This window comes from Pelodiscus sinensis, chromosome 1 (assembly GCF_052426305.1).
Source record: "Pelodiscus sinensis isolate ZL-2025 chromosome 1, ASM5242630v1, whole genome shotgun sequence".
NCBI lineage: Eukaryota > Metazoa > Chordata > Testudines > Trionychidae > Pelodiscus > Pelodiscus sinensis.
Window position 1 is genome coordinate 236,710,426 of NC_143052.1, and position 143,848 is coordinate 236,854,273.

Genomic DNA, 143,848 nt, shown 5'->3' on the forward strand with positions numbered 1-143,848 from the left:
AAGTTGTTTCATGTTGTCATAGGTTTCCTTCATATGGACTGCATGACCAACTGGAATTGATGGCAAAACATTGCCATTATGCAGCAAGACTTCTAGGAATAACATGATGCAATTCCTATCATGTATGACGCACTACTAGCTTCAGATTGCATCATTCATTGTTTTGCCTAAAAAGCAAGTACTGTCCAAAGCCAGTCATAGATTTATTCATAGATCCAGTCAAAGATGTATTTTAGTCATTTCTGGTTTAAATTGAGATCCCTTCCCTTTATAACTCACTTATCCTCCGCCATTTGCAAGTCAAGGGTCGTATATACTGACCCAATAGCATATCTTGAAAACTAGAGCCAATCAACAATTTTCAGCATCATTTTTGTTCTCAGTGACCCAGAATTAGTAAAGTTTGACTACATTTATTTCAGAAGCATTTTGGCTGTAGAGCAGTGATATCCCAGCCACCCAGGCGCCCCAGTGATTCACGTTTTGCTGTGTCTCTCTGCAGGTGGTCAAGGCCATCAACCGGGTGCTGCTCCGCAGGGTGGTATGCCTCGCCGACCCGGACGCCGTCATCTGGGGGTTTGGCACCCTCGGCTTCCCCAACTGCGGGGGGGGGGGCCATTGACGGGATGCACATCCCCATCCGTGCCCCGGAACACCAGGCCTCCCAGTATGTGAACCGAAAGGGGTACTTCTCCGTCCTCTTGCAGGCCATGTGTGACCACCGGGGACAGTTCACGGACATTAATGTGGGCTGGTCCGGCAAGGCACACGACGCACAGGTGTACCGGAACTCCTCCGTGTGTCAGAGGCTGCAGGCCGGGACCTTCTTCCCCGACTACCACATCAGGGTCGGGGACGTGGACATGCCCATGTGTCTGGTGGAGGATGCGGCCTACCCCCTACAGCCCTGGCTCATGAAGCCCTACACGGGGCACCTCAACCCCTCCCGCCAGGCCTTCAATGTGAGGCTGACCAGGGCCCGCATCGTGATTGAGGGGGCCTTCGGGCGACTGAAAGCCCGATTTAGATGCCTCCTTACCCGTCTCGACCTTGCAGAGCACAATATCCCTCCCGTGGTAGCAGCATGTTGTGTGCTGCACAATTTGTGCGAGCGAAAGGGGGAGGCTATACTGCCAGCCTGGATGACTGAGGCTAAGCACATGGCTGGCCACTACACTCAGCCCCGCACTGCCACCATCTGGGAAGCCCAGCGAGAGGCTGTCCGGATCCGGGAAGCCCTGCGGGAGAGCTTCCATGTGGAGGAGGAGGACTGAACTCTCCCTGCATGCTCCACTGGGGCCTTCTTCCACCCTCCTCTCCTTCCCTTCCTTAACCCCCCTTCCTAATGTCAAATAAAGATACCTTTTTTGCCAACAAAAACCTCTTTTTATTTTACATAACTGGGGTGGGGGAGGGAGGAGTGAGGATGGGAGAGGGGAGGTGGAAACCTGGAAGGAGGGAGCTGGAAGGGGGTGGAAGGGGAGGAAGGGAAGGGAAAGCTCAGGCTTGGGGGTCCGGCTGGCTCTCCCGACTCACAGCACTGCGGGTGCAGGGGCGCCGGGGGGGAATGAGTGTGGAGGGTGGGGCAGGAGGGATGGGGGGTGTGGAGGAGGTGGGAGGGGGAGCAGGGGCAGTAGAGGCAGGAGGAGCAGGAGCAGGGGCAGCAGGGGTGGGCGGAGGAGCGAGAGCTGGGGCAGCTGCAGGAGCCGGAGCAGGAGGAGGCAGGAACCGGCCGACCAGGGTCTGGAGGTGGCCTCTGAGGGCACGGCCCTGCTCCTCCAGTGCCGCCAAGCTCCGCTGGTGCAGCCAAAGGTCCTCCTGGACCCAGTGGTCCTGGGTGCGGAGCTGGTGCTCCAGGAACCGGAGGTGCCACCGCTGGTACTCCTCCTCATTCCTGGCACACCTGCTGGCCCGGGTGCGGGTGCAGGTGGCTGTTGCAGGCGGGGTGGTGTGCCCTGCAGTCCCAAGTGCTGCGGCTGTGGTGAAACAAGAGCAGTGGTCAATTCTCCCTGGGGACAAGGTGGGTGAAACCCAGCCCCCTCTGCAACGCCAAGGCCCCTGCATGACACCCAGCTGCTGCTCCATGGTGGGCAAGGCCCAGGCACACGGTCCCTGGGCTCCCTCTCCCCCACCCTCCCCGTACACATAAGGGGAGCACGATGGTACTCACATGTGGAGCCCTCCCCGGCCTCGGACGACACAGGTGATGTGGTCTGTGGGGTTCCTTGGGGGTCCTGGGTCCTGGGCAGGCTCCTGGCTCTTGGCGTCCTCCTGCTCCTCCTCCTCCGTGTCTGGGACGGGGCCCTCTGCCCTGGGCTCGATCACCACCTGGGGGGCAGAGACGGCGTGAGCCCCCAGGATGCGGTCCAGGGCCTGAAAGTGGGGGCATGCCTCTGGGTCGGCCCCTGGCTGGCAGGCCCGGGAGTAGGCCTGCCGCAGGTCCTTAATTTTGTAGCGGACCTGCTCCCGGGTCCTCTGGTGGCCTCTGGTGGCCAGGCTGTCAGCCATGCGGCCGTAGACAGCCGCGTTCCTGTGGCTAGTGCGAGATCGTGGACATTGGAGGCTTCCCCCCAAACCTCGATGAGGTCCACAATCTCTGCACTTGACCAAGCGGGCGCCCGCCTCTTGTGGCCCTGGGCAGGCTCCTGTGAGCCGCCAGCCTGGTCCCGGGAAGAGGGGGAGGGCTGGGTGGCAGCGGGTGGCTGGCTCATCTTGTGCCAGGTGCAGGGTCTGCTGGCTGGGTGCTGGCAGGCTTGCAACTGGCACAAACACTGTAGCCAGCCCGTGCCCCTTTAAGGGCTCCAGTGTCAGGAGGGGGGCAGAAGAGTTTCCCTGGTTTGGCCCTGGGAAGGGCTAGCCTCCCACTAGTTCGAATTAAGGGGCTACACAGCCCTTAATTCGAACTAGCTAGTTCAAACTAGGCTTAATCCTCGTAAAATGAGGTTTACCTAGTTCGAACTAAGCGCTCCGTTAGTTCGAATTAAATTCAAACTAGCGGTTTGTATGTGTAGCACCTATGAAAGTTAATTTGAACTAACGTCTGTTAGTTCGAATTAACTTTGTAGTGTAGACATACCCTAAGACATGTATGTTACTGTCTTCAGATCAGTTACCTTGGGAGCTAGGTGTACTACTAAAAACATAAAAATAGCCGTACTGAGTCAGACCAAAGGTCCATCTAGCCCAGTATCCTGTCTTCTGACAGTGGCCAATGCCAGGTGCCCCAGAGGGAGCGAACAGAAGATAACAGGTAATGATCAAGTGATCCCTCTCCTGTCTGCCATTTCCCGCCCCAGGCAAATAGAGGCCAGGGCAGGCCTGGGCAAAATACCACCCACGGGCTGCATTCGGCCCTCCAAGCCACCAAATCTGGCCCATGGAGGCAGGAGTTCCCCTGCTTGCCCTTAGCCCCATGCGTCCTGCAGAAAAGAGGCTGCAGGGCTCCGTTTCTATTTTGAAACTGGAGGGGGGGGGGAAGTTTTAGGAGCCACTCCACCACCAGCACATTCTCATTGGCCGGTTTCTGGTAGAAACCAGCCAATGTGAGCTGCTTGTTAGAATAACAGGCAGCTAAGAAGAATCACACCCTCTCTCCTGGACTCAGTTATTCATGAAGCACATGGCCAGGCAGGCTGGCTGAGAAACATTTTAAACTCTGCAAGTAGGCAGGGTAGTTTGGCAGCTGGCAAGTAAGTCTCTTGGCCACAGCCTGCTTCTGGCACTGCAGCCCTTTCCTGCCCCAACCCTCTACCCTCCTCCCCTTCTCCCCCCGCCCCCGCTCAAAATACCCAAACCCTCTGTCCCCCTCTTACTCCCATACTCCCTCCCAGATCTGGGACCCCTATCCCCTCCTACCTTTGGTCACATCCCAAACCCCTGCACCCTAGTCCCCTGCCCTAGGTCACAACTGCCTGCTTCATCCCAACTCCCTCCCAGACTCCAGTCCTTTACCCCAAGCTCCCTTCTGCACCCAACCTCCATTCCAGACCCCGCATCTTCATTAATATCATAGAAGAGTGCAGCCCTTGACCACTTTCCAAAATCATAAGTGCCCCCCCTCAAAAATGATTGCCCACCCCTGGGCCTAGGGACCCTATTCCTACCCATCCTGGCTACTAGCCATTGAGGGACCTAAGCTCCATGAATTTATCGAACTCTTTTTTGAACCCTGTTTATGTCCTAGTCTTCACATCAACTAGGAGGCTAGAAATCTCTCCTTGCGAGCCTTATGAGGCTAGGAGGCAGCACTAAGGGCTAATGACTGACTCCTGTCTAGGGCACTGGGTCAGTATAATTTTGGGGGTGGGTGCCCCATTTCCCTGGCTGGTTTCTCAGCATTGGGGAGGGGCGGGGGCAGCCAGGAGAAGCTGGGGCGTTGGTATGAGGAGGGGAGGGAGATGGCCTGGCGGGCAGAGGGCAGGGCTGGCGGGGGCAGGAAGAGGACTCCGGGGCAGGAGCCGGTGGCAGGTGGCCAGCAGGTGCCAAGGAGGCAGCGGCTGAGGAGGGCCGAGCTGGCTCGCTAGCAGCTTCCCCCTTTCCCCCAAAGGCGGAGAAGTTTTCTCAGGGGCTTTCCGGCGCCGTCCGGGCGCTGACCTGCCGGAGCCGGGGAGCCGGGGAGCCGGCGGCAGGGGCGCGGTGGCTGCTCACTCCCGTGTCCCAGGGGCGGGAGCCGAGGGGCGTTGCCGGGCTGCGGCGCTGCAGGCGGCTGGGGGCGGAGGCTGGGGATGGAGCGGAGCGCGGGGCGGCCCAGGTGAGCAGCCGGCCCCGGGAGCGAGGGGTGGCCGGCCCGCAGAGGGGGCTGCAGGCGGGATCATGCGGGCAGAGCCGCCCCAGGCCAGGGGCGCCCCCTGAGCAGCCGGCCTGGGAGGCGCAATGGGCTGCGGCTGCCCCCGGCTCCCTGCCGGGCTCCTCGCCTGGCTCCTGGCGCCCGGAGCCGCCTCTGCCTTCGCCGAAGCCGCGATGGGCACCGACCCCAGCAGCTCCGGGACTCCGCAGCCGCCCAACGCCACCCCCTTCGAGGAGACCCGGCTCCACGTCTTCACCCTGGACTACCCCCACGTGCAGATCCCCTTCGAGATCACCCTCTGGATCCTGCTGGCTTCCCTGGCCAAGATCGGTGAGTGCCGCCGGCCCCGGCCCCGCCTGGCTCGCGGACCAAAGGGAGCCCAGTCCGGAGCGGCGGGGGGAGGAGGCGAATGGTGTCTAGCAACGCAGCAGGCAGGAGCAGTACAAGGGCGGCAAAGGGAGAGCCCCGCAAGGCGCGCGTCACCTACCTACCCCCTGTGAAAACCTGGACAGATGTGGCTCCACATGTGGCTCCCCCCCCCCCCCGGCAGTTTAGCCACGGAGGATGGGGACCCTCATCAGGCTACGTCTCCCTCAGAGACCCCCGGCTTCAGAACTCCCTGCAAAGCAGAGAAAGTCCCGAAAAGAGTGTGTCTTCCTTATTACGCGTATTCCCTGGCTTCTTCCCTTGGCAAATACCTGCCTAGAGTCTAAGTCCATCGTAGCGTTCCCTAGGACCCTGCTTGTTTCTGTAAAACAGAGCCCTGCATAACACCGATGTAATCAAACAGGCAAGAGTCATTCTGAAATACCGCTCAGTGCGATAAATTCAGTGAAAGCTGCCCAGATGAAAGAGAAAGGGTGTGTGGTTTTATTGAACCAGCTTCTGTTGGTGAGAGAGCGACAAAGCTTTGGAGCTTACACAGAGGCTCTTCCGGTCTGGGAAAGGGCTCCAAGTGCACAGCTAAATACAGAGTGAAACATTGCTTAGGCAGTTAACATGTATTTCCAGGCACTATCCCAAGAGAAGTGTCCCTTTTACACCCCTTAATGTGGAGAATGGACAAGGAGTAGGGGAAGGCAGCTTGTGGGGACTATAGGGTGTTATAATCCTTGTAGTATCTAGCAAAGTTATGAATTAAGCTCCCAGGCTCATGTTTTGCAGGTGTTGTAAAGATTTCTTTTGAGAACAAGGACTGATAGGTCAGATACAGGGTGGTAGTTGACTTTTAGCGTTACTGACAAGTGGTCATTAGCAGGATTTTCTTCTATTGCTTAACTTGAAATTTGAAGCCATTGGCATGCCTTGGCTGAAAAAAGTTTTTTGTTTCTTCAAGAGAAACAGGCTTAATGAGAACATTAGCTTAAATTGCCATTATAAAATGTCCCTCATTATAGGCCTAAACAAACATAAAGCTGAAAACATTTTATTGTAAAATATTAATAATGTAGCACAAAAAATCCCTTAAATTCCATCTGTGTATACATGAAACATTCACTAGACTGAATCTCTAGATACATACTTGCAAGTATAGTTTAACACTGTATTCCTTTTCATAAAACATTACAGTACATAATGGTAGGCAATTATATCATTTATGTTTAATAAAGAATTACTTCTAAAGAAAATTGATGATGACAAGGGATTGATGGAAAGCAAACCAAAATGTTATTCGCTATGGATTACGCTTCTCACTCAGCTAACTTCTGTGAATACAGGCAGTCCCCAGTACAAGATAGGGACTGTAGGTTTGTTCTTAAGTTGAATTTGTATGTAAGTCGGAACTGGTACATATTGTAGGGGAAACTCTAGACAAACATTTCTCTAGAGCTCAGTTTTACAGGCAGTCCCCGGGTTAAGTACAAGATAGGGACTGTAGGTTTGTTCTTAAGTTGAATCTGTATGTAAGTCGGAACTGGCATCCAGATTCAGCTGCTGCTGAAACTGACCGCCAGTTCTGACTTACATACAGATTCAACTTAAGAACCCCAAGCGTCCCCAAATCAGCTGCTGCTGAAACTGATCAGCGGCTGATTCCAGGAAGCTTGCGGCAGAGCAACTCTGCCTCGGGCTTCCTGTAGTCAGTGCTGGTCAGTTTCAGCAGCGGCTGACTTGGGGACACCTGGGGCAGAGCAGCTGGGGTGCTGCTGGGTTGCTCCAGTAGCACCGCTCCTCGGCGCTACTGGACCAACCCAGCAGCACCCCAGCTGCTCTGCCCCAGGCGTCCTGATTCAGCCGCTGCTGAAACTGACCAGCAGTGGCTGAATCAGGACGCCTGGGGAAGAGCAGCTGGGGTGCTGCCGGGTTAGTCCAGTAGTGCCCAGAGCGGCGCTGCAGGACCAACCGGCAGCGCCCCAGCTGCTCTGCCCCAGGGTCCACAACAAAAGCCTGGTCTTCTGGGGGGGGCACACTAGCTGCGCCCCCCCCCAGCAGACCAGGGACACGGGGAGCAAAGCCGCAGCGGCAGCGGGGTGCCGCGCCTCTGAGGCTTTGCTCTGGCAAAGCCTCAGAGGCGCGGGACCCCGCCACTGCTGCGGCTTCGCTCCCGGTGCCCCTGGTCTGCTGGAGACGGTCCCCAGCAGACCAAGGGCACCGGGAGCAGCTTTTCTCACCCCGGAGGTCGAGGTGGCGGATTGCTGCCTGCGAGCTCCGGGGCGAGAAAGCCCCGTTCGTAAGTGCGGGGACTGCCTGTATTCTTCCACATCTCACTTCCCTCAGTCCTTTATTCTCAAGCTGAGGTGTCTGCTGAGAAAAGCCGCTCCGCGTCTCCCTGGTCTGCTGGGGGGAGGGGGCGCTAGCTTCACGTCTCCCTGGTCTGCTGGGGGGAAGCAGCTAGTGCGGGGTTGCCTCACCCATTTGTAAGTAGGGATCCTACGTAAGTCGGATCCATGTAAACCGGGGACTGCCTATAGTTCCTGAAAGATGAGAAACGTTGAATGAATTAGAAAGGTCATTCATTCTCTGATGTGAGAAAATGTGTATTGCATAGTTTCAGGGTTATGGTCTACTTACTAGGGAAATATATTTTTGTTTTAAAATTAATTGTTTTATTTCTTGTTATAATAAAAGTATGGATTTAAATTAGTAACAGAGCGATCAGGAAGACAAAAGATTTTAGGATCTCTGTAAAAATCAATTAAGACTATGTATAAAGGATGACATTCATTTTAATTAGATCTCTTCTAAGCAGTCCTTCAGAATCTTAACCTCAAAGAATCTGTTTTAATGGATACTTACCATTACCATGTTTGTTTGATTTCAAATGCCTTTTTTTGTGTCACTCATTTAAATTAAAACTGTGAACGAACTCATGTAGATACAGGAAGCCCTCACCATTTGCGGGAGGTACATTCTTGAGATCACTGGGAATGGAATGAAATGAATACTGATGCGGGGGGGGGGGGGGTAGGAGTTGAGGGGAGGGGAGGGTGTGCTCTCACACAAAACAACCACATTTTTACACCCACTTCTAGTTTCTGGCATTGACCACATACAATAGTAATGAACTGTGATTTTCATGATATTTATATCTATGATTATGTGTTACAGTATCATATTCCCTATGAAATTTCCTGGTACTGTATGTTTCTGTTGCTGGAGCACACTGAAAAAGTGTCATCACGCTGAGTCATGTGCTTGGGCTGGTGCAGCGCAGAGCACTGTGAATATGCAAAACCACGGTTAGCAAAACTGCGAATGGAGAGGGCTTCCTGTAATTATGTATTGAGCCAGTTCAGTTACTGTATCATTTACTTGTATAACTGTGGCCTTTCTACTTGTGAAACTTACATATAGAGATCAGGACTGCCACTGGGAAGGGAGCAGTTGCCTCAGGGGGACTGTTGATTTAAAAGGGCCTAGGCCTCTGGGATGTGGCCACTGCTACCACTGCATCAGTGGTGGCTACAACCCTGAGCCCTTTAAATACCCTCTGAAACCCTGTGTGGTGCGGTGTGGGAGGCACAGCACAGTCCTGTTGGTGCTGAGGGCTGGCTGGCTGTAGTTCCACCCTTTCTGCTGAGGCCCTGCCCCTTCCAGAGTCCAGAGCCAAGTCCTCCCCCATTATCTAGCACTGCCTGGTAAGTGAATTCTGTCACTAGCACCACTACAGAGCCACATTCTGCTTAGTAGTCCTATAAGTCTGCTCCTGCAAACACTTACTCACATGTGCTTAACTTTACGCATAATGTTCTTGACTTAAGCAAAGCTACCACAATTTCATCAGTTGAGGTTCTGCCCAGTGGGACTACTTATGTGCTTAAATTCGAGGGCTACGTCTAGACTGGCAAAACTTTTCCGTTAAAAGCATTTGCAGAAAAGAGCGTCTAGATTGGCACGGACACTTTTCCACAAAAGCACTTTTTGCGGAAAAGCGTCTGTGCCAATCTAGACGTGGTTTTGCGCAAGAAAGCCCCGATCGCCATTTTCGCCATCGGGGCTTTTTTATGCAAAACAGTTTTCAGCTGTCTACACTGGCCCTTTTGCGCAAAAGCATTTCTGGAAAAGGGCTTTTTCCCGAACAGGAGCAGCATAGCATTTCCGCAAGAACACTGACAATCTTACATGAGATCGTCAGTGTTCTTGCAGAAATTCAAGTGGCCAGTGTAGACAGCTGTCAAGTTTTTCCGCAAAAGCAATTGCTTTTGCGAAAAAACTTTCCAGTCTAGATGCAGCCAACCATGTAGAGAAAATTTTGCAGGTTCAGGGCCCACCTTGAACACCAATGTATTACAGCTAATTGCCTGATACTTGTATCATTTTGTATTCACCTCACCTCATTTAAAAGCATACTGTAAATTCGATTTAAACCAAAATTTAGATGTAATTTAGTTGTAATAAAAGATCTTGCAGAAGTTAAGGACAATGGACATATTTCTATGATTTTGTAAAAATTTGAATGATATAATTTAAAAAATGTAAATTTTCTGGTGGACTGTTTGCAAACCAAATTTTGCAGTACTTTGCTAATGCTTGAGATTGCAGAAGATGAAAAGACTAGTTTAATTTTATTTTCTAAGATGAATGCAATTCAAAAATAAACTGCATACATTGGGAGAAGTAAATAATACAATTTCAATTTTAATAATCTAAAGTATTGTCAGTAATACAGAGCATTTGTTTATTAAAAATGCAGTAAACAATAAGCCCATTTCAAAAATTACTCCTGTGCATAGGATATGATTAGACTTTATAACCTCTTATTGGTCATGAACAAAGCTTTAAGACTCTGAAGGCCAATTACATTTTAATATTGTATTATTACTAGAGCAGGTCAGAATATTTTTGACTAAATGTAGTGTTGTCAAAATATGCAGTTCTGTTGAAACCAAAATATGATTCAGAGAACATGTTGATCTTACCAGTGTTTTCATCCAGAAGGCTTCAAAGGTCCTAGTGGCTTCTGGTCACTAGAGATCAGAGGGTATGTCTACACTACAAAGTTAGTTCGAACTAACGGATGTTAGTTCGAACTAACTTTCATAGGCGCTACACTAGCGCTCCGTTAGTTCGAATTTAATTCGAACTAACGGAGCACTTAGTTCGAACTAGGAAAACCTCATTTTACGAGGATTAAGCCTAGTTCAAACTAGCTAGTTCGAATTAAGGGGTGTGTAGCCCCTTAATTCGAACTAGTGGGAGGCTAGCCCTCCCCAGGTTTCCCTGGTGGCCACTCTGGCCAACACCAGGGAAACTCTTCTGCCCTCCTCCCAGCCCCGGAGCCCTTAAAGGGGCACGGGCTGGCTACAGTGTTTGTGCCAGTTGCAAGCCTGCCAGCGCCCAGCCAGCAGACCCTGCACCTGGCACGGATCGAGTCACCCACCCGATGCCCCCCAGCCCTCCCCCTCTTCCCTGGACCAGGCTGGTGGCTCCCGGGAGCTTGCCCGGGACCGCAAGAGGCGGGCACCTGCCTGGGCTAGTGCAGACATCGTGGACCTCGTCCACGATCTCCGCACTAGGCACAGGAAAGTGGCCAGCTAGGGCAGGAGAGCTGCCAGCCTGGCCACCCAGGAGCAGGTGTGCAAGAGAATCAAGGGAGTCCAGTGAGACCCCCGACCCTGAGCCCTGAGCTTACAATGGCCGTCCTGGGTCAGACCAAAGGTCCATGTAGCCCAGTAGCAAGTCTGCCAACAGTGGCCAACCCTAGGAACCCTGGAGGGGATTTACCGAAGACAGTGACCAAGCCATTTGTCTCGTGCCATCCCTCTCCAGCCTTCCACAAACTTTGGGCAGGGACACCACTCCTACCCTCTGGCTAATACCACTCCATGGACCCAACTTCCATGACTTGATCTCACTTCCCTTTCAACTCTGTTCTAGTTCTAGCCTTCACAGCCTCCTGCAGCAAGGAGTTCCACAGGTTGACTCTGCTTTGTGAAGAACAACTTTCTGTTACTAGTTTGAAGCCTGCTACCCATTCCTTTCCTTTGGTGTCCTCTAGTCCTTCTCTTATGGGAACTAATGAAGAACTTTTCTGTATGCACCCTCTCCACCCCACTCCTGCTTTTAGAGACCTCTATCCTGTCCCCCCTCCGTCTCCTCTTTTCTAAGCTGAAAAGTCCCAGTCTCTTTAGCTTCTCTTCATATGGGACCTGTTCCCAACCCCTGATCATTTTAGTTGCCCTCCCCTTTCCCCACCTCTCTCTTCCCCTCTCTCACCTCCTTTTCCCAGTCTCCCCCAGTTTTGTTCAATAAAGACAGATTCCATTTTGGAAGACATGTTATCTTTATTTTGTACATCAAGAAGAGGGGCTAGGGAAGGGTAAGTGGAAGGAGGTGAGGGAGGAATGGGGCACGAGCCCCCGATGGGGAGGACTGGGCTGGCTCTGCAGGCTTCTGGGGGTGGAAGCTCTCCTGCAGCCCCCCAGTTGCCTCCTCTTCCCAGATGGCAGCCTGCGGCAAGTGCAGCCGGGCTGATGGCCGAGTGGTGTGATGTGCCCAGTGTGGGTAGTCCGGGCACTCCAAGCCAGGACTGCTTTGCAAGTGGGGCACCCCTGAGAACTGTCTGTCCGGGGTGGGAGTCGGGACCCTTTAAGCACAGCCCTCGGCTAGCCTGAGACAGCATCTCCATGGTTTAAGTCCTCCTCTGATGCCTTGCTGACACTGCTTCCGGCCATCCTTAAGCCCGGTTCAGGGTCCACTTAATGTGGACATGCTAGTTCGAATTAGCAAAACGCTAATTCGAACTAGATTTTTAGTCTGGATCCGTTAGTTCGAATTAGCTTTGTTCGAATTTACTAATTCGAACTAAGTTAGTTCGAATTAACATTGTAGTGTAGACATACCCAGAGAGAGTAAGAGAGCACAGAATCCAAAACCTGAGATTTCAAAATAAAAAAAATGGACATTTTGACAGAGTGCTGTTTCCCAAAAGGTTTTGGGTTTGTTCCAATGAAGAATGAAAACAATGGCCTTTTTCAAAATGATTTCTTAAAACTATTTTACCAAAATGTTTCAATTTGTGTGAACAATTCCATGCCTAAAATAATCATTTTTTAAATAAAATGTTATTGAAATAATTTTCATAAGTTTTAATTGAGAGCTTGTTTCAATAAGGCATTTGATGATTTTTCTGATAAATATTTTGAACAATTCCTGAAAAAAATTCATGAGACACTAAAAAACAAAACAGAAAAATATGTACACTTTGAATTCTTGGCCATGAAAACGTCAACATTTTAGGGTGTTTTATTTTTTGGAAAATAGCTTTTCATTCCCTACTAGCTTTATTTTGTATTAAAAGTAAATACTGGGTTGGGCTTAATGGATAAAATTTCCAAGTGTGGGCCAGAAAAAATGTGAGAATGACTCTGTGGTCAGTGCACTCACCTGGTTCAAGTTGCAGTCTCGGATCCAATGAATATTTATGTATTTTATACAAAGTGGGTCTATCATGTGAGTGGCTTAAGACCTGGCCTGTGCAGTTATTCTCACAGTCTAAACTACATGCCTCTGGCGACAGGAGGCATAAGGGATCTGTCGAAAAAGGCTTTCTTTCTTGACAGATCCCCCCTAGACTGCTGCTTTTTGCCGACAAAGTGCTGAGTCGGCAAAACGCAGTGGCCATTTTTATGCCAATTAGGTGCAGGATATTTAAATCCCTGCTTCATTTGAACTGTCGACCTGCCTAATCTGCATCCTTCTGCCAACAGAGGGATACAGTCTAGACATACCCACAGGCAGGGATAGACAGGGGAATGCTTAGTTTGACAGTTTAGGTATGTCTACACTTGAACACTATTTCGAAATAACTAACACTATTCTGAAATAACTTAGTCCGCATCTACATAGCAGGCAGTTATTTTGAATAGTGTCAAAATACTGTCAAACTGGAGGACTTCTTACTCCGACTCCTGTAACATTTACTGTATGAGGAATAAGGAAATTCCAAGAAAGAGTGCTCTATTTTGAAAGAAGTACTGTGTAGACGCAGCCAACCATGTAGAGAAAATTTTGCAGGTTCAGGGCCCACCTTGAACACCAATGTATTTCCTTGTCAACCGATCCCTGTCTAGACTGCCGCTTTTTGCCAGCAAATTGCCGCATTGGCAAAAAGCGGCGGACATTTTTATTCTAATGAAGCACAGGATATTTAAATCCCCGCTTCATTAGCAATTTTGATATGTCTTAATTTACATACCTCTGGCGACAGAGGGATGTAGTCTAGACATACCCAGTGAGTTTCACAGCTTATCAACATTCACTCAGGTTCTTATTTTTAATTTTTTTTAAAAAAATCTAAAATTACTTGAGAGATATATATTTTGGACGGCAAACTTTCTATATTGGTGCCCTGAAACAGAAAAAATAATTACGCTTGTGGCCTTTTTGTTTAAAAATGTCTTCAATAGAAAAGGTCCCTTATGCCTCATAAAACGAGGTTTACAGGATCAGCCGACAAAGGCTTTCTTTGTCGGCCGATCCCGTCTTGACAGGCCCTTTTTGGTGACAAACTGCTGACTCAGCAAAATGTGGTGGCCATTTTTATTCAAATGAAGCACGGGAGATTTAAATTCCCGCTTCATTTGCAATGTCGGTATGTCTAATTCACATCCCTCTGGTGACGGAGGAATGTACTCTAGACATACTCTTATTGTTTACAGTTTTTTTTCTGTTTGCTTTTTACATGAGAAATTCACACTTTTGGGCCTGTCTAGATGCAAAATTAGGGTTGTTTGACATGCAAATAAATCTAAGTGCACTGAGGAATTCTTCCTACACAGTACCCAAATCCACACAGACAGTTAGTGTGCAGCATGCTGACACGACATAAATGTACACCTCAGCCTGCCACGCCCTAATTGTTCATCTACACAAGCCCTTTGGCTACCCTGGAAGACTCTATGATGGCCAGAGACCTAGTGAAATACGATGCCATGAGATACAAAAGATCAAAAGCTGGAAACTGAGGCCTGGTGTACACAAAGTTTTTGTAGCAAAGTAAATTATTTTTGTTTGTGGGTATAAGTTTTTCTGAAATGGTTAAATCAGTACCATGTATAATATAGAAGCAGTGATGTCAGTAAAAAGGTGCCTAAAGCTTAGTGTGCATTAGGAAATTAGGTTGGTAATTGCTATGTTGCTCTGGGCTGTGAAAAATCCATATGGCATGTGATGCAGTTAAACTGACCTAATCCCTCATGGAGACAGTGTCAGGCTGATGGGAGAATTCGCCTGTTAACCTAGCTGCTGCCTCTCAGGAAGGTGGAGTATCTACGATGATGGAGAACCTCTTCTGTCAGCCTAGATAGCAGCCTTCATTGAAGTCACTAGAAAAATGTAGACAAGCCCTTATACTGGTAGGCTACGTCTACATTGCGCTCTCTTGCGCAAGAAGATACGCAAATGAGGCGTGGCAATGAATATCGCTGCATGTCATTTGCATACCTAATGAGTCACTATTTTGCACAATGGGCTTATTTTGATATGCATTTTTGTGCAATGGGCAGAACGGTTCTTGCACAAGAGGGGGTTTTTGCACAAGAAGGAGCAGTGCAGACTGCTCCTTCTTGCACAAAAGGCCCTTGCACAAAATGGCAGCTCATTAGGTATGCAAATGAGGCACCGCGATAGTCATTGCCATGCCTCATTTGCATATCTTCTTGCACAAGAGAACACAATGTAGACACAATGTGTAGCCCCACAGTTTATTTCCATTCCTATATGGGAATAGCAATACCCACTATCAGACTCTTTATCCCTGTAGAGCTATATCACAGTAGAGGGATTGTGCTGGTTTAACTGTATTAGTACAGTGAAACTGGTACAAGTTGAATGTGTAGACAGTTCAAAGCTGGGAAAGGATTTAGTATCAGAATGTTTAAAGATTGCATGTATGTTAACAACCATTTAACTTCAATGCCTAAAGAACATTCACAGGATGTATTTGTTAAAGGGTTAACATATCTATCACTTGAGGTACCACTGAGAGAGGCTATAGAAAGATCCCTGAGTCCCTAGTGGATACTCCAGCAAAGCCAAGTTTGATCAGATCAGACTTGATATTCTTGATATTTTCTATGGAAAAATGAAACAGAAAAAACCCCCATTTGTGTGGAGAAAACCTTTTTCATTGTCTAAACAGAATGAGTAAACACATTTTAATTTGAAGTGTTACAGGATCACTAAAGCCCTAATGATGTTAATTACCTTCTGTAATAGGTATGGAAATTTAGGTCCCCACTGAAAATCTTTCCCAAGAATTTGCCTATTTGTTTGTACAGCAGATAGCATACTGGATGTTCAATAGAATTGTGAAATAATGAGGCATAAGGCACAGATGTTAAAAATTGAATGAAAAACATCGTGTCTTTTTGCCTACTATGAGAACTGTTTGCACAACCGTGATAAATTTCTGCACATATGTTGTTAGATCTCTTACTATTCATTTGCATGTGTATTTACTGTAGTTTTATGGCCTGTATTTGCCTGGTGAGTGCATGGGTAGGGAGATGGCTATTAAATCTAAATATCTACCAAACAAGGCTATTAATCTTTCTCCATCTCTTGCTGCACAATGAGATTATGTGTTTGTCTTCTGTTTCTCTGAACTTGTCTTTGAAGTAAAAATACAGTTAGTATAAAGAACAAATATCATGATTTGCTTTTAGATTTTGGAAAAGTAATTATTTTATTTTCTTGTGGTTTGAACTCCCCTTGAAGGCTTTCATCTCTATTACAAGTTGCCCTCAGTTGTGCCTGAGAGTTGCCTCCTTATTCTGGTTGGATTACTACTGGGTGGAATTATTTTTGGAGCTGAGGAAAAGTCCCCACCTGTAATGAAGAGCGATGTTTTTTTCTTGTATCTTCTTCCACCAATTGTACTCGATGCTGGATATTTCATGCCCACTCGTCTTTTCTTTGAGAACTTTGGTACTATATTCTGGTATGCAGTAGTGGGCACACTCTGGAATTCTGTCGGCATTGGACTTTCCCTGTTTGGAATTTGCCAGATTGAAATATTTGGCTTGACTGATATCACTTTGCTGCAGAGTCTGCTCTTTGGCAGCTTAATTTCAGCGGTGGATCCTGTGGCCGTGCTGGCTGTTTTTGAAAATATTCATGTCAATGAACAGCTCTACATCCTAGTGTTCGGAGAGTCTCTGTTGAATGATGCTATAACTGTGGTAAGTTACTATATAAATCACTAGCAGACTTACCCAGCATTGTCCAGATTGTTCAGGGTAGGGGTCTGGTGGTGTGGGGGGTGTAGTAGTCAGGAAAAGGTCTTGGAGATGTGTGTGGGGTAGGGTTGCCAGATGGTTTAACAAAAAATACTGAACACACCCTGTCCCTAAAAAAAACAAAACAAAAAACAAACAAAAAAAACCCACACACCTGGAAAAAATTCTGTTGAGCAAAAACAAAAAAACAAAAAAAGGAGGGGGGAGACCAAAGTTGTTGAGCAACTGTTTCTGTGTGTTTTTTTTTTTTTTTACTGGACTGGGGACCCAAAGAACGGACAGTCCAGGCAAAAATTGGATACCTGGCAACCCTAGTGGGGGGAGTGCAGGAGGTTGGGGGTGAAAGGGGTGTGAGAGTGAGCGGGGGGTGAAGAGGGTCTCAGGAGGTCCCATCTGACATGGGCCTTTTCTCTCCCCCCAATACCCATCCTGGCTGCCAGGGGAATTTTCTCTCATCCAATCCTCCCTCTGGCCGCCAGGGATGTTTTCTCTCCCCCGGCCCCTCCCCTGGCAGCCAGAAGCCTTTTTTCTCCCTGTGCCTCTGGCACTGTGGCCAAAGGCCAGGATGAGGGAAAAGGTTTTGGGACGGGGGTCTACTTACCAGTATGCTGGCAGGCAAGATGGCAGAGCCACAGCCCTGCTGGCTACTTCCTTGGTGGTGCAACTGCCCCCAGTGGCAACTCTACAGGATAGTTTTCCCCTGTGGGTTCGCTGTCCCAAGTGGCTAATCTCACTATCATATCCCTCCAAACAGCAGCCCCTCCCTTTGCATGTTATGGAAAACAGTCCTTTCCTCAGGGGTTCTGATTGTCCTGGCACAGCCAAACTCTGACTTGCCTTAAGTTAGGAGAAGAGGAAGCTGCCTACCAAATTTGGTGATCCTAGCTCTTACCATGTAGGAGGAGTTCTTGGACAAATGGACTCGCAGACAGATGCACTGTAACATATATATAAATTATTGTTGCTACTACTTGACTGCATAGCACCATCATCCTATACAACTTTCTTGTCACTATCTGCTAAGAGCGAAAGCCAGTTTATGCAAGTCTTTATTTACTCTAGAACGCATGCTAATGTTAAAGGAAGGATTATAAATATTTCATAGATTTTAATATCTGAACTCTTCAGGTATTTATTATTGAATTCTATCAGATTTTTAATAAAAATTCAGTGATTTTCCAGGGATGGAGAAATGTCTGTGAGGAAAAGGTAGAAAAGAAAGGTGATCAGCATGGATTCCCGTGGATATTTACCGAAAGAGTGCAAATCACTGGGAGACTGCAAGGACAGTTTCCAATTAGTGCTAATTTGATGTGGGCACCAACTTATTTCTCACAGGACACCAAACAGCCATTAGATGACTAATCATTAACTAACCAAACTTGATTTCTTTATGTTGACCTGGAGATGAAAGTCTGAAGAGCCCAATAGCCTTTCCGTCCCTGCAGAGCCATACACTTCTCCATGTATAAATCTGTTGTCACTGTGTCTAAAAGATTACTGACATTTATCCTTACCTGGCCTTATCTCCACTGAAATCCTTATTCAGGCATAAATAATCTCCTGTCATCATCCCTGTAATGTCCTGTTTTATGGTCAATGTAAATCTGGCTTTTCACACGTTAAGCGGAAACATCTCTCTTTTTTTCTCCGTCACTGGCTTCCTATTCATATCCCAGGTAAATGAAAAATTGTCTTTCTTATTTTAAAACTTTTAAAAGATTTTCTCAGTCTATCTCACTGATCTCATATCCCTCACCCCAATCATCAGCCATTTTCTTCTCCTTCCTATGATACTTATAGTTGAGACATTATTTTTTCACTTATACTTACTTCTTAATCTACCTCCTTCAAGTGACTGAATCATACCCTCTCTTTAAAGCTTGTCTTAAATCTTAACTTTTTTGTTAGCTTATACCTGAAACTCTCTATTATGCCTGTGATGGTGCTGTGTATTAGGTTTGATCAAATACAATACTGCAAAAACAAGGCAGGCAAATATTAATTCCAATTCCAAATGGCTGTTTGGTTCAGACATGTCTATGCTTGTCTTTATTTATACTTAACAATCATTCATGCAAAGGTGTTTCTGTTTGCACGAATATTTGGGGAATGTCTTTTCTTCATATTTATATGGAGCCTTCTCACTATGTAATTGTTTTCAACAAAAACAACATTGAAATATCAGTTTTCAGCTCGAACAGCATCTAACCTAAACACAATTGAGCATGCTGTGCTAAAACACCCACTGTTTTTGAGGCTTGAAATCTGTGTGCCATGATCAAAATGACAGTGACTCCCACCCACCACTCTGTACCTACACTGCAGAGGTAGTGTTATACCTCAGCTGCAGATAGTTGATGCAGTCTTCATGTTTGCCTCTCTGCTTCTAAAGACATAGAGATCTTGACCCTGTGATACGGGATGTGATATGTGTCTCATTCAGCAGAGGAGCTGACCATGCTTACAACTTCACTTTTTGAAGTCTCTTTTGACGTGTCCGGTTAGACTTTTTTAGAAGTTGTGTGAGCTTCTATTTTTATCCAGAAATGTTCTAGAATCATAATACCTGCAGTAAATGGGAGTTTATATTCAGTTCAGTTCCACTTCTGAGGCAGTGTTTAAAGACATCCGAACAATTGTTAGAAGGCCCAGTAGCTTGGCATTGGGCCTACTCATGGCTTCTGGTTGTGATTTTGCACAGAGTTAATAAGCTGATTCTATTTAAAATGTAACCCAGGTGATCACATTGCCCAATGTTCTAAACAAAACTTGGCAGGAAGGAGAGGGATAGTGGCCATTTAGGGTTTGCTCTGTCACAGTTCAGCTGAGAAGATATGTTTTCAGACCTGTTGTCCTGCAACCTCACATGTCTAATGAAATTACTTGATTTTATTAGTGATGATAAAAATAGTTCTTTTCTTTTTTTTTCTCTTCATTTTGTGACTAAGGCAGGGAAATTATGAAGTTAGGAAGTCTGAAAGTGATTGGCAGCATAGAAGGGACACGGGAATTTGCATCAGTCAGGAGAACTTGATTTTATTCTTGGCATTGCCAATGACCTGCTGAGTGACTTTGAGTCAGTTTGCCTTTCTGTACCTCAGTGTCCACAATCTGCAAAATAGGTACAGTAAATTGATATTTAATCCCCTTTATGAAGTACTTTGAGAGAGAGAGAGATTATTAAGTAGTTAGCATATTTTAAGTGAACACAAGGTAAAGACAAAAATGAAAAGTTTTCCATTAGAACGCAGGACTACAGTGACTCGGAGAGGAATTGGGAAGGCTTCTGAAAAGTAATGTGCTTTCTTTTCTCCGTAGGTCCTGTACAATTTGTTCAAGACTTTCTGCCAGATGCACACAATTGAGACCATTGACATATTTGCTGGAATCGCTAAATTCTTTGTAGTGGGGATCGGTGGAGTGTTGATTGGAATCTTTTTGGGATTTGTGGCAGCATTTACAACCCGCTTCACCCACAAAATCCGAGTGATTGAGCCACTTTTTGTCTTCCTCTATAGTTACCTGTCATACATAACAGCTGAAATGTTTCACCTCTCAGGCATTATGGCGTAAGTACATGAAAAAGATACTTGGAAGTAGCAATGCAAAACCAGTCCTCAATGCGGGATAGATTCTGTAGAAAGTACTTCACAATGAGTACTCAGTTGTTTAAGTACTGTTCAGTGGAGATAATGCTATTCCATTAATGTTAAATGAAAAAAATACTATCATTTAGGGATGTTAATGGTTAACTTTACTGGGTGATGCGTACCGATTACTGGTTACCCGGCAATCTGGCTTGGTTGAAGCAGCTCCCCACATGCCCACGGTGTGGCACAGTGGCCTCGGCCTAGCCAAAGAAGCCCCCTGCCTGCCATGGGGTGCAACAGGCCCGACCTAGTCTGAGCAACCCCCACCTGTGGCAGGCCCAGGCCGCTTCACTGCACTGCGGGGAGGAGGGGTGTTCCCGGTGGGCCAGCCCCACCATACTGAGGGCTGGGGGCACTCCAATATGGTTAGGCTCAACTCCAGTCTAGTCAGAGCAGCTCCTGCTGGTGGGAGGAAGCCACTATAGACTTACCAGGTCCCCCACCCACTCCAATTTAAGTGGTTAACTGGTTAAAAGTAACATTTAATCGGTTAACTGATTAAATGGGATGTTACATTTCGACTCCCATTTACTAAATTGGGAGTAAGAATTTCAGTATCTTGCCCTAAAATGATCTTATAATAACACTTAATCTTTGCTTTGTGGGGCTAGATTTACAATAAAATTTAGGTTTGACTCTGAAGGTCTATCTGTGCTCCATGTCTGCTAACGTGGGCTTGTGGGACTCTGGCTGTGGGGCAATAAAATTGTTGTGTAGCTGTTCAGGCTCAGGGTGGAGCCCAGGATCTGAGACCTTCCCTCCTTGGTCTTCAGCTGAGCTCCAACATCTGCACTGCAGTTTTAAAGCCTGGCAGCCTGAGCCGCACAACGTGGGCCAGCTCTGGCCATGATTTGGGTCTTTATTGCAGTGTAGATGTATGTAGAGTGTAGAAGTGCCTGCTTTTCTGTTCCTAGAAAATCACTAGAATTCTCCACACCAGAGTCTGGTACAATGACTCGCTCCCCGGAGAATGAGAAGTGCCTCAGAATGAGATTCACAAAAGCCAAGCCATAAGTGGCACTTCACGTGAACTAGCCAATGACAGATGCCAAACTAAGAAGGGTGTATAGATTGCGGCTCTGGAAACTGGTAATCTCTGGTCTGGCGACTTCCATGGTCCGGCAGGACCATGAATGCTCTTGGACCAGAGAGCCCTGGAGCCTAATGGCAGGAGGGCTAGCAGTCCAGCGGGGGCAGCAGGGCCAGAGGAGCCCCACAGCAGTGCTGGGCCAGGGACCAGAGAATTTCGGCAGCCCACAGCAGTGCGGAGCTGGGGGCTGAGGAATTCCAGGTGCCCACAGCAACGTGGGGTTGGGGGCTGAAGAAGCCCAGGAGCCTGTGGCAGTGCCGGGTTGGGGGTCAGAGAATCTTGGCTGCCTGTGGCAAGAGCCGGAGAACCCCGACAGCCAGGAGCAGCGCGGTGTTGGGGGCCGGGGAAGCCTGGTTGCCTGCATCAGTGCAGGGCTGGGGAAATCTGGCTGCATGCGGCACTGTGGGCCAAGGCCGGAGAACCCCGGCCGCCAAAGGCAGCCTGGGGCCGGGGCTGGTGGCAGCAGAGGGGGGAAGAAGGTAGAGGGGACCAGAGGCAGGAGCCAGCTGGTTCGTGGTTTGTGGCAGAGGACACCTCCCCTGGACTGGCAAATTCTGTCATTTGGGACCCAGTCAGGTCCCAACCATGCTGGACCAGGGAGGTCCAACCTGTACTAAACTCTGTCCCTCCCTTAAAGATAGGTGTCAGTTTTTAGAGCAGCACCTCCTCTTCTTTAGTGGCAAGCCTTCTTTTGGCATAAAATGCCTACTTTGTTTTTGCAATAAAATAAAAGGGGATGGGCTTCCTCATGGCATTTAGCCCAGTAGTTAGGGTTGTCATCTGTGATATGGTTCCAAGTCTTCTCTTTCCCTACGGGAGTGAAGGAGTTTGTACTGCCTCTCCAATGAGGGCTGTAACCTGTTGACTCTGGGATAGTCTCAGGCGGGGCTGTCTCATTTGGTCCTTTTGAAGCTGTTCCACTGTGACTAACCCATTCAAAAAGCCACTGGAGCAAGGGAGCTAGACCCTGGGTCACCCATCCACCAGGTCAGTTTTTTCATTGAGAGTCATTTTCAAGCTTGTTCTCTCTCTTCTCTCTCTCCCTGGCCCTATGACTTTTAAAATTGCTTATTCATAATGGCACAGCTTCAGGAGGAGAGAATGAAAGGATCCCCTCTCTACCTCAGAATATTGTACTCCCTTATGGCTAGGACATTCTCCTCAGTGGTGATAGAGCCCATCAAATAGAGGGAACTTACACCAGATATCTGACAGCTGGGTGATAATAAGTTATGAGAGATTGTCCTTCCCCTTTTCTTCATCCCACCCTCTTCGCCCCCTACCACTGCCTTGTGTAAGTTTGTCTATAAATGCCCACTCTGGTAGGTGAACTCTGCATGTGATTACTGAATATGGCTGCATGGGTGAGTTAAGTGAAGGAATGTCTTTCTTTCTCCAGCTCATGAATTGTTCTGCAGCTTAAGTGTCCAAATACCTGGCGTGGGGCTCCAGTGCACATATAGAAACATGGTCACCTAGGGGACTTGTACAGCAAACTGTTAGCCACTGAACTTTTTAAATGCCTACAGGGCTTGGAGATAACTGAGCAGAGGTTTTGTGAATCCTAGGAGGCCTGTTTTGGGGATGTAGAGACCTATAGTGGCAGTTGGGATCCTCAGTTGTTTTTGAATCTACCTGTTGGGATGTGGGCGTGTGTGTGTGTATATATAAATATATATATAATATTCTTCTGTTAGTTCTAAGTTAAAAGTATTATTGTGCTCCACTAAAGCACTTCAATAAGAAGGGTTAAGTCATCCTTTCAGTACTGCGTAAAATGACCCGTAATGACCTCCATTTTAGAAAAGACTATCATGACTTCAACTAAATTAAACCAGTTTATTGTGATTCCAAGCAATATTGTGTAAAGAACAATCTTCTTTAAGTATTGCTTTGTTCTAGTAGCAAACATGAGGCAGTGAGATTTTAGAAGTGATAACATTTTATGAAGCTTAAAACTTACTACTTAGTATCTCTAATACTTGGTGAAATTTTTGTCACTGTTAGAACATTTTCTACCATCTGATTGAAGAAAAAATTGTTTATTAAATATCATGGTTGTGGCAATTTTTTTCCAGGGCTAAGAAGCAGTTAAATGGGGGGGGGGAGGTGAGAAGGGGCAGGAACAGCCCAAATTATTTAAGTACTATAAACATAGAAATATTCTCCATACCCCAAAAAAGAAGAGAAAGAAGTAAGGGATATCCTAGTGAAAGTAAGGATGTGAAAGGTGCATCGGTTTCTTTCTCAGATATGAATCTAAATAAAGTAACATATAAATCTAATTTGACCCAGTTCTGAAATGAACCATCTCTTCCACTGGTTGCTATTCATAGCATTTGTTTGGTTTCCAGTTTCCTCCTGTTCTTAGTCAAATGTCATTGGCAGCATATGATCATGTACTTAAAGGGCTTCCAAATCAAAAAGGGGAGTGAAGCATTATATTAAAAAGCCATAGTGTTTTGCATGAAAGTGCTGAACTGGACATTGTGAGCCTAATATAAAATTAATCGCACTTCATGTCTCCTAATGGGACAAGCACATAGGTGCCAAATAATAGTGAAAGTGTACAGCTGTATGGATGAATACTCAATACTGTTACAGCCGTAGTGTCAACATGTGATTGGCCTCTGCATGGGTATGAAAGACGGAGGAAGTGCTAGGTAGTATTATTAATATTTGATATTCTAACATGACCACAATATATTTATACTGAATGTGTTTTATTCTAAACTAGCAGAAATATCCGGCATTGCCCAGGGAAAATATAGTAAAAGGTGTGATGAATGAACTATGTCAATGATATTAACAGAGCATTTTTTATTGGAAATACTTTTCTCATATATTATTTTAAGAAATTAACATAGCTAAGTACTTTTTCTGGTATCATAGGGAAAGGATCTCGTAGTTGCAGTTTATTTGACACACTTAACAGAAGAGTCCAGCAAATGCCTATGAGCAGGTGCTACTAAAAGCTAATTAGTGGCTCAGGTGGGGCTCTGGGGGTCCAATTGGGGCTCTGGGGAAACCGATTTAGAGATATAACCAATCCAGTGATTTAAGTTAGGAAATCAGTAGTATCCGTGCAAAATGTTGTGTTTCTATTATCAGGCGCTACTAAAAGCTAATTATCAGTGGGCCTAATTGGGGCTCTGGGGGAACTGGGGAAACCAATTTCGAGATCTAACCAAGCCAGTTATTTAAGTTAGGAAATCAGTAGTATCCATGCAAAATGTGGTGTTTCTAGCTCTTACCATTTCGGAGATCTTTCGGGACAAACAAACAAACAAACTTTCAGAAATATTTATAAGAAGATTTGTTTCATACTTATAATAGTTTACACGTGTTAATTATTATAAAATATTTTACTCCTTGCTACAATGTGCCATCTCCACAATACTATGCTTGGTCATTTCTGGAATAGAGTAATAACGATTATGTATCGCCTGTCCTGTGGGCCTACGTGGAGAGTATACTCCCTTCTCCCCTTTGTTTTTCTGTGATGTCTATTTGGGCCTTTTGGTTTTGGATAGGGTAAGTGGACACTGCATTTATTCTTCCTCTCTCTCCATTGTGCATATGGGCAGAGAGCCTCCATGGGTAGTGCAGCTATACATTGCCCTGTGCACAGGGCAAAAAGTAAAAGCATATTGTACCTCTTAATTTAATAAAGCACCAAAAGCACATGATGTATGGCATTGAAATAAAAATTGTAATAGCAGGTCCAGGGTTTCCTCTGCCACCTCTTCAGTCATTTTGAACAGTAAAAACTAGAAGGCTGTGGGTTCACTCCCACAATAGGACTTGAGCTCTTAGTGAGAGGTGACACATCAGTGCAGTACTTGTAGAAGACAGCATTGTGGGATGTCTCATCATTTCTAGAAGACTTTAAACCCCAGCCACTTTTGTCAATGTCCAGTGGCCAGACAGAAGTTATGACATTAAAACTGTCTTATAATGTATTATTTAAAAACCCAGAGTTTTCTCTGTTTTGAAAAGGAGGTTGAAAGTGGTGTTTACTCTCTCATTAAGGTAAAAGTCTTGGATCCTTACACTTTGGGAAAAGGTTGTTGATTTGTCTGAAACATACATGATAGTTGCATGTGCCAGAGATGACAGAATAGTGAATTGCTGTATCAATGGAAGTGGAAGACTGTGCACATTGTACTCACAACATGCTGCCTCAAAGATTAATTTTAATTATTTTCAAAGAAATTCTCTCCCTCCACCGCCAGTATGTTTTCATGCATCCATTTAATAGAATGAAAGAAACACTGGAAAGAAACATATTGAAGTTATGGCATTGGTAGATTACTGGAAAGAAAAATGCAGTATTATTAAACAAATAATACCTCTTGACCCTGTCTCCTCATCTGTGTGCAACTTGGAAATTGATTGCGGCCAGAGGAAAGGAGGGAAAACAGGTGTTAATGCCTTTTCCTTTTAACCGAAATATCCCATGCAACATACTTGTCATAGGGACAAGTGACAGACATTTATAACTCCTGGCCAGATGACTCATCAAAAACTGCTGGAATGGACTAATCATCTCCTAAATAGCCTCTATCAGAGTGTTCTCTTCAGGAGAGGAAATTATTATGCTGTAATTAGAGCTGGGCCTGAATCAAAGCCATGAACTCGATTAATAACGTAGCAGTGAAGCTGAACTTTTCAGTTTGTTCCCACCTCAAATTATAGTACTGTACTACATTTTCTATTTGTAATTTTTATAAGGACTGTGAAACAGCAGAACTATTAATATGTGTTCCTTTCTTTTTTGTAACAATGATTGAACAGGCTAAAAGAAATATGCACTGAAACTACAGTTAAGTTTAGTAGGTCAGAGAAACTTGAGGACTGAGTCCAGAGCTCTAGTTTATTACAGCCACAACAGAAACTGCACTGTTTGTACAAGTAGACTTGCATTATGCAGAAACACAAAATACAGTTTGATTGTAATCAGCCCTTTATTCTTTTGCTGATTTTAAAACAGCAGAGTCACCAATCAGAGAGCAAATAATGCAGGAATTACATGTAAGTTGCATGTGAACAGAAAGTACAAAAAATGAAGAGAATACCTACGTTTCCCACTCACAGATTACGTTGGCAATATTGGTCTCCACTGGAAAGAAAACATTAAAATAAATATTTGTACTTTTCACCTTTTAGAAGCTTGATAGCCATCTTGTAATTTCATTTTCCAAATGAGGAAACTAGTACAGTATAGGATATTTTTGTTCAAATAAAAGTAACGACTCTAAAGCAATATCAAATGCAATATTGCACATTGACTGATAGAAGCATATTCACCATGTGACGATTAATGAAGATTTATAGCAGTTATCAGCCTGGGTATATCACCGAATTAAACCAGTTACTGGATTCCCTAAGTGAAAGTAATATTGTATTGAAAAAAATGAAGATGCTGTCCCTTTAAATGTTAGTGGTTAAAAATATGAGATGTTTTAAGTTACAGGTTGCAGAGGGACAAATTAATCTGGTGACAGATTCTTATAAGCCATCCTCACACAGATTCTCAATTAGCTCAGGATCCAAAAACAAACTGCTCCCAGAATTAGCTGACTCACCCTGGAGCAGTCAGGTTTTCCTGCAGGTCTGTAATCATGATAAGAATTAAGTTTAAGAGGGTAATAAATAGAATCTAACATTTAAGTTCCTTTCCTATGAGAGTCCTATGTGAGTACTATGTGAAGTTCAGGCTTCCCAGGTGAAATGCTACATTGGTTAGACAAAGTGCCAGCTCTCAAAGTACATATAGCCCTCAAGGCCTCACTGTGACATTCATTAAATGGCACCTTGGGAAAAGTAAACCCTTAAAGGAGAGAGCCCTGCAAAGCATACGAAAAACATTCGATATATGACCTGTGAAAATAAACCAGCTGATAGAACATATGGAAAGCAAAATAAAATAAATAGGGTGTTTTCTGCAGTGGGATTTTAGTCACAAATGTAGCTGTACCAGTGAAAAAAATTACTGGTCACATAGGGTATGTCTACACTACAGCGCCAATTCAAACTAACTTAGTTCGAATTAGTTAATTCGAACTAAGCTAATTCGAACTAACGGATCCAGACTAAAAAACTAGTTCAAATTAGCGTTTTGCTAATTCGAACTAGCATGTCCACATTAAGTGGACCCTGAACCGGGGTTAAGGATGGCCGGAAGCAGTGCTGGCAGGGCATCAGATGAGGACTTAGAGCGTGGAGCTGCTGCCTCAGGTTAGCTGAGGGCTGTGCTTAAAGGGACCCGACCCCCACCCTGGACAGACAGTTCTCAGGGGTGCCCCGCTTGCAAAGCAGTCCTGGCTTGGCTTGCCCGGAGTACCCACACTGGGCACATCATAGCACTCGGCCATCAGCCCGGCTGCACTTGCCGCAGGCTGCCATCTGGGAAGAGGAGGCAATTGGGGGGCTGCAGGAGAGCTTCCACCCCCAGAAGCCCGCAGAGCCAGCCCAGTCCTCCCCATCGGGGGCTCGTACCCCATTCCTCCCTCACCTCCTTCCACTTACCCCTTCTTAGACCCCCTTCCTGATGTACTAAATAAAGGACAATTGTGTTCAAAAATAGAATCTGTCTTTATTGAACAAAACTGGGGGAGACTGGGAAAAGGAGGTGGGCGAGGGGAAGAGAGAGGGTGGGAGAGGGGAGGGCAACTAAAATGATCAGGGGTTTGGAACAGGTCCCATATGAAGAGAGGCTAAAGAGACTGGGACTTTTCAGCTTAGAAAAGAGGAGATGGAGGAGGGATATGATAAAGGTCTCTAAAAGCATGAGTGGGGTGGAGAGGGTGCATACAGAAAAGTTCATCATTAGTTCCCATAAGAGAAGGACTAGAGGACACCAAAGGAAAGGAATGGGTAGCAGGCTTCAAACTAGTAACAGAAAGTTGTTCTTCACAAAGCAAAGAGTCAACCTGTGGAACTCGTTGCTGCAGGAGGCTGTGAAGGCTAGAACTAGAACAGAGTTTAAAGAGAAGTGAGATAAAGTGATGGAGGTTGGGTCCATAGAGTGGTATTAGCCAGGGGGTAGGAGTGGTGTCCCTGCCCAAAGTTTGTGGCAGGCTGGAGAGGGATGGCACGAGACAAATGGCTTGGTCACTGTCTTCGGTCCATCCCCTCCAGGGTTCCTAGGGTTGGCCGCTGTCGGCAGACAGGCTACTGGGCTAGATGGACCTTTGGTCTGACCCAGTACGGCCATTGTAAGCTCAGGGCTCAGGGTCGGGGGTCTCAGTGGACCACCTTGATTTTCATGCACACCTGCTCCTGGGTGGCCAGGCTGGCAGCTCTCCTGCCCTAGACGGCCACTTTCCTGTGCCTAATGCGGAGGTCGTGGACGAGGTCCACGATGTCCGCACTATCCCAGGCGGGTGCCCGCCTCTTGCGGTCCCGGGCAAACTCCCGGGAGCCTCCAGCCTGGTCCCGGGAAGAGGGGGAGGGCTGGGGGGCATCGGGTGGGTGGCTCGAGCTGTGCCAGGTGCAGGGTCTGCTGGCTGGATGCTGGCAGGCTTGCACCTGGCATGGGCACCATAGCCAGCCCGTGCCCCTTTAAGGGGGCCGGGAAGGGGGCAATAGAGTTTCTCTGGTGTTGGCCAGAGTGGCCACCAGGGAAAGCTGAGGAGGGCTAGCCTCCCACTAGTTCAAATTAAGGGGCTACACACCCCTTAATTCGAACTAGTAAGTTTGAACTAGGCTTAGTCCTCGTAGAATGAGGTTTACCTAGTTTGAACTAAGCGCTCCGCTAGTTCTAATTAAGTTTGAACTAGTGGAGCGCTTGTGTAGCGCCTATCAAAGTTACTTCGAACTAACGTTCATTAGTTCGAATTAACTTTGTAATGTAGACATACCCATAGTTTTTAATGGTGCAGCACAATTAGTACAACTGCAGGTTACTGTGGCTTAACTGCAGGACCCTAACTCCCATTAAGAACAGAAATCAAAGTGTCACACCTTCAAAGGCCCATTGACTTTCAGTGAAATGTAGGCTTTTGAGTGCCTATGTTACTTCTGAAAATGCAAGTTAAGTACCTAAATCACTAAGACATTGTTTTTTATCCATGGAATCTCTTTCCTATTCAGAGTCAGTCAATGAACAGAAATAGATCAATATATTGCATTATGACCATTGTGGTCAAGGACATAGAAATACTTGCTATCAGAAGACATGGAAGGAATAAAGAAGAAATATGGATGTTGTTCTTTAATAGAGATAAACTGTTCGGTCCTTAGTCCTTGCGAGTCTGTTTTAGGAAGGCTTGCTTCCTCTCTCATCTGCTGAATGATTGTACTGAGCATCTCAATTTCAGTCACCCATGCTGGCAATGTACATATGCTGAAGGGTAGGTGTGTTGTCTTGCTTTGTTTTTTTTGAAGGGGCTGTTCTGAGAGCTCAGCATAGACTCCTGAGCAACCCTACAGAAGGTCTTTCATTTTGTCTGTGTGGGGCAGCCTGTGAGAGAAGGTCCTTTCCACTGACACTTCTTCAGAAAACACACCACTCTGAAAAAACTCCCTCCTCTATAAATACATCAATACATATATTTTTTAAAATAGATCATTGAGAGTATTCATTATGCTTTTAATTCAAGTTCTGGCCAGTATGGAAGGGAACACTTCCTCCCTGAATATTTCAACAGTGGTCTCTTTAGATGAGTGGATTTTAAAAAAAATTAACTAATCACCTAAATGTTAATGTTTCACTTTGCAGGATAACAGCTTGTGCCATGACCATGAATAAGTATGTGGAGGAGAATGTTTCCCAGAAGTCCTACACAACCATAAAGTATTTCATGAAGATGCTGAGCAGTGTCAGCGAGACCCTGATCTTTATTTTCATGGGAGTGTCCACAGTTGGAAAAAACCATGAATGGAATTGGGCCTTTGTTAGCTTCACTCTCCTCTTCTGTTTGATCTGGCGGGCCCTGGGTAAGACAGTCTTGATATCCAGCTGTGTACTTGAGCATTCTTCACAAAAGGAATGTATATCTTTTGTGGCACAAGAGGAATGTATATCTCAGATGCAGTAATAGCTGATCTGAATAAGATAGGGGAAGGTTGAATATCTGCTTATGCTGGATATTGGAGACTAATAGCTTCTTCCCTTGCTATTGGCTGGTGACCTCAGACCAGAGCTCTCGGGATTGCTAAAGCTGAGTTTCAGTAGCTCACAAAATAGTCTCCATACTTTTAGGTGTCCTTTATTTCAAAGAGATTAGTTTTCTTTCCAAACATTACTTTGAGCCTCAGTCCTGTGATTATGAAATGGGTGGGAGTCCACTCATTACTGAAACTAAAATATCATAGTTGTCATAAACACATTGGTTTAAAAATAAACAAAATATGAAAGAAAAATTCTCAAAATTATGCAGTGCCACAAAAGAAAACAAAAAAGACTTAGCATTTCTTATGTTTATCCAAGTCAGTCATTGTCAGAAATATCTAATAGCATTAAAATGGGGGATACCATAGTTAAATTCCTGTTTACTGTCTTGTATTATTCTTAAACCAGAAAAGAAGAATGTGTCTTATTATCTCACCTGTCAAGAGCTATCCTAGGCCACAGATCTGCCGAGTTTTAGGTACCTACATCACTTGAATACCCCAATTGACTTCATCATTTTTGCCAGTAAAGTTAAACATTGATGATACTATGGCTACATCTAGACTGCACTGCTTTTTCGGATACCTGGAAAAGCAATGCTGGGTCCAAGGAACGTGTTCGCTTTTTTGGACAAATTTTCAAAAAAGTGGATGCACTCTTTTGCCATCCTTGTAAACCTCATTTTATGAAGAATAACGGATGTGTTGAAAGAGCACTTTTTTCCGAAATTTGGCGCCGTGTAGATGTGCCAAATTTTGGAAAAGTTTCTTTCTACAGTAAAGCAGAAAAAGATACGTAATTTGCATACCGCAAATTGCGTTTCGTTTTCCGACTTACCCTTGCAGCGTAGACGTAGCCTAAGTGTTTCCAGGATTTGAACCCATGTGTATGGAAGACAATGGGTCACATTTTCCAAAGTGTCTAAGTCCCAGCTTTGAGGTAATTTACACACTTACGGTCAGGTTTACAAAAATGTTTAGGTACCTAAAGATGCGGATCATTGTCTAATGGGATTTTCAAAATGTCTTAGTGATTTAGGATTAGATTCACAAAGGGAGTTAGGTGCCTACCTGCCACTTTAGACCCCTGAATCTCAGAATCAGACCCCAATGGGTTTCACAGCTCTACCCCGCTCGCCCCACTCAGCTGCCTCCAAACCCACTCAGCTATACAATTTGTGTAGATTTCAAACTCACCCAGTGCCTAGAATGTATTTTTAAAATTCTGTAGGCACCTATGTTTTCCACCTTGGCACATGTGCAGTGCAGCCTCGCTCTATGTGTCTGGATGCCTAAACTCCAGAGCAGTGCAAGAACCAGAGTATAAGCTTCCTTCCACCTAACTCACCTGTGGGTACAATCTGGTAGGTGTGCTTAAAGTCTGCTTACTGGGTCAGGCCTCACACAAAACAGGGGAGAAGAGGAAGAGGAGAAGCTCTCTCATAACCTTTAGTCCACTATTTAGGGTACTCCATCTGAGATGTGGGAGATGTCCAGTCTAAGTCCCCTCTGTTCTTGAGAGGAGAAGGTATTTGAACAGGGATCCTCTGCCTCTTGGCCGAGTGCTAGTCTAATCCTCTGGCTGTGGAGTAAAAATCTCTCAGTCTGGTAAACTGACATTTCCTTTCTTAAAAGAAACCAAACCAAACCAAACCAAACCAAAGAACAACAAGCAAACTGTGTGTCATAAACAATAAGCAATGCTGAGGATTTCCATACCACCTTAGCTTTCCCTTTGACAATTGTCTTCATCGTTTCTTCAGGTGTTTTTGTTTTGACTCAGATCATTAACATGTTCCGGACAATTCCTCTAACTTTTAAGGACCAATTCATTATTGCCTATGGAGGTCTCCGAGGAGCCATCTGTTTTTCTTTAGTATTTTTGCTTCCTGTTGCTGTGATCCCCAGAAAGAAATTGTTCATTACTGCTACTATTGTGGTGATATTCTTTACCGTTTTCATTCAGGTGAGAACTCTCCTCCTGTCACGTTTTGTTTCCCAGATGTTTTGTGAAGAAGCATTTGAGAAGAAACTTAAAACATTTAATCTACCTGAATGAGCCTTTTTCAGAGGGTTTTGTCATAGTAGCATAGCTAATAATTCAGTGTAGCCAGAACCTAAGAAGCAAAGGTGTACCAGGTATTTATTAACAATTTATAATACTTTTAATATTTATTAATATTTAATATTTAATATTTATTTCCTTCAGAAATAAATATTAAAAGCCAACATAGCATGTTGGGCAACCCAGAAGTTTGTGCCTGCTCTCAACATATCTAACTGAGACTAAAATCTCACTAGATTTTCCACAGTCACCTACTCCTACATATTAATTTCCATATTATTACTTAGTTTCTTGAATTTTAATTTCTAAAACAGTAGCTGACAGAAAATGTAGCAAATCTGTGGTTTGAATTATGAATGATGTGCTTCTGGTTTCATAAGCTGATTGTTATCTCTGAAATTCTTGAAAACCTTTTATTGGAAAAAATGATTGCCATTAGCAAGTGACATGTCACTAATAGGATTTGTCAGATGAATACATCCGTTTTTATGGACATCAATTGTTTGCCAGAGATTCCCTTTGTACTAATAAGACTATATTATGGGAGGGAACACATTGCCAACTAAATGCAACACTTGCTAATAATGGGTGAATTCATATTTGAAACTAGACAATGCTATGAAAAGCCATAAAGGCCTCCAGGTTGGTTGTTACAGTTTTGACAGAAATAAGAGGTTATTGGCTGAAATATATTTCTCTATTCCTTTATATCTATGAATAAACAATATATATATATATATATTTGCTATTTTCTATACAGGGAATAACAATTCGTCCACTGGTGGAGTTTCTTGACGTTAAAAGATCAAATAAGAAGCAGCCAGCTGTCAGTGAAGAAATTTACAATCGGGTATGCCATAGCTTTAGCATTCACGGGTGAAATAGTGACTCTATCAAAGGCAATGACAAAACTCCCATTGACTTTTGTATGGCCAGATTTTATCTGAAATGTGATGTAACAAGATATTTGGATTTAATTCTACAAACTATCTTTTTTATATATACACTTTGGATTGTTCATTGTTGATCTGCTATGCTAAAATTACATTCCTTTACTCTTTGGATATGAATTTTCTGCAATTTTAGGACTAATCTACACTAGAACTGTGTTACCTTTTTAACTAAACTGATTTTAAATTCAACTAGTGAAACTTGTGCAAACCTTAAGGTAGACTCATTTAAACTTTACATTGATTTCTCTGTTATTCTAAGGTAACATTTACACTGCAGCGCTATTTACCCCAAAATAGCCATTCCACGTATTTTGAGTTGGCCTATTCAAAATATAACAGACTCGCTGTTCCAACATCCCTGTAAACTTCATTCCACAAGGAGTAAGGGACGTTTCAGAATAGCAATTTATTTTGAAATAAGTGCTGTGTAGACAACACCAAATAAGCTATTTCGAAATTAATGTCAAATAAGCTATACAATTTGTGTAGTTCAAATTGGATAGCTTATTTTGAGCTCCAGGTGCAGTGTAGATGCACCCTAAGTGACATACTCCTACTGTTAAATGACTAATTATATTTGTGAATCCCATCTTGGGTGCATCACAATTTGTAACATATTTGCCTACTGAACTCCTCTGAGCAGTAGGGAAGTGCTATTATTCCCATTTTATAGATGGGAAACAAAAGCACAGATTGATGAAGGCTCAGATCCTAAAAGGGTTTTCAGGCCTCTAACTCTGGTTGATTTTCAGGCTTCTGCACTTATGAGTCTAAATGTCTTTGAGATCTAAGGCTGATGATACGTCTCCATTGCATCCGGGAGCAAACCACCAAGCCCAAGTCCACACAGACCTATGTGAGCAAGGCTCGTCTCAATATGCTAAAAATAGCCATGTTGCTGTTCACACTGGAGTTCATGATCTTAAGCTCCTTCCACTCTCCGGTACAAAATCACAGGTTACAACAACAAAGCAATGTCTGTAGAGCTATTTTTATGCACACTAGCATGAGCCTCACAAACACAAATCTGTGCACCTGGATTGTGAGGCTTGCTCCTTGTTGCAGTGTGGACATACCTTAAGTGATTTACCCCAAGGTTACACAAGGAGTTTGTGGTTGCATAGGATATTGATGTCAGGTCTCCTGAGTTGTAGGCTAATGCCTGAATCCCTTCACAATCCTTCCACTCAACTTAAAGCAATTTAAATACTGACTAAACTGGTTTAAATGCATCTGTTGACCTTTCCAACCTTGTGGTTCTATGATTCTACTTTACAGATTTGCATTGGTTCAGTTTGATGGATTTTTCAATTGATTGAGTTAAACTAGTGTAACTTTTCTAATACAGACAAGATCTTAGTAATTTAACTAGGCTAGCACTAAAGCGTCATATCTAAGAGCAAGCTGAATTATGTTCATAAGAATTCATAATGAATTTTTATGTTTGCCTTTAGTTCTTTGATCACGTGAAGACTGGAATTGAAGACGTATGTGGGCACTGGGGTCACAACTTTTGGAAAGACAAGTAAGAATGTTATTTAAAACTCTTTGCTGTAGAGGAGAGACCTAGTTGGCTGAGTGGAAGAGCTGGCTCAGAACAGCAAAATCAGCCAGTTGGGTGGTGGATTTATACCTTGGGGTTGTACTCAAGAGTGTGTTTGGTTTGGTTTAGCATGCCCGGGTTGCAGAGTGAGATGAAATAGTTTTACAAAACCACAAGAAAACAGAACAAAAAACTATAGCAGGCTAAAAACCCAGCCCTATGACCCTTGTCTATAGAATTCCATCATCTCAAACCATTCATTCTCCATTTCTGGTTTTTGCAATGTTTGCTATATGCATTTAGAGAGTTTGTGTAAACCTGTAGCCCAGAGCCTCCTTTGCTATTCCAGCGTGTACAGCTTTGTAATGGTGAAACATGGGGTTATTTCTTTGATTGGTGGGAACCAATTAGAATCCATTGGATCATATCACAGAAAGACTCAGGAAATGGGTGACTTTGAGGTTCTTGAAAGAGTTGTATATTAGACCAGCAGGTTGTTGCATGGTTCTTTATGGTTTTATTTTAAACTTAGTAAGGAGAAGAAAGATCAAGTTCAGTGAGCATCCAAGAAGGATTGCAATTGCTACACTAGAGGCAATAATGGGTAACAAAATAGATTTTTTTTCCAGGAGGACATTAAAAGTTCAGAGCATGAAAGGCAGTGAGTTCAAGTCACAGCCTTTTTGTCACTATTACATGAATATTTACTGCTTCCTTTGTCTTTTAGGCAAATGTCTAATTAAAAATAATTGCCAATAAACCAACACAATTAAAAGCTAACTATGGTTAGAGCAGTGGTTCTCAAACTGCAGTCTTCCAGGTGGTCCATGGCTCGAGCACAGCCCCCCCTCCTTTTCCCTGTAGTGGGGAGCCCACACTGGTGTCCCAGCCATGCCTCCCTTCCCCTCTCCCCCGTGAGGTTGGAGCACTAGCAACAGCTTTCTGTTGGGGGTGGGGAGAAGTCTCAAGTCTGGCTGCATGATCCAGCTTGCAGGGAAGGAAGTGCTCCCCCTTCCTGGCTGGGGGAACAGTGGGAGGTCATGCATGGGAGCTGCCTGGGGCGCAAAGGCAAGTAAGTGACCCCCCCCATTTCCTCATGCCCAGACCCCTTCACCCCCAGCCTGCTCCTGTACTCTCCCCCATGGCCACATACCCTACTCCCAGCCTGCTCCTGCATCCTCCATTGCTCCTGCACTCTTCTCCCCTGACCAGACACCCTAGCCCCAGCTCATTCCGGCACTCTCCCTCTTGTCCTGACACCCTACCCCCAGCCTCCTCCTGCACCCTTCGCCCCAGCCAGATATCCTACCCCCAGCCTGTTCCTGCAGCCTTCCTTGCTCCTGCACTCTTCCTTCCCCCCGGCCAGACACTGCACCTTCCCTTGCTCTTGCCTCTTCCTACTGGTCAGACACCCTTCGCCCAGCTTGCTCCTGTACCCCACCTCCCACCCAGATCCTGCGCCCCCATTCCACTTGTTGCCAGCCTTCTTCCTCACACTAAACCCCTCATTTTTGTCCCAACCCTAGAGCCTAGGTGGATCCACAAAATCCACTCACTCTGAAATCCCAGAGGTGTAATTCTGGCTTATGGGAAGCCCTGAACCTCAGTGCTCCCTGTCCCTCACCCTCCTCCAGTGAGGCTGGAATGCCAAAGGATTGAAGTGTCTCATTGGGGGGCCACATCAGTGACGACTGGGTTGTTGTTGTTTTTTTTTTTGCTTCTCACTTGTGTGGTTCCCAATTGATTTTTCTGTGGGTCAGTGGCCCCCAACCCAAAAAAGGTTCCCCACCCCTGTGCCATAAACAGAGAAAACATGGGAACCTTTTGTGTTGGACATAAATTAATATTTTACTTTATTTAAAATGAAGATTGATAAACTAATATGAGAAAGTTAAAGCACTTAATCTGTTTAATAATTTAAAATTAATATTTCCTTTCTTTCTGGTTAAATTAAACCATTCTCCCTAACTGCAATAATAGCAAAATGGCTCAGGTATAATTATGTAATTAACTTCAGAGCGGTAGCCGAGTTAGTCTATGACAGGAAAAACTTAAAAAACAACAAATAGTCTAGTAGCACCTTAAAGACTAACAAACCATGTAGATGGCGTCATGAACTTTCATGGGCAAAACCCACATCTGAAGCTCATGATACCATCTACAGGTTTTGTTAGTCTTCAAGGTGCTACTAGACTATTGGCGTTTTTAATTTTTTTTATATATATAATAAACACCAAGTTCCCATTAGCAACTGGTGGACCACAAAAAGGTTTGCGTTGAGCCAGGTGGGCCACGGGCCAAAAAGTTTGAGAACCACTGGGTTAGAGGGTGGGTGCATCAATGTATGTGTCCCATAAACCCAGCAGAAAGGAAGATTTACTTGATCCTTGATTACCTCATTAAATGATATTTGATTTGTGTGGCCAGAAATCCATCCCACAGGGAGTAACCTCTATCCCCCTCACTGCAGCCACGGAATATTTGCTTTCCTGAACTATTTGTAACATAAACTAACTGGTTGGGTTTGTTTGCTTCACACACAGGTTTAAAAAATTTGACAATAAGTTCCTGCGGAGGCTTCTAATCCGGGAGAACCAGCCCAAATCCAGCATTGTGTCCTTGTACAAGAAGCTAGAAATCAAACATGCCATTGAGATGGCAGAAAGTGGGATGATAAGTACAGTGCCATCCTCAGCTTCTCTCAAGTAAGTCAGGCCAATATGACTGAGCCACCATATAGGTGTGTGGGTTTATTACACAACAGCAGGTGTGTACAGGGAACCTCTCTTCTTTAAGGCTTGCAACCTGGTGTTGCCTGACATTGACTCTGCAATTACCATTTCCCCCACAATGAGTCTAAAATGCATGCCATTAGAGAGGCGTCTGTAGCTTTGGGGTTGCTTGGGCACTGCCACGCTAAGAGAAGTGAAGGTGCAACCACCACCAGTGGGATTTGAACCTGGGACCTCTGAAGCTTAGTACAGGAGCCTCTACCCTCTGAGCTAAAAGCCAACTGACTTTCAGCTCATGCTGTAGAGGTCTCTTGTTCTTATCTGTTGCTGTGGTCTAGGTGCCACTGCATGGGACAGTCAACCACCCTAGGTGTGTGAGTTACAAAGGGACTTTTTGTTGCTTTGTTTTATCTTCATCCCATACACACCAGAGGTCATCTTTGCTCTTCCAGGTTGGAGAGCCTGATGGGGATAGTGGGAACAAGTATCCTAGAGCAGTGGTGCGCAACCCGTCTTCCTGGGGGAGGAGGGGTTGCCGCGCCACGTGGCTGCCAATGATCGGGCCAAGCCCCTGGCCACCTGGGTCTAAGCGCCGCACCGCGCAGCCAATATCTGGGCCCAGTTCATGGCTGCCCAGGTCTAAGTGCCACACTGCGCAGCCGCCAATGGCCGGGCCCACCTCCCAGCCATCCGCATCTGAGCCCCGTGTCACGTGGCCGCCAATGGCTGGGCCCAGCCGTAGGAGTCGCGGGGGAAAAAAGGTTGCACACCACTGTCCTAGAGTACTGCGTATTCCCACAGGGAGTTGAGTCAGACAGTGCCTGCTCTTCTGAAAGTAGCTGGTATAGCCAGGGCCAGATTTAGGGGCAGGCTACTGTGTAGGGTGCCTAGTTGGAGGCACTGGGTTTAGGGTGCTGTAAGTTATTCAAAAGTTTAATAAATGAAAGAGGGGCTATTTGGTTTAGGGTCAGTTCTGAGTACAGTAGCTCAGCAGTGAGAGGGGAGGCTTCCTGGGCACTTTGAAGAGTACCTTAATCAAATGTGTAGTTTAAGCTAACACATGCAGAATGTTGAGCGAGCATGACACTTTGGGTGAATTTTAAGCTTTACCATTGACCTCAGTGGAGTCTGGATTCCACCTTTCATCCTGAAAAAAAAATCCCTTGTGTGGACTTGTTATTTATATCTTTATGGAAGTAAATTGGTAATTTTAATTTGTATGTTCAGGTATTAAACATTTCTTTTTCTCTCTCTTTCTGTACTTTGCAACAGTGATTATGAGGAAAATATAGTAAGGCCTCTATCCCCAGATGAAATGAATAACATGCGAGAAATATTAACAAAGAATCTCTATCAAATACGACATCGAGTAAGGGTGAAGTTATATTTTATAGACTATCCCACGTCAGCTTGGAATGTAAAGATTATCTGTAAAATCCATTCTCACACCAGAGTCTCAGCTGGGGATCGGTTTCTTTCATGTTTGCAATAAAACTGCTTCCATAATAAGGGCTTTACTGGCTTGTTATACAAGTGCTAAATATTATTGTACATTACATCCAGCTTATTTACATTACATCTGAAGGCTCATACACCCACAACCCCATGGAACCAAACCCCAGTTTTGTCCCACTTTTGTCTTGCTACTGGTTTGGTCAGCTCTTGATGTGAAATTGGTCTTCTCATTTCCAGTGGGTCTGCAGTTGTGTCTATTGAAAGTGTGTGTTGATGAGCTGGGGAAAAGGTGAACTAAAAGCAAAAAGGACACTGCACTTACACCCTCCTGTGGCTAAAATAGGTTGTATGTCTGTGATTTTTGGAAAGCATTCAAATGAGGAGCTGGCTTCAGCTCGCTGGAGCTGAAAATATTTTCCCCCTTTGGTGACTGATCTTTTCACCTTCAAATGAATGTCCTCTATTGACATGTTGAATGAGCTAGTGTGAGTCTGGCATAAACACTGCATTAAGCCATTTTTCCGAGTTCTTTTTCATGATAAATATTGGCAGGTTTAACAAAGGCAGGTGCCTAACAGAAGCCCTGTGGTACAAATGACTAAACAAACATTGACTTACTCAGATTGCCCTTAATCAAATTTTAATGTGATTTGGTTTGCAAGATATTTGTGACAGCTTAAGACAATGATAGAACAAAGAGTGCAAGTAGTTCCAGTTGGAAATCTTCAATGCATTAGCTATTGTGCTTTTTAAAATGTTGCCACTGCCTTTGTTTTTCAGACGATGTCTTATAACAGACATAGCCTGGCTGCAGATTCAAGTGAAAAACAAGCCAAAGAAATTCTGATCCGTCGACGGCACAGCCTGAGGGAGAGTGTAAAGAAAACCCACAGCCTGAATAGAAACAGACCGGTATTTGCACTGTAGTATGTTTGTAGAAAATAATGTGTCCTAGCTAAATATCACGCAAATGCTCCCCTGGAACACAGGAAAATTCGAATGTGCAAGGGAATGTGTAAAAATCAGTCATTTGCAATATTTAACACTTAGGCCTCTGATCTTGCACCTTGTTCTGTTCATGACCACTGAGCTTGTTTGAAGCCCCATTTACCTCCATAGAGCTCCATGAAATTGCATTTGCGTGGAACATGTTGTAGGATCAGGGTCTTCTAATGCAGCTGTCATTCAGAAAATCCATATGCACAGTACTTCAGACATAGAATGAGAAGGTGCTGCTGTATATTAATGGAGCCTGTCTGGTTGAGATAGTGGCAGTGGGGCAGAAGATCTGTTCAGAGGATGCTCTGCAACAATGCAAAGATGAGAAATTTTGACCAATCTCACCAAGCCACGCCCTTCATTTCAAAAGTGCCAGGCATTCTGTAATATTCACCGGTGGCACACAAGATCTTGAGCTTTGAGGTAGCATATAAACGCTCCTTTCCCTCCTCCACCTCACCAAATAAATTGCATGGTATGCAATGTATTCTCCTTCAAATTATAGAATGATAGATTCCAAGGGCTGGACGAGACTTTAGAAGGTCATCGAGTCCAGCCCCCTGTCCAAAGCAGGGCCAAATAATGTCAGAAGGGCTAACACAATCTGTAATGCAATAATCATAAACTTCAGGTCATCTCTGAAAGTCTGGAGGGACATAGTCTTGCAGCAGAGGCCACATTTACAGCTACTTTGAAATCAATTAGCCTACCCACTTTAGGAGAAAGGACAATTTTACCATTATTTGAATATTTATTTTCTCATGGCCAGGTTACTTAGTAATTACTGTACTCATTGTTACAGCTGAGGTCAGAGTGACATCTGCAAGAATCACCATATCTCATCATCATCATTAGTGAGGCTACCCTAACATTTACTGTAACACAGGAACTTGTTCTGGAAGCACTTGCCCTTGTCAGTACAGTACTTTTCTGGTACTGCAGCCATAACTACGAAGTGCCTTGGGCATTCTAATAACTGATTTACTAGCCTGGAATAGAAGACAGACCTATGAGGCAAAGCAATGTTGAGGGTGGGAAAAAAAACAGAGGGGTCCAAGTCAGATTGTCAAAATGCATGGACAGTAATGTTTTTTAAAATATTTGCTTGTAGATAATGCTGGGGTTTTTTTTTGTACTTGATCAATATACCTTCAGCTCAGTGCTCATGGGGAGTACTACAGTATCTAGAGGAGAAATGTCAGACAAGAAAAGGATTTCAGCTTCAAGTTTCTTTTGGGAACACAAAAGAGTGGGATGGGAAGATGGGGGATAGGGATAGATTTTTTAGAAGCTATATATATAACCCACTGTCCCTTTAAAATCCACAAACCGGATACACTTGAGAAATTGTAGATAAAAAATTAAGAGCCCTATGTCGCAAGGTACTTACCACCTTCTGGGAGTTGCTGACTGTCTTCAACTTCACATGATTTTGATGGCTCATGACCTTGTCGGAGTTAGGCCTTTAGGCCTTTATCTTGCAAACATGTTTCACACTGTGTAAGGAGTTTCCCTATGGCAGGGCTACTCAACTTTGGAAGCCTCTGGAGCCACAATGATACTCACAGCACATGCCCAGGGCTGCCACTTAATGTGGTTGCATATACAAGCATATATATATATAAGCAAATAACATGAATACAAAGATTAAGGCAAGACTACATAACATGCAGGCCCCACATATCTCAGTTCTGCTAATGTTAATAAAATGCAATATTTACCGATTTCCACCTATATGACAGCACTTTTAATGAGCAATGACAGTCCAGGAATTTAACTACTAAAGCGCATATCAATTAGGGTTACCAGGTAGACCCTGCCAAAAAAACCGACACACTTGATCATGGGCGAGGGGTTGGGGGAGGGACGGGAAGCAGAGCTGGCGGGGGGGGGGGAGGGAGGTCTGGGGGCCATGGGGCTAGCTGGGAGGAAAGGGGGAAATGGGAAGCAGAGATGAGGGGGGACCGCGGGGCTGGCTGGGAGGAACGGGGGGAGGAGGGCTGAGAGGAAGGGGAGATGGGAAGCATAGCTGGGAAGGGTGGGGGCTGCGGGGCTGGATGGGAGGAGGGGGTGGCCCAGAGGAAGGGGGTCGGGAAGCAGAGCTGGCGGCGGGGGGACGGGTGCAGCCACTGACCACAGCCGGAGTCCAAGGGGCCGTGCCCCCAGCAGGCACTACCTCGAGTTGCTAATAGAAGAGGGCGGGGGGACTGGCTTGGAGCCACTCCCCCTGCCCGGCTTCTGCACGCACCCAGAGGCTACCAGCTGAGAAGCAGGGCCGCGATTGGTGCTGGGAGCCTCTGGTCACATGCAGAAGCCAGGCAGGGGGAGTGGCTGGGAGTTCCAGCTCCTCTCCTCCGCCCCCCTTCCCCCCGGCTTTTGCATGCGACCGCAGCCTCCTAGCACCAATCACGGCCCTGCCTCCCAGTTGCTCCCCCGCCCCTGCCAGGCTTCCGTCCGTCGCCCAGCTAGGAATTCAGAAAATACTGCACATTGCACATGTCCAGTATTTTCTGAATTTTTCTACTGGACAGACGGTGCAAATACTGGACTGTCTGGTAGAAAACTGGACACCTGGCAACCCTAATAGCAACAGAAGACCATTCGATTGACTTGCCATTGTGAAGTATGTTCCCAGTGGAGACCATGTTCAAAGGATCCCACCCATAGGCCGTGTGTTGAGTCCCGAGTAAACCCAAACTGCACCGTGGTTGAGCCCTATGTAAACAGAAACCACAAACAAACAGGCTGTGGGCTGCATGCAGCCCACGGGCCACAATTTAAGTAGCCCTGCCCTATGGCCTCATTGGGATTACTCACATGTATCAAATTTCTCAGATGCATAAGTGATTACAGGATCAGGGCCTAGATTTGTTCTGGCTCTGAGAATTTGTAATTCAACTTTCAACCTTGTGCTAATTTAAACTGAGTAATAAAGTTCTAAACAGGGGTTGTGCATAGAAAGACTTTGTGTTTGCCTACTTTAGCAAAAGTGGTCAAGGGAAGGTTGGGGGTTAATGAACATGTAATTAAATCTGACCTTTTCTCCAGTGTGGAGGTATATTAACATATTTTATGTATGTTTAGCTGGTTGATATTCGGAAGCTTAGGCTTCCTATTGGCTAGGGCAGGCCTTCACCCACAAAGTGTTGCAAAAGGTTAACCTGGGTTTGTTCTCGAGAAAAGAGCATGATTAGCTATTATGTGTTTGCTAACCTCAGCCTAACCTTCAGTCCTTTTCCTAATGTAGACAAACTCTTTCAGACTTCTCTCTTGTGTTCCCGGTATTCATTATGTGATATTTCATGCTAGTATATCTTAACACTTTCTGCATTTATTTACACAGGCTATCACCAAAACAACACGGTTTCTGTCATTGCCTAAAGACACAAAACTGCCAGAGAAATTACGAATAAGGAATAAGAAATCTTTTAGAGGTAATGCAAAATGTTCTGATACCACCAGCAGTGTGGCTATCTATCTATCTATCTATCTATCTATCTATCTATCTATCTATCTATCTATCTATCTATCTATCTATCTATCTATGTAAGATTTGTGTGTCTGAGTCCATCTGCCTCTGTGTGTCTGTGAGACCATTTGTTCAAGAACTCCTGCTAAATAGTAAGAACTAGGACCACCAAATTAAATATGCAGCTTCCTCATCTCCTAACTTAAAGCAAGGTCAGGTTTGGTTGTGCCAAGAAAATGGGAAGTGCTGGGAATGGGACTGCTTTCCGTAACATGGAGAGGGAAGGACACAGAGAGAAGGGATGCAATATGGTCTCTGGGGGCAACAAGCCTGCAGGGGAGAACTATATTACAAGAGTGTGGCCAGCAGGGCTACGGCTCCACCATCTTGCCTGTTACCAGATCTGGTAAGTAGCCCCCGCCTGCCCCAATCTCTTTCTTCCCCCTGGCCTGTGGCCGCAGCACCAGAGGAGGGGGGCAGGAAAAGATCCCTGATGGGTGGGGGGATGGAGGGAGACAGAGAGAAGGTCCCATCAGCAAGGAGGGCCAGAAAGAGAAAGAAGACCCCTGGGGGCTAAGGGGAGACAGAAGGTCCTTGGCAACCTGGGGACTTGGGGGAGACAGATGGCCTGTGTCAGCTGGGAGTTCTTGGGGGAGAGAAAATGTCCTACTGGCTTGGAGGAGAGAGAAACTCCCGCTGGATGGGCCCCTGCTCTGAGCCCCTCCCTCATCCCCCAACTCTCACTCACACCCCCACACTCCCAGTCTCCTGCCTTTCCCCCCACATGCCCAAGTCCCTGACTACTGTACCTCTCCACACCACCAGCCCCCTGCCATGAAGGACCCGGGCAACACTGGTTAAGTCTTATAGTATTGCATAGTTGAGATGACCAGAACCTCAGGCTGGGCCCCATTTACCCCTGTGAGTAATCCTTAGGCCAGCAATTCTATTCACATCAGCGAACTTACTCACATTAGTAAGGGCTACTAGCTTGGGTGAGGGCTGGCAGGATTGTGCCCGTCTCCTAAACTAGAGATGCTGTGACTTCTTCAGCTATTTTTAGGACCTCAGCACTATTTGGCTGAAAAGCGGCCACTGTAAGTATTTTGTAATGTCACCTTAGAGCAGGGGTGCCCAAACTTTTCCTGTCACACTCCCCACCCCAGGGTAATGGAATCAGTTTGCACCCACTTTCCATTAGTACACATTTGCTTCATTGGAGGAGCATGGGCTGAAGGTGACGTTGGGGGCTGAAGTGGGGATAGGAGGGGAGCTGGCCTGGGAGTGAAGAAGAAATGAGGGCAAGGCTGAGCTGGGGGCAGAGCAGGGTGGGGGGGAGGGAGGAAGGGGGGAGTAGAACTGTCACTGGGACTGGAAGGGGGCTGGTTGTGGAGTGGAGCTGGAGCCAAAGCTGGGCTGTGGGTGGAGTTGTGCTGGGAGCAAAGTGAAGCTGGGTGGCACTTCCTTTCAGCCCCCTGTGGGCGCTGCATCCCCCCCCCCCCCACATGCTCCTTGAATGTGCCCCCTCAGGTGGTGCATGCCTCACAGTTTGGGGACACTGCCTTAGATAATACTGTGTTGCTTTGCCATTACAAATATTGCTCTGATGGGGCTATGAAGCGCTGGCATGTCTTATGAAAATTAAGATAAAAATAAGGTATAGTAATTTGCAGAATGAATTAGAAGCGGCTTTTCTGCTCCAGTAAAGTTTGGTGGTGACAGAATATATTTAATTCAGGGTGAGAGAGAGGAATGGTGAGAACAAGAACCTTGACGCTTTGGGTTACATCCTCGCCCTGTTGACGCCAGTGGGACTTCTGCCATCGACCTCAATGAGGCCAGGAGTTCACTCTATTTCTGAGGATGAGAATAAGACAACAATGGTCACATCATTTGAAAAGGGACTTAGAACAACACAAATAATTAACTCACGGCAACATATCTGGAAAGCAAAGTATTCAGTCCTTCATTTACGTGTCTTTAAAATACAAATACATTTCCCCTATGATTCCCTTTTTTTCTTAATGCCAGCGGTTAGCTGCATCTATGACCTGACTCTGCAAACCCTCACTCATGGGATTAGCTCTTACTCACATAAATACTTACATGGGATTAGCTGTTACATAAATACTTCCATCAGGCTTGTCTGCGGTGGGAAGGAGGGAGAAGATGGCAACTGTCCAGGGGCCCATTGATTCAAAAGGGCCTGGGCTTCCGACTGCCACCGCTGCTACTGCTGGCTGGAGAACTGGGTCCATAAATCACTGCTGGAGCTCCACTCTACATGCTACAGGTGGTGCTTCAAGAGGTGGTGAAGGAGGGGGCTAGCCACAGCCTCGCCCCTTCTACTCAAGACTTTGCTTCTTCTGGAAGCATGGAGCCAGTCCTATGCCGGCCTGGCCAAGAGGTCTAGCACTTCTATCCACCCGTTTTGACGTCCATAAAAGTCAGTGCGATTTCTTTAGGTAGCAGTTCTGCATCACTGAAGTCAAAGAGAAATTATGATTTAGTTCAGTGTGAACAGGCCCATAGAAATCAAGCTTATTCATGTGAGTGAGGTTTTGAAGGTCTGGGCTCCACATATCTATGACTTTCTCCACCTATATGTTCGCTATAGGGATTATCCCCTTCAAAATATCCTTAAAACATTTCCATGTGTTATGATGCTAACCTCTTGCCTTCTTCTCCCTTCACCTTGTGATGCTAAAACTTGAGTATTGTCTCTGCATTACTGCGCACACATAGCAGACAAGAGGCATTGTCATAGGAATTAGAAAGAATGAAGCCTAAGCGTACGTCCACATAGCAGGGCTAAACTCGAAAATAAGCTACACAACTTGAGCTACGCTAATTGCGTAGTTTAAGTTGAAATAGCTTATTTCAAATTTGGGAATATCTACACAGCAGTTATTTTGAAATAGAGCACTCTTCCTCTGACTTCCCTTACAATGACGGTTACAGAAGTTGGAGTAAGTGATCCACGAGCTCAACATTATTTCAACATTATGTCACAATAACTGCTTGTGTGTAGCCGTGGACTATGTTATTTTGGAATAATGTCCATTATTTTGAAATAACACTGCTGAGTAGACATAGCCTAAGATCCTAGACTATTTTCCAAACAGACTCTTACGTCCAAACCAGGTGAAGAGTAGCCACAACGTGGCTAGATCATTGAACATCTAGTCGGAGAAAGGACACCTGCATTCGGCTCCCAATCTGACACTGACCTTGGGCATATCACTGCTTTTCTCTGTTTCAGTTTCTCAGTCTGCAAAGTGTGGATAATGCTTACTTTCCTTTGCAAAGTGCTTTTTATGCCATCAGTGAAGTCCTATTAGCACACTAAGGGTGTGTCTAGCACAGCAAAGTTATTTTGGAATAACAGCTGTTATTCCAAAATAATTATGCGAGCGTCTACACAGCAATTCCACTATTTCAAAATTATTTCGAAATAATGGACGGCTTATTCCGGCTTCTGTAAACCTCATTATACAAAGAATAACACCTATTCCAAAATAGTTATTTCGGAATAGGGGCTGTGTAGACGCTCCACTTCTCCTATATCGAAATAGCCCCTCACCAGGGCCATACTACGTTATTCCTGCAGGGCCTCTAAATTGAGATAGCATGTCTACATTAGGGAAGCCTGCCTCAGATTAATTTTGAGGCTTTCCTGCAGTGTAGATGTGCTATTACGAAATAAGCTATTTCAGAATAACTATTCTGGAATATCTTATTCCAAAATAACTATGCAGTGTAGATGTAGCCTAAGTGTTACTATAGCAGCTAGCCCAGAATGCCAGGTTCATGGATGAATTTGACTCCGTATGGGTGATGTGTCTTTTTGGACACTGTAGTGTATTTCATTCCCCAAATAGCACAGTGTTTGACAAATTGATGTTTAGACATTTGGTTTTTCATCAGTTTTTAAATTTTTTAATGGAAATTGGACAGCTTTTGTGAACATTTTCATTTTGTTGAAAACTGAATTTTCCATAGAAAATTCCAGTATGAATGGAACATCTTTGGCCTGGCCTCTATATTATTTTTATTATAATTTATAATTAGAACCTGCTCCATCTGATTCTTTGCCATGTAAAGTAACAATCAAGAGCAAGCACTGGGAAGATGCAATACATTTACATCCGGTAACATTTCCAGCCCATGCTGCCCGTCATAATTAGTGATACATGACCCCCATGCAAACTTGTCCTTGCAAGTTGGTTAGGATGTCTTTGCTTTGCTGGAGTGTAGTCATGCCTTTTATTCTGTAGCTCTGGCTCCAGAGGTCATCCACTGTCACCTAGAATTAAACATTGAAAAGGAAATGTGCCTCAAGATTATTCCATTGTCAAAAAGTATATAATTTGACACATTTAGAAAAAAAGGCAATAAGCCTGCCACTAGAGATGGAGGAAGGTATTCTTCAAATAAAATTATGTGGGTGGATGGGCAATAATATAGCCATATATTTTGCTGACCTCTTCCTCCTTTGGGCAAGAGAAATGCTGTGAACTGTGAACTAATGGGAACTGTTCCTATGACAGTCCCACAGTGAACTTCTTTTAAATATTATTAAAAATAGATTTAAAGCACCATCAGTGACTTAAGTATAGGAAAAAAACACAATTCATTTGTAAACAGTAATTGCTATAAAATATGGAAGTATTAAAATTATGGAAAGTATGCAAATATTGATGGAAATGTTAAGAAATTTAAAGGAACACTGTTAAAGGGGAAATCTATGTATTTTCAGGAACTAAACTAAACTAAACCAGACAGTGACCAATTAAGAATATTTGTTGATAGATTATTAGTTTTAATGGAGACAATTTGTACTGTTCCCAGTGGAGAGACCAATGAGAAGGGGTTTGAAGGATTGGAAACTGAAATTTACTGCCTGGTGTTGCCTTGACAGTGTCCTTTCTGTTGGTTTAGTGAGATAGGAGACATGACATCCCACCTCCCCAGATTCTCAAGGAAGGACCCTTGTCCAGTGGAGGGTTGGTCCCTTCATGCTGCTTCTTAGGATCTCCTCCCGACTGGTCCATGCAGCTGCTGCAGAGAGAAACATGCATGCACAGAGGCTGAGTTAATATTGATTTGAGCTCTATACACTCAAGCAAGGATGTTCAATGTAATACCTGCTGCATAGAGATGGCAAAACATTGCAAAGAGCAGCTCATCCCACTTTCTTGTCCATACAAACTTACCAAAGCAATACCTGCGGAGCATTCCTAGTGCAAATTCTTCAGGGCTAGGGAGGAACTATATGCAGTAGACCTGACATTTTCCCAGTACGGACCCTGTTATACTTCAAGCTGAAGGTATAAATTCCAGCTTGAAGAGACATGCCCTCCAATCTAGTGTGCTAAAACCAGAAGTGTCACCATGGTGAAATTGAGCAGTGGGCAAAGCTAGCTTCCCAAGTACATACCTAGCAGGTGGAATTGTATTGGGGCAGCTAGCCCATTTGGCTGCTCACAGTATGATGGCTATCAGTGTGCCCTGTATTTTTTCCACCTATATGTAGAATAAATTTTGTGGTGTGCACCAAGGCAGTGCAGGTGCGCACCACCAGTAGACACACATACTGCCAGCTGTGAGAGCTCTTCTAAACAGCTGGGTGGCACCTGAATCGCTCCTGGGTGGCTGCCCAGGCACTCAGCTTACAGGGAACAGTGGTGGATATGCTATGTTTAGTGTATTGGCTCAATCAGAGCTAGTGTGGGGGTGTGGAATTATACCTCCAGCTCAAAGTGTAGATGTAGCAAATGGGTGCATCTCCACTACAATAAAAAACCTAGATCACTGAGTCTCAGTTGGGCTCAGTTGAGGTTTCAGAACCTGGGCTGCTGTCTGAACATGAACACTTACATTGCAATATTTTGCTGTATGGGCTAATCCCTGCGATACCAAGTCAGCTAGGATGGGCCAGTCAGAGCCATGGCAAGTGCCTTAAGAGTCCCATTAATATAGTTGCATTTTCTTTCCCTTACGTAAGTGGAAGGGATCTGTCAAGGCTATTCCAAGGGTATTACCCCTCCCATTCACCATAGGAGCAGATGGACTGCTGTCTAGAACAACTGGAAATGTATAAGGAAATGTCACAAATGAAAATGTTCAGCTGACTGAGCACAAGTGCAAAAATCTGTCTGAAAATTTCGGGGAAAACAGGCAAAATGGCTGTGACTGTCAAAATACACACAAGCATTTTTATTTTTTGTAGTTAATAATGTGCATTGTTCATTTGTTTTGTTTACAGCACCATACGGGCAGTTATTCTCTTTAACTAACAGTTTAATTTTGTTTTAAATTAACAGTAGGGGATGACAGTAGTGACTCTGAACTGGAGGCTCCTACCACAGTGCTCAATTTAAAACCCAGAGCACGAAACATTTTGCAAGACCAGAGGCATCAGCAGCCTCAGCAGCAGTTTAGGATGGAGTTGAGGAATGAAGTTAATGGAGACCATGAAGGAAGGGGAGATCACAGAGAAGCAGCCTATGAAACTCACGCGTCCAGAGGGTACAGACAACCACTGTTGTCGAGACCAAGATTTGGAACACTGAGTGAAGAAAATGTGACTGAAGATGTTAGATCAGCAAGACCAACGCCACCTCCACGATTAGTCAGGTGGGCATCAGATGCTGAAAGGCATAACAACAAATCTGAGAATCAGACATACTGAAAACATATGAAGTAACTATCAATAATAAATCATAGATTTTAAAATAGTATTCTCAACTATCTGACTGAAGAATGGAATCTATTTTAAAAACGTTGTGTGGATCCTTTGGGATTTTTGCCCATATCATTAATTAGCTGGATGAAATACTAAACCCGAGACACAAAAGAAAATGGCTTTTCAGAGTTACTTTTAGCAGTGCTCTGACAATTATGTTCTTTTTACTACTTCCTTCCATTACACCAGTTGTTCTGGAACCAAATAACCGAGGTTTTCTATTTAATTATCAAACTAAGAATGTTTTTAAAAGCTCATATAATGAAGAGAACCTTAAAAAATATTCTATTACATTTAATGTTTTATTTATGATCGAATTTTGCTTGTCTAGATCAGATTTTTAATGTGACTAGCACTGAAAATTGCACTATGTCCCTGTCCCATAGACCTTACAAGACAAAGAAATGTATTGGTGCAGGCTATTGTTAGAATGACCAGTAAAGTAGGATGTGGCAAGGGCTTGTGAAGGCTGGAACAGGGTCAGAAGAGGAGGACATGGCTGCAGAAGCAGATTCTGAAATCTCATTCATGGGAAATGGGCTGTAAAGTCAGGTGAAGGACATTAGCTCCAGATAAACTTAAAAAACAACAAATGGTCTGGTAGCACTTTATAGACTAACAAAACACTTAGATGGTATCATGAACTTTCGTGGGCACAGCCCACTTCTTCAGATGACAGGAGTTTTGAGTTTAGGATGTGAAGACCCAAAATAAATAGGGGAGAAAGAGTGGGGGGAAGGAAAAAAAAAAGAAAGGGAGTGGGAAACAAGGAGCAGAGGGTATACCTCTCCCTTATTTATTTTGGGTCTGCACATCCTAAACTCAAAACTCCGGTCATCTGAAGAAGTGGGTTGTGCCCACGAAAGCTCATGATACCATCTACATGTCTTGTTAGTCTACCAGACTATTTGTTGTTTTTTAAGTTTATCCTGTACAGACTAACTCGGCTACCCCCTGAAACTTACTAGCTCCAGCGTAATGCTGATCCATACTATCAGCATTTTCCTCCCAAGCATATAACCAATGAGAGGTGCTGAGCACTTTGAATGTATTGATGAATGCCCTCAACTTTCATGCATGTCCTGGGAGTACACATCACTTAGCTCCTGTCAGGAGCAGGCACATCAAAAGAGTCTGATTGAAGAACTACCTCCTGTGTCTGCTATGGAAATGTAGAATTATTGTAATACAGGCAGTCCCTGGGTTACATGGATCCGACTTACATCGGATCCCTACTTACAAACAGGGTGAGGCAACCCCGCACTAGCTGCTTCTCCTGGCAGACCAGGGAGACGCAAAGCTAGCGCCCCCCCCAGCAGACCAGTGAGACGCGGAGCGGCTTTTCTCAGCAGACACCTCAGCTTGAGAATAAAGGACTGAGGGAAGTGAGGTGTGGGAGAATAAAACTGAGCTCTGGAGAAATGTTTGGCTAGAGTTTCCCCTACAATATGTACCAGTTCCGACTTACATACAAATTCAACTTAAGAACAAACCTATAGTCCCTATCTTGTACGTAACCCGGGGACTGCCTGTACTGGTCATAGGCTGAGGTCGGATGGTCTCATGGTTAGGCATGGAGCAGGAGTCAGGAATTGTTGGTCTAGTTCTCAGCTCTGCTTGTCCTCTTGGGCAACTCATTTGAATTCTTTGTGTCCCCCTCAGTAAATGAGCATAATAGTCCTTCCTTTGTCTCTCTTGTCTTTGTCTAGATTGTAATCTCTGTGGGACAGAGACTATATCCTATTATTTGTATGGCATGTTGCACAATGGGGCCCCAATCTCAGAGGCACTAGACACTACCATTAAATTTATTAAATAAAATAAAATAAATACCAAATCAATGTATTTTTTGTCCCAATTTAGCTGGCCCTGGTAGTTTTATTTATGTAGAGGTTTTTTTCCCCCAAATGCCTCAAACTTTCCTAAATTCTGCTACAGTTACTGTGATCCTTTTCTCATGTCAATATAATTTCTCTACTGTGAAATGTTGCTTTTTGAGAAAAGAATGTATCTGTATTTAATGTGGGAATCACTCATCTGTGTGTAACCATCCTCTTCTCTTTGGCTTATAATGGAGTGAAGTGATGCCACAAATATTCATGTATACAAATAATTGTGAATTAATTTTTCAGCAACATGTTTTGGTTTTTTTTTTACATTTATTGGAACTATCAACAAATACTGCACTACTCTCATCATAGCCTGAGCTGGAATTTTCAGATTAGAATCCAGGTCCAAATTTCACCCATAATGAGATTCAGATCAACTTTGAATTATGACTTTAAAAAAGCATGATAAAATGATGTCTGTAGAAAGTTAGTTTGGCTTACCCCTTATGAAGGGTTTTCTTTCCTTTGCTGATAAGGACTAACCAAAATACTTGTAAATGAATAAGTTGCTTAGCCCTGGTCTACACTAGAGAATTATTTCAAAATAACTCCCTTTATTTTGAAATAACAGAGGAGAGGAGTGGCCACACTACCAAGTTCATTATTTTGAAATAAGGGGCTGGTTATTTTGAAATAACAACTTCTGCTTTCCACGAGGAATAATGCTTATTTCGAAATAGCGGTAGTATGGATGCTCCACTGCTATTCTGAAATAACTACTTCCCAAAGTCATTGAAAGTAATTACTCCCCAGTGCTTCCTGGGGCTCTAAGTAGAGGTAGTGCATCCACATTCAGGGAGCCTGACTCAGACTAATTTTGAGGCTTCCCTGTGGCATGGATATGCTATTTCAAAATAATTATCTCAGGTGTTATTTTGAAATAATTTCCTGGTGTAGACATGCCCTTAGTGTCACATTTTGAAAAGTGACCTCACAGCTCCTGAGAATCTGTATCTTCCACTGATGTCAGCTGATGTAGTGGGTATTCAGTGTGACTGAAAAAGCAGCCCAAAGTGTTTAAATTGGGCATCCCAAAACGGAGGCATCTAAAAATGAGGGCCATTTTTAGAAACATGGGTCTTAAACGCTTGATACAGGTTGTACCACCCAAATCTGGGAATCTCTCATCTAGCAACATCTCTGGTCTGGCATGACCATGGATGTTCCTGGATGAGAGAGCTCCAGGACAGCAGAACCAGGAGCTAGGAGCCTGGTGCATCCCCACGAGTGGGCTAGCAGTGGAACCGCACGAGCCTGGGCGGACTGCAGTTGGGACTATGCCATCCAGCAGTGGGACCAGGACCACAGCAGCCCAAGAGGGGAAGCCGGGCCGGGCCGGGCCACGTCAGCCTAGGAGATGGCAGGGCCACAGCAGCCTGGATGGCGGTGGTGGTGGCCTCGGTGGCAGCATAACTGGGCTGCCTGGGCTGGGGCTGCAGCAGCCCAGGAGCGGAAGCTGGCCAGGGCAGCCCAGGAGAATCAGCGCAGCCAGGGCCACGTGCCACCCAGCTGTGGGGCTGGGGCTGCGGCAGCCCAATTGGGCAATGTGCGGAACTGGGGCTGGCCTGCAGATAGCCTGCAGTTGGGAGGGGCAGCGGGCTGAGGGGCTGGTGTCAGGGAACCTCCCGTTGTCCAGCAAATTTCTTTTTCCAGGACCAGTCAGGTCTTGAGGGTGCTGGACAAGAGAGGTCCAACCTGTACTTCAATTAATTTCGAAGAGTATAATGCTTATCTTAAATAAACAGGCACCAGATAGTTGCAGAATCATTATATTTTAAAGTATACTCTCTACTACCATTTCTCTATACCAGGGGTGGGGAACCTTTTTTGGGGCATAGGGTGCTGACCCACAGAAAACTCAGACAGGCGGGGGATAGCGGGGATGGCGTGCCAGTGCAGGCTCCCCAATGCTGGAGGAGGAACCCTGAGCCCCGGGGGCCTGATCTAACTGGGGACCGCATCTGGCTCCTGGGCCTAAGGTTCCCCACCCCTGCTCTACACAGAGAAAGAAAATTGGAGCAGTATCTTTAAAACTTAATCTGAACTTCAGCTATACCCTGCAATGTGAATTTTGTGTTTTGTTACCCTATGTCTAACTCTAGGGCTATGTCTAGACTGCAAGCCTCTTTCGAAAGAGAGCGTCTAGACTGCACGTTGAACTTTCGAAAAAGCGGCTTGCTTTTTCGAAAGAAAGCATCCAGTGAGTCTGGATGCTCTCTTTCAAAGAAGCCCTATTTACATTGAAGAACGCCTTCTTTTGAAAGAGGAACTTTCGAAAGAAGGCGTTCTTCCTCGTGAAATGAGGTTTACCGCCATCGAAAGAAAAGCCGCGTTCTTTCGATTTAATTTCGAAAGAACGCGGCTGCAATCTAGACGCAGGTGAGGTTTTTTCGGAAAAAAGGCTACTTTTTTCGAAAAAACCCCTGAGTCTGGACACAGCCTAAGGGTGTGTCTAGACTACATGCCGCCGTCGATGGAGGCATGTAGATTAGCCAGATCGGCAGAGGGAAATGAAGCCGCGATTAAAATAATCGCAGCTTCATTTAAATTTAAATGGCTGCCCCGCTCTGCCGATCAGCTGTTTGTCGGCAGATCGGGGCAGTCTGGACGCGACGCGCCGACAAAGAAGCCTTTCTTGATCGGCACAGGTATGCCTCATGAAACCAGGTTTACCTGTGCCGATCAAGAAAGGCTTCTTTGTCAGCGCGGCGCGTCCAGACTGCCCTGATCTGCCGACAAACAGCTGATCGGCAGAGCGGGGCAGCCATTTAAATTTAAATGAAGCCGCGATTATTTTAATCGCGGCTTCATTTCCCTCTGCCGATCTGGCTAATCTACATGCCTCCGTCGACGGAGGCATGTAGTTTAGACGTACCCTAAAAGTTTATGGGTATTGAAAAGTTAAAAGCCAGATAATATAAGACTATTGTCTAGCACCATCTATTGGCAGTAATGATGTATTGAGTATAGACACGGTTTTCATTCCCTTCCCCACAAAACAACCAACTAACAATGTCTACAGTGACAATTTCAGTCACACAGTAGCAAAGGAGACAGCTAAGGTGATAGAATTAAACTGGCTAGGATGATGTAATCAACACACTTTTTTCGTGAAAAATATTGTGTGTTCTAAAGTGACAGTGATCAGCACTTTGGCTGTGTCTAGACTGGCCAGTTTTTCCGGAAAATCAGCTGCTTTTCCGGAAAAACTTGCCAGCTGTCTACACTGGCTGCTTGAATCTCCACAAAAGCATGGACTTCCTACTGTAAGAAATCAGTGCTTTTTGCAGAAATACTATGCTGCTCCCATTCGGGCAAAAGTCCCTTTTGCGCAAAAGGGCCAGTGTAGACAGCTGAGATTTGTTTTGCGCAAAAAAGCCCCGATCATGAAAATGGCGATCAGGGCTTTTTTGTGCAAAAGCTCGTCTAGATTGGCCATGGACGCTTTTCTGCAAAAAGGGCTTTTGCGGAAAAGCGTCCGTGCCAATTTAGACGCTCTTTTCCGAAAATGCTTTTAACAGAAAACTTTTCCGTTAAAAGCATTTCCAGAAAATCATGCCAGTCTAGACGTAGCCTTTGTGTTTACATAACAAAGAGAATACGCCTTGCATGTGGTCTAATTAGCACATAGCTGGGCAGCAATGGGGTGCTAAAGGTCGGTGGAGTCTAGGGCTAAGGCTACCGCTCTCAGCTCTACAGAACAGAGGTCAGAGTTGGTAAAAGGGTCAGGGCTGCCACCCAGCCCCCACACAAAGTCTGGGATCAGGGTCACTGCCCAGCCCTTCTTGGATGGGGTTGGTGCAGATCTGCCACCTCACACCACGCAAGAGGATCTGGGTTCTTGCAGTCCAGCCCCAGCAATGGGGTTCAAATGCTGGCCCCGCTCTGCGAAAAGGTCTCTCGGCTGGGAGCACTGGGCACAGCAGTGTGTGAGGGGGGGATAGGGAGCTCTGTGGTTCTCAATCTACAGCCCAGCTAATATCACTGCTCTAATAGGACATCACATTGGGGCATTAACTCATTGGACTATCCACAGACAACTGGGGCCTGAGTTCTATATGGTTAAGTTGTGGGGGCATATTTGAAAGATGGGGACTGAATCTGAAGGGGTGGGGAAATTAACCATGTGGTAATAATGAAATCAGACCAGGACAAAAATGACTTGTAAATATCACCATTCACCAGCTACTTTCTGGAGGGCAGGCAAGATGTAAGTGTGCGGGGGGGGGGGGGGGGGGGGGATTGGAGTAAATTCATACAGAATACAAAAAAATAAAATTGTGTTGAACTTGAAAGTGCACGGCCATGTCTTTTCACAGACATTGAATCTAAACTTTAGCTTGATATTTCTGTACAGTGAAATATTGTGTGTTGCTGTTTAAAATATGATCAATAATTTCTGATTTAACATCCTATTGAGTGTGTTCACACCATCCACTTCAAGCCCATTAAGAGTGTACTGCCTTGACTCATGTTTAGAAAGCGCTCTTTAAGACAAAAGGATCAGTGTTCCTCTAATCGGTGCCCCTGCGCAGATGTACACCAAGAATTCCAGGCCTGTCTACCTCCTCAGCAGAGGCACACCGCGGCTGTTCAGCTTTTGCAGGGTGGGGCCAGGTGGGGCTTGACCCGTCCCAGGAGGAGCAGGGCAGCCCTCACGTGGCCCTGGCCCTAGTTTCAGCCTTTCCCCAGAAGCCGTGGGCCATAAGACGGGCAACTTCGGTGGCACTGGCCAGGCTAGAGCCACAACCAAGCCTCATGCAGTGGCGGCACCTGCTCTGGCTTCCCTGTCCAGGGCTAAAGGCGCGGCCACATCACAGGCAGTGCCTACTTCAGCAGTCCTGGCTGGACCAGAGCCGCAGCCGAGCTATGTGCGATGGACGCACCTGCTCCAGTGTCCCCAGCCAGGCCAGAGCCACAGGGCGGGGGGGTGAAGGGGGGGGGGAGAGCAGAGGGCCAGAGCCAGGTGGTAGGGTGCCATGGTTCAAGCTTGATTAAAGGGCTCAGCCTCGGGATCTCAAACGGTAAACCTGTAGTTATCAGAGGATTAAAATAGCTGGCAGATGACTAGAGAAAGGTTCTGCTCCCTGTTCATATTTACTTAAGAGCCTAAATCACATTCATAGAATCATAGAACTGGAAGAGCCCTCAGAAGGTCATCAAGTCCAGCCCCCTGCTCTAGGCAGGACCAATCCCAACTAAATCAACCCGGCCAGGGCTTTGTCAAGAACAGTTCTCTCTGCCCCTCTATATTCATATCACTTTTGAAGGCATCAGTGTTGATTGTGTCACTGACTAATTTTTCTCCCAGTGGAAGTTATTTCTCTAAATCTCTCTCTCTTTTGCGTGCATTCACACACACTCTGGCTACATCTACCCTGGCCCCTTTTCCGAAAGGGGCATGCTAATTTCACAGGTCGTAATAGGGAAATCCGCGGGGGAGTGTGTAGAGGCAACTAAAAATTTCTTGATATTATTTTGTGTTGATGCTAAATCAATAGGCAGTTGATGCTGACATATTAAAGGGGCTTTTCTATGATTCACTGGGGTCTAAAGCATGCAGAAACTATAAGAAATATAAATAATAATTAGATTATATCCGATATACCATGTAGTAATGTGAACTGAAGAAAAAGAGCTAGATTAAATTTTCTGGTGATATCCGTAAATTCATCTTGCGACTGTCATTAATTGTAACTGCAGAATGAGCTTTAGAGTTAATGGGGAGGGACGATGGTGTCTTTTTTTATGCTTTACAAATTACTGCACATTTTTCACTGGACTGGGCTGGGAAGAAAGTGCAGGGGTTGGGATGAATGGTGCACTATGCAGAAATTAGGGGCAAAGGGGGCACAATGCAAGGTCGGTGATAAAATGTGTACAGGACAGAGGTGCAGGAGTTGGGAGAGCCCATGGATGCAAGAACAGTGGGAGCAAGGCTGGTTGGGAGGGAGATAGGGTGCCAAGCTGGGTGGTTTTCAGGATGAGTGGGTGCAGGGTCATGCACCGTGTTAATTATCCCTTGTTTTAGTATTTTTTTCTTCCATAATTTAAATTGTATGTGTGTGTGTGTACTTACTATATACATATATGTGTTGTCAATATTGGTGCACAAGAAAATGCCTCTCTCCGCTCACGGCTGGAAAATCCTAGAGGGAACATTGATAAGGACTAAAAATAATTATTAAATATGGAAGCTTCAGGAGGTGAATTGCAAAGCCAAAGCCCTCAGCACTGATGGGAAAAGTAAAGCAAAGAAGTGCAACTGCTTGTGAGCATGGCAAGAATGACAAAGGAAACAGTAGCTCTGGACACTGTTTCAAAACTTGCATTCCAACTCTTCCCCCTTTCTGTCTTTGTTTCTCTTTTATTCATTGATGGCCCTGCTTGCCAGGGTGAAGTAGAGTTCAAATCCCATTTGTCATTAAGTGAAAGCTCCAAAGAGCTAGTCTATCTTCAAAGATAGAATTTAGCAGCAGCTACCTTTTCCAGAACTGAATCCAAGCCTCACAGATGCAGGCACTGCCAGGAACAACACGGAAATTAGGTGAAAAGTGCCGGAGCAGGCCCTAGCAATAGCATCCTCCTGTGTGAGGGGGAATGGTCAGGATGGCACAAAGACTTGGGACAGAAATCAGAAGAGCTGAACTGGCAGTGGAAGCTGGCTGACAGGAAGGTAGAAGGTACATTCATATCCAGGGATTGTGATAATAAGGGTATGGGTACACTTGCCCCCTAGTTTGGACTAGGGAGGCAAGTGTCGACATACCCTAAGAGAACAAGAGAGTATTACCAGCAGTTAAGTCATGGAAAGGCTTCTTACACTCCTTGCAGTTACCATTTGCAACTCATCTGCCTTCCCAGTCCCATTTCCAAATTCCTTCTGCTCTTTGGCCCAACCCAGGAAAGCACATAGGGTAGGTCTACGCTGCAGCGATTTTCTGGAAAAACAGTACTTACGTCCACACAGCTATTGCGTTCTTTTGAAAGAAAGTCTAAAGAATGGAGGGACTGTTACGACGGCGGTAAACCTTATTCTGAGGAAGAAGCCTTTTTCTGAAAAAGGCGTGTGTGGACCCAGAATAAAGTGTTTTTTCAAAAGAAGAAGCCTCCAGGAAAAAGCACAGGTGCCCTGGTGGCTACTCTGTCCATAATAATCACAACTTAAATGCAAAATAGTGTCCAATTAATGTGGACACTATCTTTCGAAAAAGCAGGTTGCTTTTTAATTGCGCTTTTGCTGTGTGGACGCTCTCTTTCGAAATAAGCTTTTCCAGAAGATCTCTTCCAGAAAATCTTCTTCCGAAAGAAGCTTGCAGTCTAGATCCAGCCTTAATCACATGCTTAAATTTAGGTACATACAGAAGGCAGTAGGACTTATAAATGTGTTTCAAGTCCTGAACAGAGATGTTTTCCTGAATGGGTGCCTAACAAATCAGCAAGCAACAGGTCAACTGGACCCAAGAAGACAACCAGGCAGAGGAAGACTAAAGAACTGAGGCTATGTCTAGACTACACTGAAGTGCCAAAAGAGGATATGCAAATTCTGTGGGAATTTGCATATCTTCTTCAGATCTCACTTTTGAAAGCAGTTGGGATGCATTTTTTTCGGCAAGCCACGTAAACCGCATTTTTTGAGGAAGAACGGCTTTTTGAAAAAAGGGGAGAGGGTTGCTGAAAAAAACGCATCCCGACTACTTTCATTTTTGAAAGCTCTGCTTTCAAAAGTGAGATTAGAAGAAGATAGCAAATTCCCACGGAATTTGCATATCCTCTTTCGGCACTTCAGTGCAGTCTACATGAGCCCTGAGAGAAGGCAATAATGTAAAATAAATATTGCATTGGATGCTTATTTCATTCAACTCTGTTGTCTTGGCTACCTGTATTCTGAAATGCATTACAAGGAACAGTATATAAAGTTAACAGAAGACAATTACTGAAACATGAATAAAAATGGAATATTATTTCACTTTATTAATTTTTAAAAAACAATTTTAGTGCAATTTTTGTAACTATCACTACAGAGAGTAATCCTTTCTAATGTACTTCAAGATCACGTTTTATTATAAATAAAAGCCATTTTGTCCAGTAGCATCAGCTACCATATATCCCTGAGACCGCATCTTCAATTGGCTTCTCATACCACATATTCTTTTTCCATAGTGCACATTTAGACAATAAGAAAAATACAATCCTCTAAACCAAAAATCAATCACATATTAAGGTAAAAATTGGCTGTCGATAGAACCAAGTGTTTCAGCTTGTGCATAAACCTAAAAAATAAAGTGTTGAGTCCTATCACCCCTAAGAATGGTAGGCAGACAATCGTTAAATCTGCTGAAAGCGAATTTCCTGGTGCATTTGGCCTAAGACATCCCCATACTTTTGGTACCAATGTCACAATTTAGAAAGATAAAAGTTAGTATATCTGTTGGTTGCCGGGAAAGAAGACCAACAAAGCTGTTAAACCCTTTATACCAAATACAAGCTTGCTATGTTTTATTTCCCCGTTCATTCCAAGTGGCAGCAGCAAAGCAAAGGTTAAAGCAAACTGTTCTGGGGAATTTGTTTTTTCCTGACTGGAGGAAAAAGGGCAAGAGATTTAGGCTATGTCTACACTGCAAAGCTATTTTGGGATACCAAAATAGCTATTCCATGTCTTTTGAGCAAGCCTGTTATTTCAAAATAAGTTCCATGAGGAGTAAGGGATGTTTCATAGTAATTATTTATTTCAAAATGAGTGCTATGTAGACAGTGCCAAATTTCAAAACAAGCTATTTTGGAATTGACTCGAAATAAGCTACACAATTTGCATAGCTTAAATTGCGTAGATTATTTCGAGCTATGGGTGCAGCATAGATGCACCCTTAGTGAGGAGGATATTTTGAGGCTCCTTGTCTAACAGTCACTTAAGATACTTACAATTTTTTATCTCTAGTGACCAAAAGTCTCAATTGAAAGTCAACAGGACTTGGGCTTCTAAGAGCCAAGTGACTTAGGAAAACTTTATTCTAGGCCACAAAAAAGATAAAATATACAGTACCTGAAAAATAAGAAGATTCCATTTTCTGAATGAAGCTTAACTCTCATGCAAAAAACAGGGGTTCCTCCTGAAAACAAGCATATATAGGGTATGTCTACATAGCAGGGCCAAAGCTGAAATAAGCTATGTAACTTGAGCTACATCAACTTCGTAGCTTAAGTCAAAATAGCTTATTTCAGCTTTTGGCGCTGTCTACACTGCAGGAAGTCCAAGGCAGAGCACTCTTACTCCGACTTCTCTTACTTTGCATAAAATGAGGGTTACAGGAGTTGGAGTAAGAAGTCCTCCAGCTCGCCATTACTTTGACATTATGTCAAAATAACTGCTTATAGTGCAGATGCGGACTATGTTATTTTGAAATAACATCACTTATTCCGAAATAACACTGCTGTGTAGACGGCACTCATATAGATGAGTCTCATTAAGTCTACCCATCAAATTTAAAGTAATTAAAATATTTGTATGTTCCCACTATGCTATCACTGAGATCAATGGGGCTTTGCCAGCAATTTCAAATAGGAACAGGCACTCTGTAAGAGAAGACACTTGACTGAAGAAGGAAGGAAAAGATGATTGAAAAACAAAAATTACAAAACACCATCTGTGATGGCTTTGAAGTAACATTTAAAGATGCATGTGCACATTATATATATTAAATTTCAATTAAAAAACTGAAGAGAAGCTCTGAACACTATATCAAATAATTAGAGGGGAAATGCTATGAAACTTTCAGAGGAAGGCACTATAGGACCAAACTTTTTTTTTTTTTTTTTTTTTTTTTTTTAAAGAGTGGATCAAATATAATGCTCATAAAAAATGGGCTAGTAACAGTGACCTGAACCTCACACAGTATGGACCAGTGCTATGAAAACCATCCTCATAAGCCTCTCATTTTCTCAATGCTTTTACCTGTATAAACATTAGTTTTGGCCTTCTAAAACAGATACACACAAATGAAGAGTAAGCTGCCAAACATTTTCCCTTATTACCTAAATTGGCATTTTAATTTATATCTCCATATGGAACAAACACTTTAAAATAAGGATGTAAAATCCCATTTAATTAGTCAGCCCCCACCAGTTAACCATTCACACCTCTACTTTAAAACATGACTAGATTTTTCAAAATTTGTCTTATACAACCATCTAAAGAACCAGGAAGGAGTGGTTATTCTTAAAATCAAGGTGGAGCAAAATTGCACAGGAAGTTCTAGAGGTTCTTTAAAATACTTACTTAGGATAAGTGCAGATACCAAATTTTACTTTTTAATTAATCATTTTTTCTTGAAGGGATTTCAAACTTATTAGCACACAGAAAATACAACTTCTCATTTTACGAAAGGTTTTACATGATACCTGCACCCGAGAAAAAGAACATCCCTCTGATCTACAGCATGTCTTTATGAAGGATCCTGCAGCAGACAAGTCTGCATGAATCTGAAGGTTCAGTCATGCTGATGTTTCTTTTATAAAACAGCCTGTTGCTACTATACAGGCTTCGTTAGCGATCACTATTCTTTAGTAAAACATAACCGCACTTTGCATTTTACTGACAATATACCAGCATGTCCAAAATTAGGTGCTATTCACTTTTTAATTTAGTATTTCTACTGCTGCAATATCGCGGTGTGTTTATGAGCATTATCAGAATAGCCACCAGCGCCAACCCCACCCCAAGACTTGGAGGGCCACATGGACTGAACTCTTGTGCAATTCCTGAGAGAAGTGGAGCAATTATACGTCCCACAGAGGTCACAGACTGACCAACTCCTATTAGTGTGCCACTGGCCTGATTCCCACCTAGGGCCAACTCAAGGTCAGTGATGCACGTGCGTCCTACTGTGGTTGAAAATGCTAAAAATGTTGATGATAAAACGACCGTCCATATACTGAGTGCCGTGGAATACAGCATTATCAACACACAGGTGAGAACAGTGGAATGTAATAAAAGTGCATAAGTGTTATATTGATAGAGTTTTGTTATTGGTCCAAGTAGAAAACCAGCAAGTGCTCCAAGGGTGCTACTATAGCTTATGAGGTATCCTGTGAGCTTAGGTTTCACCCCAAATCTCTCTTCAATTGCCAGAATAAAGTTGCTATAATACAACATTACAGCTACAGACATTAGTAACCGTACTAAAAATATATCCCACAGATCAGAGCATGCAATGCTTTTAATCCTCTTCAGCACTGACACTACTTGAATCCACAGGGACTCATCATATTTCATTGCTCCACTAGCTAGTGATTTAACCTGTGGGTCATAGTTTGACTTTGCTGTCGCTTTGCTGTTACTAGTGGTCTGTTCGTTTTCATTATTCTCTGTGTGATCTTCATTCCATGGTAACATCCAGACAAGACCTGTGTAGGTAATGTAATGAGATCAGTTAATTGTGGATAGTTGCACTTTTTACCCCAAATGAAACACACAAGTTACCGTTATGTTTTAATGATTTCTCAAATCCCAGAAGTCAAAGACACAAATGAAAGTATATTGGACTTTGTGGGTGACATTTTATCTTAAAACAATCACAATACAGTTTACAAAAATTAAGCATAATATAATCAGTGCAGTTAATACTGGTTTTCTGATATTTAAAATGGGGCTCTATAAAGAGAGAGAAAGGTTAAGTAACCGGCTCATGCAGTGAATACCTAGTAAATCTGAGAAATGAATTATTCTAGCCCCCATTTTGTACCTCTAGACACAAAAATACACTCCCTCTCTTGTATTTGGATGTAAAAAATACATAAAGAGGGGGAGATCTGTCTTATATTAACTATTTTCAAAAAGTCAGAAGTCATTCAAATTCAAAGAGCAGTCTGAATGCCCAGAACAGAAGATTTCAGACAAACCATTGTACAAACAGCATGAACACATAGCAGAACTTGAAAAAGCCTGAAGTGCAAAATGCTACCTACAACTTACCAGCATTCAGAATGAAGATGGAAGAACAGACAAAAGATGTCAGGTAAAAGCCACTCTCCAGCTCTGTAAAGTAGCCCCCAACCACAGGACCCAGAATGAAACCAACACTGGAGGCTGCATTGAAGTGTCCTATTACAAGAGGGCGTTCTCTCTCAGAAACCAGGTCAGAAAGAAGAGCTTTTGAAATGGACAGGGTGTGTTTGAAAATGCCTGCAAGTTAACATAAAAACATTCACTTTATTATCTGATTTATTTAGCATGTTATATTATTTATAAGGTTGTGTATAATTAAGGTTTGAAAATTCTATAAGCTACAAATCATCCAATGCCAGAGCTACAGAGGATAAGCTTGCCAGCAACCATTCCCTCAGCTACTTGTGAGATAGAAATCATGCTAAATGGAGATCTGTGTCAAGTGAGCAGAACTGCTTGGAAAAAAAATAGAAGCAGCAGATCTGAATGGTGGATCCCAATAAAGGTGAGACATCTGCCAGAGACGCAGCATCTCATGGTTAGTGTTGGGAGAAAAAATGATACTGCTAGCTACAGACACTTGCAATTGATACAGCATAATCCCAGATTGTTGGACAGACAGTATTAGAGAAGCCATAATTAGTGTGAGAGAAGTACTAATTAGTGTGAATTTTGGGGCATTCTAGAAATGTTACATCTGCTCAGTGAAATATCTTTCTCTGCTCCTTCCTCACAAAAGTATGACATTGCATCACCATCCACAACTATTGATAATACAGGAGCATTACAAAAACTCTAAAGAGGTAGCTACATTTTTAAAAAATTATCAAACAAATCACTAAAGTTTCTTTACCATAAAAACAAATCAAAACAAAAACAAACCTGTCTCCTATATCAAGGAAACAAAAAATAATTCTTTGGAATGAGGCTAGATAGTCAGAAGTTTCAATGTCTATTATCAGATTTGTATATTAAGGCTGATAAAAACTTAGCTTTAGGGGCACAAACAAATATGCTTTTACACAACATACACGTTCCACTAAGAAATAAGCCAAGCTTTTAGATTGAAATATATGCTCGGTAGGATGACAATGTACGGCAGAAGTTATATCATGATGCACATGATGCACATTTTTAGAAGTTACTAACGATTTTGAGTGCTCAACTTGGGAAATATTATAGTAGCCTGAATTTCAGGAAGTGCTAAGTAGGGATATAAAATCTTGATTAGCCAATTAATGGAATAGGCGATGCAATTTGCATCGACTAGTCGATAAGGGTGCCTCCGTGAAAGGCTAAAGTGCTGCTGGGAGCATGGGACCAGTGGGGGTCCCATGCTCCTTGTGGCATTTCAGAGCATCAGCACTGCATGGAGCCCAGGGTCAGCAGGGGAGTCCTCAGCTGAACCTGGACAGGCTGCACGTTGCCTTTCAAAGCGGCAGACCATAGGCTCCACACAGTGCTGCCGCTTTGAAGCGCGCCCTTCTCTTTCCCCCTCCCCTTGCTGCCTCTTTCGGATACAGGCAGCAAGGGTGGGGGGAGGGGGAAGCAACTAGTCAACTAGTGTGTTGACTATCCCATAAGCATTTGCTTATTGGATAGTTTGACTAGTCATTCACATCCCTACTGCTTAAGTACCCATCCTCTGAAAAAAACAGTCCCCACATTAAGGTGTCTCAGAAGTTGTTCACCTCCTCCTTATCTCCCCCCCTCCCCCAAAAAAAGCAGCACTGAAAATTACCAATCATATTTGTTACAAAAATTATGAGGAAGTAATGAAAGATTAAATAAAAAGATCAACTTAGAGTTCTTTTCAAAATTGGGGTTCAGTAGCTGCCAAAGAGCCATTATACCTGTGATAACAAAAAGTGGTAAAACTGTTCAAAGTTGCTGTCCAGCTTGTCACCATATCTAAACAACATGATTTTCCAAGCAATAATTCGCAAACCAACAGACTGATTATAAAGCCAAGTACAAAATCAATTACTCACCTACAGGGACCCTAGCAATGGCAAATAAACACACATTGGTGGACATGCCAAGCAGGAAATAACCCAGTGCACTGAAGAGGATACAGGCAAGCAGGGAATATTGTCTTCCTATTACATCACTCCAGCAGCCCTGGTAAAACAATAAACTAGTACTGAACTATCCATTGTGAAAAATATGCATGTCTGAATTAAATTGATTACCTCTCTTTTCAAAAGAGAAGTCCCTGAGGGACGATCAGTGGAAACATTCACAAACAGATTAGATAACATTCATAATAGTTCTGTGTCTAGATGCCAGAGGCTGGACATGATGGACTAAATTCAACCCTGAAGTCAATGGGAGAAGCACCTGCTTGCATCCTGAATTAATTTTACTAGATGAGATATGAAAGCCAAGCTTCATTTAATCTCTCATTTTCGTTTTATGTAAACCCAGGACAAATTTAGTGAAATATCACTGGCGTCAGTCGAATGAAAATGCCATCACACCAACACTGACCATTAGTATTTGTTTATAATAGCAACTACTATGTGCTAGATGCCTGGCAAACATTCAGAGAGGGCAGTCCCTGCTTGAGGGAGCTATCAGTCTGAAGGCAAGCAAACAAAAAGAGGTTATGGGAAGGGAAAAACTAATAGATAACCTATACCCAATAAGTCAACTAGCTTAATTACATGCATCATGGCAGAAAAGAATCTTTACGCAGGAGAGGATAGGAACCATACACAAGTCCAGGGAAGCTGCAACACCAGCGGAAAAGATGACTAGGTGCCACACAGGTGGATGAAATCTAGGAGCACAGATCTGAAGTGCTGGCAGATACAGAATGCATTCCTGAACTATGACCTTTCTGGGAAAGGGGCGCGGGGGGAAAGTATAACCTATGGGGGAAAAAAAGTTTGAGACATGATGCATGGATTAAGGTCATCGGGCACATTTCAACAGACTTCATATTAACCAGAGAATGGCAAACACCGATTACACAATTTCAGAGATCTGATCCATAATATTATTTCTTCCTGCAGACTACTACTTTGAAGAAAACTGTTTTAATAGCAATGATGTTAAACAGAACATTGAATGACTGACACATTTGACTGATTAAGCTGCTATTTTGAATGAAGACAGAGATTTTCTATTCAGCTAAAATTTCATCTGGTGTACTAGTCACCTCAAGGATTAGAGTTGTTCCTATAATTGAAAAAAAAAAGTTCTGCATAGATCAGAACAGTTTCACCAACGTCAAGGGCTTAGGTGAATACTAGTAAATGTACAGTTTCACATTCCCCAAAGTATTACCATTAATGTTAACAATTTTCTCACCAAGTTAATAGAAACATCAATATATTTTTAAAGATCCAGTATTTAAAACTTACCACAAACGTGCTGGAAAAGAGCTGCAATAAACCATAAAAAGACCCTAAAATAAAAACAGTGAAAAAAACTCACTGAGAATTAAACATGAACAGCCTTCTGAAACTGGCTTAAAAGTGGTTCGGCAAAGTGGGGAAATTAACTGAATAATTCATTAGAAGAATGGGGAGAGGCAAAAGAAAGAAGTTGGGTACAGTCCGGCATGAACTATAGCAACAGGAGTTTCATCATTTTGATGAATGATTGTTCCTCTTTTCTGGGTGTGTAGGTAGAAGTATGTTGTTTTGCCAAGAGAAATAACTGAAATTGGGACAGTTGGCATCTTACACCAAACATTATGACCAAACATTATGACAGGGCATTGCAGCAGCCCTGCAAGAAATTGCAAATCCTACCCTTCAAAATGAAGGGTAAGAACCTAGCAGCAATTGACAGTAGGAGAGAAGGAACAGACAATAACAACAGTTTCGGCATGGAGTCAACTTTACAATACTTGTCAGCCTGTTTTATTCTTTAAAGGACACCCTGGATGCCTGCCTTTGTCAGTGCTTAAGTCAATGCAGAATGTAGAGGTTGTTCGTTTATGAGTTTGTACAATTACTTCACTTAAATTGTAACAGCTAGGACCACCAAATTTGGTATGTAGCTTCCTCTTACCCAAACTTAAACCAGTGTCAGGGTTTGAGTGTTCCTGGAAAATGGGAAGTGCCAGGAATGGGACTGTTTTCCATAACATGGAAAGGAAAGTGGTAGAGAGGGGAGGGACATAAAAGGGAAGGGCACAGAGAGGACGGACACAATGCTGAGTGTGGCCTCTGAGAGCAGCTGCAGCACGAAGAGAGTGACCAGACTGGGTGAGTAGCCCCCATGCCCCAAGCCCCCCATACCTCAAAGCCTGTCCCCCTCATGGAGATCCTGTAGGCTGTGGAGGGCACTGGAGGAGGGGGCAGCCCCTAGAGCCCCCTGCCTCCTTCCCCCTTCCCTGAGGCCATACATCCTGCCTGGAGCTCCTCCATAGCTCCCAACCCTTTGTCCTAAACCACAGACCTCCGCCTCTCCTTACACCTGAACCCTCAGTTTCTTTCATTTTTTTAAAAAAAGGTTAATTCAGTTAAAGACCTGAGCAATGCTAATATAGTTATAAAGAAGACATATTTATATCCCCATTACTATTTCTAAACTAGATCTGTATTTGTGTTGTAAGCCTGTATCCCAGAATCACTTCAATGGAGAAGAGGAAGTTACAGAATCCAAAAAGATCATCATTTGAAACCCCCCCGTATAGTAGCTCCTGAAGACATATTAGTAGGAAAATCATGATTATAAGAGGGAAGAATTAGCCACAGAAAAATGTCTGTCTTGCTTACATCCTATCATTCGTTTCCACAGTATGGAAATTAAAGGTTGGTGATGCTACATATCTGACTTTATGTCATTCATGGGGCAATCGGTACCCGTGCTGTACTCACCTACAACTCCTGCAACAGTTGGACTTGCTCCTAGAGACTTGATATGAACATTTAACAGAGGCACAACCATACTCACACCAAAGAAGTCCTGAAAGAATAAGGAGATGGAGTTTCAGTGACTAAGCATATTTACAAAGATACAGAAGTCAAGATATAGGAATAAATTATTCTGTATTTTAAATAACAATCTAGGGTCAGATCAATAACTAGGAAGACTTCACTCAACCCACCATATTATGTAAGTGCTGAATGTGCGGGACTGGGAGATGGGTTGGAAATGGGGGGGACTACGGCCTATAATGGCAAGGAGAAAGGAGGGTCAGGGCACAACAGGGAGGCAAGATCAAATCAGTATCTTACATGCCTATATACAAATGCAAGAAGTATGGGTAATAAGCAGGAAGAACTGGAATTGCTAACCAATAAATACAACTATGATATCATTGGTATTACAGAAACCTGGTGGGATGGGACGCATGATTGGAATGTTGGTATGGAAGGGTATGTCTTGCTCAGGAAGGACAGACAGGGAAAAAAGGGAGGAGGGGTTGCCTTGTATATTAAAAATGTACACACTTGGACTGAAGTGGAGATGAACGTAGGAGATAGCTGTGTAGAGAGTCTCTGGGTTAAGCTAAAAGGGGTAAAAAACGAGGGTGATATCATACTAGGAGTCTACTACAGGCCACCTAGCCAGGTGGAAGAGGTGGATGAGGCCTTTTTTAAACAATTAACAAAACTATCCAAAGCCCAAGATTTGGTGGTGATGGGGGACTTCAACTATCCAGACATATGTTGGGAAACTAACACAGCGGGGCACAGGCTATCCAATAAGTTTCTGGACTGCATTGGAGACAACTTTCTGTTTCAGAAGGTTGAAAAAGCTACCAGAGAAGAAGCTGTTCTGGATTTGGTTTTAACAAATAGGGAGGAACTAGTTGAGAACTGGAAAGTGGAAGACAGTATAGGGGACAGTGATCATGAAATAATAGAGTTCATGATCTTAAGGAAAGGTAGAAGGGAGACCAGCACAATTGAGGTAATGGATTTCAGGAAGGCAGATTTTGATAAGCTCAGAGAACTTGTAGGTAAGGTCCCATGGGAAGCAAGACTGAAGGGAAAAACAACTGAGGAGAGTTGAAAGTATTTCAAAGGGACGTTGTTAAGGGCCCAAAAGCAAACAATTCCGCTGTGTAGGAAAGACAGAAAATATGGCAAAAGACCAGCTTGGCTTAACAAGGAGATCTTGCATGATCTCAAAAAAAAAAAGGAGTCATATAAAAAATGGAAACTAGGACAAATAACAAAGGATGAATATAGGCAAGCAACACGGGAATGCAGGGGCAAGATTAGAAAGGCAAAGGCACAAAATGAGATCAAACTAGCTACAGGCATAAAGGGAAACAAGAAGACCTTTTATATGATAACCCTATGATATCCTCCTCATTAAAAGCAAGAGGAAGACCAAGGACAGGGTAGGCCCACTGCTTAGTGAGGAGGGAGAAGCAGTAACAGGAAACTTGGAAATGGCGGAGATGCTCAATGACTTCTTTGTTTCGGTCTTCACCGAGAAGTCTGGAGGTGTGCCTAACGTAGTGAATACAAGCAGAGAGAGGGTAAGTTTAGAAGATAGGATACACAAAGAACAAGTTAAAAATCACTTAGGAAAGTTAGATGTCAGCAAGTCACCAGGTCCTGATGAAATGCATCCCAGGATACTCAAGGAGCTGATAGAGGAGGTATCTGAGCCTTTAGTTATGATTTTTGAAAAATCATGGCAGACAGGGGAGATTCCAGAAGACTGGAAAAGGGCAAATATTGTACCCATCTATAAAAAGAGGAATAAGAACAACCCAGGAAACTACAGACCGGTCAGTTTAACGTCTGTCCCAGGGAAGATAATGGAGCAGGTAATTAAGGAAATCATATGCAAACACTTGGAAGGTAATAAAGTGATAGGGAATAGCCAGCATGGGTTTGTGAAGAACAAGTCATGCCAAACTAATCTGATAGCTTTCTTTGATAGGATAACGAGCCTTGTGGATAAGGGAGAAGCGGTGGATGTCATATACCTAGACTTTAGTAAGGCATTTGATACGGTCTCGCATGATATTCTTATTGATAAACTAGGCAAATATAACTTAGATAGGGCCACGATAAGGTGGGTGCATAATTGGCTGGATAACCGTAGTCAGAGAGTTGTTGTTAACGGTTCTAAATCCTGCTGGAAAGGGATAACAAGTGGAGTTCCTCAAGGGTCTGTTTTGGGACCCGTACTGTTCAATATCTTCATCAATGATGTAGATATTGGGATAGAGAGTACGCTTATTAAGTTTGCAGATGATACCAAACTGGGTGGGGTTGCAACTTCTTTGGAGGATAGGGACATAATTCAAAATGACCTTAGCAAGTTAGAGAAATGGTCAGCGGTAAACAGGATGAGGTTTAATAAAGAGAAATGCAAAGTGCTCCACTTAGGAAGGAACAATCAGTTCCATACATACAAGATGGGAAGCGACTGTCTAGGAAGGAGCATGGCGGAAAGGGATCTAGGGGTCATAGTGGACCACAAGTTGAATATGAGTCAACAGTGTGATGCTGTTGCAAAAAAAGCAAATATGATCCTAGGTTGTATCAACAGGTGTGTTGTAAGCAAAACTCGTGAAGTCATTCTGCTGCTCTACTCTGCACTAGTTAGGCCTCAGCTGGAGTACTGTGTCCAGTTCTGGGCGCCACAATTCAAGAAAGATGTGGAGAAATTGGAAAGGGTACAGAGAAGAGCGACAAGAATGATTAAAGGTTTAGAGAACATGACCTATGAAGCTAGGCTTCATGAACTGGGCTTGTTTAGTTTGGAAAAAAGAAGATTAAGGGGGGACATGATAGCGGTTTTCAAATATCTAAAAGGGTGTCACAAGGAGGAAGGAGAAAATTTGTTCCTCTTGGTTTCTGAGGACAGGACAAGGAGTAATGGGCTCTTAAAGTGCAGCAGAGGAGGTTTAGATTGGACATTAGGAAAAAATTCCTAACTGTCAGGGTGGTCAAATATTGGAGTAAATTGCCAAGGGAGGTGGTGGAATCTCCCTCTCTGGAGATAGAAGCAGCTTCTATTCTCTTGGAATTCACACCTCCAGATCAGCTGCTAGAAGTGGGCCTCATCCTCCTTGATTGGATCCACCTGGTCATCTCCAGCCTGATCCTGGCCTGCATATTTATTCCTGCCTCTGGAAATTTCCACTACATGCATCTGACGAAGTGGGTCTTTGCCCACGAAAGCTTATGCTCCTACACTTCAGTTAGTCTATAAGGTGCCACAGGACTCCTCGTCGCTTTTGCAGATTCAGACTAACACGGCTACCCCTCTGATACTTGACATCTGGTCATGAGTACTGCCACTGTTTTCACCAACTTATACTACCGCGCGAAGTAGTCCTCTACTGGATTATTTTCGTGTTATTTTGGGGACAGTCATGTTATTTGAAAAACGTTCCTAAAAAAAATCATGCTATTGCGAAAATGTGTTAAGCAGGCACGTGTTAAATGAGTAATTACTGTATAACAAACAACAGTTCAGTGACATCTTTCAGCTACTATACACAGAAGGGATGTAAAATCCTGTTTAATCACTTAACGAGTTAAACATGACATTTAATTGGCTAATCACTTAAATAGGGGTGGGCTGGAGTAGCCCTCTGGTTGTAGGCAATAAGGATGATGCTTACCAGTTAACCATTCACATCCATAATACACAGTGGTCACCCTTAGAAATGTGCCAAATGCTTTCTATGGCAGAGTAAATGTATAGAGCCCTGCAAATCCACAGATATCCACCTTATATCCACAGATATCTGTGGCTCATTTTTGTGAATATGGACGTGTAACCGCCACTGAGTGGATTTGAACCTGAGACCTCTGGAGCGTAGTGCAGGAGCCTCTATCGTCTGAGCTAAAAGCTAGCTGACTCACAGCCTACACTGTAGAACTCCCTTGTTTTTATCTTTCGCTGTAAGCAATCTAAATGCCACTACAAGGGACAAGAAACCACACTCGGGCTATGTCTACTCTGGCGGGTTCTTGCACAAGAACCCTTGCACAAAAATACGACCACACTGCCATGTGCTTTTGCACAAGAGCATCCATGGCAGCGTGGACGCTCTCTTGTGCAAGAAAACTCTGATGGCCATGTTAGCCATAGGGCTTTCTTGTGCAAGAAACCCCTGCCGCGCGCCCACACTGCCCTCTTGTGCAAGAGCTCTTGTGCAAGAAGGCTTACACTTGTTAGAAAAGAGCGTAGCTCTTCTGCAAGAAGCCCTCTCATCACGCTTTACTAAATCTCCTTGCGCAAGAGCAGGCGGGCAATGTGGACGCTCTGTGGAAGAGCGGCCGTTCTTGCGCAAGAACCCACCAGTGTAGACATAGCCTAGGTGTGTGGGTTACATATGCAGATATGTATTTTGTCTCTAGAATCCTGCAAATCTGGAGATATTTGCTTTATATCCAAGGGTATCTGCATCTGTGGATGTGAATATCTGTGGATCATTTTTGCAAATGCAGATGCGGATACCAATTTTGTATCTGCAAAGGCTCTATAAATTTACCTCAGTATTTGAATGGCTCTAATTAGTTTCTGTAGTAAGTTTAAGGAAGTTTATGAAACTGCAAATACAAAGGTACGACTTATCTATTTAAAGCAAAACAGACAAGCTGTATGGAGCACTAGTGTCTACTGCTTTTTCAGGCTTGTAAAGAAAAATACAGAGCCAAAGAAGCACAAACAAAGGAAAAAAAGTAAAAATGAGACAGATATCAAGGGGAGGGGGAATGATGGAAAACAAAATAAAAGGTGAAAAAGAAAAAAGTTCTTTTTGGTTAGTTTAAACAAAAGCAACTTGCATCAATACATACACATGTAAAAACATTGTTTCCTGTTTTCCTTAGATGATTATTTCTGAATTAAACAACCAACTAGCTAGCTGAACTTAAAAGCACTCAAGCACCCAAACAACATAGGCAATCTAGCCATTCAAAATAGAGAACATAAATATAGTAGTTTAAGTTAGTGACAAGGAAAATCCTTATGTTTCTTCTGCAAATCACTGTGATGCCGCTTTACAAAGGCCTGGACAGGATTTGGCCTGTGCACTCCAACTCCAGAATACTCAGCTCAAAAGGGGGTTGCTGCATGGTTGCCTGGAAGGGGAGATTTGGGAAGAGGACAGGGCATGGAAGTTCTATAGCCAAAGCAGAATCATATTCAAATTTAAGGGACTTGTGCAAGGCCACACATTAAGTCAGTGACAGAGCCTAGATGAGAAGAAGAGTTCCTGAATGCAGCTCCCTTTCTGAATCCATAGAACAAACCACTAATTCACTTAAAAACTCGTAGGCTGCGTCTACAGCGGCCGCTCTTGAGCAAAAACTTGCTGCCTGTCTACACTGGCCGCGTGTTCTTGCGCAAGTAAACTGACGTTTTAATGTATGGAATCAGTGCTTCTTGCGCCAGAACTCTGATGCTCCCGCTCAGGAATAAGCCCTTTTGCGCAACTGTTCTTGCGCAAGAGGCCAGTGTAGAAAGGCAACATGAATTCCTTGCACAAGAAAGCCCTATGGTTAAAATGGCCATCAGAGCTTTCTTGCGCAAGAGAGCATCTACGCTAGCATGCATGCTCTTGCACAAAAGCACATCTCTTGCACAAAAGCACATGCCAGCGTAGACGCTTTCTTTTGGAAGAGTTTTTACAGAAGAACTCTTCTGCAAAAGAGTTTTTGCGTGAGAACGCGCCAGTGTAGACATAGCGGCTATGTCTAGACTGGCCCCTTCTTCGGAAGAGGCATGCTAATTTCTAACTTTGGAATAGGGAAATCCGCGGGGGATTTAAATATCCCCCGCGGGATTTAAATAAACATGGCCGCCGCTTTTTTTCCGGCTTGGGGAAAAGCCGGAAAAGAGCGTCCAGACTGGCGAGATCCTCCGGAATAAAGCCCTATTCCAGAGGATCTCTTATTCCTACTTTGAAGTTAGGATGCAGTGGAATAAGTAGGAATAAGAGATCCTCCGGAATAGGGCTTTATTCCGGAGGATCGCGCCAGTCTGGATGCTCTTTTCCGGCTTTTCCCCAAGCCGGAAAAAAAGCGGCGGCCATGTTTATTTAAATCCCGCGGGGGATATTTAAATCCCCCGCGGAATTCCCTATTCCAAAGTTCGAAATTAACATGCCTCTTCCGAAGAAGGGGCCAGTCTAGACGTAGCCAGCCATAGGCTCTGTAAAAGTAAGATTTTACATAATTTAGTTTAACAGACCTGAGGACACATTGTCATCAATATACACTAACACAATTTTTTGTTTGACAGTAAACACTGCACTGCATCCTAACTTCAGAGTAAAAAAGACTAGATTATTTCTACGGTCCAAACTAAATTAAAAGTAAGCAGCTCAGATTAAATAATATTCTCTTTTACAAATATCTGGTATTATCATGAAAACTTCACTATTAGACTGTACATGCAATCAAGTTTTTAAAATATATTAGAAAACTTTATTTTAAAATATGATTTTGTAAATCAGTTATGTTTCTTTAGTCTCACTTTGTGAATATGAAGATGTGGTTTAGGGCAATCTACATTCATTTAAAAAAATGAAAGACAGCTACATGAGTGGAGAGAAGCTTTTTTTTTTTAAACCACCTAAGAGTGTTTTATTCCATATACAGTACAATGCATTCTTTTTTATTACAGTGCATGCTCTTCTTTGTATGGTTATTGAAAACCTACAAAAACTACTTAAGAGTAACTGTAACTCCTCTTTGAACATAGGCCGTAGGGAATTAAACACTAAGCGAAAGTCTTTAAGCATTTGCCTTAAAAGACAGAACCGATGGTCATCATCCTACTTGATAGGGACTATAAGACAGCACCAAGGATAAGAACATACCTGCTGGAATGTGGCTTCTAGCCAGTCTCAGATTATTGGGAAATCTCTTAGGCCCTCAAAACTGTCTCCCTGGATGTGAGCAATACTGTTGTGAGTACTGAACAGAGGAAGACTGACTTTGCCAATCCCCGAGTGTAGGCTTTTGGGGAATTTCTCAGACCCTTAGGACTCCCTCAGGAAGCTCAAGGGCTTTTTGTGGTCAGGCATCTATTCTTGTTGCCAAGGCCGGGGGAGCTGCAAGCATGACAGTGGGGATAAATGCAAACACAGGAGACTTGGGGGTTGTCCGAACAGGCTGTTAGAAAGGTGCTGGAGGGATCACTAACAGCACGGGGCAGACGATCTTTCATACACTGATTGCACAGATGTAAAGGGTTAGTTGGATACATCCCCCGCCCCTTCCCCAAAATACCGGCAGTGATGGGCCAGGGGGGCTACCTGACTTCAGCTGAGGATCGTTTCCCACTTTTTTTGGGGGGGGGCACAATTGTCCCGTGGAGACAAGCCGCCCCCAGGGTTGATTCACCCATAGGGCAGATAATATTTGTTTTTACACCTTCCCGGTAGGAGGGGGGGGGAGATTCCCAGCCCCTCCCCAGGCAGGACACGGGGGCCCCTTGCACTCACCAGGAAGCCCACCAGGTAGAGGCACCGCACGAAGCGGCTGGGCCCGGCCCCCCGCGGAGCAGGGCCCGCCCGGCCCGGCAGCTCCCAGGCCCGCATCGCCCAGCCAGGCCCGGCGGCGGCCACCGCAGCTGGGGGCGGAGCGAGCGCAGCGCAGCGCGGGGCCGGGCCAGGGCAGGAAGGGCGGGCGGAGGCGCCGGGGCTGGTGGCGAGCGCGGAGGGGGCCTGGGGCTGGTTGGCAGCAGGGCGGGAAGAATCCCGCGCCCGGCTTTTCTCTGCACCGCCCTTCCCCCAGCAGCTGGCTCCTGGCTGGGACTGTCACTAAACCCCCGGCCTCCAGGAGCCGGGGCTTTAAGAAAAAAATCCGCCCTGCAGGAGGTGGGTGATACTGCCCGTCACTGGAGGGGACCAGCCCGCTCGGGTGTGGCCCATACTAATGGGGAAGTCAACTTAAGATACACAACTCCAGCGAGGTAATTACAGCTTCCTGTTAATTACATAGTTGGTGTCATCATATCCAGGGCCAGATCGAGCCATTCCTGCGACCTAGGCTGCAGGCAAGCGACCCGCCCCCCGGGCACATGGCTCATGTGCAGCCCCGTCCCCCAGCCGCTGTGCACCTTACCGCTGCAATTGGACGCACGGCGCCTGACGGCAGCTGTAAAGGGTTCAGCATGGCCGGGTGCATGGCGCCCCTTACAGCTGCAATCAGGTGCTCCCCCATAGGTTGGCGCCCCAAGCAGCTGCCCAGCTAGGCCTCCCTCTCCACTTAATCTGTCCCTGATCATATCTTAAATCCAGTTTTTGTGCTGTCCATACAGCGGAAGGTCGACAGGAGCAAAAATTCCCATGGGCTTTCCTTGCTCCTTGAGTACCGGCACTGATGGGAGCGCCCTCTCAGTGTGAATTAGCGAGACTTCACTAGACCCGTGAAATCGAACCCTAGAAGATCAGCCTCCAGAGGGTCAATCTTTTCCATAAGGTAGACAAATCCTCAGTGCTTTCCTGCAATGTCCAACAACGGACTGCTCTTGTTACCTCAGCTGAAAGGATACCATTGTGCATACCCTTTCTGTTTGAACCCCTGCTACAGTCACTTTATAAAATTTAATAAAGTTTTGAGAACATATTCAGTCCTTTAGCAAGAGAGACAAAATTTTAAGCCTTATAAATTTCAACTCAAGTTCTTAAAATCATTTTGGGAGACAGATCTAAGACAACCAATGCAATTTATTACAGTAAATGGAACACATTCTTGGATTTCAGCATTACAAATAGGCAAGATCGAGACCCCCAAATGTACCATTTATCATCAAACCTACCAAGTCTAACAGTGACTTATTTCATTCTGGTTTACAACTTCGTATCATTAGGGTGCATTTAGCAGTCATTTCAACTTTTCATACACAGATTGAGCCCAGAAGAAAAAAATTACAATCCACTGATCCAGAACATTTTGAGGCATTCTAAATGGATTGTAGTTTTAAAACTGCTGATAATGGTATCAGAAGAGTAATCTCTTCTAAAAGATCTACAGATTTGAGACTTGAAAATTATTCTTTTTAGTGGCTGCAACCCCAAAGCGATATACTTTCAGTGAGTTACAGTGAAAGATAGGATGACCTCCCCTTTACAAAAGGCAAAAATGGGACACATGCATGATCCCTGCCCTTTTCCATAGTCCTGCTGCCTCCTTCTCCTCTTCCCTTGGAGGCCCTGCTGCCTGGCCAGGCTGGAAGCTGAAGCCCAGGGCAGGTGGAGGGTCCTATGTAGCTTTTAGTACTGCACAACTCCTGGCTGGGGCAGAGCCTCCAGGAGAAGAAGAGGATCAGGGGTATGGCCTTATAGCGTGGGTGTGGATGGGAACACGGGGGCTTAAGGCCCACCTCAGCCTTCTCTCCCCTGTTGGGAAGAGGCTAGTGCCAACCCAGAGCCTCTGTTGGTGCAGAGCAACACTGCAGACAATCTAGGACAAATGCTGTCTCGGTATCATTCAGCCTGGCACCAGGAGTTGCACTCTTCATTTTTGGATTCTCCACAGAGTGACTTAGAAGGGTTCCACATAAGGAGGAATGGTGCTTTTGCAGAAAGAACTGAGTGCTTTTTAGGAGTGAGGCCTATGTGACGGACTGGGCCGGGTCTGGGCACCGCTAAGGGCATCAGCTCAGGGCGAGTTGCTCAAAACCAGGGCTGCTTACAGCACTAGACTGGAGACCTTTCCCAAACAAGTCACAAACCAGTCACACAGAGCGCTTCAGCTGCCAGTCTGACCAACAGGAAGCCTCACGAGCAAGACCCCTCAGACACTCCAGTTTTCCTTGTGCCACAATCAGCCCTAGACCTTACACACAGGTGAGATGTTATGAAACCCCATCTCACCAACTCCGAACAGATCTTCATGGTCCCAAAGAACCTGCCATGGTCCCAGGTCAATTACACTTTAGATCTTACCCACAAGATCACGCTGAGCCAATCCTTTAGAATCTAAAATCTAAAGGTTTATTAATAAAAGAAAGAAAAGGTTGAGAGTAAGATTGTTAAGGAGAGTACATTACATACATCAATCACCAAGTTCTTGATGCAGGCTCTTAGCAGAGATGTTACAAACAACTGGCTTAAAAGTCTCTGGTGTACATCCTGTATCGGGATGGGTCAGCAATCCTTCCCCGCTCTCTGTCCCTAGCAAGGCTGCATCTGGAATCAGGAGCGAGATTGAAGACAAGATGGAGACAGCCTTATGGGATTTTTATATTCCTGGTGTCTCCCAAACTGGAGCTGGTCACATGATCAAGTGACCTATATCTGTTTCACATGCAATCAGCCATGTGGCACCAGCTAGTCTGCAGGCTTCCAGACGCATTCCTCAGGTGTGTATTGACACTGAGAGCTGAGAGTCATTGTCCATGGAGCAGTGCTAATTAGCACAGCTATTCACTGAACAATCCTTCCTCATAATAGGCAGTCCAGGCCCATTGCTCCCTCCCAGACAGAGAACATTTACAGTACAAGAACAGAGCCCATATTCATAACTTCACATACAAAAATCATGCAAGTACATGAGTAGCATACATAGAATAAGCAGATCATAAGCTTCCATTTGACACCTCACATGGCCTACTTTCTACAGAATTTGGTGCAAATACCACTCGTGGGTGCAACAGTGATCTGTCTGCTCACTTTAAAATCCAATAACGTAACAGCCTGATGAAACTCTTCTCTAGGTATGAAGAGCAAGCCTAGCAGAGGCAGCTTAATTTGGTAGGCTCCAGACATAGGCCCAATTCAAGAACCAGCTTTTGTCTCTCATTTGTTTTTTGTTTGTCTGTGTTAATAAAGTGTATTAATAAGTTATAACCACTTTTTTAAACTACAGAATAGCTCATGATGTAATATATCTATTATTTTCTAAGGTGCAACAGGACTCCTCATTGTTTTTACAGTTACAAACTAACATGGCTATGTCTCTGAGATTTCTTTAATCTTCACATTTTATGCTTGGAGATTGGGGATCCTGCTGACACCATGTCACATCAGAAGACAATATTCAGGGACCTCTATCAGGACAACCAGGAAAACCTATAGAGCCAAGCATACAGACAGTTAAGACTATGAAGTAGGGTTATGGTCCCAGAAATACCAAAGGCTTTCCTTGCTTTAAGACAAAATTTGAGGGCCACGACCACTGTTTCTAGGGCAGAGTTGTTGGATGAGCAAACACAAAATTGAATATGTAGCCCACGGGTACCTTTCAGAGAGCAGCTTGAGTCCAAGTAATTGGTACATCCCATCAACAGTGTTTAAAAGTTGAGGTATGAGTAGTTGCAGGCCCTGCTTCTCCAACTATGTTTCATTAAGATAATTAAAATGTCTAGAAGTTGAGGTCTCATACAACATGGCCTGTTTTCTTTCTTGCTACAGATCTGAGATCATTTGTATTTTACCTCAGATTAAAGAACAACAATAAATCCTTGTTGTCCCAGCCATACTAATCTGAACTGCATAGGCTATGTACTTTTGTTGATACTACTAATCCGTTAAACATATATTTGAACATAATATGATCTTTCAGGAAGGCAAATAGATTCAGACTTTCATGAGCCATCTTAGGGACATCTTGGCTAGGTCTACTCTTCAGAGTTTTTGCGCAAAAACTCGTGGAGTGTCCACACCTCAAACGTGTTTTTGCGCAAGTAAAATGAAGGAACAGAGGAGTTTTTCCGGTGTAAGTATTCCTCTTTCTATGAGGAATAATTCCTTTTTGCGCAAGAGCTCTTGCGCAAAAAGGTGTGTATGGATGAGGAACAGAGGTTTTTTGCACAAAAAGAGGCAATCGAAAAAGCCCAGGTGTCCTGGTGGCCATTCTGTAAATAGCACTCAGTTTCCTTTTGAGAGAGTGTTCATGAAGTCTGGACGCCCCCTTTTGCAAAAGCGCATCGCTTTTTCCATGCACTTTTGCAGTGTGGACACTCTCTTGCACCAGAAGTTTTTGTGGAAGATCTCTTCCTCAAAAAGCTTCTTGCACAAGAATCCTACAGTGTAGACATAGCCCGTATGATAGAGTTACCACGATTACAAGGCTAGCTGCACTTTTACCCCTTTTCTGGACTGTGGAAACATATTTTAGCTGTCAGCCTTATGCGTTGAACTATCTTGGGGTGGAATTACACAGTTCTCCTACTTCTAGAATAGACTGGGGGCTGTCAGGGCTTATTAGGCAGCTATGAGTTTGGACACTTGTGATTCTTCTTTTGGAAGACTGTGGCTAGCGGTACATAGCAATCAGATAGCTTGCTTAAACTATTGTTTGTATTAACATTAGGAACAACACATTTAGTGAGAAAGGATTTTAAATAACAGTCTATATGTCTCTTACGTAACTATTACTCTTCCTTAATAGTAGCAGACATCCCAACAGGCAGACATCCCAGCAGATCCCTGTGTCTTAATTGTTCCCCCAAACAACTTGCCTTTGATCCTTTTGAAATTGCTGTAGTTCTGGTCATTCTACATTCATTCATCCATCCATCCAATAACCAGATCAGCACACAGTAGATCATTACAGAGCAGCTCCACTTCCTCTACAGGAGTATTAATAGAGCCCTACATGGATACAAAATTTGTATCCGCATCCGCATCTGTTTCTGCTAAAATAAGCTGAGAATATCCACATGGACAGCTGTAGATGTGGATACTTACAGATATAAAGTGGATATCTGTGGATTTTCAAGGTTCTAGATACAAAATTTGTATCCGTGTCCACATCCCTATCTGCAAAAATGAGCTGCAGGTATACACATCCACATCTGTGGATGCAGATACTCGCAGATATAAAGTTGATATCCATGGATATGCAGGGCTCTAAGGGTGCCCTACACAGCTACATAGTGGTGCTACATAGCACCATAACTCAAAATAAGATACACAATGTGAGCTATGCAAATTGTGTATCTTATTTAGGTGCTATTTTGAAGCAGCGCCAAATTTTGAAATAAAGTACTATTCCAAAACGTCCCTTATTCTTCGTGCAATGAGATTTACAGGGACATCAGAATAGCAAGCCTGAAACAACAGGATCACTGTGAACACATGGGATAGCTATTTCTAGATACCCCGATATCCTGAAATAATATTGCAGTGTAGATGTGCCCTAAGTAGTAATGCCTTCACTTCTCAGACAAAAATAACAAGGAGTCCTGTGGCACCTTAAAGACTAACAGATTTATTTGGGCATAAACTTTCATGGGGGTGCAATTTACTAAACTTATTAGTCTTTCTGGTGCCACAGGACCCCTTTTTGTTTTTGTTGAAACAGACTAACATCCCATCCCTCTGAAACATCCCATAAATATAATGTGATTTCACACTGGAAAACTTTTTGCCTATCCTGCTCTTCTCTCAGGGGCTGTGTCTACATTGGCATCCCTTTCCGGAAAAGGGATGCTAATGAGACACTTCGGAATTGCAAATCCACGGGGGATTTAAATATCCCCCGTGGCATTTGCATTTACATGGCTGCTGCTTTTTTCCGGCTCGGGATTTTTGCCTCTCCTCGTAGGTCATATGCTCCAGACCCCTAATCATTTTGGTTGCCCTCCGCTGGACCCTCTCCAATGCGTCCGCATCCTTTTTGTAGTGGGGGGCCCAGAACTGGACACAGTACTCCAGATGTGGCCTCACCAAAGCCGAATAAACGGGAATAATGACATCTCTGGATCTGCTGGCAATGCTCCTCTTAATGCATCCTAATATGCCATTAGCCTTCTTGGCTACAAGGGCACACTGTTGACTCATATCTAGCTTCTCATCCACTGTAACCCCCAGGTCCTTTTCTGCAGAACTACTACTTAACTGGTTGGTCCCCAGCCTGTAACTATGCTTGGGATTCTTCCGTCCCAAGTGCAGGACTCTACACTTGTATTTAAAATATCTTTCTTTAGCTGTTAATGGGCTATGATGTCCTTGGAGGATTCAACTGCAGAGCAATTTTCTCAGCAATTGCAATAATAGTTTCTTGGTAAATGTTAAGACACAAACCAGCATAATGCTCTTTTTTAGATCATGGATGTATCTGCCAGCACAGATAAGGAATTGCTTGCCAAATCTAAACATTCACACAAAACACTGACTCAATCACATACAAACATAAACAAGCAAACAAACACCCAAGCCCCTGATAAACTAATCAAGCCATTTCTCATACAGACTGGGAAGGAAAAAAAGAGAGACACTGCTATTGTTATTTCAATTCTAAGTGCTTGGGAGATGTTCAGATGCTGCACTTACAGCAGAGCCTAATAAACACATAAATAGATAGAAACACATGCAGAGTTAGGAATCAGTTGTGGCCTATTCAAAACAGATTGAATAATAAATGTCTTGTCAGTTTTGTTAAATGATATATCTGAATTAATCCTTTGTATTAGGTCCGTCCCTACAGTCTGCCACACTAAAATACAACAAAATCAGCTAAGTAAAAGCTGATGGGAGAAAATTAGTCTTAGAATAAGCTTGTTTGACTCAGTGGAGTTTTCTATAGCAGGGGTGATTTTGGCCCCCATAACTTTTGTTTTTAAAATCTTAGTCTTATAAAAGACATTTAGTCTCCAGTGGGCACAGGCATTAGATATTATGAATCAAGGCCTGACCTTAGAGTCAGATTCAAAAGAATGATTGTTTTATTTTAATAAGACTGGCACTCTTTTCTTTGCCTTGATTTTATTTTCTATCTAGAAGTTTTAACTGGTTTTGCTCAGGTCCTTAATTCAAAACACATTTGTTTTCTTCATTTAAATTGTTGCTCTGGGATGAGATTTGGGAAGAGGAGTTCAGTATGCAGGGTGCCCCAGGGAAAGAGGACTCCCCCAGCCCTCTCTCACCACAGCAGCTTGGGGTCAGGTGAAAAGCGCCTCTCCATAGTCACTGCAGCTCTCGTGAGCACAGGCAGGAGAGGAATGCATGTCCCCCAGCTGGGTCAGGTCCAGATTAGTCTGCCCCCTGTGTTCCTTCACCAGAGTGAGGAATACAGAAAACTGTACACTTTCTACTCCCTCGCTCCCTGATGAATGGAAATAGCCAACAATGTTCCCATATGAATAGGAGGAGAGTGTCAGCCACTCCACCCTCCCTAAAGGGCACCTAGAGGGTGGGAGGCTCAGGGCTGGGACAGTCCTGGATGGTGGGGCAGCATGCCTCTCTTTTCTGTATGAGTTTCAATCCCATTCCAGGCACATCCCATTTTCTTGGGACAACCAAAGTCTTACCTTGCTTTAAGTTAGGGGTGGAGAAACTTTTTGGGGTTGGAGGCCGCTGTCTCACAGAAAATTCAGTCAGGGCCTGCACTCAAGTGAGAACAAAACAACAAGAACAAAAAGCCCCCAAACCTAAACCCTCACTGACATGGCCCTCAACTGAGAAGGAGAAAGACACTCCCCACATACCTCTCTTACATCAGAACCTAGTGGGTCCCAGGCTAGTAGATTTAGTCTGCTCCAGCCCCATGGGGGGATGGTGGATGGGCTGGAGTGCCAGTGTGGGCTCCCCAATGCTGGGGCAAAGCCCGAAGTATTGGGGGCTAGATCCAGGAAAGCCGGGGGCCACATCTGGCCACTGGGCCTTAGATTGCACACCCTCACTTTAAGTTATCATAAGAGGAAGCTGTGTACTGAATTTGGTGGTCCTAGCTCTTACCATTTAGAAGAGATTGACAAATGGATAGGTGGATGGACAGACAGACAAACAAACTCTCTCAACTATATAGTAGATGATGAACCTTCAGGGTTTAAAGCAATTAATATTGCAATGAGAAAATTTTTCATGAATATTCAAGTTGTGGACATTGTGAATTTTCCTTAGGACATAACAAGTCTTAATATGGCTTCTGGGTCTTTCCCAATTTAGAAAGGCATAAAGCTGGATATATTAGAGTATTTGGAAGATATAATTGCTAGAGAACATGCCATAAATAAAACAAATAATTAAATTAGACCCTCTCAGAATAAACATTCTAAATTAAGAACCAAAACATGACATGTACACTATTGTAAAAATAAACACTTGAACTACATAGCAAATGATGTAGCTATCAAGTGAGTTCAACAGAACTACACATATGAGTGAAGTTACTCATGTGGAAGTACTTACAGGGTCAGAGCCATAGGTATTTCTCCTCTTTTTTGCTACAATCATGGCTAGATTTAGGGGTAGGCAACCCAGATGACCATCCGGGGTGCCATGCTTGAGGGGGTGGCACATTCAGGGTGTTGTTTTTAATGCTAGCAAGAAAAGGGAAAACAATGTTTGAGGTAAACTATTTCAGAAATTCCATGTGTTGTTTAATATTTTACTAACCTGCTTGAATATTGTGGATCTTTGTAAACTGTGGGGAACTTTCCAGTATTTTGAGAACTACATTTTCACGGAACCTTCTAGAATGTTGTCATCCATGTCCTTGCAGGTATATTAAAGGGGGAAGAGTTGGCCTGCCAGTTAGTAAGATATAAGGATGAACTCAAGTGAAGTGATAGTCTAGTTGCAATATTGTGAATCTTGTTTTATTGTATATTTGTGAAAATGTACTTGGTTTGAAGATTGAAGAGTGTAAGTAGTGACTAATAAATGACATACTTAATGAGATGCCTGTGATGGGATGGACCAGGTTCTGAGGTCCCCCTGCTGGAGGCTTTGTGGTCCTGACACACCATCCAAGAGAGACTATAAAGAAGTCCTCCGCCAGGCAAGAGTGACAGCAGAGGAAGCAGCCAATCAGAGACCAGGAAGGCCCTATAAAAGAAGCTACAAAGCAGTGCAGCAGTTAGTTGCAATGTGGAGCTCAAGGGATGCAGACTGCCAACCACATTTGCGAGTGGTGAACGCAGCTTTTCAAAGCTCATGCGCATCAAAATATATCTTCCATTGACATGACTGACAAGAGACTTATATCGCTTGCTCTGGGATTTCTCTGATGCTGTGCTTCAATTCGTGAGGTCAAAAGTGAGAGAAGTGATGTTTTGAATGAAAGGATTCAAGTTAACATTCTAAGACTGTCACCTACTGTAACATCATTTAATAATTGTCCACCTAGTGTTGGTGCAGAGTTCAATTTCTTGATATTAGTTCATTTTAGTTATTCTTTAAATTTAAAAAAGTTACTGTACGTTTAAGGGAAATTATTTTTTTATTCGCTTATACAGGTTGAACCTCTCTTAGTTCAGCACTCTCTGGTCCGGCAACATCTGTGGTCTGGCATGATTTTAGTTAGCCTGATGTCCCCTTATTATGGGTGTAGCCAAGTTTTCCATGGTCCCATAAAGTTTGTTTATTGCCACCAGTCCTAGCTCTCAGTGTTCTGTGCTGTGATTTAGCTCTAATTTACCCCTCAGTGTCTTCTTAGAGCCCAGTAAGCTGTGGAGGTATTGGTAATGCTACTAAATAATATTGACCTCAGCAAATTCTCTGATTCAGCACAAGTCAGGTCTTGAGAGTACTGGATGAAAGAGGTACAACCTGTATATGGCATGAATAAATACAGATTTTCAGATACTTGTGTGCACATTTATTGTCTTATATGACAGGGATAAATCATGTATGCAAATTGTACATTAGAGTTGTGACACGGGCTACAAATGTAATAAAGGGATACTCAAAAGTTTAACAACTAGAGAAGTGGGAGAGGCACTGAAGCTGCTGCTAGTCTAAGGTGACATTTGGTCCATGGCTGGTCCTGGCTACAAGTCTATTTTGTACAGGCTTATATAACAAGAATGAAATTAAGCATTTTATTTTAGGTTGAACCTCTAAAAACGGACTTTCTGGTCTGGCAACATTTGTGCTCCGGCAGGACTATGGATATTGCTGGACCAGAGAATCCTGGCAGCTGCGAGTCATGCACGGCAGGAGGGACAGTGGCCAGGAACCCTGCCAGGGCTGGCGATAGTGGGGCCAGCAGCCTGGCCATGGCCAGCGGCAGTTGGGATGGCGCCTGGACTGGCAGCTTGAGAGGGACTGGCAGCCCGACCAGGGCTGGTAGCAGCAGAGCCAGTGGCCTGAGCAGGGCTGGCAGCCTGACCAGTGGTAGGGAGCCCAGCCAGGGCAAGCAGCAGCAGGGCCAGCAGCACATCTGAAGCTGCAAGTAAAGCCAGTCCTGGGAGCCAGCAGCCAGGGCGGGGGTGGGGAATTCCAGCAGCTGAGGCCAGGAGCGAAGCCAGGCAGGGAGGGAACAGAGCTGACCTTCCCTGGTCCAGCAAACTCCTTTCTTTGTGATAAGTCATGTCCTGAGGGTGCCGGATGAGGGAGGCCTAACCTGTATTTTAACAATTTGCAGTCCAATGGTCATGGTAAATAACTTTGGGTCAGGATACCTGAGTTCTATTCCTGGCTCTGGCATTAACTCTGTAAATTGGATAAGTGATTGCACTTCGTTCAGTTGTAAATAGAATAATTATGCTTATACATCTTTGTAAAGTGCTTTGAGATCTATGGAAGAAAGCAATTATATAAATATTAATATTATTATTTTCACTTAGAGTAGTATCATGAAGACCAGATTCTGGCTTGCTCACCTTCTTAATACAGGCACCAATGTTGTCCAAGTGATGCGTTTGATGGTATAAATGTGACTCATCTACACGGGGCCAAATTTCAGAGAAAACCCTCTTTTGGAACATCCATTTTTCCTTGTAAAACAAGATTGACAGAGATGCTGAAAAAGTGTCCACTTTTCCAACTTTTTTTTTTGAAAGTGGACGTGTTCCTTGAATGCGGCAGAGCTTTTCTGGGATACTGGAAAGGTATCCCAGAAAAGCTCTGCAGTGTAGACATAGCCACAGAGATCTGAGGAGGGTCTCCCAGAAGAGCTGGGGGTTGGAGTCCTGCAGAGCCTTGGAGGCAGCCTGCAGAAAGTGCTGCATGACTTGAAGCATAAACTGCAATAACTGAAGACTGCCTGAAGGCAACTCCAGCCCCATAGCAGGGAGTGCTGTGGTGTCCAGAAGCAGGGCAACCAAAGCACACAGTGCAAATGTTTTGCTGTCCCTCATGTAGGCAAGCAAGCAGAAGAACCTGAGAAACAGCCATCAAGGGGAGTCCCTTTAAGTACATGTCTCAGATAGCCTCATGTAGCAGCCACACAAAGTAACTACTGACCTGATACCCTGTCTGAACTGGTTCTGGGTGGTCTTAAATGTGATTCAGTGTCAAATCAGTGTGGACATGCTATTTCGAAATAGCAAATAGCTATTTTGATGTGTATTTTGTGTGTAGATGCAGTATTTCGAAATAAGCTATTTCAGAATATCTCTTCTGGAGTAGTTTATTCTGAAATAAATGTGCAGTGTAGACTCACCCTGAGAAGCCTAGAACTTATAAATCCATTCCTTTGTCATGTTCCATTGACCTTCTGGGTATGTGGCAAAGCTTATTTTTAGAAGGGCTAACTTTTATGAAACAGGGACTGTAACTTGTGGTTGTAAGGGTTTGATTCTCTGTCTCGTTTTGGAGACTGCTTTCTTTATATTGTAATTTTAATGAGCATAGGGGGCGGGGGGTATGTCTACACTACCCCGCTAGTTCGAACTAGCGGGGTAATGTATGCATACCGCACTTGCTAATGAAGCCCGGGATTTGAATTTCCCGGGCTTCATTAGCATAAGCGGGGAGCCGCCATTTTTAAATCCCCGCTGCTTCGAACCCCGTGTAGCGCGGCTACACGGGGCTCGAACTAGGTAGTTCGGACTAGGGTCCTATTCCGAACTACCGGTACTCCTCGTGAAACGAGGTGTACCGGTAGTTCGGAATAGGCACCCTAGTCCGAACTACCTAGTTCGAGCCCCGTGTAGCCGCGCTACACGGGGTTCGAAGCAGCGGGGATTTAAAAATGGCGGCTCCCCGCTTATGCTAATGAAGCCCGGGAAATTCAAATCCCGGGCTTCATTAGCAAGTGCGGTATGCATACATTACCCTCCTAGTTCGAACTAGGAGGGTAGTGTAGACATACCCTGGGTTCCTTTGGATAGATGTTATTAAATATTGTATATACATATATGTACATAAATAAGTAAAGCACTTAAAGACTCAATTCAACATAATTAACTAAAGTTTAGTAATTGTGAAAAGTATTCCCTTTGAAAGCAAACAGAATTTACCACAAAAGTTTTCATTCAGGTTGGGATTTTTCATGTGTTCTCTTTCCTGCTAATGGCAGGAGAAATGTTCACTGCCAAATTTACACATTGGAAGTGCTTGTTGTAACTATGTCCTGTAATCCAGCCCATGTGGAATGATGAGGGTGTTGCAACTTCATCTCCCTTCCACTTTTGTTGATGCACCAACTGCAATAATATTTCAAGTCACTCCCTGACTCTCTGGATAGTTAGGGGAAGGTCAGCTATTTTTGGCTGGCCACGCCTTGATAGAGAAACAGAGTAAAGCTCTTCCATCAATATCCTAAAATAGAAGGTCCTTTCCATCTGTTGGGCTGAACACAAGTCAGGGAATACAAATCAACCTACACAGCACAGGAGAAATACAGAAAGGCAAGGAAAGAGAAAATTCTTCAAATACAGGCTGCATTCTGTAACTAGCATTTATTGTCGGCGTGTCTAATTTTTTATTTTGAAGGTTAATAATTTTAAAAATATTCATATTCACTTGGAAACAATTCAGTGATGAAATTAAGCGTGGGGATATTTTTTGGAGGCTTCTTTGGGGCGCTGGGAGTTTTGCTTTTTTTGGTGGCCTTTGGGACAGACTACTGGCTTCTGGCTACAGAAGTTGAAAGATGTTCAGGAGGTCCAAACAATACTCGGGTGAGTATTTATATTGTTTCTTCAGAATAATAGGCAGAATTAGTTTCACAGATGTGCTCATTTCTTCATCATATGGAAAGAACTTTACTGTATGAACACTAAGTCTGGTGTTTATGGATCCGATCCAAAGCCTACTGCAGTTAATGGCTTTTTACTGACTTCATTTGGCTTTGATCAGGCCCATTGTGCTCAGACCCATGGGATGCTATCTGAGCTTTTGACAAACGAGGTTTTCTTTAAATAATGTCCCTTCAGGAGATGATGAGTTTTCTTATTATTTTCAACTAAAAACCTATATTTGATGGGATTTTGAAAAATGTAGGCTACAAAGATTGCATTTTTTTATGCAGGAGGAGCAGGTCACTTTCCACCATGAAGGTTTCTTCTGGAGGTGCTGGTTTGTTGGCGATGTAGGAGAAGATACAAACAGTATTTGGAAATTTTGGTACAGTAAGTGTAGATTGTATTTCTACATAATCATTACTTTTACCATGTTGATGCAAAAGTTGAACATTTTTGTCAGGTATTTTTAGTCATCTGGTCCTATTCATATTTCATTGGATAGGTGCTATTAAATATTGTGTATACATCTAAATAAATAAGTAAAGCACTTGAAGACTTAATCCAGAATATTTAAGTAAAGTTTTAAACAGAGTAATTATTTTCAAAATCAGCTCTTTCAAAATAAAAAATTAGGCAAGCAGACAATAAATGCTGGTTAGAGACTGCAGCCTGTGTCTGAAGAAATTTCTCTTTGCTTGCCTTTCTGTTTTAACCTGTGCCTTGTGGGTTGATTTGTGTTCGTTATAGCTTTTTTCCCTCTCTCTCAAACATACATACAAACACTTGCATCAAATCCTAGTCCCCAAAATGATTGCTTCTACTGCTCCAGCAGCACAAATCACCCTTACAGCTGCCCTAACTGGACATTCTCCCTAGGCAGAGGAATCCACAGATGGTATGGAGTCGACAATGCTGACAATCCCTTACTTGGGCAAAGTCGTCACTAAAGGTTAACAGGGTTTTGTCTGAATAAGAATTTGGAGGCTGGACGTATAGAATTCAGCCTGCCATGTTAGAGAATATGTTAAAAGTGTTCTACTTAGCACGAATACAACTCCTCATCATATACATGCTAGACATTAATGCTTAGACTTTTTTCTCTCTAGCCAACCAATTGCCATCTAAGAATTGCACGCATGCCTACCTTTCTCCATTTCCTTTTATCCGAGATGAACACAACTCAACCTCCTATGACTCTGCAATCAGTAAGTACTTCCTTGGCCGCAAATATGTACAGTGCCTATAGTTTCAGGAAAACAGTTTGGCTACGTCAATATGAAGTAGCTTTATCACTTCATGCAGTTTAATTCATGGAGCTTTGGAATTTCAAAGACTGTACACTTTTAAAATGTGTTTAGAAGTAAAAATGTAAGTAAAAAAAATCTATTATTTCATTTCACCAAGACTGTACTGCTCATTTCTGCAAACCATGATATTTAGGCTACTGTTCACAAGGATTTAAGAACATGCTTTATGTTAACTATGTGAATAGCCCCATAGAAGTCAATATGAGGTTCTTCTATTTGCAGTGGCTAGCCCACCTTTCTCGGCTTTTTGCCACTCTATAGTTCAGGGCTTATCCTCCCATAGAACTCCTCCTCTTTTCTCACCAATTCCCTTTCCCTCTCTGGAGTTATTGCAGAGCTTCTCCCTATCTCTCCCTCCTGCTGTCAACTTCCTGACTTTTTATATGAGTCCAGACTGCTCCGGTCCAGTTAGGTTCATCTTCAATTTAGACTATATCCCTGGTTCTTCCCTAGGTGCAGCCATAAGATCAGTTGGCCATATTTAATGTCTGATCTGGGGTGGACACTTGAAAAAAAAGGGGATTTTTTTTATCAGTCTTTGGCTTTCCTCTAGATGCGGCCTACGAGATTAATTGAACCTTTTTAACCTGCTCAGGCCTTGTGTAAGGACACCATTACATTCTCACTGAAGGTATGTCTAGACTACAGGCTTTTATTCACAGAGGCTTTGTCGACAGATACTGTCGACAAAGCTTCTGTCAACAAAGAGCGTCTAGACTACATCCAGTTCTGTCGACAAAGCAAGCTGCTTTGTCAACATGAGAGTGTAGACGCAAAGAACAGTGTAGATGAAATAACACCTTCTGTCGACAGAACTCTGTCAACAAAAGGCGTTATTCCTCGTAGAATGAGGCTTACTGCCATCAACAAAACTGCCAAGTTCTGTCGACATTATGTCGATAGAGCTTGGTGGTAGTGTAAAGGCGGGTATAGTTTTGTTGACAAAAGTCTACTTTTGTCGACAAAACCCTATAGTCTAGACACACCCTGATGTTAGCCATGTATATAGTGTAAGATTTCAAAACATATACTCTTCTAAAGTCTGATATATTAAATAATGCCACCAGAATATTCTACTAGAGTGATGCTAGCATTTTGTAATAAGGATATTATTTCCTGCACAGTAATTGGAAAGCTGAGTTCGTAGAAGAGCCATTTAAAACAAATTCAGACAATCTTCTGACATGGATGCCAAAGGTGAAATCAAAGATTTTTATAGAAATCTAGGGGAAATTATTTTTCAAATAATATATGGCAGGATGTCTTTCAGTCTCAAAATGAACAGAGAGACATGACACCTCTCTATCCTAGGACCTGCACTATTCCTCTTATTGATTTCCGGATTTGATTCTTGTTGTGTATACTGCTTCCACAAAGAAATCACTTGTACTGTCAACAATTCTGTTAACATTTTAAGAATATTAACTAGTAGTCCAAGAGGAGTTTGAACCTGGCCAGTTAAGGTCATAGGTCAAATCCATCAGCACACTTAGACTACATCTACACTGTAACACTATTCCGGGATAACGAAGTATCCCGAAATAGCTATTCTGCATCTTCATAGAAAGCCTGTTATTTTGAAATATAAGAAGTAAGGGATGTTTTGGAATAGTGAGTTATTTTGAAATTTGGTGCTATCTATACACAATTTGCATAGCTCAAATTGAATATCTTATTTTGACCTACAATGCAGTGTAAACGCACCCTTAGATAAATTTGTCTTTCTAATGATATATGGAAGAACCTGCCTCTCTTAAAAATCACGGAGGAGTTTGCATCCAAACAATCATTCATAAATTCACAAAGAACCCTCAATTACATTATATGATTACAAAGAAGTGTACAAACAAAAAATAAGAAGGGGGATAAAGGAATATAATCACATTCCTTATTAATTTTAGTTAATATTTGCCATCAGACCATTGTTCAAATGTAATTTACCTAGATATATTTCATATTAGGAGATTAAAACCAGAAAATTTAACTGTAGGTGATGTCCCAAGAAATTCTATATTCAGAACCATCTCTAGTATACAAATAGATTCAGTTGGATTGCTTTGGAGTTCATTAAAAGTCTGGTAAAAAAAAAAGAGATTGTTTCTGCATCCAGTTCATGCCACACAAGTTCATTTTCAGGATCCGAATCTAATTTTTATTAGAGCAGAAATGTACATTCAAGTACAGCACAAGCTTTGTTATTGGACATTTATGGGGAATAGGGATTGCCAGTTAATCAAATGTGCCAGTTACTTGAGATTTACAGCAATGGTTCATGAGTTTTTCACTGTACAGTAGCCATAGTTGCAGGATGGGTTAGATAATATCTGATAATGGTATTATATGCAGAAGCATGACGTGAACAAACTTTACTGCTGCAAGTTTGCAAACTTGACTTCTGCAAGCACCAGAAAATGTTGAAAGATGATGCCAGATGGTTATCGGAATTTTTCCTGTTAACTGAAGGAGGAATTCATGATAGATGCCAGTAATTCTGCATATTAAAGTACTAGATAACACAGCTTGTACTGTATCTTTTATCATTATCAAAATAACCCGCTTTACTAAATAATGCCTTTTTACATTATCATCATTTTTGCTAGTATAGAAATTTACTCATCTGTAATCTAGCATATCCACAGTATTTTAATAGAACAAGCTTTTGACAACTTACAGGATCAGCATTTGTTAAATTAAGAAATACTAGAAGTGTATCTGTTAGCCGACGGTTAGGGCACTGTGTGTGTGTGTGTGTTTTTGAGAAAAGGTTTAACATTTGTGTTTTTACTGCTAGGACCGGGGTTTCGTCACAGAGGGTAGCCAGCAGGCCAACCGATGCCCCTTTATAGGAAGAGCTTATTACACCTTAGATTTTAGCTTCTAGGATGCAGTTTTTTTTTGCAGTGGGCAGTTTGGGAAAGACTGAGGGATGCCCCAACGGATTTGTTACCTGGGAGTGACACAAATTTAAACGCCTACGCTTTTTTTATACCTGTTTTTCATGACCGGCTGAAGTTTTTTTAAATTGTGCTTGGTTTTGTTACAGCAACTGAAGGAGTTAGGTTAAAAACTTAAACAGTTACAGGTTTATTAAAAAGACTTATAAAAGCATATGGTTACAATGGCTATCGCTCTATTTTTTAACTATCTGTTTTTTAACATACCCTCAGTGAAATCTTAGCTCTGATGAAGTGAATAGCAAAACTTCTGATGATTTCAGTAGAGCCAGGTTTTCACCTGATATTTTGTATCTGTGTCACAGTGTCCAATAGTCTCTCTCAACTAACCATACCACAAAAGGAAATTTTTAAAATAGTGACATTATTGCTTCCCATTAGGGATGTGAAAGACTAGTCGACTATCCGATAAGCAAATGCTTATTGAATAGTCAACATGTTAGTTGACTAGTCACTTCTCCCTCCCTTGCTGCCTCTATCAGAAAGAGGCAGCAAAGGAGAGGGGAAACAGGAGGAGGTATTTCAGAGCAGCAGTGGTGTCCCCAGTCCGCATGCGGTGCTTCAAAGCAACAGTGCCGCGTGGAGCCTGGGATCAGCTGGGGACTCAGCTGACCCTGGCTCTATGAGAGCTGCTGCTTTGAAATGCCATGGAGAGCCTGGCATCAGGCTGCATGCAGCATTTCAAAGTGGCAGTGCCATGTGGAGCCTAGGATCAGCTGGAGTTCCCAGCTGATCCCAGGCTCCACTCGGTGCTTTCGACTTTGTAGTGTAGCAACACCCCTAGGGCTATTGCTACACTTCAAAGGCAGAATCGCCCTATCGACTAATTGAATAGTCGATGCAAAATGCATCGACTATTCAATTAGACAATTAGTCAATATTTAACATCCTTGCTTCCCATTATTGACATTATTTGTTCTTCTCCTGCTTGTTGATGGTCTCATCTTATTTTAACCTCTGCTTCAAGGTTAAAAAGCAAAACAAATTGTATTGTAATTCCCATTTTCATGTTTTTAACTTTTGCAAACATTCACTCTTGGAGGTAAAATCTTCCACAGTTGGTCTCTTCCTGAAAGTGAACTTTTTTTTAGTGAATCCAGTAAGCCATTTTTTTTTACTATGAAATAGTGAGGAGTAAAAAAAATCACTTTTCTTCCGGGAAAAAGAAACTAGCTACCCTTTTTGGAAAATTGGTATTACAAAAGACATGCTCTAAGATCAAACACAAGGTATGGGTTTTATTCAGGAATTACTGGATGAAGTTCTGTGGCCTGCATTATGCAAGAGGTCAGCTTAGATTATTTCAGTGGTTCATGCTGTCCTTAAAATCTATGACTCTGAGCAGAAAAAAAGAACAGCACAAGTTTTAGCTTTGTGAAAAATATAATCTGTACGCATATATGCAATTTTTACAGGTGCCTGAGTTTTTCTCTAAACTATTTATTTTTCAAATCAAGTAAAGGATTTGGCCCTGTATGTGCTTTTTGACTTTGATGGGCTTTGCATCATATCAGAACAATTTGTCACTAACTACAGGCTGTGGTGGAAACATTAATATTCATGCTTGGTCTGTACTACATGGAGATCAGTTGCTTGGGAACATGATTTCCAGTTTGCCCCCATAAAGCTGTTCAGGCAGAGGAAAGAAAACAGTCTCCTAAGGTATTTCTAAACCTGAAAGGTTTAAGTAGCACACAGGAGAGAGAGCAACTTCCTTGCTGGGATAACTCTGTTAATGTCAATGAAAATTTGGCCCAAAATAGTTACGGACAGTAGTTCAAAGGGGCCTCAATCCACCCTCGGTTTGTTTGCTCGTTCCTTTGTCTGCTCACTTTTCAAACAGCAATGCTTGTCTGCTCAGGTGATAGAGATCAAAATTGTGCATGCAGATGGAGGTTTTAGAGTTTATGGATATCTTGCAACATTGTTAGATGTGTTTAACATGTAAGTGTGCAAAACATCAAGCACAGAGCCAAAGTCATTCTGCTACTGAAACTCAGGCTGAAATGCCCTAAGTGGCCAGCTTGGGTAGAGATGTGGTGACACAAGCCAACTAGAATCTTGGCCTTTTTTTGAGATTTAAATGTACATTGTAGTATTCCTGCTTTTCTTGCATTGTCGCTCACACACACACAATCCACTTTTAACAGTTAGAGTCACAGTTTCAAAACTGTAACTTATTACACTTTATATAGTCACCATTATTTTGTGCTACTTTGTATGTTCACTTTTGTAAACAACATATGCCTTTCAGTGATGGAATGACAGTTTACAACGACAGTGTGCAGATAATAGGCAAACACCTACAGACATGCGCTATGCTGCCTTTGGATCCACTGACACTGAATTTCGTAAAATAATGAAAGAGAACCAAAATTATTATTATGCATAAATAAACTAACAAACCATCATACTACATTCATTAGAAACATGTACACTCATATGTAACCACATCATTCTCATGGTATTAGTGGGAACCACACAGATAACACTGCGTACTATTTTGAAAAAAATAAGGGTATGGTATAAAGTAGTAATATATTTATATAATAATTAATGTATCTCATTACTTATAATAGATCACTTAACTCTACTGTTCAAGTAGCATCTACTAAGTTGTGGAATAACTTTCCCTACAATATGTTTTTTAATTAAAGAAATATTTATTTATTTTCAAATCTGGGCCTGACTGTGCAACTCCTTGCAATGCAAATAATTTTGATTTGCACATGTAATCCAATTGGCCTCTGTGGGACTATTTCCAAGGATGAGGGTTGCAAGATTTGGTCCCTAGTCAAGACATTCATTTGATTTTAAAATGGATGCTTCCAAATTGATTTACAAATAAAGGGCCATTCCTCAACGGCTGTAAATTAGCATAGCTCCTTTGAAGCCAACTCCAAAAGCCACTACATCTCATGAATTTAAACTGATTTATATCGGCTGAATAATCTGACCTGTAGCCCTTAGTAGTTTTTTTTTCTGACCCCCTCTGACCATTTATATTCAGTATATTGGACAGTAGTGAGCACACAATGCCAGCACATACCATATAATGCATAATTTTATGGATGCAAAATTTTGGTAGAGATAAAGAGAATTTCATTTTTTTCAACTATTTTGTTTTAATGGCCAGATCAAATTTTTGGCAGCTGAATTGCTCTTTTGAAACCTACCTAATAGAACTAACATACATTTCTAGTCAGTTACTCTGTGAAATATTAGCTATGACATCTGAAATAATAATTTTACATGTTACCTCTAAGGTTTCTATTTCCAGGGCAAGAATTGTTTTATATCATACAGGCACATGTTTGAACCCAAGAGCTTGAAGTGAAGTATGTTAGTGAAGGAAACCTTCTAGCCATACATTCAGTCAATGTGAGAAATATTTAACAGAGGAGTGGATCAGCAGCATGAAAATTATGTGTGTTTTACTCTTGAGATTCAGCCTTTTTTAAAAAAGAAGTAATTATTATTATAGAGTAATTACTGGTTCTGGAAATCATCTGAGAAAAAACATGTCTGACAAGATTTATGGCATTTCCAGCTGGGTCTCAGTGGAAGGCCCCAGACATTTACAGACATTTACTGACAGGGCCCAACTGATCTCCCTTATGTTGATTTATACCTCAGAAGAGAGATTCCTGCTATACACTGTTGTATCAGGCCCTCTACATCTAGATTTTATTTTATTTTATTTTATTTTATTTTATTTTATTTTATTAGGGACTTTTTGCTACTTTCGTCCCTGGCAGAACACACTGAGGTAAAGGAAAAAGGTTTAGTTCAGGTTTGGGGTTTGTGGGTTAATGTTCAGGTCAATTCTTATCCGAATCAGTTGACACCTCTTTATCATTATTACAGACAGGTGTACCCAACCCTATAGCAAAAAGGCTTTTGGCTTCACAGGTTTAATAGGATTTGAATTTATGTTTTGCTTTAAATTGTTTCTTTATATAGATTATTAGAAATGTGTTTGGTAAGTTCTTTTAATAGACCAAATTTTAAGACAGTTGCAGCTAGAGTTGTTGCAGAAAGATTGATAAAACAATGTATACGGTTTCATGAATTTGACATTCACATTTCCTGCTAGAGATCTAGGCACACCCTTGTTATAGTTGTGTCCTCAGCTAACCTATACTTAAATATCTTATTTTCTAATTTCTGGGGTATGCATCACTCTTGTACATGATGTGTATGTTGTGGATCTTTCAGTTCCCGATTTTCAGCTGCATAACATTTCACGATATATTAGTCACCAGTGATACCCTCTTTCTTTGGAAAATCCCTTGATGAGAGCTTTAAAACAGCTGAGAGTAATGTGTAACGAAGCCAACATGATCTTGTCTTATCATGTTTCTCTACATCACTGACACTGTTGTACTGCTATAGTTACATTAGGCACTCTTTAAGTATTTTTAGATCAAACATACCACTACTTTTCTTTCGGTCGGTAGCACAGGTATATTATGTATTAAAATACAGCATCATGAGTTCCTTTGCTAGAAGGGATAGGCACTATCTTTCCCTGCTACCATGGGAACTATTTCTCAACATTCAGTTCACTTCTCAAGACCAGCCAATTCAGCTAATTAATAAATGATGTAGAGAAGTCCTGAAGGGAATCCTCTCAATCCTCAGGTGGAAGGATGGTGGTCAGAGTTTTGGGAATAAAGAGGGCTTATATGGGAACAAGAGAAGCAACCCGAGTGCTTCACTAGTGACTGGAGATGCTCTTCTTCAGGAAAAATAAATAAAAAGGCAAAATTATATGCCAAGCAATTTGGAAACCTGGTGACACATTAAAATGTTAATGTTTTTGTGCTCTAGTATGAATGAAGCAGAGCATAAAGACAAATAGCTTGTTCTGTGTCAATCATGCTTATATTTCAGCCTTGTCTGACACGCCCAAGGGAAGTTTTTTGTTGAGATGAAGGGAAAGTTTGCCGAACTCATTTTTGGGACTGTTCAATTTTAAGTTATTGCACCATAAAGAGGCAGCATCTAATATAAATACAGTTGCCTCAGAATGTGCAGTGATTCCTTGTACTTTCTTAGTTTGACTATAGGAAATGACTTAGCTAACTCAGTGCATCTTAATTTACTTAAGGTAGGGATAGCAGCTCTTGAGCCCGTGGGCCACATGCAGTTAGTCAGGATTAGTGGCTGGCAGGCCACCAGACTCTTTGTTTACTAGTGTCTGCAGGAATGGCTACTCGTAGCTCCCAGTGGCTGCAGCACACTGTAGGTTCTCCACTCCTGATTCAGGAGCTGATTCTTCCACCATGACAAAAATGTGTTTTAGATCATCAGAATACTCTCTGTTCTGCTTTCTAAGGGAAGTGAGTTAGGTGGCATTGGTATGTATTTATTCAGATTAAGTGTTGCTGCATGGAAAGTCAAGATAAAAAAGTGAGATATGTTGGGATATGCATTTGGATCTTAAGGTAGTGAAGTTCATGGTCATCTGTAGTTGGACTGTATTCCAAAGTCATGTGGTCTACCATCCAGAATTATCTGTCTCCTGCACACACAAGCCTTAGATAATTGCATTGTTATTGAGAAGCAGAGTTGGTGAGATCCTGGCAAATTGGGGAATCTGTTAGTTATTCTCGATCTAAGTGCTTAAGGATCTGGAAAATGGAAATTGAATCCTAAAGTTGAATCATTGTTCAATAGGATCCCAACAGAGTGGAAAAGTATTGGGGTAGACTATGTTGCTGACAAGACAGGATGCTCCATTCTGCATCAGTAACAGCCTTTTCAAAGGTTTATGATTTCAAGCAAACATATATGGATTTGCAATATTCCAGTCTGAAAATAATGAAGGTGTTCATGGACACCTGGTCAAGTAGGCATGTAGTTCCTAGCTAGACGTAGATGAAAAAATTGCATTTTTTGTGGCTGATACTACGTGGGAGGCCAGTTTCAGTAGGCATCACAGAGGGACTCCTTGACTTCCGACTACCTTAAAGTCTGGGGGCAAAATTCCTTGACTAGTAGCGACATCACACAGGGACCAGCATTGTAAAGCCTTTCCCTTTGATTACTAGAATACATTAATTCTTGCTTAAGTTTAACTTCAGCCAACTCTTTCACAGCCATATGCTGATCTTGGCTTGAGATGGAGATAACTGAGTGACAGAGGGGTTCATGGCTGTTGTGAAAGATAAACAGTGGAGTTTCATATAGCTGTTACTGGCATTTGAGTCTCACAGTTTGTCCTGATGCCAATTGTTAAGACTGAATAGGCTAGGAAAGTGGCTTGAGTTTTTGGAATGCTACAGTTGAGAGCTCTGGTGCCAGAGGTGGGGTTGCCTGTTACTCCCTTCTGGAGGCAAGTCTTCCAGAAAGAGTCAAACTATTTTAGAGTGTTTCCCCCAACAAGTGCCACAAATGTGACTGGAAACTGGCTTGGTGGTTATACCCCTGCTTTCGGCTCAGCCTATCTAGGTTTTGTTTCCACTTCTGGTACTGTATGAAATTGGGTAAATCACTGGAAACTGAACATTTCATTGTTGTAGCACTTCCTTCCATGTCTGCCTGCTTTTTCCATGACTTTTGCTTTTTCCCTTTCAGGAGACAATGATTTACATAATTTTTGGCAAATAAAAGTGGATTTGAAAAATTCCAGTTTTTGGTTTTGCAAAGTTACATCAACCTTGCTTCACTTTCTAGTGTACAAAATTGGTAATGTATTGTTTGATGTAGGAATAGATGTCAGCAGAATTTAGTTTATAACTAATAAAACAGTTATGTTAGTAGAACCGGGAAAACTTTTCTTATGCAAATTGATGTGAAGGTTTCACTGAATCTAAATTAGTTATATTTGTACTCCTTTTTTGTTCAGCTTCCATGAACATTTGAGCAAATCAAAGTTTTCTAGTAGAATTTTCACAGAAAACAAATTTCAAAGCTGCTTGTATTAGTAGTTCTGGAAAATAAATATTCAGATTACATACCAACATTTTTATGTTGGATGCATTTGTGTTCTTGTACACTCAGAAAACAGAAATAATTCCATGTGAATTTTCTTACAAACCATAAAGATACAGAAGAAAACTTTTGCCGGGTCTGATTTTCCAATATGTCCTTTTGTATATGTAACTTTTAAATCCCCGGAGCCATCAATTCAAAATAATTGAGTGGTTATAGACTAGTTTAGGAGCTTAGGTTCCAAATGGGAAACTAATGGCAATGGTCCTGAAGACTGTGATGAAGTTTCCAGAGCTACCCATGTGAATATCACAGTATGACACTACTTCAAAGGCCCAAGACTGAAGGCCTTTAGAAATATATTCCTTAAAGCTCTGATTCACTGTCCATTAAATAAATCATGTAAGTATTGTGTATACTTTTAAATAGGTGCTTAAGAGGTTTACTGAATGGGGCCCTACTTCCCAGGAGATATCTCCATCAGTGTTTATCTGAGAAGAAATAATCTTTTGCACTGGATGTAAACCTAAAAATAGAGTCAATTTCTCTGATAGCTACTTTAGGACAGATGATGGAAGGTCAGTCGTTTCTACTCCTGAGCTGGCCCATGGATGATTACCTCTTTCAAACTTTGTCTGATTAATAATTTAAGATCTATTAACAAGAAGGTATTACTGTAGTTAACATATTATAACTGATGCATTCTAAAAGTCTAGTGTGGGCATAAAAGCGCATATTTCAGCACAAATTATCCTGTTAAGTTAAAGCCTAGAGACTGTTGAAACATATTACTTAGAAAGTGGTAACTTATACCTTTGAACAATATATCTTAAAAAGCCTCATTTTGATAAAATTTGAGTGGTTGACTCTAAAGAGCTTTAGAAAATTTCAGTTTACAAATCCAAATGTAAAAGCTGCTTAGTTGTGTCGTGCCAACAACAGTAAAACCAATTGGTCAGTCTTACTAAGAAGCCACTTTTTCTCAGACACTATTTGGTTTACATGCTTTTTCTTAGCCAGATGGAAATACTTTTACTGAATGAATTTCCGGTACTTTGCAATTTTCAGACCCAGAGTTAGAGATTGTAACAACTTCTAATTTGGCTAATGGGCTGCATTAGTGCACTCTTTCTTACATTTACAAGAGGAATTTATTTTGCTGTGTTAGTCTTTGTCAAATGATGTCTTAGCTTAAGAGATGTGCAATTAACCAGTTAAAATTATTGTTAGAAACACTTTTTTGGCAAATGTCTGTTAAAAACTCTTAGCCCATTTATCACCAGCTTCATGCATTAATTCAGCACTGCTTGTCCTTGACTAACTGAGTTTTCTAAAACTTTACATTTAATAAAGTACAAAGCGCTTTGACAGAAAGAGTTTGATTAAAAGCACTTAGTTGGTCTTCAGAAGCATCGTTTACATTTTTCTTTCTGGTTTTGCTGTGTTAGGTTTTCTTAAAACTTATTCAGGACAGATTGTTAGTGGTAATATTGGCCCAGCACTAAGAATTTCAATATGTTACTTCTTTTTTTCAGTCTTTAACTTTGGTAATTGTATTCAGTTAAACTGAGCAGAGATCCATATTTTCCTGGCTACCATTTTTGTGCACCATTTTTTAAACTACTTACATTTGGTCAAGTAAATGAATATATACATACATTGTGCAAATATAGAGCACCATGGTTTCATACCCCTCTACTGTATGTTTCATGATCAAAAAATATAATCTAGGGTTCAAACATAATTCAGTCCCTATTGTACAATATATTCTTAGTGGAAGTAGTCCTGGAATTATTGTTTGATTTGATACAGGCTGAGCTTCTCTAGTCTGGCACTCTGTGGGCCAGCAACATCCATGGTCCGGCATGATTTTAGTTAGCTGTATACCCATTTATCATGGGTGTGTCCAAGTTTCCCATGGTCCATAAAGATTGCTAAGTCCTGGCGCTCAGTTTTCTGTGCTGTTATTTAGCTCTAATTTATCCCTAAATATCTTCTGAGTCCTGTAAGCAGTGCAAGTGGTGGTAATGCTGCTAGACAATATTGACTGCTTGTGGTCCAGCAAATTCACTGGTTCGGCACTGATCAGGTGGCAGACTAGAGAGATTCCACCTGTAATTAAAAAAAAAGAGAGAAAAAAAAATCTTTACTACAAAACTGTATTTGAGTTCTAAGGATATTTGTATTCTTTCCCCCCTTTTCGGGGTATCCAGTTTATCGTGGTGTCTGGAGTGTACTCATGCTCCTGGGAGTGATCACTGTTCTGGTGGGAAGCTTCTTCATCATCTGTGCAGCTCCCTTTGCCAGCCATATCCTGTACAAAGCAGGGGGAGGCATTTTCATCGCTGCTGGTGAGTACCCTGCTGTTCAGTCAATGGTAGCTGTTAATAGAGTGGAGCTACTTATTCCACTTTTAAATAGCTACTTGATTAACTACCAAAGTGAATAAAAAGTATACTTCAGTACTCTAGGTATGTTGAGGGTATGACTTGGAGATTCTATTTCCAATATTTCTTAGGCATAAATCTGTGTGAAAGTTACACTTGGGTTAAGATAAAACCCACAATATTTAAGTTAAATCACACAATTACATTTCAATTTTAGACTAATTTTACAAACAAAATTAAATAATATTTAGTACCACTGCCCACACTTACATGCTTCCTGAGTGTTTGATTTAAGGTGATATTTTTGCAACAAAAATTATTATAATGGACTTTATTTACATTGCAAGCCATAATACATTACATTTGATTGTCATATCAGAAACAAATTTGAATGAGATTGGAGTGCATGGGACTAAACTTGAATAAATAGTGGCTCTAAACAATTATCAAAGAAGAATGGTTTATAGCTGAGTTTCCATCTCCTTGTGAAATTATAACCTTAAAAACTCTTCAGACTTTCTCATGTCTCTAAATACTTTCCATAGTTGAATTCATATTTTGTTTTATATTTCATTTACTACACACTTAACATATTGTCCTTTCTTTACATTTTCTTTATTGAAAAAGTCTATTATTATACAAGGAATATGATTAAGAGCAAAACTTGACGTGTACAGGAATAGTAACAGCCCAGTTAAATGGAGCCAAGTTAAATGGAGCCAAACACTACAAAACTGGAGAGGTTTTTATGTGCTTCTATTGGCTCTTGAACATCAGAGTACAAAAAGAAAAATTACCGAAGTGATGGTATCCAGATATATAGTATACATTAAAATTAACATTAAAATTAAAACAAATAATATATACAGTATTCATATATTCAAATGGGCTGAGGCAAAGGGCATTTCGGCCAATTAAATTGGGGTGAACTAGTGAGTGGTACACTACACTGTAAGCCCAAATTCAGTGGGATTTGAATCAGCTGATCCATATTAGAGAAGATAGGGCTTCAGTGTCTACACGGATTCTTAACACTACATTAAGACTTTTCTAATAGAGGGTTTGAACCTGTGGTTCTGGCTTCCTCAAAAAACTACTTAGACTCAAGCAAAACCAACCATTTCCAAGATTCCCTAGTGTCTTTCTGAAATATAGCTGCTGTGGTCCTTTGAATATGGTTCATTGTGGGAGATCTTTACTGTTCAGCCTGCATGCTACAGGGAGTTTGAACAGCCTGACAATACAGCCTGTCGAGTAAGATGGAGACCCCTCTCCAAGAAGGTCTCTCTTGTGCTTTCACTCATGTGTCAGGAAACAGGGAGAGCTTTTGTGAGGTACATTTTGACATTTTATGACCCACCAAAGGCATCTGATAGAGGAGGAAGAGGAGAAGGAAAAGTACACCGGCATGACAGACCTGCAGTGAAGTACTGATGCTGATGCTGTTAAGTACTCTCAGTATACCTGCTGATGTCCGCGGCTTAGACCAGTGCTTCTGGCATCGTGCAGACCTGGGATGACCAGCAGTGGGTCCAGAATATTCACTTGAAGAAAACTACGTTTCCAGAGCTTTGTGAGCAGCTTGTGTCAATCTCCAGTGTAAAGATACACACATGAGGCCAGATTTTGTCACCTATGGATGGCATGGACAATGTCTAATTCAAATTGACTAGTTTTGGAAATGGGATATGTTCCCCCAAACACACAGGGTATGTCTATACTACCCTCCTAATTCGAACTAGGAGGGTAATGTAGGCATACCGCACTTGCAAATGAAGCCCAGGATTTGAATTTCCCAGGCTTCATTTTCATAAAGCCGGCCAGCGCCATTTTTAAATGCCTGCAGTTCGAACCCCGTGCCGTGCGGCTACACGCGGCACGGAGTAGCTAGTTCGGATTAGGCTTCCTAATCCGAACTAGCTGTACTCCTCGTGGAATGAGGAGTACAGCTAGTTCGGATTAGGAAGCCTAATCCGAACTAGCTACGCCGTGCCGTGTGTAGCTGCGCGGCACGGGGTTCGAACTGCCGGCATTTAAAAATGGCGCCGGACGGCTTTATGCAAATGAAGCCCGGGAAATTCAAATCCCGGGCTTCATTTGCAAGTGCGGTATGCCTACATTACCCTCCTAGTTCGAATTAGGAGGGTAGTGTAGACATACCCACAGTTCCTTGTTTCTGGCAGCTCCATAGACAGTTGAGGATCAGAGTGGCAAGCTTAAACGCTGGGCAGTGTGATGCTATTAATTTTAAGAAACAGGAATGGCTCTGGCAAAAAAATGTGCCTTTCAGGTAAAAATACTTATTAAAGGTGTCCTTTAATGTTTGTGTTTCCCATGCATACTTCTGAACTCCATGTTGTGATGGTAGAGGAAGGGGCACATCAAGGCACTAGAATACCATCTACCATTGGCAAATGCCCTAGCTAGTGGCATATTTCTTACATCTTTTGCATTGGTTCCTTGATCAGAAATGTCTCCCATTAATGTAGCAATAACTATTACACTGGATCCAGAAACTAACCAAACTCAGGGATGGCTTCTGTCCCTTCATTGTCTACGTCAGGCTCAACAGCGAGATGTTCCTTGAGGAGCTATCAAACAACTTCTCTGAGTATGGATCCATAATTTGCTACTAATACTGTTCCAAAGCCTGCTCTGGAACAGTTTCAGAAAAGGAATTGCTTCTAGGTCCTCTGTGGGTGTCTGCTACTGGCTTTCATCCATCCCCATGTTGGATTCTGGAGCCAGCAGGGCACCGTCCTGGCTGAGCAGGTCATCATGCACATTGGTTGGCTCTGCACAGGGCACAGGGCCCAGCACTCACATGCCTCATAAAAAGTGCATAAAATGTTCATGAGTTTCCCAAGGTGAAGTTCTGGTCCCTCGTCTTCCAGTACTCACTCTCAAGATGATTAATCCACTCCCTGCATTGGTCATTGGTCTGATAAATTTGCAAAGCTGCTGGCTCCTTCCTTATCTGCTGGTGTGCATGGTCATTCCTGGGACTTTTACTAAAGTCCACAGTTTTGCAAGTCTCATACCAGAGAGCAGCGGCAGCATCGATCTTCCGTGTAGTGTTGACATGCCCTTAGTGACTCCCATTGCTCACTGGAACTGGTTACTATTTTCCACCAAATAAAACTTTATCAGTGAAAATAACACTATTAAGTTGCAAGGCTATTTCCTCGTCTCCCACTATACTTCATGGCTGTGTCTACACTGGCATGAATTTCCAGAACTGCTTAAAACGGAATACTATTCAGTTTTCAGTTTTTCCGGAAAAGGAGTGTCTACATTGGCAGGCTGCTTTTCCAGAAAAGCCCTTTTTCCGGAAAAGCGTCTGTGGCCAATGTAGACGTGCTTTTCCGGAAAAGACTACGGGGCTGTCTACATTGGCCCTTTTCTGGAACAGTGTTCTGGAATAAGGACTTATGCCCGAGCGGGAGCAGAATAGTTTTTCCGGAATAGCGGCTGATTTTGTACAGTAGAGCATCGTTGCTTTTCTGGAAATTTAAGGGCCAGTGTAGAAAGCTCGCAGCTTATTCCGGAAAAGCGGCTGATTTTCCGGAATAAGTGGCCCAGTGTAGACACAGCCCATCTGTTCTTGTTTAATGGTATAATGGTATAACTATTAAAACATAGTCTCTTGGAGTTGAAGTTAAAACTTTTACTCTTAATTCACATTATACAAAATATATGTTCTCCCATTGTACAAATGCACAATGGATATGGGCATTTTATTGAAGCATTGATGTGTTAGACTTGGAAAGTCTGAGGTATCATGCTGTAGTAGAAAGAGGGAGTCTGAAGTAGTGGGCTTGGTGTACAAAGATCAAAGGTCTAGGCAAAAGGTGCAAACCAAAGTCAGGCCATGTATTAAAGCAGATGCTCACAAGTTCACTTCCAGTACATGAACTTGGCAAAATTGTTGCTAGCCTATCAGACATTAAATATGAACATATAAGGCCAGTATAGATAGATTCCAATTTAGCACAAGATAAGAATAATGAATAGGGATGTGTTAGCATACTTGTAACCACAGTAGGGTGCTAGGATTGTGCCTTGAAGGCAATAAACCTGTCTGAATGCCTTTATCATCAAACTCTGCCTGTGATCTTTCTTTATGGGTAACATCAAGGTCTGGTAAATTAGCAGGATGCATTGGCTGCTAATACTGATAACTCTGGAGCTCCAGGGACAGAAACATTGAGGAGCTTGCCATCAGCATTTAACAACACATGCCAATCTGTAGTGTAGAGATGTTCAAGAGATAAATTAAAAATATATTTACTCTATGGCAAGTTTAATTTTGTATAAAATCTGGAGATAGGTTCTGTGAGGTAGTGTGGTCCAGTTCATAGGGCACTAGTCTAGAAATCATGAGTTCTGGGATCCATTTCTGTCTCTGCCTTTGACCTGCACCATGATCTAGAGCAAACCACTTTATCTTTTCATACCTCTGACTCATACAGCGATAGTAATCCCTATCTTCCCTGTAAAACACTTTGGGTACGTCTACACTACAGCGCTAATTCGAACTAACTTACTTCGAATTAGTTAATTCGAACTAAGCTAATTCGAACTAACGCATCTAGAACTAAAAACTAGTTCGAATTAGCGTTTTGCTAATTCGAACTAGCATGTCCACATTGAGTGGACCCTGAACAGGGCTTAAGGATGGCCGGAAGCAGTGCCGGCAGGGCATCGGAGGAGGACTTAGAGCGTGGAGCTGCTGTCTCAGGCTAGCCGAGGGCTGCGCTTAAAGGGACCCGACCCCCACCCCGGACAGACAGTTCTCAGGGGTGCCCTGCTTGAAAACCATTCCTGGCTTGGAGTGCCCAGAGTGCCCACACTGGGCACATCACACCACTCGGCCATCAGCCTGGCTGCACTTGCCGCAGGCTGCCATCTGGGGAGAGGGAGCAATTGGGGGGCTGCAGGAGAGCTTCCACCCCCAGAAGCCCGCAGAGCCAGCCCAGTCCTCCCCATTGGGGGCTCGTACCCCATTCCTCCCTCACCTCCTTCCACTTACCCCTCCCTAGCCCCCCTTCCTGATGTACAAAATAAAGATAACATTTCTTCCAACATTGACTCTGTCCTTATTGAACAAAACTGGGGGAGACTGGGAAAAGGAGGTGGGAGAGGGGAAGAGAAAGGCTGGGAGAGGGGAGGGCAACTAACATGATCAGGGGTTGGGAACAGGTCCCAGATGAAGAAAGGCTACAGAGACTGGGACTGTTCAGCTTAGAAAAGAGGAGATGGAGCGGGGACAGGATAGAGGTCTCTAAAAGCAGGGGTTGGGTGGAGAGGGTGCATTCAGAAAAATTCTTCATTAGTTCCCATAAAGAAGGACTAGAGGACACCAAAGGAAAGGAATGGGTAGCAGGATTGAAACTAGTAAGAGACAGTTGTTCATCACAAAGCAAATAGTTACCCTGTGGAACTCCTTGCTGCAGGTGGCTGTGAAGGCTACAACTAGAGCAGAGTTTAAAGGGAAGTGAGATCAAGTCATGGAGGTTGGGTCCATGGAGTAGTCTTAGCCCGAGGGTAGGAGTGGTGTCCCTGCCCAAAGTTTGTGGAAGGCTGGAGAGGGATGGCACGAGACAAATGGCTTGGTCACTGTCTTCGGTCCATCCCCTCCAGGGTCCCTAGGGTTGGCTGCTGTCGGCAGACAGGCTACTGGGCTAGATGGACCTTTGGTCTGACCCAGGACGGCCATTGTAAGCTCAGGGCTCAGGGTCGGGGGTCTCAGTGGACCCCCTTGATTTTCATGCACACCTGCTCCTGGGTGGCCAGGCTGGCAGCTCTCCTGCCCTAGACGGCCACTTTCCTGTGCCTAGTGCGGAGATCGTGGACGAGGTCCACGATGTCCGCACTAGCCCAGGAAGGTGTCCGCCTCTTGCGGTCCCGGGCAAGCTCCCGGGAGCCGCCAACCTGGTCCCGGGAAGAGGGGGTGGGCTGGGGGACATCGGGTGGGTGGCTCTGTGCCGTGCCAGGTGCAGGGTCTGCTGGCTGGGTGCTGGCAGGCTTGCACCTGGCACGGGCACTGTAGCCAGCCCGTGCCCCTTTAAGGGGTCCGGGGCCGGGAAGGGGGCATAGAGTTTCCCTGGTGTTGGCCAGAGTGGCCACCAGGGAAACCTGGGGAGGGCTAGCCTCCCACTAGTTCGAATTAAGGGGCTACACACCCCTTAATTCGAACTAGCTAGTTCGAACTAGGCTTAATCCTCGTAAAATGAGGTTTACCTAGTTCGAACTAAGCGCTCCGCTAGTTCGATTCAAATTCGAACTAGCGGAGCGCTAGTGTAGCGCCTATGAAAGTTAGTTCGAACTAACGGACGTTAGTTCGAACTAACTCTGTAGTGTAGATATACTCTCTGAGATTTACCTAAGGAAAGTTGTGCATAAAAACTAAACATTTTAGATGATTGTTATGATTATTAAAGAAACCCCCAAACATATGCATTTGTTCCTCTAGCTCTCACTTCCTCATTCCTTTTTTTAAGTTAACAATTTATAGGAAATCATAGGATATCTTTCCTAGCTTTTAATGCTTTGTAAAGTTATACGCAATGGCATGGTAGCCATGTTAGTCCTGTGAATTTAGAGAGACAAGGTGGAGGAGGTAGTACTTTTTACCATCCAATAAAATATATTAGCTCACCCACCTTGTGTCTCACGAAGCTTTATTCTTTTACAAGCTAAAAATCCTTGGAAGTCCTGCTCTCTCCCTTTCTTCCTTCCTTTGCTCATATATCACAAAGCATTAGTCTGGGCTTGTGAGACAGCAGAATATTTGCATTTGTGATGAGGTGGTAGGAAGCACTGGAGACACTTGTGTTGTACTTTTGACTGCCACTGTTCTGCTGAGTGACCTTGGACAAGTTATGTCACATCTCTCAATTCTTTTTCCCATCTTTTGTTTATTTTAAATGTAAATGTGCAAGGGAAGGCACTATCTCTCATTATTTGTTGGTACAGTACATAAATCTCTAGGGTACTAGTCTAGGTACTACTGAAATATCAATAATACCGAAGAAAATCTGGGGGTACGTCTACACTACAGCGCTAGTTCGAACTAACTTAGTTCGAATTAGTTAATTCGAACTAAGCTAGTTCGAACTAACGCATCTAGAACTAAAAACTAGTTCGAACTAGCGTTTTGCTAGTTCGAACTAGTAAGTCCACATTGAGTGGACTCTGAACAGGGCTTAAGGATGGCCGGAAGCAGTGCCGGCAGGGCATAAAAGGAGGACTTAGAGCATGGAGATACTGTCTCAGGCTAGCCGAGGGCTGCGCTTAAAGGGTCCCGACCCCCACCCCGGACACACAGTTCTAAGGGGTGCCCCGCTTGCAAAGAAGTTCTGGCTTGGAGTGCCCTGAGTGCCCACACTGGGCACATCACACCACTCGGCCATCAGCCCGGCTGCACTTGCCGCAGGCTGCCATCTGGGGAGAGGGAGTAATTGGGGGGCTGCAGGAGAGCTTCCACCCCCAGAAGCCCGCAGAGCCAGCCCAGTCCTCCCCATCGGGGGCTCGTACCCCATTCCTCCCTCACCTCCTTCCACTTGCCCTTCCCTAGCCCCCCTTCTTCTTGATGTACAAAATAAAGATAACGTTTCTTCCAACATTGACTCTGTCTTTATTGAACAAAACTGGGGGAGACTGGGAAAAGGAGGTGGGAGAGGGGAAGAGAAAGGCTGGGAGAGGGGAGGGCAAGTAACATGATCAGGGGTTGGGAACAGGTCCCAGATGAAGAGAGGCTACAGAGACTGGGACTGTTCAGCTTAGAAAAGAGGAGACGGAGGGGGGACAGGATAGAGGTCTCTAAAAGCAGGGGTTGGGTGGAGAGGGTGCATTCAGAAAAGTTCTTCATGAGTTCCCATAAAGAAGGACTAGAGGACACCAAAGGAAAGGAATGGGTAGCAGGCTTGAAACTAGTAAGAGAAAGTTGTTCTTCTTGACAAAGCAAATAGTTAACCTGTGGAACTCCTTGCTGCAGGAGGCTGTGAAGGCTAGAACTAGAACAGAGTTTAAAGGGAAGTGAGATCAAGTCATGGAGGTTGGGTCCATGGAGTCCTATTAGCCAGAGGGTAGGAGTGGTGTCCCTGCCCAAAGTTTGTGGAAGGCTGGAGAGGGATGGCACGAGACAAATGGCTTGGTCATTGTCTTCGGTCCATCCCCTCCAGGGTCCCTAGGGTTGGCCGCTGTGGGCAGACAGGCTACTGGGCTAGATGGACCTTTGGTCTGACCCAGGACGGCCATTGTAAGCTCAGGGCTCAGTGTCGGGGGTCTCAGTGGACCCCCTTGATTTTCATGCACACCTGGTCCTGGGTGGCCAGGCTGGCAGCTCTCCTGCCCTAGACGGCCACTTTCCTGTGCCTAGTGCGGAGATCGTGGACGAGGTCCACGATGTCCGCACTAGCCCAGGAAGGTGCCCGCCTCTTGCGGTCCAGGGCAAGCTCCCGGGAGCCGCCAGCCTGGTCCCGGCAAGAGGGGGTGGGCTGGGGGGCATCGGGTGGGTGGCTCTGTGCCGTGCCAGGTGCAGGGTCTGCTAGCTGGGTGCTGGCAGGCTTGCACCTGGCACGGGCACCGTAGCCAGCCCGTGCCCCTTTAAGGGGTCCGGGGCCGGGAGGGGGGCATAGAGTTTCCCTGGTGTTGGCCAGAGTGGCCACCAGGGAAACCTGGGGAGGGCTAGCCTCCCACTAGTTCGAACTAAAGGGCTACACAGCCCTTAGTTCGAACTAGCTAGTTCGAACTAGGCGTTAGTCCTCGTAAAATGAGGTTTACCTAGTTCGAACTAAGCGCTCCGCTAGTTCGATTCAAATTCGAACTAGCGGAGCGCTAGTGTAGCGCATAGGAAAGTTAGTTCGAACTAACGTCCGTTAGTTCGAACTAACTTTCTAGTGTAGACATACCCGGGGGAATTAGGCAAAAGCCCACCCTGATTTATCAGGAATTATCAGGAATAATACCTAAAAGAATGATTTGTGACATTATTCTGGACTGGTATATTTTGGACCAAAATATGCAGTGGAGAACAGGTGTGTGTGTGTGCATCTGTGTGTGTGTGTCCATGCCTGAGCACACAGGGAGGCAATATGTAAGGAAGAATGCCTGCTGGCTGTATAAGGAAGTGTGCTGAGAACACTGACCTTGCAGCCAGAGCTCCTTCTTCAGCATTACAAGTGCATGCAGCAACAATGGCTTTCATCGTGCGGGCAGTAAGAAGCCTTCTGTGTGAATATATTACCCAAGGGGAATGGATGCATTCCGTAACATACTCACTGATAGTAGCAAAGCCTGTCATTTCCATGGACCTAATCCACAAGGTAGTGAGCACACCCTGCAATGTTTTTAGCGCTGTTTTGATGGGACTCACTAGCCCTCAGGAGATGTACACACATTGCAGGATCAGGCCATATATGGGCACTTAAGATCAGGAATGTAATGAGGACTATTTCACTTATTTGCATAGAGGTCCCAAAATATATGTAGGGAATGACGTCTTTTGAGCTGCTCACTTAGGGCCAAAATCTGCCACCGATGTACATGCCAGCTCCTATTATTCTAAAAGAGATTTGTTGTGCATATCTAAGAGCAGAATTTGTCCCTCACTGTCTCCTGTAAAGGTCCCCAGAGCAATAATGACGGCAGCGAGAGTGAGAGGGAAGTCCAAATTAAATCTGAGGACAAAAAATGGGATTATAAAAAGTTGCCGATAAATTAGAGGAGTTCTAATCTTCTATGCACAAGCAAAAGGCTCACATCATTCTGTCCAGCACCTGTTGTCTTCATGTCTATGTAGTGAAAGATTGGTGCTATAGACAGCCATTTGCCATTGACAAGTGAAAGGCATTTCTATGTGGGAAGAATGAGTACTAAAGGCCAGCAAACTGCCTCTTGAATTCATAGACATTTCTAAAGGTTCCGTATTCTTTTTCTTCTGCAATATGCAAAAGTATTTGCTTGAAAGAAATTCAAAAGAACAAATGCTAAAGACAAAAAAGAGTGACCTCAGAGAAGTCCGTGTCTTATCACACAGCACAGTGCTGTGTATCAAACATGTGTGTTCTTAAAAAAATGTTAAATGGAAAGAAAAGGAGGAAAAACTATTTATTTATCCTAATCTCTCTCTGACATATTTCATATTCTAGAAGTAATTTCACCCATCATTCCTGATTCATCCAACTGCTGTTTTATTCTATGCTTTGCAAGGGCAAATAGACACCCACCCCCTTTGCAAAAGGTCCTCCAGCTGAAAAAAGTACAAATATACCACAGTCTGAAATGTTGCTAAAAATATCTGTTTCATGAAATTGTGGGGGAAAAATTGTGAAGGTTTTTTTTTTTTTTTTTTTTAAATCTCAGTCATTTTAGCTGGACACTTGGCCAAGAAAGTTCAAATCATGACAGAGTCTCAGCAATTTCCCCAATAAAGATATTCATTTTGGTACATTCTTCTTTGTAATGAACTGACATTCCAATTACTCTTGGAATGGATGCTTGCTAGATTTTTATTGGTATGACTAATATTTAAAAGGAGAAAGATGAGCTAGTGGTGAAAATTTGTGACTATAAAATAAGGTGGAGCAGTCACAGCAAATTATTTAACAGGAAATTATTTCCTGCAAACCTCCACAAGTGGTATACACTTTCCCTAAATAAATACTCATTATAAATATAGGATATAATTCTGATTTCACTTATATAAGGTTTACACTGACTGTGTTATTACTTGTGATTTACTCTAGTGAATTAGCTGCAGAATTAGGCCCAAAACTTGTACATATCAGGGAATACACAGAATTATACTGATTTAGCTTGCTGTCTCAAACCTTCAAACACCAAAAGTAGTTATGTTCTTATTATTACCTTGTAAAGAAACTTCCTTCAACAATTATTATATTTTCTATATGTAAAATGAAGCACGAATGTACACATAATAAAAACAAATCACAGTTGCTCGATAAGAGAGGGTATGTCTACACTACCAACCTAGTTCAAACTAGGGTGGTAGTGTAGGCAACCAGAGTTGCAAATGAAGCCCGGGATTTGAATTTCCCGGGCTTCATTTGCATATTGCTGGGCGCCGCCATTTTTAAACGTCCGCTAGTGCGGACTCCGTGCCGCGCGGCTACACGCGGCACGGACTAGGTAGTTTAGACTAGGCTTCCCACAAGGAGTAACGGTAGTTTGGAATAGGAAGCCTATTCAAATCCCGGGCTTCATTTGCAACTCCAGTTGCCTACATTAACCACCCTAGTTCGAACTAGGGTGGTAGTGTAGACATACCCAATGTGACTAATTTCCAACCTCTAAGATTTCCATTTAGTTAAAATCCTAGCTTGTAGTATTTACACTGCGGACTGGTGTGTGGTGGATTAGGCGGGGGCGGAGGGGGGTTACTCACTGTTGGATGGCACCTCCTCCATTCTGTTCTGTTCTCCTCAAGGTAGGCACCCTTTCCTGTGGCTGCCCTCCACCTCTCTCTGTCTGCTGTCCGTCTCTCTCCAGGATCTGCTGCTTCCTTTTCATGAGCTCTGATTGGCCAGGTCACTCAGCAGTTTTCCCTTTCCAGGATGTTTGTTCAAGGTATCCCTTCACAGTGTCCTCATGCCCACTGCCTATGTCACTCTAACAAGCTTTGTATCCATTGCCTTTAGCTATTCCACTCTACAGTGATTCATAAGGGATCCCAGGTCTACCCTCTACTCTGGGTTCCAATCCAAGACCCTGTAGTAAACAGCTAAGGTCTGCATTTACATCAGCTTTACTGCTGTCACTCCTACAATCCTTCCTTCCATGCTGCTTCTCCCCTCTCTTCTCCCTTACTTTGGGCTGGAGTGGGATAAGGAAGAGGAGCTACAACATAGTTGCCAGACTCCCAGCTATTCCCTCACAGATTCCCTCGCTAAATCAAATGCTAGAAGATCGACCTACAGAGGTCCTGTTCATAATATGACCTGCTCAGGATGACTAGAGCACCTCCTTTGATTATAATGTCGGAGATGTTTTTGAGGCTGTGGATAGCATCAGATTGGCGGAAATTGTGAACAAACAACATCACATGCCCCATAATCTCAGCCATGCAGAACAGATGTTGTCTATATAGAATACTGTGATTTTTCCCTCTGACTTTTCCAAAAGTATTTTTCTTTCACATTTTGTTAAGCAAGTTTACCTGCATTACAATTTGGCATACATAAGTTTTAATGTCCTGCTGTAAAATCACATGATGATGTCTTTCTTGGTCTTCACTCTCCTATTGCAGTTCTAGCTCCCCTTTCTGCAGATATTCAGTGTTGTGCTCTTATTTAACAATTCATAAGGGTTGCTCACTGATGCCGTGAGAACAAAGGGTGCCAATAGTAAGATACCACATGTTCCAAGAATCAGCCACTTTTAATGCCTGAAGTGCTAACCATGTTACCCAGTACAGAGCTGATATATAAGAACTAGTTATTTTCAGCTGTTCTTACAATCAAAGCACTTATGTCTACACTTTTTTACTTGGGCTTTGTCTACACTGCCAATTCAGAGACAAAACTTTTGTCATTCATAGGTTCTTAATCCCCTCTCCCCCCCAAGACAAAAGTTTTGCTGTGGCACGTAGCAGTGTAAGCTGCTCATTGTTGTCAGGGGCCTTGTACTGTCAACAACGTGAACCCTGCCTGTAGGGCGTGAATATATTTTGTCGGCAAAAGTGCCAACAGTGTTTACATTGCCCGTCTCATGTTTCTAAAAGCTGTGTAGTGTAGATGAAGCTTTACTCTGGGTGAAATATATCTGTGAGGAGGTCCAGTACAAGGCCCATGTGCCATTCAAGTTCCACTTGCAGCCTCCTCTGAGGGACTTAAAAAGAAACGTAGTTATTCTGTTGATATGACATGTAGGCCCCTTGGTAAAGAGCCCCTGTTCTTTGCAAACAGCTCTTGTTTCAGACTTAAACTCAGTATACCAAACACATCTTTTGAAAGTTATTTATGCAGAAAGGGTAAGATGTGGTGTCTACTAAAAGCTCATAACTTTTCAAGATTCAGTAATTGGGAAATGTGTGCATTGCCTAGAGAGGTTGTGGAATCTCCATTATTGGAGATTTTTAAGAGTAGGTTAGACAAATATCTGTTAGGGATGGTCTAGATGGTGCTTGGTCCTGCTATGAGTGCAGGGGACTGGACTTGATGGCCTCTCAAAGTTTTTTCCAGTCCTAAGATTCAATGATTCCATGATTCCATCAATGAAAAACCATCAGAGACAGCTGCAAACTATCAAAACCACTTGGATATAGCCTCTGACTCCATGAGTGTTCTGGGGCTGGAGCACTGAGGGGAAAACTTAGTGGGTATGGAGCACCCACCAGCACCAACCTCCCCCCATCTTCCTCCTGTCCCCGTGCCTCTCATGTGCCTACAGCCCTGCACTTACTTATTCTTCTCCCTTCCTCACAGCACTTATGGAGCTCCATGAACAGTTGATTTGTGGCCTTCAAGCTCTGAGAGCAGGGATGGGATGCTCTCAAGAGAGCAGGTGGGGAAGAGGCAGGGAAGGGGTGAAGCAGGGGTAGGAAGAGACTCGGTAGGGGCAGAGGTTTGAGGGAAAGGGTGGAATGGGGGCAGAGCCTAGAGGGTGTGTGTGTGTGTGTCAAACACCCTCCAGCAATTCGAGAAGCCGTGTATGCATTTGGAGATTAAAAACAAAACAAAAACACATTACATTGGACAGTGCATCACCCTGTCTTTATTCATAGACAGGAGGTTGCCCTGTCTATGAATAAAGACAAAAGCCTGTTTCAGTATAACATACAGTGGAGAGGGGCACACTGTATTCATTCACTGAGACATATTGTGGAAAATGTGTGTTTTCATGAAAATTTGTATCCTTGTTCCTATAAAACTAGCCAGCTCTCCAAAGCTGTGTCTACAGTGCACCCCTTTTCCGGAAAAGGGATGCAGATTAGACCAGTCGGAATTGCAAATCCGCGGGGGATTTAAATAGTAGGAATAAGAAATCCTCCGGAAAAGGGCTTATTTTTTGGAGAATCGCGTCTAGACTGGTGCTTTTCTCCGGCTTATCCCCAAGCCGGAAAAAAGTGGCAGCCATGTAAATGCAAATGCTGCGGGGAATATTTAAATCCCCCGCGGATTTGCAATTCCGAAGTGTCTAATCTGCATCCCTTTTCTGGAAAAGGGGTGCAGTGTAGACACAGCCCTCAGGTACATCTACACAGCAGGGCTAACGTGGAATTAAGCTAAACAACGTCAGCTACGTCAATTGCGTATCTGAAGTCAAAATAGCTTAGTTTGGCTTTTGGTGCTGTCTACTCAGCAGGAAGTTGAAGAAGGAACACTCTTCCTTTGACTTCCCTTGCTCCTCGTGAAAAGAGGGTTACCATGAGTGGGAGTAAGTAAGAAGTCCTCCAGCTCAACGATATTTTGAAATAAAAGCTAGTAGTGTAGACATTCACTATGTTATTTCAGAATAATGTCAGTTATTCCAAAATAATGCGGCTGTGTAGACATACTTCAACAGACTGAACATTAAGGAAACACATACTTTGCTACATGGAAAAGGTGTCTGTTGATAAGTGTAAGCCCGTTGTTAACTTGCAAGGCAAAGGCAGAGTTGGCATAGCCCAGAGATTGGCAGACAGGCTGTTGGTGATAGGGAGCTAACATTCCTGCCAGTACAGGCAAGACTGCCTCTCACTAGAGGCAGAAGATTTTGGGTGCCCTGAGAACAGTCACATTTGACATGTACAGAGAGGTAATTTTATCCTTTGTATGCATTTTGTTACATTATTATTGCAACATCTTTTAATATTTGGGTACTGTCTGGTGGTAATGTCATCTCTGCTGTACTCCATTCGTGTATTTGGCACTAAGATTTTTATCTTGTTACATGGAGAAATGCTATATTTTGTCCTCTATAGTTCTGTTTGGTTCCAATTTTTCCCTAGTCTTCTACAGTATCCGCTATTGTTAGCTGTTCTGTTACAAGTTTCTCTTGCTCGACTTCACTTTTATTCAGAGAGCCGGCATTTTTATTTCATGGGCACGTTTTGCCCTGAGGTGATCCCTCTAGCTCTGATTATTTCACTAATACCAGCTGTATGTCTAATACAACATCAGTATTAAATTTATTCAAGATTAAGTTTATGCAACATTATGGTTAAAAGATTTTCAAAATTTAATTTATACCTTGTAGAGTTGGGGTTTTTGACTTTGTCATGAAATCAAGCACTTGGAAAATAAGTAATCCCGAAAGTGTATTTCATAGATGGGCAGTGTGTATAGGGGTCTGACTCACTCTTTATATAGCAGTTCTGCTTGCCTTCAATCTCATTAATATTGCAGATCCTTTGGGAATTTAAGTCACAGTTTGATTGTGCCTCAGGTTAACCGCTTCAGCTCTTTTTTGGTAGTTTTCAAAATCTAGTTTTCACAAAGTTTAAACAGTTGTGAGCTCTCTCTTATGAGATGTTAATGAAGCATTGTAAAAGTATTATCTATTTTTGACAATAAAACACCTTGCCAGTCCACTTTACTCTCTGAATTTGGGTTGACTATGATTCCTGAGTATAGTTCAACTAGTTTTAGGCCTTTTTTTATTTAACTACTTGATAGCAATTGACTTCACAGAAGGAGACCTGGAAAACCAAACTCTTGATGCAAAATAATTAACCTCCAGTTTAGGGGGCTCAAATTGGGCACCCACCATTTCAATATGGTTTAGCTTAAGTTACTTACTTGTCCAAGGTGAAACATAGCAAGTAATCAGCAGGGTTTGGAATAAACACAAGAAGCCTTTGACTCCCACTCCCCTGCTTTTCCTGTAGAATCCATTGGCTGTCACATTTTGTTGCAAAGTACCCCATGAATATGTATTTTTTAATATTATTGAACAGTGGAATCTTCATATAAGCATCATGGAGATTTAATAAGTAGGGAATCCCTAACATTTTAACATGTGAATAACTGGATGGCAGCAAACTGTGGGCTCAGCCCTGTAATCTGAGAATAACCAGAATGCCTGTGGCCATAAATGAGAGTTTTGGAGTGTGCAAAAAATCAGGATCAGGCCCTTACCTTAATAGATGATCCTCCATTCGGGTATGACATACTGCAAGACTGTATCTTTGAAAGGCTAACACTCCATTGGGATAAGTGATAGTAGTCAGGATGTAACCACTACATCAGCCAACACTGATGGTGTGCTGGCTCTGCCTACCTGATTCTGGTAGATAGAGTAGTAGCAAAGTGATTAATATAGTTTAGGAGAAGTATTAATATAGTTTCTATTTTTCCATTTTTAAGCAATCTAAGGGGTCCCTGGGATGGTGGCTGAGGGAAAAGGCCATTTTTATTATGGTGGTTTCCTTTCAGGAAGCTATTTTTCATACTTCAGTCCTATTCCAGAGAGAATTTGGAGGAGGTTTTTCAAGTGTGATGCAGCAGTATTTGCCCATAAAATGATTGAGTTGAATCTCTGACGTGAATAAATCATAAATGATACCACTGAGATTAAGCACCATTGTGAAGTGTGTTGACATATACAAAGGATGCAGGAATTTCCCTCCCATTCTTTCTTTCCCCACCCTTTTCCTGCCCCGAATAAGATCTATATTGAGAAGCAATCCCTGAACTTTGGGAACAACGAGATATCTCTATAGTCCTCAAGAATTCAAATACAACATAATGGACACCCGGCCAAATCCAAGACATAAACATGTTGCTGTTTTACTTCATTTTGGCATACTAGAACCAGCAGCCCATGTGCAACTGGCTCCCAGTGGACCAATGCTTCCCTATGCCTCTCCCATGCCATTCAGAAACAAAAAAAGGGAAGTCATTACTGTGCAAAGCAGCAGTAAACAACAACTATGTGAAGATAGCTAATAGTGCTAGCCAACAGGACTCAATCATTGATTGGTTTTGAGATGATACCATAATAGGAAAATCGATATTTCATGTCCCATAACAGTAAAACTCTGATATTTCTTTTACAGGCATCTTGTTTTCACTGGTGGTCGTGATGTATGTCATCTGGGTCCAGGCAATGGCTGATCTGGAAAACTACATGAATACCAAAAAAATGGATTGCCCAGACTTTGTTGTTTATGTGCGCTATGGCTGGTCTTTCATACTAGCTCCTATAGGAATATTTTTTGCATTGTTTGCAGGAATGCTCTTCCTATTAGTAGGGCGTACTATTCAACTACATTGACTTATTGCATATCCACTAATGGGTATACTGGGATTGTGGTAAAACTTTTAAACTGGAACACAAATTACAGATGTTATTGCCACTACTACTGTATAGAGTTTGTAGAGGCAATTCTAGAACTGCTTAAGTTACTCATTTAATTGAGATGTTCCTATTGGACACAACAGTCACTATAGGAGAAAAATAAAACCCCTTTCATTCCTATCCAATTCTTTAGTTCTTTAGGTGCTACATGGAATGGTTCTCTTCATAACATTAGTTGCAGCATTAGATCTTTCTGCAAACACAGAGAGGGAAAAAACCCTCTAACAACATAAAAATGGGTCAAATCAGGATTTTCTGCATTTGTTCTAGCCATTTACTTTGTGCCACAGTCAAAAAAGTCTTTACAGAGAACAGTAAAGACAGAAGAAAACAAGTGTTCAACAGTGTAATTTAATCCACCTCCTCTCCCCCTTTCCCAAACTTTCCTTTGCTTTAATATGAACAAACACTTTGGCAATTAAAAATAGAATACAGTTGTTCATGCAGTATCCATGTGAACTGGACAGTAAAGAAGATGATTCCAGTGAGCAATGATTTGGAGCTAGTATCTACATGTAATGACTTAACTGTCAATTTGCTATGTTTTACTGCTATGTAAACAATTGAAAAAATGTATTCTTCTACTATATCTGTGTTTATTTGTTGCATGGTTCTTTAAGACACAATAATATAGTTAAACTACTAATGAAAGGTATGCCAAAACTATATAATAAAACATATGGTGCAGATTTTTTAAATCAATTTTTTACCTGGATATTCTACAAGTATGTTTGATGACTGGCTTTTTTCAAACATTATCTGGGAGCTACATACTTTAAATAATGAAAAATTGCTGTATAGTGAGTTTTTTAATTAAAAAAATGATTATGAACACAATATAAAGTGCATTAATGCTTATGTTTTCTAAATATTTGCATATGAAATGTATAGTAATATAGACTACATCCTGCTTGCCTGCAAGTAGTCCAGATGAAAGCAATGAGACTACTCCTATGAGGACAGAAGCAGGATTTGGACCCACATTATGTAATAGACAATAGGTGGCTATGTGTGTCTGTGCATGTGTGTCTGAGTATAGATGCTGGTGTGCCTAGAGTTGAGGGGCAGATGAAGGAAATTTCTTTTGCTTGGTACTAGTCCTGGTTGAAATTCAATGCCTCAGAGAGCATGGGCAGAGATTCCACTTTGTAACTCGATGCAAAGTAGTTTTGGGTTGCTGGAGAAGCAAAATTGTGTGACAGTTTCTTCGAGTGCCCAGTGCTTCATTCCACAGCAGTCATGAGTACTAATGGCATCTCTCCATGGCAGGAAAGCAGTGACCTCTTAGATGTGCAGTCTGTTGAACTCCAGCAGCAATCCAAAATACTTCCCCCACTTTGCAGATGTATTGCGATCCTGCTTTGATTTACACGATTGTACAATAGTTCTCAAATAATACAGTATGTCTTTTTTTCTTCTACAAATGTAGATATTCTATGGCAATTTGATCATCGAGGGCTATTGTACTAGAAAACATTGGCAAACCCTGTCCAATGCTCCTCAGGAGGGAATCCTTCACTACATCCCTTTAGGATGTCAGCAGGGGTGACACTTCCTGCATCCCTTAGAAGCTGTGGAGGGCTGAGAAGCCTCCAAGCTGAGCTCCTTCCTACAAACTTTGCAATGTGTGCAACTGCAACTTGTAGATTCATCAAGGAATGAGCCAAAGTCCCCCTTGGAGCCCTTAATTCATCCTATATGCATTTTCAGAGCTCTTTCCATCATGCAGCTGAATAGGTTAGCTCCCTACGTGCAATTTAGCTTTCCTTTATTGGGCACTGTGGGCCAGACTGTGGCCCAAGCTAAACAGGAGCATAAAAGGGAGATGAACAATATATTGTTCCCCTGCCTTTTACTTGGAAATTCAGTGGTGCCTTTTGACTGAACTTTGGAATCTTGCCTTTCTCTCAGTGCATTATGTCACTCGTCTCAACAGCATGCACATTTTTAGAAAAGGCTTGAATATGCCATCCAGCTGGTTACACTCACTTTTTAGCACTTTTGTGCCTGTGCCAAATGCCCAAGACTCAGGACATTTTCATTCAAATGTACATTTTGGAATTATTCCACTGTTGTGATGTAGCAATTACTTTAATTTCCATCATTTTTTCCCTGCTTTTATGGCAGAGCTCAGGTGGCATACAGCAGAATGGTGGCTTCTTTTGTTAAAACCCTTTTTTTCTCTCATTCATTCAAAGTACATTAGTCAGATTATGGGCCAAATCCTCACCTAGTGTAAAATAGCCTCGCTCTATTAAGGTCAGTGAAGCTCTGTTGATTCATACCACACGAGGATCAGATTTGATTGTTTGGTTCTATGGCTGGTTGGGTAGTCTCTCCAATTTCCATAAAAAATATTGAGGCCAAAGTGTCACTTCAAGACCATGCAAAGGCTAAAGGGAGAGTAAGTCCCCAGCTTACACCTTTCATGCAGGTTACCTGGACTAGTTGAGTTGAGAGGGACTTTGTTTACATATACACACAATACAGCAGTCTTCGGGCAGAATGTCATGATATGCTGCTGTTGTAGACCAGAGCAAAGGAAGAGGGGTGGAGAGGGGAAGGGAGGGAATTGTGCTGAGAGATGCTGTTTACTGATGTGCTGAGCCTTTTTCTCTGAGCTGTGCCTAAAAGCCTTTGGTACTTTGGTTTTCAATACATTTAATTACAGAGAAATGACCTTTTAAGTCCCTCAAGAAAGGCAGGTTAGCTAGAGAGTCTTGTGCTGCGGTATTCTTTAGATTTCATATTTATTTAGAAACATTGGTGGTGACACCAGTATTTTCATGATTAGAGCAAAGTACAAGATTTTTAAATGGATAAATGCTTTAAATATCTGATGAAAGTTATCAAATGAATTTTTTCTAACTGCACCTGTGTTTTAATTGATCTCTCAGCTGACCAGTATATGGGAAATAGTAAAAAAACAAAACAAAAGAAAAACCAAACCAAACCATAAAACCCCCCAACCCCCTCCAAAGCCCAAACAAACAACCCCTCTCCCCCAATGTTTAGCAACTATTTTTTTTGGGAAAAGATTGTAAAAGGGGATGAATAAATAATAACAAATACCCTGTCCCAGTTCTACCTTGGAGACTGGTGGTGTAATTAGGAATCTTGGTTCCCAGGGAACAGGAGCCTGCTAGGGGCATTCACTTTGTGGAGAAGAATGCACAGGTGACATAATGGAGCTGTGTCCTTTGCCAGCCATTTGATGCAGCTGTTATTGGTTCCTGTGGAAGGGACTGACACAAAATGGCAAATGCTGCTGTAGCAGAGGCAACAATGAAAGATTCTCCCCATTTGATTCTAGTTTCAAGTAGCTGAGCATGGTCTTCATTAGCGTCCTGGTATTTTATTAAATATTTAAATTAGTGAGACAAAGGAATTATCTCCTTTGTGGAAGCTAAGAACCTGGCTTTATTATTCTGCAGGGTATTTAGCTACGAGTCCCAAAATCCAAAAAGCCTCATGATGTGATAGTAAGCTGTTAATAACAGAACAAAGAATACACATAGTATCCATACTGCTTTCCACATCCTTGAACAGCTGATTATTATTCTTTTAGTAGGTGATCCCAAGTGTTAAATCTCACACAGACGTTATTTGCCTTTCACTGAAACAATTGGTCCTCACTCTGGCTCTTTTCTGGATTTGCTTGTATCTGAGTTTTCAGGTAAAAGCAGTATCAAACCAGTGATGTCAGTGGAACTATTCCTAGGGTAGGTTGGCACAGCCCTTACTCAGTCATGCAAGGAAGTGCAGAAAAGTAAACAAACAAAATCCCCTGTATATTGAGAAAAGCAGATTGAGTGGGGATCAGATAACTGTCTTCAAATGTGGTATAAAGATGATCATGATCTATTGTTCTCCATGCCCACCAAAGGCAAGACAAGAAGCAGTGGGTTTAATCTGCAGTAATGGGGATTTAGGTTAGATATTAGCAAAAACATTGTAACTATCAGTGGTGAAAGTAACTTCAAATTTCTAACGGATACTGTTCTATCACAACCCGGGTCCCTGCTGCTTTTGCCACAGCTCAGCCACCTCTTGTGGGAGCTATGTACTTGGGCGCACCTGCTTACTTTCACCTCTGGTTACTATACAGATAATTTAATTCTAGAACAGGTTTCCAAGGAACGTTGTGGAATCCCCATTATTGGAGGTTTTTAAGAACAGGTTGGACAAACACTTGTCAAGGATGGTTGAGGAGATTTGCCTGGTCCTTTCTCAGTGCAGGGGAGCTGGGCTAGGGGAGTGTCTACACAGCAAAGTAATTTCAGAATAACGGCCGTTATTCTGAAATAACTATGCGAGCGTCTACACAACAATTCCCTTATTTTGAAATAATTTTGAAATAACAGAAGGCTTATTCTGACTTCTATAAACTCATTCTATGAAGAATAACTCCTATTCTGAAATAACTATTTTGAAATAAGGCGTGTGTAGGTGCTCCACTTCTGCTATTTTGAAATAGCTCCTCACCAAGGCCATTCTAAGTTATTTCTCCTGGGGCTCTAAATCCAGATAGCACATCTACATTAGGGAAGACTGCCTTGGACTAATTTTGAGGTTTCCCTATCATGCAGACATGCTATTTTGAAATAAACTATTTTGGAATAACTGTTCTGGAATAGCTTATTCTGAAATAACTGTGCAGTGTAGATGTATCCTAGATGATCTCTCAAGGTGCCTTCCAGCCCTACATTTCTATGATTCTAAGCAAGAAGGAATAAACTTCCCCCCATGCCTTGCCCTTATGCACCTGCAGAGCCCTGCTCAGATTCCATCCCCAGCTGAGGAGTAGGGAAGAGCAAGAGCTGCTTGCACAACAGTCTCCTGTGTAGGTGGGCAGGGAGGAGATGGAGCCAGAGTCTCCATAAAGTCCAACAGTGTCTTTGATATAGAACTGATTTTACAGAAATCTACTGTACTAAGGGGAAGAGGCTTAAAGCCTTTAAATAGGCAGAGTGGAAAGAGCCCTGGGTCTGTCTTGCTCCTTACCCCACTTGTCAACCAGAGTAGCTGGTGAGGTGGACAAGAGGCGTAAAGTGCTCCATTAGAAGGATGAAGTAATTAACTCTTCCCCAGAGCAAGGGAGAACTGTGGTCATCTGAGTCATAATTCAGTCCTTAGCCTGCTCCTGAGACAGTGCATCTGTGTGCTTGCTACTTACTCTGGGCAGACTGTAAAGTTACAATCAGCCCCTGTGAGTAACTGCTCACCAGTAAGAATAAACGATTCATAACTGGCCCTAAAGGGCTACAAAATAGCCTCACTGCACAAAGCAGAAATTCACTGCCCTCTTAAATGGGAATAGCTCTACTTAGCCCCACCATCACGCTGGAATTTGAGCTAGTAACAGCTGAATTCACAAGGCTGAGGCACTAAAGCCCAGCAAATTATGAGTCAGACATTAAGCCACAGTCTTGCCATGGAGGATTGTAATGTCTTGAGCATGCTAGCATGCTAGCTACTGAATAGCATGAATCAAATATACCATTTGGTGGGGACAATTAAGAATTCACAAGGTACAAACCATGTTGTGAGGCAGACTTACACAACTGGCTTGCTTGTACTGTTCCAAAAATGTGCTGTTTATATGTGTTCAGGAAAGTATACCCCAGGATGCTAATTAGACTAGTAGCTTATTTATAGACATTCATAGATTTGAAGGCCAGAAGGGGACCACTATAATCAGCTTGTCTGACCTCCTGCATATCAAAGGCCATAGTATTTCCCCCCCATATTAATTCCTGCTTCACAACCAATAGCTGTGGATTAAACAGAGAATAGTTTTTAGAAAAACACTCAGTTTTGATTGAAAAATTACCTGTGATAGAGAATCCACCAAGTCCCTTGGTAAGTTGTTTCAGTGATTAATCACACTCCTTTTTTTACAAAAAAAAATATTTTATTTACTTTATTTCTAGTCTGAATTTGCTTCACTTCAATTTCCAGTTATTGATTCTTGTTATACTTTTTTCTGCTAGATTGAAGAGCCCTCTATTAATCAATTTCAGTTCCCTGTATAGGTATTTATAGACTGTCATCAAGTCACCTTAACTTTCTCTTTGATAAAGTAAGTAGATGGATTCTATCATTATCTACTATATATTTCAGTAGATTTGTATCTACTATATAGATCTACTATATGTGTCGGTCTCTTTGTTCAAGAACTCCTCCTAAACAGTAAGAACTAGGACCACCACATTTGGTATGCAGCTTCCTCTTAACATAACTTAAAGTGAAGGGTTTGGTTATGCCAGGAAAATGGGATGTGTCTGGAATAGGATTGCTTCTCAGAAAGGCATACAAAAAAGAGACAATCACCAGACAGGAGAAAGGAGCTGGCTGGGGGCACAGCCCCCTCTCTGGGACTGTCCCAGGCCTGAGCCTTCTACTCCCCAGGTGCCCATTAGAGAGGGCATGGGGGGCTGAAGCTCCCCGCCCAATTCATATGGGAACATTGCTGGTTGTTCCCCTTTGTCAGGGAGTGAAGGGAAAGTGCACAGTTTGCTCCATTTTTCACTCTGTCTGGGGAGTGCAGGGGGCAGATGATCTGTGCACTTTACTCTCGCTCCCTGATAGGGACAAGAAGGGGAAGAGCAACAGTTCTGGTATGAATCTTGGATGGAGGCTTTGGCTCCTGCACCTCCCTGCCCAGCCCCCTTACATACAACGCATGCACGCACACACTGACAATCTCCTGCCCAGAGCCCCTCCTCACCCCCAACCCTGATTCCTGTAACCTACCCCCCACTTCCATCCCTGAACCCTCCTTGAGGACTCAAGCAACATTTCCAGTTTATCAACATCCTCCTTGAAGCATGGACATCAGAACTAGAAATAGTGGTTGCACTTGTGCCCATTAAAGGCAATATAACTTTCCTATTGCTACCCGAGATTCCATTTACAAGTCCAAGGAGTGCATGAGCCACTTTGACTATAGCATTGCACTTGGAGCTCTTAGCTGTTGATTATCACCATGACCTCCTTTTTCCAGAGTCTCTGCTTCAGGGGATAGAGTCCCCAATCCTGGAAGTGTGGTCTTCCCTGGAAGCAGGGAAATCCAGACTGCTGAAATTCACTTTATTAGAGTCAAAATATACTCTCGGTTACACTGGAGTAAATCTGGTGTCACTTCTGTGAAGTCAAAGGAGTTATGCCAGAAATTGATACCTATTGATTAATGATGTCGGAAGAGATGAAAAATGCAGCTATAGCTGTATCATATTGTCTTTCAGCCCTCCCCTATCCACTATATCCAGTTTAAGTGGGGAAGAATTTCCATCTCTTCATCAACTTGAAACTGTATCTTGCCCCTCAGCAGCTATCAGGCATGATTCTTATGGAGGGCTAGCAATCTGGCAAGAGGAGGGAGGAGAGAATGGCTGCAAGAAGGCAGACTAGGTGCAGTCACTGAGGCAGAGAAATTACAGGTCAAGGACCAACTGTGAATAAGACTCAGCCAGAATCCCTCTTCCCACTGACTAAGGGGGACAACTGAACTCTGAGGATGAACATGGAGAACCCCACTGATGCCTGAGGGACTTTGCAGATAGTAAACAGGAGTGGCAAAAATGTGGGGTGACCTGAGGTGTTACCATTTCTCCACAAGACCCAGGTTGGAATCGCTCAGGTTGGTCCAGTGTCACCTTAACTCACCCAGGTAATAGGAAAGGAGAATGGGGTGCATGGACCAGAACAGGGCTATCTGGGCCCAGAAAAGGTGGGAGAAAGATCAAGAGTAGCAGATTGGGACATACTTCCTCTAGCACCAGAGCAGAAGGGTGAAGGACCTGAGGGTTCCTCCCTGAAATAGTCATGAGACAAGATGGAGCCCTCCTTGGTGACATAGGCTTGTTTTGTATGTGGGGTCCAGAACACTTCTACTGTGACTGACTATAAATGGCCTCTCCCTCCAGTCAAGTATGTGTGGCTGAATCAAGGCCCATAAAAAGAGGCCAGCAAAGTAATAAAGCCCATGCAGGTCAACGGCATGGAGGTGCAAGGACTGACTGATTCAAGTTACTGCCAGAGTGAGGTACAGAAGAATCTGGACTGGCCTGAAACAATACCCACAGAGATTATGTCTTTGCAATGCACTCTTAGGGTATGTCTACACTACAGTGTTATTTCGAAATATCTTATATTCAAAATAGTTAATTTGAAATCAGTTATTTCAAAATAACACATCTACACACAAAGGCTACGTCTACACTGGCCCCTTTTCCGGAAGGGGCATGTAAATTTCACTAGTCGTCGTAGGGAAATCCGCGGGGGATTTAAATATCCCCCGCGGCATTTAAATAAAAATGTCCGCCGCTTTTTTCCGGCTTTTAAAAAAGCCGGAAAAGAGCGTCTAGACTGGCCCCGATCCTCCGGAAAAAGCGCCCTTTTCCGGAGGCTCTTATTCCTATTTCAAAGTAGGAATAAGAGCCTCCAGAAAAGGGCACTTTTTCCGGAGGATCGGGGCCAGTCTAGACGCTCTTTTCCGGCTTTTTTAAAAGCCGGAAAAAAGCGGCGGACATTTTTATTTAAATGCCGCGGGGGATATTTAAATCCCCCGCGGATTTCCCTACGACGACTAGTGAAATTTACATGCCCCTTCCGGAAAAGGGGCCAGTGTAGACGTAGCCAAAATGCATTTCAAAATAGCATTTTGCTATTTTGAAATAGCGCGTCCACATTGAGTGGACACTGAATCGTGTTAAAGGCCAGCTGGAACCAGGTCCAGCAGGGCATCAGGTCAGGTGTTACTTTGTGTGGCTTCTGCCTGAAGCTATCTGAGGCCTGTGCTTAAAGGACCCCCCCCCCCCCCCGCACCGGACAGCTGGTTCTCAGGCTTCCCTGCTTGCCTGACTACCTAGATGAGGGACAACAAAGCATTTTGTCTCTGTGTGCTCTGATTGCCCTCACTCAGGACACCACAGCACTCTGCAACATGGAGCCAGAGCTGCCCCTGGGCACTCTGCTGCTTCTCGTGGATGCGTTGCTGTGAGCCTGGCTGCACTTGCTGCAGGTTGCCATCCGGGAGGTCCATCAGGGGGGTTGTCAGTATCCAGGAGGCTCTGTGGGAAGGCTTCCACCCTGAGGAGCACTAAGGGCCTCCCTGGTCTGCCTCACTGGGGACTTGTGCCTCATTCCTCCCTGATGTCCTTCCACTTACCCCTCCCTAACCCCCCTTCCTGATGTAAAATAAAATACACGTATTTTTATGAACACAAACTCTCTTTATTTAACAAAATTGGGGGATGGGGTGAAACTCTGGTGAGACTGGGGAAAGGAGGTGGGAGAGGGGAGGAGAGAGGATGGGAAAGGGGAGGGGAAAACCTGGGAGGAGGGAGCTGGAAGGGGAAAGCAAGGGGAAGAAGCGGGAAGGGAAGCTCAGGGTTGGGGGTCTTGCCAGACCAACTTGATTGTCATGTGAACCTGCCCCTGGGTTCGCATGTAGCCTTTGGTGGCCAGGCTGACAGCTATCCTGCCATAGATGGCCGTGTTCCTCTATCTAGTGCAGAGATCATGGATGTTAGGGGCATCCCCCCCAAACCTGAATAAGGTCCATGATCTCCACCTTGGACCAGAAAGGTGCCTGCCTTCTCTGGGCCCTGGCAGACTCCTGGGAGCTGGCAGACTGCTCCTGGGGAGCAGTGGAGGGCTGGCTGCCAGTGGTTTGCTGGCTCATGTTTTGGGGCCACTGGGTCAGGGGCAGTGACTGCAGGCTCTGGGCTGGCAGGCTTGGAGCTGGCACAGACACAGTGGCCAGGGTCAACCCCTTTAAGGGCTCTGGGAAGCGGGGGAGGGAGAGGAGTGTTCTTGGTTGAGGCTGGAGGCCCCCTATTTCGAAATAGGTGTCTACACAGCACTTATTTTGAAATAGCTATTTCAAATTTGGCGTTACTCCGCGTGGAATGAGGTTTACCAAATTCGAAATAAGCATGCCACTATTTCAAATTAATTTCGAAATAGCGGTTTGGCTGTGTAGATGCTAGTAAAGTTATTTTGAAATATGCTGTGTTGACATACCCATAGGCCATGTCTAGACTACATCCCTTTTTCGTAAAAGGGATGTAAATTAGACGTATCGCAATTGGGATAAGGGATCTTTCGGAAAAGGCTTTATTTTCCGCAAGATCAGTGTCTAGACTGGCACTTTTCTCCAGCAAAGCTCCGTGCCGAAAAAAAGTGGCAGCCATTTTTATGCTAATGAAGTGGGGGAGATTTAAATCCCCACTTCATTAGCAATTGCGATACATCTAATTTACATCCCTTTTACGAAAAAGGGATGTAGTCTAGATGTAGCCATAGAGATATGAGTCATTGCCCTACAAAGAATGTCCAGCTGAGTATGTGGGACCACAATGAAGAGATCTGTGTGGGAAAAAGCCCTGAACCTAGCATATCTGATTAGAACTGGAGGAGATTAGAGTCTTGATGAGGTCTGACAATGGATCTCTGAGGAACCATCAGGAAAACAGGAGAAAGGGAAATGACAGTCGTAACACTTAGTAGCTGAAGGGAGGGAGGAAGACTCACCAGAAGAAACACTGGCCCCTATGACAATGGCTCAGCTGGGGTGGGACTGACTTTCCCCAAGGAGGACAAATAACAGGAGTTATACTGGGACCAATTATTTTTGCCACTCCTGTTCGCCATCTGCAAAGTCCCTCAGGCATCAATGGGATTCTCCCTGTTCAAAATACTACATGGGAGTCAGCCAAGTGCTTGGGTGTCTAGTGGCTTAGGTGGGGGAAGGCTTTGTCCTCCCAAACTGCCAGCCTGCTGTAGGTACTCTGGGGGGCGGAGTATTGCTGCCCCCAGCACCCGCCCTCACTGCTGCTCTAGGGGCTGTGGAGGCTCGGTCTGGCTCGGGCCACACAGCCGCCTCCCTTTCCACTACTCCAGGGGCCAGGGAGGCTCGGCTGGCTCAGGCCGTGGTGGCCTCTTTTCTCCTTGCTGCTCTGGGGGCCAGAGAGGCTTGGGTTGGTTTGGGCCACACATCCACTTCTCTTCCTTCTGCTCTGGAATCTGGGGAGGCTTGGGCTGACTGGGGCCGTGTTACACCTAAAAGTATGATAAGTACGATTGGGCTTTAATGTTTGTTATTCTCTCAAAATGGAGTCAGTGGGGATGCCATTTTAGATTCCTGTCAAGAAGGGTTTCCCGCCAAAGGTTTCCCGCCTTACTTTCCACAGATTTGCAGACGGTGCTTAGGTGCACCCTGCTCAGGATTGCACTCAGCCCCCTTTTGCACCCAGCACTATTATGCACTCAGCCCTCATACATCTTTTCCCACCTTAAGGTTTATAAAAACCCCTGCTGAAGCCCAGTTCGGGTTCCACCCTCTTGGTTTGTTCAGTCCGCAAGTTCGTGTTCATTCCTGTCCTTAGGGTTGGATCTGATCGATGACATCATCATCCGTAGCAAGTCCTAGAAGGAGCATTTAAAACATGTTGCAGTGGTCTTGAAGGGCTTACAGCTAACTCTGCCATGTGCCACCTGGCTAATCACAAGTAATGTACCTGGGGTGTACAGTGAGGAGGAGATGCCTGTCCCTTTGGTAGGAAAGATCCAGGCTCTGGAGGAATATGTCAGACACTGGACTGGTAGGCTATTATGAGTGGTTTATCCCAGATTTTGCCATGCTAGAGCTGTGGTCTCAGAACTGTGCCACAACCTTCAAGAAATTTAAAAGATCAACAGACTTGGAGGCTTGTTCTGTTCCAACCTGATTTTTCAAAACCTTTCATCTCCATCTACTTGCTGGGGGCCATGTTGTCCGAAGAGGGAAAAGAACAAGCCCTTTTTTCCAAACAGAAATTGTTGCCCTGGGAAGTGGCATAACCAGAGATAGACAAAGAGGCTTTGGCAGTAAAATGGGCCACTGGAGCACTTTGCTGTTACTTACTTGTGAATGATTATGTACCCTTCCAGGGTGGTTGAACACTGTGAAAGACATATCCCAAGGATTATGTGCTGGTACCACTCCCCACGGCCGTACAAGTTTGAGATACTGCACTGAATGGGATGTGACCAAAAGAACACAGATTTCTTTTCTGAGGACAGAGGAGCTCTGTCTGCACAGACAGATCTTATAATGCTCAGCCTGAGGGGCAAGGTGCATGATGGGGTTTATGGGCCTTGCCTCTCAGAAGCTGTCAGACAGTTCCCTATTGAGGTAGTCTGGTAGTCTGGCAAAAGGAGTGTGGAAGAGACTGGCTGCAAGGAGGCAGACAGGCTGCAGCTGCTGAGACAGAGCAAGCTAATGGAGAACTGGGACTGCGAGACAAGACTTGGCCAGGATCCTGCTTCATCCTGACTAAGGGGGGGACAGCTGAACTCTGAGAGTAAGCTGGGAACCAGGGCCCCCCCATCCTGCCCCCCAGCTGAAGGCTGTACTGTAACCCAGCCTGGGTAGGCAAAAGGCGGGAGCCACATGCACACTGAAGGGAAACAGGGAATTTATGAAGCTGCCGAGGGGAGGCAGATGATGAGTGGTGGTCAGAAAGGACTGAGTCATCCCTTGCCACTCTCCCCTTGGATCCTGGGCCAGGACTTGTTGGCAAGAGGAGCTAGGATCCACCTATCTTTTTCTCCTTTCCTCAGCCTCCTCAGAGATCCTGTGAACTCTGGAAGGGGGTGTGTGAGGGAATTGTGCTTGGCTGCGGGGCCCCTGGACTTCCCAGGAGAGCAGCCTCAAGGCTTGGAGAGACTGTTTGTGGCCTGCTCACTAGGTCTGCTGGCTCCTAAGTGGAGCCTGCTACAGGTGCTTTGTAGAAATGGCAGTGATGTAAAGTTGGATACATAAAAAGGCATGGTCCCTGGAATGACATTTTTACAGCAAATGGTTCTTTCCCACCCACTGCTCTGAAGGAACGCAGAGACTGATGGTATTGGCATCATCCGTGAAACAGGGAGGGGACTACACAAAGGCATTTCCCTCTAAAATAACTTAGGTGGGATTCAGACCTCAGATGGTCCAAGAAAAATCTGTGAATTAGTGCACCTTTTAAGATGGAAACAAAGTAAGTAAGAGAGAAACCCAGAGAGATAATGAAAAATGTTTCCTCTCTACATCAAATTGACTTATCCTCTGTCATGCAGCTTTACTTTGAAACAGATCAGTCTCACTGCAACATGTTTAATGCTGCCAGACACCACATGCTTATTTGGCAGCTATTTAAAGCTCATCTCATATTGCTCTGGTGCAATGCTAGGAACCCACATTCCAACTGGTATACAACTGATCTAAACAGAAATCAGCTTTAGGTTTTGTTCTCTAAAATTAAATATGATGACATGATCTCTATGATCCTTTTTTTTTGCATTATTATTTTTTAGAACAGTGTTTTGTTAGCACCACAGGGGAAATTCAGTTGGGTTGTCAGTCTGATATACTGTGTTATCAGATATGTTAGCTTTTTTCTTCCTTCTTACATTTGCTTAAGAGCTTATAAACCACAGAGAATAAAAAGTGCTAAATAGAATGAAATGACCTGTCAAGGATAGATATAGTATTTGTGAATGACTTAAAAAATGTAACTGCTTCAGGCACTCCAATGTGACTGAGTCTCTGTGCTATCTCTAAACTTGGCCTTTCTCTCTCTTTTTTTCCTCCCAAGTAAAGTGCTTTGATGGTCATTGATCTTTGATGATTGCTTCTTGAAAAGGACCCATTTTGTCTTCCCATATTAAGTCCAAAACCTGATTTTGTAAGAGTAGAGGGCAGGATGATTAAATGGGCAATAGATTTGAATTCCGCTAAATTGAAATAAATACTCCCCAGAGTCATTCAAAGTAATTACTTGCCAGTGCTTCCTGGGGCTTTAAGTTGAGGTAGCGCATCCACACTGAGGCTATCTCTACATAGCAACATTATTTCAGAATAACTAATGTTATTTTGAAATAACATAGTCCATGTCTACACAGCCAGAAGTTATTTCGACATAATGTCGAAATACTGTCAAGCTGGAGAACTTCTTACTCTGATTCCTGTAACCCTCATTGTACGAGGAGTAAGGGAAGTTGGAGGAAGAGTGCTCTGTTTCGATATAAGTGCTGTGTGGTACCAAACTTGAAATAAGATATTTTGAAATAAACTACGCAATTGACATAGCTCAATTTGCATTGCTTATTTCATGTTAACCCTGCTGTGGAGACACACCCTAAGGGATTTGGACACCCAATTTTCATTAATTTCAATAGGAACTGAACATCCAAATATCGAAGATAGTTTTAAAACTCATCCAGAGAACATTATCTTTTGATATTTGAGGTCTGTTTTCTGAGTCACTATGGGTGCATCTACACTGCAGGGTTTAACTCACACTATTTCAAACTACTTCAGAAGACTTTCAAATCTGCACTTGAAAGGGAATCCTCTGAACTGGCATTCATGCTAAAATTCGACACTTTCTGCGAGGGGGGGGCTGAACAAAGACCCCAACTACCTTACTCATTACAAAGATAGCTTCCCCAATTATCACCTCTAATACCATTAACTCACAGACATCTACCCTTCCCCACCTCTAATATCATTAACTCACAGGCATTTACCTTGCTTTTATCCCCCCCTCCCCGCATCTTCCTTCTGTTCTGAAATGTGATTTGTCCTTTGCATATGTGTTCATTTTTTTTAATTGTATCCTTTGGCATATATGGTTCTGACTATTTTCTTCCACTATTTAATCTGAGGAAGTGGGTCTGGCCCACGAAAGCTCATCATCTAATAAACCATCTTGTTAGTCTTTAAAGTACTACATAGTCCTGTATTTTATTTCAAAGTAGTTATTTCAGGAGTTAGTATTTTGAAATAAGTTGTTTCGAAATCATTTCCTAGTGAAGACATACCCTAATGGATGAATTGAACTGAGATGTTGTGGTGCTCAAGTTATATTTAACTTATCTCAGAAAATATATGATAATTTATGCTGAAGCAACAGACAAATGGCAGGTGTTGGTAAGGACACTATATTTTAGGATATAGTTCTGCTTTTCATTTTATTTTTTAAGAGTGAAGCATGAAAAGGAGAGCAGTTAACTGAGAAACCTTTGCAGGTTGTAGGGCTTTGGCTATGGGTGGTTTAGAAGGACGATTGGATGGGGTCAGTAATGTCCTTTTCCTGGATTATTCCTGGACAAATGAGAAAGCTTAACTTAAATTGCTTAGGCGAGATCCTCACTCATCCTACTGTGTCTCTTTATGCCATATATGAGAGCCACAGCAGCATAAAAGCTCCGCCAGTTCCAACCATAAGAAAATTCTCCCTGGGCAGGCACCATGGAGGACAGCCATTTGACTGGCGCAAAGGGGACATCTGCCCCGGGGCCTGGCGATTCAAAAGGGCCCCAGGATCCCACTCACCAATGCTGCAACTGCAGCAGCTGCAGTAGCCAGCGCGCCGGGCCCTTTAAATAACTTCTGGAGGCTCTCATGGCCCGCTCTGGGCAGCTCTGAGGGCTGCATGGGGATAGGGATACAGTGCTGAGGGGTGACTTCCACAGCTCCGCCCCTTTCTTCTGAGGTTCTGCTCCTTCTGGGACCAGAGAGCTGCCCCCCCCCAAGTCTATTAGCCCCCCCAGGGAGCAGGAAAAGGTGGCTTAAAGCCAACTTGGCCCCTGTCCTCCTGTATTGCAAGTTCATCCACACCTCTAATATGCACAGCACAGAAATCTCATACATAGTGTCTAAGCAAAAAGGCAGTTTAGAAACACTGACTACTGTGAAATAGTTCGGTGATATAGCATCTTCTAAGTGAAGCTGCCTAAGGCCACTGCAGAAGCAAACTGTTCCGGATGAGGTGAAGCAAGAATTGTCTTTGTGGGATTAAGTCTATCACTCTAATTGACCAGATGCAGAGATAAATAACAGCTAATGTATTTGTAGAGCAGAGACTTACTATTTTAGTTTCATCTTTGAATAAAATACATGTATTTAATCAGACCACAGCCAGCGGAACTCTTTAGCACTAAATATTGTTAGGGACAAGAACATGGTGAAATTCAAAAAAGTATGAGATATTTGTAAGGATATGTTGTATCACCAGTTACATTAGAGGGAATAATTTTTTTCCAGAAGGGATACAAACCTGATTCTCACTATTTAGAGAAAGAAATTCCTATAGTCTATTCCATAACTTTCATGCTTCATCTGAAGCACCTAGCTCTGACCATATCACAGAAGGACTATTGCTCCAGAGTCTGGCAGTGTTATTCACTTTGGGTGTTGCCTTGTTCTATGAATAATCCCATTGAAATCATTCAGCCTACTTGCAGAGCTAAGTCTATTTTAGAGAAAGGGCAGCAGAAACAGGCTCTAAATTAATAAGAGCCAGATTGTGAACCAGTTATTCAACATGTAGTCACAGATAAATCAGTTAGACTACTTGAGTAACTACTTACTATTGTGAGTAAGTGGTTCACAATCTGACCTTATTAGCATATTTCTTAATTGATATGCAAAAGTTGTGTCTCATTGCTTTTGCACAGAAACTATTGCAATGGGAGAACCCTTCCTGCCACCATAGAGAGTGCCTACACCAGGGGTGAGCAATAATTTTTTCCTGGGGGCCACTTCAAAAATTTTTAAAGTATCCCCGGGCCACCCCGGAAGGGGCAGGGACTTAAATAGGAAGGGGCAGGGCTACTCCACCCCCAGACCATGATTCTTCCTCCACTCTCCCCCCGCCCTGAGAGTAGTGGGCAGCGCCTCAAAGCATCACGTGCTCCTTGCACGGCGGGAGAAGGCTTCCGGCGCTCTCCTGCCCCCAGACCCTACTTGGCCTGGGGATGGGGGAGCAGCAGGTCCCCCGCAGGCCGGATCCACCCGATTGGCAGGCTGGATCTGGCCCTTTTGCCCACCCCTGGTCTACACTGAAGTGCTACAGCAGCTGCAGATGTGCTACTCTAGCATTTCAAGTGTAGACAAGCCCTTATGTTTTACACAGGTTAAGCAACATAAAAGTTAAAAAACAAACATTACTGATACATAAGACAGGCCAGAATGGTTTCCTTGGAGAACCATGTTGAAACTGTACCATGGTAGAATAAAATTTTTCAGATCTCCTAGCCTATGTCTAGACTGCAGGCTTCTTTTGGAAGAAGCTTTTCTGGAAGAGATCTTCCGAAAAAACTTCTGAAAGAAAAAACCTACACAGCAAAAGCACATCAAAAAAGCAATCCGCTTTTTTGAAAGATAGTGTCCACACTGAATGGATGCTATCTTGCATGTAAGCTGTGATTGCTATGGATTGAGTGGCACCTGTGCTTTTTCCTCTTTCCTCTTCTTTCGAAAGAACTTCCCCATCCACACACGCCTTTTTCCAAAAGAGCTCTGTCAGAAAAAGGCTTCTTCCTCATAGAAAGAGTTTTACCAATGTCGGAAAAACCCCTCTGTTCTTTAAAAAAAAATTTTTAAGAACGCGATTGCAATGTGGACGTAAGTGAAGTTTTTTGGAAAAACAGCTGTTTTTCTGAAAAAAAACAAACAAACTCTGTAGTGTAGATATACCCCTAGTCTTAAACCACTTATCTCAATGTTGAAACTCAGGATTTTCCCTCTAGAGCTGACTTTGCTCATGGATACTGTTCTTAAAGAAAGTACTTCCCTGATAGTTTCAGCCCCCATTCTCAAATTAAACATGGTGGGACACATTTTTGAGCTGGTTAAGTTGCTAGTGTACATAGCCCACTGCTTATCAGGCCAACCCAATAGTGTCTCATTTGTTTACTTTCTCTCTGTGTATCTGTATTCATCTCATCTCTTGTCTTATACTGGAATTGTAAGCTCTTTGGATCAGAGGCTGTCTGTGTTTGTAAAGCTTCTAGTATAACAGGGTTCTGGCCCATGTTTTGATCTTCTAGCTGTTACAGAAGTACAAATAATACACTACATATTTTTCTTTCGGTAAAACCCATTCAAATTGACTCGCCTGTCTTGGTCCAAAGAGCTTTAGAGTATGTGCTCTATGGCCAACTGCTAACAAGTATAGAGAAGCAGTGACATCCCTTTGGTCCCAAAATATATAATACAGAGTGTAAAAAAACAAGCATCCCTATAAACCAGTGTTTCCCAAAGTGTGGACCGCGGCCCAGTACCAGTTGTTAGAAAAAAAAATACCGGTCCTCAGAAAAATTTTCGCGCACGATTCTTGGGAGAGAGCCCGCTGCCGCGGTGTCTCTGCTGGGCATACTCCCGGGTAGCGGGGCTAGATCTGATGGGTGCTAGGACCCAGGGAGAATGCCGGGCACCGGGCTCACAGATGCAGAACGCATGGCACTGTATACAGCCGGGGGAGCTGGTGCCAGCCGATTAAGCAGCTGGTATTGGGTCCAGGAGTGGGGGGCAGAACAACCCACCGGACAGGTAGGGCCAGTGACATGCCCCGAGACAGGGTGTGGCCCACAGTTTCACCCATAAACGCAGGAGCGACTGGGGGAGGGGACATGGGGCTACTCACCCGACTTCCAAGACCCATATGAGCCAAATCACCTGGCAGGCCTGAGAGGGACCTTCTAATCTTATCGTTCCCAAATGGGGGTAAAGTAGATACCTCAGAGTTGCGGTCGGGAAACCGCCCAGGACAATTGACCGGGCCCGCTCCTGTTGGCACTGGGGGCTTTGGGAGGACCAGAAACAATTTATTTGCATATTCATCATTTGCTTAATGAATATGCAAATAAATGTTATCGGTCCTCCAAAAGCTAGTGAATAGGTTTACTGGTCCCCAGTATAAAAAAGATTGGGAACCACTGCGATAAACTAACCACACAGTAAAAAACAAAGTAGTTTCATGATATTTTAGAAAACAGTTAGCAAGCCCATACACCAGTGAATACATTACGGTCATCGGCTAGACCACACACATTGCTGCTATTTGAGGATCTGTGTTACTATTCTAGACCTATAGACCTGTGTTACTTCAGCTATAAAAGAACATCTACCTTGGAAATGGGACAGCCACCAAGTAAGATATTTCTGTGTCCCCCCCGCAATTATAGCCATTCATTTCAGTGGGGCTAAATGGTAGGAGTGAAGGATTTGGCCCAAACATATGAACAGCTCTGATTCTGTTCAGTAGAAGGAAATGCTATGAGTATGCAACCCATCATTTAGTGCTCTGAAGGGTAGGTTGTATATATATATATTTTGCTTTGGATTTATAAACACATTAATGTTATTGGAATGTAATCATTAATTTTGCAGGGAGTTGCATGCACTCCAAAAGAGGGGAAATGTAGTTCATGAGTTAGGCCAAACAGGAGCCACAGATTAAAAAAACAACAACTCTCCAGATCCTGGAATCCATGTCTTTTGAACACATAGAATCATGTTGCAGGTTCATTAGCTCTGTTACTAGTGTCGTATCAACTGAATACAGCAGTGGGGCCAACAGTGGGTCTGGGGACAAGATGTGGGGGGCCAGGCTCCATGCTCTAGAAGGGGCTGGACCTTGGCAGAAGGGACAGGGCTGAGGTCAGTCAGCTGTTAGCACTTCCCAGAGTATGGTGAATGCCCTATTCCCTAAGACACTCCAGAATCCACCCCACCTCCCTACCTTCAGTGTGTCCCTTATCCTGCCTTCCTAATGCGGGAGCCAGCTCCATCCCTGGGGCAACTGGTGTTGGCTGTCCTCCCCAGGCAAATGCCGTATCCCCTAGTCTGTTGCTTCCCAGGCGAATGCCCTAACCCCGTAGCCACCCTAAAACCCATCCCACCTCCCTACCTTCAGAGGGTCCCTTATCCTGCCTTCCTAATGCAGGAGCCAGCTCCATCCCTGGGGTAGCCTGTGTAACCTTGGGCTTCCCTCCAGGCTTCAAAGCCACAGGAGTGCCTGCCATGGTGCTCGGGCAGCAAGTCAAAGGGCATCAGAGCTCCAGCCACTGCTGCTGCCATAGCAGTGGCCAGGAGTTATGGGCCCCTTTGAAACACCTGGTCCAGGGGGCTGTCAGAGCTCTCCCTCCCCCATCGGCAGGCCTGGCATAAAGACATTAAGTTTATCACGTGAACAAAAGGATATGTCATACAGAGCAGTGAAGGAGAAATGTCAGCAATTTAACCAGAGGATTTAACCTATGCTTTCATCCTACAAGTCTCTGCCCTAAGATACTGCAGGCATACAATTTGAGAGATATAGTTAAAGTCTAAAAGGAGTATACTACATGAATTTAGGAACTTTTGTTCCTTAGAACATGAAGCATTGGAAACAAAACTCTCTGTCCTGTGTATAAGTATACACACATGCCATTTTAAGATGAACTACACTGCCTATTTCAGATAGCTACATTCATATTTGATATATAACATACATGAAAAAGCTATATAAATATATCACACTCTGTAAGCAAGACAGAAATATTGTCGGTTTATATATGTGACTGTCAGTGAGATGCTATTCTGACTCATCAAATGGGGGCAAAAATTATCAGTAGAGAAATAGAGTATCTGAGACCAATTCTCTTGGAACTAGTTCTATGGTGAACCAAAATGCAGTCCATGGGAAAGCAGTAATACTAAGATTATGGTAAACATATGGGGAAATGAGCACAGAAGCAATGAGGGAAATGATTTACAGTGAAATCCAGTGAAATCCAAAGACAGCTGCCTTGGTTTGGAGAGAAAGACGTGTGTTGTTTTTTCTATGGGTCTAGGAAAAGAACAAAAATAGGTGCTGCAATTCTGTTGACTGCCACCTGAGGGCTTCATTTCATCTATAAAGGAAGCATTTTGCTGAAAATCCTAGTGGGTCTGTGACAGTCTCACTGATAAGGTCCTTAATAAGAAAAGAAAGATTGAGTTTTTAAAATTAAAACATGCTCTCGTTTTTTTTCAAATGTTTTCATCTTTGGCTGAGATTTTCCCCAGTTGGTGGAGTCTCATTGCAAGTCAGGGGATTAAAGATTATGGGCTCCAAGAGCCACCACTGTGGGAAGTTTTAAGACTTTCTTGGTGTAAAGGCTGCCAGTGGCCATCAAATGGCCTGTGGTCCAGTTTCTAGCATCTTCTGGGTGGCACTGGTACCAAAAGGAGCAGCAGTAACTTAACATCCAGATCAAAGAAGGGATATGGTTATGGAAATTGGTGCTGTCCTGCAAAGAAAAAGGAAATAGTCTGTTTTAGGGTACGTCACTCTAGACAGTGGAGCTATTTCAGTGGAGCTATGTATGGTATCCTGAAATAGCACTATCCGCCTCTTAACAGCACACCCGTTATTTCAAAATGCAATCGAAATAATGGGCTTGCTATTTTGACATCCTGGTAAACCTCATTCCATGAGGATTAAGGGACTTGTCAGAATAGTGGTAGACAGACCGTGTAGACAGTGCCAAATTTCAAAATAGACTATCTCGAAATAAGCTACGTGATTTGCGTATCTCAAATTGCGTAGCTTATTTCGAGCTAGTGCTACTGTGTAGACCCACGCTAAGGATTTGGAAATTACTCTGTTATAGTTAAGATGTTTTGGGATCAGTGAAGAGCTGAAATGAGGAGGAGCCACGAAAAAGCCAAACTACCAATTAAAGGAGCTGAACATATCCTAAGTAGCACACAGCTCAAAGATTCTTCACAGCAATCAAAAGGGATTTCTATCTTTTAGTCTGCCAAGAAGAACATTCCCAGCAACATGGGGAGCTAAAGCTCTAATAAGAGGCTTCTAATTTCAGAAATTCTCCCCTCCTTATAATCTCCTAGGTTTTCCAACATTTTTCTAGATATGACATTATGTGAACTCCACACTGTTAAAGATACATTACACGACTCATTATCCTGCTTAGTATTTGTAGTATCTGTCATGTTTCTAAAACATTGTGGCCCTTTTCTCCTAAAGTTCTATTTTCCCTCAGTTATGGGAGGATTTTTCAATTTCCCTTAACATGGTGTGCATTATAATATTTCAGTCCTTTCTTCAGAAAACATTTCTGGGGCTAGACATACTGGTATCAGGGAGCCATAGACTAAATAAGGGCAGTGGCTACAGGCACATGAGAAGGGAATATAAAACAAAACACATCACACAGTGGGGCAGATTCATTCCTGCTGTAATCACATGGACCCCTGGGATGAATTTGGCCCATGAGTTTGAAAATCCATCTAATCTATTAGACTCTTTTCTCATTCAGGTCTCCGGTTGAAATACTAGTGCTGCTTCTGAGGACTGTGGAGTTGTGCAAAGAGTTTCTGGGTATTAATCATGCTGGCACAGATACGTTTTCCTTGTGATAAGAGAAGAGCTAAATCTGGAAGAAAAGAGGAGAATCAATCTGCCTGATTGCCATAGACTCTTCATTTTGCACTCCACAGCCCCTTGCTAAGCTAAGCAGCAGGGGATCCTGCATCTGATCAGCTCAGTTCTTCCCAGCAGGTGTCACTGTGGAATGGGGAAATGGGTTTCGAGTCCAAGTGCACTGATTTCCAAACCACAGATTATGAGCCCTAACTGCAGACAGAGCGTACAGAGACAGAGCCATGAAGATAACAGGCCATTACATTTGAAAAACTTTCATAATTAGATCTGATACATAAGTAATTTGTGCCCCCTTTTACAAAGGCAGCAACAGTAAATACTAGATCTGAGTTTTAAAATGTCTCAGCAATGACGTAGAGACACACAGTTCACACATCAGTAGTAACACAGTACAGACTGTAAAATTTCCGAATTTTTGGTAATTACTGATCAGCTCAGATCTGTTCTCAGTTACATACAAAGCTGGGCAAACAATGGAAAAAAATTAATTAGCAAGCATGTTTGCTAAAGCTGGCTAGTGATTCCATCTGGTCACGTTTCTGCCCTTTTTATTCCCTTTGCACAAACATTTGGGTGGCCAGTTTTTGTTGGCACCTATGTTTGGAGGAGGAGTTTTAATTTGTGTAAATACCAGTATTCACCCATGATTATGGGGCCTCTTTGTCATCAGTGCTGGTACACTCTTCCCTTCCATATACTAGATTTGTGTGCTCAGCTGGGAGGATGTTAGGAGGCAAGGGGAGAGTTTTAAATCACTGGCTCTCTCAAACAAAATCAGAGAGAGCAGCAGCAGGCAGGAGAGGGGGAGAACTGGGGCTAAGGAGGGGG

At 43.4% G+C, this 143,848-nt stretch overlaps 3 protein-coding genes and 1 long non-coding RNA gene across 12 annotated transcripts; 2 read left to right on the top strand and 2 right to left on the bottom strand.

Moving 5' to 3' along the window:
* Positions 1-1,053: 1,053 nt before the first annotated feature.
* LOC142825538 (uncharacterized) lies at positions 1,054-5,226 on the bottom strand. 3 transcript variants are annotated; one of them, XR_012899946.2, is made up of 3 exons: positions 4,972-5,108; positions 2,171-2,328; positions 1,054-1,976 (listed from the first exon to the last, which is right to left on the bottom strand). It is a non-coding gene; the product is annotated as an uncharacterized LOC142825538 (long non-coding RNA). The 3 variants fall into 3 exon arrangements; XR_012899940.2 differs by having other exon boundaries at positions 1,056-1,976; positions 5,043-5,226; XR_012899934.2 differs by having other exon boundaries at positions 1,058-1,976; positions 5,053-5,224.
* On the top strand, positions 4,873-54,658 carry SLC9A2 (solute carrier family 9 member A2). Of its 2 annotated transcripts, none has more exons than XM_075917393.2 (12): positions 4,873-5,116; positions 15,947-16,410; positions 19,789-20,039; positions 29,936-30,153; positions 32,091-32,293; positions 33,153-33,242; positions 34,800-34,870; positions 37,432-37,593; positions 38,893-38,995; positions 39,856-39,987; positions 43,418-43,508; positions 49,870-54,658. In XM_075917393.2, the coding sequence occupies exons 1-12, from the start codon at positions 4,873-4,875 to the stop codon at positions 50,235-50,237; spliced, it is 2,397 nt and encodes a 798-aa protein (XP_075773508.2). In that variant the 3' UTR covers positions 50,238-54,658. The 2 variants fall into 2 exon arrangements, with proteins under 2 accessions (XP_075773508.2, XP_075773509.2); XM_075917394.2 differs by having other exon boundaries at positions 38,893-38,989; positions 49,870-54,656.
* A 5,727-nt stretch (positions 54,659-60,385) lies between these two features.
* On the bottom strand, positions 60,386-76,875 carry SLC67A2 (solute carrier family 67 member 2). Of its 4 annotated transcripts, XM_089775391.1 has the most exons (7): positions 76,519-76,641; positions 75,892-75,960; positions 68,960-69,047; positions 67,493-67,536; positions 66,116-66,245; positions 64,152-64,361; positions 60,386-63,583 (listed from the first exon to the last, which is right to left on the bottom strand). In XM_089775391.1, the coding sequence occupies exons 3-7, from the start codon at positions 69,027-69,029 to the stop codon at positions 62,805-62,807; spliced, it is 1,233 nt and encodes a 410-aa protein (XP_089631517.1). In that variant the 5' UTR covers positions 69,030-69,047; positions 75,892-75,960; positions 76,519-76,641; the 3' UTR covers positions 60,386-62,804. The 4 variants fall into 4 exon arrangements, with proteins under 4 accessions (XP_089631517.1, XP_075773515.2, XP_025042803.2 ...); XM_075917400.2 differs by lacking the exon at positions 75,892-75,960 and having other exon boundaries at positions 76,519-76,875; XM_025187018.3 differs by lacking the exons at positions 75,892-75,960; positions 76,519-76,641 and adding an exon at positions 66,791-66,997 and having other exon boundaries at positions 68,960-69,053.
* A 12,584-nt stretch (positions 76,876-89,459) lies between these two features.
* On the top strand, positions 89,460-121,144 carry TMEM182 (transmembrane protein 182). 3 transcript variants are annotated; one of them, XM_006127654.5, is made up of 5 exons: positions 89,460-89,816; positions 90,167-90,266; positions 90,986-91,084; positions 103,293-103,430; positions 120,472-121,144. In XM_006127654.5, the coding sequence occupies exons 1-5, from the start codon at positions 89,676-89,678 to the stop codon at positions 120,687-120,689; spliced, it is 696 nt and encodes a 231-aa protein (XP_006127716.2). In that variant the 5' UTR covers positions 89,460-89,675; the 3' UTR covers positions 120,690-121,144. The 3 variants fall into 3 exon arrangements, with proteins under 3 accessions (XP_006127716.2, XP_075773547.1, XP_089631520.1); XM_089775394.1 differs by lacking the exon at positions 120,472-121,144 and adding an exon at positions 104,832-104,854 and having other exon boundaries at positions 89,461-89,816; XM_075917432.2 differs by lacking the exon at positions 103,293-103,430.
* The last annotated feature ends 22,704 nt before the right edge of the window (positions 121,145-143,848 follow it).

What these genes read in the sequence shown, in the direction of transcription:
- SLC67A2 (XM_075917400.2), bottom strand. Translation starts at nt 76,614, where the DNA reads ATGCGGGCCTGGGAGCTGCCGGGCCGGGCGGGCCCTGCTCCGCGGGGG. An exon ending in TCTACCTGGTGGGCTTCCTG is followed by an intron (nt 69,048 to 76,518) that starts GTGAGTGCAAGG and finishes TTATTCTTTCAG; the next exon opens with GACTTCTTTGGTGTGAGTAT. An exon ending in TCTTTTCCAGCACGTTTGTG is followed by an intron (nt 66,246 to 67,492) that starts GTAAGTTTTAAA and finishes TTGTTTTACCAG; the next exon opens with GGCTGCTGGAGTGATGTAAT.
- SLC9A2 (XM_075917393.2), top strand. Translation starts at nt 4,873, where the DNA reads ATGGGCTGCGGCTGCCCCCGGCTCCCTGCCGGGCTCCTCGCCTGGCTC. An exon ending in TTTGATCTGGCGGGCCCTGG is followed by an intron (nt 30,154 to 32,090) that starts GTAAGACAGTCT and finishes TCGTTTCTTCAG; the next exon opens with GTGTTTTTGTTTTGACTCAG. An exon ending in AAATACGACATCGAGTAAGG is followed by an intron (nt 38,996 to 39,855) that starts GTGAAGTTATAT and finishes TTTGTTTTTCAG; the next exon opens with ACGATGTCTTATAACAGACA.
- TMEM182 (XM_006127654.5), top strand. Translation starts at nt 89,676, where the DNA reads ATGAAATTAAGCGTGGGGATATTTTTTGGAGGCTTCTTTGGGGCGCTG. An exon ending in GAGGTCCAAACAATACTCGG is followed by an intron (nt 89,817 to 90,166) that starts GTGAGTATTTAT and finishes TTTTTTATGCAG; the next exon opens with GAGGAGCAGGTCACTTTCCA. An exon ending in CTCCTATGACTCTGCAATCA is followed by an intron (nt 91,085 to 103,292) that starts GTAAGTACTTCC and finishes CGGGGTATCCAG; the next exon opens with TTTATCGTGGTGTCTGGAGT.